This window comes from Protopterus annectens, chromosome 1.part0 (assembly GCF_019279795.1).
Source record: "Protopterus annectens isolate FY-2018-M chromosome 1.part0, PAN1.0, whole genome shotgun sequence".
NCBI classification, from domain to species: domain Eukaryota; kingdom Metazoa; phylum Chordata; order Ceratodontiformes; family Protopteridae; genus Protopterus; species Protopterus annectens.
This window is the reverse complement of record NC_056725.1, coordinates 526,050,229-526,194,407: the sequence shown is the minus strand read 5'-3', so window position 1 is coordinate 526,194,407 and position 144,179 is coordinate 526,050,229.

Here is a 144,179-nt window from a genome sequence, read left to right as displayed (position 1 = left end):
CATAGGCAGTTGCCACTGTTCCTTCACAGCCCAGGACGGGCTGTGCTGGGGCTGTGTAGGCGGGCAACGGGGCCGTTAGCTGTGCCACACGAGCCTCGAGCTGGCGAGGGGCCCAAGAACAGTGTCTTGGATCTCCTTCACACCACAGACCGGACACCGCTGGAGGGTGAGTGGACGAACCCCTCCGGCCACACTTGCAGAGGGGGGACGGGCCCCATCCCCTGCAGCGCTTCCACCCGAAGGTGGCACAGGGCCACCGGAGGGGGGGTCCGGCCTGGGCACTAGTGCCAGGTGCAGTCACCAGCTGAGGTGGGAGAGGTGGGTCCGCTGGGACCTGCCTTCCCAAGCGTTCTAGGTTTGTGAGTAGTTATGCTAATTTGGGTTAGTGGCATTGTATTCCATTCAGATTAGTTGTAACAGCATGCATTGGTATTCCCATCAAACAAACACCCAGATATTAACACCATTGAACAAGGGGCATATCAATATCACATGCATTATTTGAACAGAAATACACAGTCAAACAACATGCAGGGTTGATTAATGGCAACAGGCCATCAGATTTGCAGGTATGAACAGGGCACATGCACGAACAGACATGCATATATTTTTGAAACGGACAAATGTCCATGATTAATGAAATGTTCACATACCATTATTTAGTGGGTGTTGTTATATGGAATTATAGGGTTGGGCGGAGATAGAAAGTGATGACACATTCATATGTTACACATTGATTTACATTTATAATAGGTACACAATTAAGTTGAGGCTGATGTTTCAAAATAAATTTTATTTGACTGTCAAGCTACACCTGTTACAAATACATCACTATCCTACTTATTTTGAATTTGATCAGATACATCATCCTGCTACACTTTGATGACAGGACAGGGGACAACTATGGCTGTTTAGTCTGTCAGATAATCATTCATTCTATCTGCAAATTGTTTACTGTGATCACCATATACAGCATTTGGCTAGACATTCCAGATTCTGACACACTGAAATCAGTTTGGTATATTAAGTTGTACTTCCCACATGCATTTAGTTCTGTAGAAACACACTGGGGCTAATATATTCCGGGGTTATTACTACTTTATTTATTCATACATGACCCTTTCTGTCAGTCTCACACTTTCTGCAAATTCACAGTTCAGGTTGCTACTTCTAGGCTTTGTTCACATGTTAGACTAGTGGTGATTCAAACACTTTCCAACAGCCTCACTTCTGTCATGATTCAGCATTTCAACAGGGGATATATCTCTCATGTGACTACCTCATATTCTGAAGCTGTACTCTTGAGACTACTGCAGGTTACTATATTTAATTAATGGTGGGACATCTGTATTACAGCACTGTTTAATTCTATGAATTATATTTCCAGTTACACTTGCATACTGATGAACTTGTTGCAGCCATACCTGCAGACTTTCAAATCTTGCTTGCACATTATATTACTTTTAATCAATACACTGCAGTGTTCTGATACATGCTACAGTATAATATTTATTTACAAGTACTGGGTGGGGTTACTAACCTGCACGGTGGTGCATCCGCACCAGCCTACGGGCATGCATCTCATGATTCATAGAGCGGACACCTGCAGCTGTAATACAAAAGAAGTAATATTGGACTACACATCTCCATGGTATCAGCTAGTTGAAATCCTTACATACATAAGTAAAATGTAACTTACTCAGTAGTGGGGCGTTGGGCATATCCCGGCCTCCTGGATCCATTCGACAACTGGTCTTGCTTGCGTCGCTTCAAGTCCGCATGGTGGTGACGGACCTGCTCACCAGTGCGTGGAATGCCAGTAGCACTGGTCAGATCACGAGCCAACTGGTCCCATGCCTCTGCCCTATATGCTCCCCATGAGACCTGGCCCTGCATGAGTTGGGCCTCGTGGATGATGGACAAGGAGCCAGACCATGTATCTGGACTCCTCAATGCCCCAACGCTGTGCTCGAAAGCAACGCCCTCACCTACTCCACTCATTCTGACTGCAGCTCTGATCTACAATCGTTTCTGCTGTGTATTCCCGCCTATGGGGCTTATATATGCCAATTTTCCCGCACATTTCTCTGATTGGCCGTTTTGGAATTGTATCTACTTCACTGAAAATGCTTTATCATGCTCCATTCTGGATTTTATCCCATATATATGCTATTTCTGCATTTCTAGGTATTGCTGTCATGGCTTAGTGATTTAGTACCTTGACTCTAGTGCATGGTATCCTGGGTTTGAATCTGGCAACTGATTTTTGATTTTCCTTACAGAAATGAGTTGAGACCTGTCAATCAAACATGCCAAAAGCACTTTTAAGCACTTAAAACCAGGTCTGCGCTCGTTTGCGCGGAGCTAACGCATGCGCACTGGCAGTTAGCTTGTGGGAGCGCCGCGCAAACGGTGTGCGCTGGGATAAACCTTAATTGGCTAGTGACACACATGTTCAGCTAAGCACAGCTAGTTGCAAACAGTTTCACTCTGTTAAACCGATGCCTAGCAACAGGCACGCAGTTTGCATCTTTTTAAACACTACTCAGCTACGGGCACTCCGTCTCACAGCAGCTTAGCTATCAGTACATTTCTGACTATTTTTGTTATTGTGTTACTTCAGAATATATGCTGTTTCATTCCATTTTACAAAAGGGAATACATTTACATGTGTACAATACTGTCAAGGGGCTTTTAGTGCTTATTTACAAAAAAAAAAAGGTTGTTGTGGGGCTCGAACCCTGCCTGCCTACTCTTAGGCGGCAACTCTACCGCTAAGCTATTACTTCTTGGCTTACTTTGCATATTTAGTTCTTATATCCTTTTCCACTGATTGCTAACTGTGATTGCGCTTAGTAGCACACCCAGCACACGGGCGCACACAGTAGCAAACATTTACGGGGTTTAAAAAAAAAAAAAAAGGTTTTAATTTAATTTTATTACATCTCTTCACTTTATACAGTGATGGTCTATCGGGGCATGTATTGTGTAGTGTGTTTATGCACATTTCCATGGCCTCTCTCGTGGCTGTTTACTTTCAGCCATTCTAGTCTTCCGGGGGCGTGTCCGCTTGCAGGGCGTAGCCTACTGACACACCCCCTACTCTCTTACACGGACCATGTAAGAGTTACTAGTGTGATTCAGCATGCCTCATGCACCTCATGCATATGCATGACATGCTGACATCACACAGTTTCACTGCAGCCTCCGTGTAAGAGTTATAACTCTTACACGGAGGCTTCCTGAATCTGGCCCTTTGTGTGATCTCTCAGCTCATCAAGTCTAGTGGTTGAGAAATTACCCACTGCCATCATGTCAAAGTCAAAATTCTCTGTGTCAAGCTATTCCATTGTATTTCTGGGTGATCTGGATAAAGTATCAGCCAGATAAAGTAGTTTGCCTTTTGAATAGACCATTCTGAAGTTGCACTTTGCAATTTGAGCATGATTCTTTGTAATCTTGCTGGAGCAGAATGCATAGGCTTCTTTAGAATAGTAACTAGAGGTTGGTGATCAGTTTTAATCTGAATAGCTCGACCATAGATAAAATCATGAAGCTTAGAACATACTTAATTTGAGCATATTGCATTTCTGTTTTGGTAAGTGTTCTAGGTGCACATGCTACTGGTCTGCATTCTTGAAGAATGACTGCACCAAGACCAAATGTTGAAGCATCACAGGAAAGAGTAACTGGCTTATTTACATAATAGTATCTTAATGTAGATGGGGTGGCAATTTTCTGCTTAAGGTCTTCAAATGCTTTCTGGTGCTGTTCTAATCATGACCATGTAACATTTTTGCATGTCAGCTCTCTTAAAGGTGCTGTCAACTCACTAAAGTCTGGTATAAACTTGTCTCAATAGAGGGCCATGCCTAGGAAATGCTGTATAGCTTGGATATTATCTGATGCTGACATCTCAAGAATAGCTGCTTGTTTGGCCAGGTCTGGTCTCAAGCCAATACTGGTAAATAAATGACCTGCATATGTAACTTCTGGAAGTCTGAATTTTAATTTTAGAGGATTGAGCTTTAAGTTTACTTCATGTGCTCTGTCTAGAACTCTCTTTAGGTTTCTGTCATGCTCTGCCTCACCATTGCTTCCAACCAATAAATCATCTACTATTATGGAACAAGGATAACCTGAAAAAATTTGTTCCATTGCATGCTGGAAAACTTCACTTGCAGAATTTATTCCAAATGGCAACCTTAAGAACCTGTATCTGCCAAACGGGGTACCAAAAGTGGTTAGTAATGAGGATGTGTGATCAAGCATCACTTGCCAAAATGATTTTTTTGTATCCAAGACAGAAAAAACAGTGGCATTCAGTATGAGGGCTGTGACCTCTTTGACTGTGTGCATTGGATGATGTGGTCTCTTCAATGCTTTATTCAGATCTGTTGGGTCAATACATATTCTGATTTTGTCTGAACCTTTTTGTAAGCTGCTACCATAGATTCTTAATCAGTCGGTTCTGTAACTGAACAAATTACTCCTTGTTGCACCATTTTATCCAACTGAGCCTTAACTTTATCTTGCATGGCTATCCAAACTATTCTTGCTCATCTAACTACTGCAGTAACCTCTGGGTCTAACTTCATAAAGTACATAATAGGAAGTTTGCTCAACTTGTCATTGAAAACATCAGCATACTCTGAGAAAATTGCTTCAAAAAAATTGGAGCTAGAATATGCACTTATATGATGAACTTCATTGGTAAAAGAAATCAGTTTAATTCTCAAACTGAGACCCAATAATGTCTGTACTGGTCTTTAGACTGCATAGAATAACAAGCTGTAACAGCTCTTAGCCAAATAACATGAAAGCATCACTGAGCCTTCAGTTTGAATTTCTTTACCTCCATAAGCAACAAGTTTCATACTACTGGCCACAGTGAGTTGCTCATTAATTCTCACTTTAGCAAATGCGTCTGCTGATATAACATTACACTTAGAACCAGTGTCTATTTAAGTTCTGTGGCTTTACCATTGATCCAGACTGTACAAAACACTTCATTTTTTGCCAATAAATTCACTACATCAACACTTTTCTCAATTACTGATACATCATCTACATAAAAACTTGACTGCTTCAGCTCTACTTGATCAAGTTGCTTTTTTGTGTGAGCCTTCTATACAACTGTGTGGGGGTTTACCTGATTTACAAAACTTTTGAAAATGGTTCAATTTTTTACACTTGTGACATTGCTTACTGAATGATAAGCATTTCTCTCTTTTAGACTCATGATTGGCGCCACAATTGTGACAGTTAGCAATAAAGCTGGACTTGAGTTTTGCTAATTCAAGTTTATACTGCACTGAGCATGCTCCTTTAACTGAACTGGTCTTAGAACGTGCTGGAAAATTATGTGGTTTCCCTGGAGAGCCAGCAGTGGCCATGGCTGCCATGTGCTTTGGCCTACTTCTGTTTGATACATGCCCATTTGCTCTGGAGCCTGGTGAAGCCATGCTCTTGTCACTTGCAAGCATACTTGTGTTTTTCTATAACTTCATGGAGTTGACAAATCTCAATGGCTTTACTCAATGTTAAATCACTGTCATGAAGCAAAATATGTCTCACAGCAGCACTATTAATTCTACACATAAGCCTGTCCTTTATTAACTTGTCTTTTAAGTCACCAAATCCACACATTTTAGCTTTGTTTCTCAGGTCAGTTATATAAGCTGCAAAAGTTTCCCCTGGTTTCTGATCTCTCATGTCAAACAAATGCCTCTCTAATGTAATATTTGTTTGGGGGTTACACATTTCTCTAAATTTGCACTTCAAGCACTCAGGGTCTTCCCTTTGTTCAGCCGGTACAACAATATGATGAGTTTTACCTTCTCCCTCACATACTACTGGTGCATACACAAATGAATGCTCTCTTTCAATGGTCTCTAACCCAGCTAGGTTTAGCAAAATGAATGCCCTGGTGCGTGCATCTTTCTCTGAATAAGCTGCTTGCATAAACATATCATACTCTTGCTCAAATATTCTCCAATTCTCTGCAATATTCTGATCAAATCAAGTGGTAAGGGCTTTCAAAATCTGTCTGCCATATTAACACATACCAGTGAAGGGTTTTGTAAATAAGCACGAACACATGGACATACACATATGCCAGAAATTTATGCCAGTATCTGTGAGTTTGCCCAGTAGCACAACAAGCCTCTGTATAAGTGAACTTTGCAAAATAAGTCTCTTGGGCACCGTAATACTCTTGAAATTACTGTACTATAAGAACTCACCATTTATTAGTTTAAGAACCATTTCAAATAACTGCACAATGCAAATAGACCGGGCAGAAGAAGCTCAGAGTCAGTAATATTTCAAAGTAATTGCACTTTGCAAATAAACAGTACACAGCACACTATAATTTCTCAAAATGCTGTACCTTGCTAGGCAATTCTTTACAGTGTAACTTGGTAATGGTGGCACTTTGTGAATAGACACACCCAGCACAAGAAACTTTTTGAAATGGCTAAACTTTGACTGTGCTTCATGAAATAGTTGTATTTTGCACACAAATAACTCTTCAGAATACATGCACAGTAATAAGCACACACTGTAAGCACATTTACACACTTTGACATAACTCTTATAACTCTAGTTATGCCCTTGATACAATACAAAGTCATACCCCCGGATTCACTAATCCTCCATGTAAGACTTAATAAGTCTTACTCGGAGGTTGCAGTTGAATGGTTTGACGTCAGCGTGCCATGAATATTCATGAGGGCATGCTGACTCAACTGTAACTCTTACACAGACTGAGTAGGAAAGCAGGGGGCGTGTCTGACTGCCGAGTAGTCTAAATGTGCACGCCCCTGCAAGGTTTTAAAAAGCATAATGTCAACACACAAGAGTGAGTTCGCTCAAATGTACTTGCACCCAACACCACATTCCCTGACACTGTAAACCCCTATCACACTTATATAAAGTAAATAATTATATATATATTTTTTAAATCCACGATATAGCTGCCTGTATTTGCGTGTGTGTGTGCGGGTGAGCCCATTGCTTAGCTAGAGTTAGCAATTCTGACATGGAAGAGCATAAGAAAGAATGTTTATGCAAATCACTCCGAATTGCAATAGCGTAATGGTAGAGCGTATGCACAAAGAGAAGGCATTCACAGTTCGAGTCCTACCACTCCCCTTCTTATTTATGTTTTAAATCAGTATTTGAAATAATACCAGACATATATAATTAAAATTTTATTAAAAGCAGTGACATAGCCAATGTATCAGTGAACAAAATATATATTTTAAAAGGACCCAGATATATAATAGCCTGCTGTTAAGCAATGCTTTACACAGCTAAACACAGGTGCCCATAGTTTAATAGCGCTTTACCCAGCTAAACAGAGGTGTCCATAGTTTAATAGCGCTTTAGCCAGCTAAACAGAGTTGCCCATAGTTTAATAGCTCTTCACCCAGCTAAACAGAGTTACCCATAGTTTAATAGCACTTTATCCAGTGCAATAGAGTTGCCCAAAGTTTAAAAGCGCTTTACCCAGCACAATGTGTTTGCGCAGACGTGCGCGCCGTGCCAACCAGGGCACCATAGGGCACCGTGGAGCAACGTAGAACTAATTTGCTTAAATGCAGCCACACCCCCTAGCCTGTCTAGACCGTATTAAAATAAATTAATGACAAGGTTCGAACCCAGGACCCTTTGCATCATAATCAAAGTACAGAACCATTAAGCCATGACAACATAGGGGAAGCAGCCACTATTAACATTCATAAACTTACGAATGGTAGTTTAACCATTACTAAGCAGGTCTGCCATCAGCCGAGAATTTTACAAAATGGCCAATCACAAAAAAGTGTGGGAAATGCGGCATATTTAAGCCCCATAGGCGGGAATACTCACCATAACTGATTGTAGCTCACATTTGCAGTCAGAATGGCAGGTGCAGGAGAAGGTTCATGCTTCCGAGCGCAACGGTGGGACATTGAGGAGTCCAAATACATGGTTTGGCTCCTTGTCCACCGTCACGTGTCAAGACTCCTGCAGGGCTAGTTCCAAGGGATGGAGTACAAGGCAGAGGCTTGGAACAGGTTAGCTCGTGACCTCACCAGTGCCACAGGCATTCCTCGAACTGGTGAGCAGGTCTGTCACCACTATGCAGACCTGAAGAGACGAAAGCAGGACCGCCTGAACCAGTGGATACAGGAGGCCGTGGGATGCAGAATGCCCCACAACTGAGTATGTAGCCATGGAATGCAGTATGTACGAATTGATAATGGAGTATGTATAATGGATAGGTATGTCTCAATATCCCTTCATTTACTTTACAGCTGCAGGTGACCGTGCTACGAATCAGCAAGCCTATGCTGATAGGCTGCTAAGGCTGCACCTCCAGGCAGGTTAGTGATTATTCTGCATGTATTGTTATATAAAATATGGGAGAGAGCATGAAAGAAAGTGTTGTAGTCCAATAAAACAGCCATAGAATTGCCTGAATAAGTCCTCTGCATGTACTGTCAGATAAAAACGTCAGAGAGGCAGAAAAAGAGTGTAGTAACCCATTAAGAAAGGTAACATATGTCTGGAATAATATCTCTGCAGGCACTGTCATATAACATAAGTGAGTGAGCCTGAAAAAAGATTGTTCTAACCTATTAATAAAGGTATAATATGTCTTGAACATGTCTGCCATAAACACCGTTAAAACAAATAAAGGAGTGAGCCTGTGGAAAAGTGTGCAATGTCATTGATAAAGATCTAAAACCCAGAGTGTGTCTGTGTCACCGAGTCTGAAATGTTGTTGTACCCTTGCATTATACAAACCGTACTGTTTGAAAATGTGCTGGCAAGCCAGAGTTATGCAGTCCCATATAAAGTGGGTGATGGAAGTGCTAGTAGCTGTGAAACATATATACAGTCCACAATAGTCAGTTACTGGCTGGCATGAATAAGTAAACCTGGCATCACGTTTAACATGTAATTATTCACCAGAAATGTGAGTGTGTGTCAAGAAATGCAGGGTTCTGTACAAATCAAAGTGAAAATGTCATGTGAAAACATCCCAGATATGTAGATAAAGAAATATAAATGCAAACAAGAAATATGTAGCAGTAACATCTGCATCCTGGACAGTTAGTATGTCAGATATAGGTCAGGCATATATTGAACTAGCCAAACCCATGACACAACCTAATGTATGGTGGCAAGTGTAATAATACAGGTAGGGGATATACACTTGCAGTCACTGGGAATGTAGTGTAGACCAAAAGGTCATTATAAGATGTTAACCGAGATTTTTTCTACACCCTACCGTATGTGCATAAACCATGCAATTCCACACCTCAATGGGTATGTGTAATCTGAAATATTTGTTGGGAACATATGTCCTATTGTTTTATAAATATTTGCATTGATGTTGATGCATGTGCCCTGTTCAAACACCACGTTCATGGTGGCCTGTTGCTACCAAACATCCCTGCATGCTGTTGGAATATCCACTGTTGTTCAATATATGCATGTGTTATGCTTGCTGTTCAACTGTTGGAAGTTTGGTGTGTTGGGTTAATGGGAATATTACTGCATGCTGTTACAACTAATCTGGAATGCTGTTTATGTTGTAATTAAACACAATTAATCACAGAACATATGGGAAGGCCAGTCCCAGTGGATCCACCTGTCCCTCCTCAGTTGGTGAGTGCACCTGGCACCAGCGGCTCTGGTGCCCAGCTCAGGCTCCCCTCCTCCATTGGTCCTGTACTACCTTCTGGTGGAAGTGCTACAGGGGATGAGGCTCATCCCCCCCATGCAAGCGTGGGCGGAGGAGGGCCACCTGTCACCCTTGCTAGGGTCCGGGCTGTGGTGCGTAGGGAGATCCAGTGTTCAGTCGCTGATCCCCTATGCCAGCTCGAGGCGAGAGTGGCGCATCTCTTGGGTAAGCCTGCCCGTCCTACACAGCCCTCAGCACAGCCACCCTCGAGGCTGTGAAGGTGCAGTGGTGACTGCCCATGGGTGGTGATCTCAGTTCCACTGTTACCATCTGTGGGCTCATGGGCTTGCAATTTCCAAACATCCTTCTCCATCAATTGTGTTCACCCACCCCATGTGTCAAACTCCGCCCCTGTATGCATCTTGTTTGTCTTGTCTGTTTACCTCCCCAACCTACCTCCCCAAATATACCTACTTCCTCTACCTCACATTCCACTCTCACCTGAAAAAAATAAAAAAGGGCAATCTGTTCCCACAAAAATTACGCCCCATACATAGCTGCCCATGCACACATGTCCGCTGGACATGTAAACTGATAATTCTAATTGGCAGTACAACATATTTTGTTGTCCTCACCCCTGTCTCAGGGGTGGAAGGTTTCAAATTTCACACCAAATTTAAAGCATATGTACAGCTGTTGCTGGTAAAGAAATGGGCAGCTATGGACCTTCCCTACACCCATACTGCACATCCCGAGCTGGTTTCCCTACTGTCTTTTCCTCTTTGTGCCCCCTTTTTCACCATTTTACTATCTCCCCATTTTCTTTTCTTTAAAAGAAATTAGCACGGGGGTTAGCGGGAGTAAGCACTTTTAAGCAGTAGTTAGTAGGGGTGCGCAAGTGTGAGCTTGTGTGCGCTTAGCTAAGCATTGCTAAGCATCACGCAAACCCATGCAAACCCGCTTATAACTGCTTAAAAGTGCCTTAGTCACTCTGTATGACAAGGCCCTTGTACTGCTCAGCAGCAAAATAAAAAACCTTGTCAGTCTCGAACCCGGGACTTTGGACTCACCCGTCTGCATGAAGTACCACTACAACACAGCAGATATACAATAGCATAGTGCTGAAAGCAATATATCATGCATTACGATGAGTGAATGTAAAGGGAAAATAGGAATGGCATAACACAAATCTTGTTCTGTGGGCCTTAACCAGCAGGTGTTGTGGAATTACATGACATGACTGTGAAAAGAGAATCAGCCATGCTAGTAGGGAATAATGTTGCAGTAGCACCTTACAAACCCCACACAGTATCAGAGCAGGATAAACACTGGCATATTTGCATAGGTCGCAGGCCAGACCTCCCAAAGGTGACTGATCTACAGTGATGACCCTGATTTGTAAACAAATGTTAGCTGTGCCCCTCTGACTCCCTGTGAAATGTACTAACAGTAGGCAGAAAGGTGGGGAATCTCACTTAATGACAAATGTCAATAAGGGAGAGTAGACACTGCTTGCACATCAGAATCATATGCTCTGAATCCCCCAAAGTCTGAACTGCAAAATGTCTGAAATATATCGCAGGTGTATCCCAGTTATATGTACCTTTCCCTGAGGCTGTTCACATATATACCTGAGAGTATCTGAGGCCTGGAAGAGTCAGAAACACACAGGCATATCAGCTTGTCTACTGTTACACACTCTGCAAATAGCTGTAGAATGAACCCCACAAGCATGCCCTTATGTAGAAGTACAACACAGAAATATCAAAGGATGTAGCCATGTACTGCTAGCAACCACCTGTGACAATGCCATTGTTCAGGTGCTGAAAAGACTGCTGTGGTGCACAGTCAAAGAATACTAGGCTGACCTCTGTCTACCATCTGGATATGTCCACAGGTGGGAGCTACTCAGACAGACTACTAGCCTTTATAGACTTACAGGTACACATCAACTCTGCATGTTCAGTAAGATAAACATCACACGATAATAAATAATGCACTCTGCACTTCTGCACCCCTACCCAAAGGTACTATATACCTGTGTAGTCAGGCACAACCAAGGGTGTAGGTAGGCATACTCAGTAGTGAAACATGTCCAGTTGTCCTGAGCAGACTGTGCTAATGTCAACACAAACAAGCCACAAACTGTTCAGAAGTGAGTAACATACTAATGACAGTGTAGCAGTTTACAAACAGTGCATGTGCCTGATATTCATAATTGGTAGTACAACATACTTAGTTGTCCTCACCCCTCTTTCAAGGGTGGAAGGTTTAAAATATCCCTCCTAATGTATTGCATATGCACAGCTGTTGTTGGTAAAGAAATGGGCAGCTATGCCTCTCCACACCCATCCTGTACATCCCGAGCTGGTTTCCCTACTGTCTTCCCCTCTTTGTGCACCCTTTATCACCACATTCCTATCTCCCCATTTACTTTTCTGTCAAAGAAATGAGCGCAGGGGTTAGCGGGAGTGAGCACTTGTAAACAGTAGTAAGCGGGTTTGCACCAGTGTGCATGTGTGCGCTTAGCTTAGCATTGCTAAGATATGATAAGCTAAGCCAAGCTTGGCGTAGTATTGCTAAAATAAAATAAGCTGAGCTAAGCTTAGCTTAGCATTGCTAAGCATCGCGCAAACCCACGCAAACCCGCTTATAACTGCTTAAAAGTGCCTTAGTCACTCTGTATGGCAAGGCCCTTGTACTGCTCATCAGCAAAATAAAAAACCTTGTCAGTCTCGAACCCGGGATCTTGGACTCACCAGTCTGCATGAAGTACAACTACACCACAGCAGATATACAATAACTTGGTGCTGAAAGAAATATAACATGCATTACAATGAGTGAATGTAAAGGGAAAATAGGAAAGCCATAGGAATACATTGCAATAACTACTGCTGTATGCCAGTTAATTCTCTAATTCGAAAAAAAAGTACATACTCCAATGTATCCAGTGTTAGCATTAGGAGGTGTGAGTAAACCTACACACTGAGAAGAGTGTACTGGAAGAGGCAACAGTCAGGTTTCAGTACAACATGCATTTCCCTGGCTACAACCCAGCTTCAGATATGAGACATATGCCAGCCTTCTGACTGAGACAACAGTGTCCACAGCAAACAAGCATGGTCCCCACCTTGCAAAACTGAAAGGACTACGCCTACCTAACCTATCATTTTATAGCAGTGTCCTGAAATCACAGTGAGAACTGTAATTACCACACAGCAGGCTGCATGCAATTACTAAATGGTGGGCACCAACTGGTGCAGAGGCCATCTGATGTACATGTGTAGATAACTAGAAAAGCCATATCTGCTGTCCACACATGCAATAATATCATTGCAACAACTGGGAGAGAGAGAGAGCACGAGCGAGAGAGACAGACAGAGACAGACAGACACAAACAGGCAGAAGGAGACAGATGCTGAAAACAAACAGCAACACACAGAGGAAACAAAACCAAAAAAAAAAATAATAAAAAATAAAAAAACAACAACTACAACAGACGGAGGTGAGGAATACAGAGGTAAGGTATGTAACAGATATGTATTTGCTGACATCCGAAAGATGTGTCTGAAGGGTACTCTACATACTGTGAATCATCCATATGTGGCAGCAGTCCGTATCTATATGTACATGCACATTTGCATAGGGCAAGGGACATACTGCAACTGTTAGTGAAGGCTGGACATAAGTATGATGTTGAAGGCTGCTATGTGCACATATGTATGTAGGTTGTAGTGTGTGGCATTGCAGAAAGCAAGCAGTGCCAGTATATGTCATGTGGTGTTAAACGCTGTGGGACTGAGCTACAGGCAGTGAGGCCTGCAACAGCTATACAGCCTGAGGACAGCAGAATGCATTCTGCACAACATTGTGCAATAGTATTACATAACCGTATGTCTCACAACTGTTGCATAATTGACATCCCCACCATGAAAGGTGGGCAGTATATGTGCCTATATGTGCAACTATATGTACAACAATGGATGTTTACATGTATGTGTATATATACATGTATATATATATATATATATATATATATATGTGTGTGTGTGTGTGTGTGTATAGATATATAGATATATATATATATGGATATATTTAGATATATATGGATAAATATAGATATATATTGATATATATATATATATATATATATATATATATATATATATATATATATATATATATATATATATATATGGATATATGTAGATATATATAGATATATATAGATATATATAGATATGTATAGATATGTATAGATATGGATAGATATGGATAGATACAGATAGATATGTATATATGTATGTATGTGTATAGATATATATATATATATATATATATATATATATATATATATATATATATATAAGAGAGAGAGAGTGAAGGAGACACGGGGTCATATGTACTGCAACAGGTGCCTGTTGTCCAAGGCATAGACTGAACACCAGTGTTGATACTGCAGTGCCATACTCCATTCCAAAACACCTTACGCAGTAACTGCCACATAGGTGGTAGCCTGTCTAACACTGATGGTGTCAGAAGGGTCACAAGTGGACAGTAGGCTCCCCTTTGGTAATCACAGTGCCATAGTAGTTATATAATCTATGTGGTACGTGTCATCACAAAAGCTGTGTCATCTAGGGAAATATAGGTCGGTGTTCCCCTCTACTCATCACAATGCCCCATTTGGTATGTACCTCACATGACAACTACAGCAAGTGGAAAGGCCACAGACATTCCTAACAAAGAGTAATACTGCCCTCAAACACATGACCTATGCAGACTGACTCACAAGCCACAGCTAGAGTGCATTGCATACCGCCCACCCAGAGGTTACCACTGCCGGACATACAGAGGTATGTCACACCCATAGCAGTCGGCCAACCACCATGACAACACCTCACAATCCCTCCGGGCTACATGACCTAGGGCCCTAATCCTTGTCACCTCACTAAACAGCACATGCTGGAGGTACAGGTTCTTATACACAAATATGCCATACTCTGGACTAAACCACCCAGCATGAACAAACAAGGCTCCTCATTAGCAGATGTCATACATACCTCTGATGATTGTTTTGAAGATAGGTAATATGCCCTGGGAGTCACCTCTGTGTATCCAGTTGACAGAAGCAAGTGAAATCACATTACATGTGTGTCAAAGGCCAGGGTAGCATATGGCTAGGCTGCTCTAGGCCCTAGGGCCAATAGCGTATTACCTACCTATGACACAATGCACACACACATGTACTCATTGCAATACCTGCTATGTGAGGTGGAATGAGTGTGACAGTGACTGTGTGCAAGGTTTGTAAAGGTGTGATAGCTTAGTGTGAGTTTGTGTCTGTCATGGTAGTTTGTGTCCTAGGTGTGAGGCCAGAGAAAGATGTGTCAGTTATTGGGATGCAGACATAGTAGGATGGCATACGTTGTAATGTAGTTCCTTGTGTATGACTGTGGTGTCCCAATGTAGGCTGAAGCAATACATGTATGCTCAGTAAGTGGTACTGCTGCTGACTCCAGCTCACATATGAACTGTTGTACTACCTGAAGCTGTAGGCCTAAACAGCACAGTATGGTGTATGTTCACAGTCCCTGGTAACACTGTCTTGTGTGTTTCCTGTAGTCTGCACAGATTACATACCACAGGCATAGGTATCTGTAAGTAGGGGCGCACAGTACTATAAGGTACACAGGTAATGCTCATCTGTGTCGGCATACATCTGTGTGTTGTATGTATGCCTGATGTGTGTTTAATGATGCCTGTACCATGCCTGCAATGACATGTGTGTTACAGGGTATGTGTGTGCACCTAGCAACATGTATACTCTGTTACAGCAGTATGCCAGCTATATTAACAACCGTGCACATATGTTAGGTAGGGGTATGGCATCAAAGACTAGGGTGGTTTACCGGTAATACTGTAAATGTACATGACATTCATTGCATTGGATGACATATTTCTTCATGCATTAGCTTGATATATACCCCCGGGGCGAGGTTGTGCATTGTATCCCAAACAGTGTGCCGACTACTGGTGTATACTGATGTGTTATATGGAGTGTTGCAGACACTGTCAGCCAGTTGTGGGCTGAGCACTGATATGTGGTATTGAATGTGTGTATCCCCTGATAGACAGATAGATGCTATATATGGCAGTTAAGTGATATCTGTACTTCATAATGTTAAGTGTGCCACATGACATGCTCACACATATCGTTTAATTGTCTTCCAGGGTTATGGCTCATCAACGTAATCCATCATATTCAGTTGCAGAGGAGCAGGAAATTCTGAACAGCCTGGTGCAGCACTATAACCTGCTTTTTTCCAGGGCCAGCCAGCACCAGCATGACCGTACTGCACTGTGGCAAGACCTTGTTCGCTGGGTAAATGACATAGGCATGCATAACCAGACATATGAGCAGGTACGCCATCACTGCAGTGATTTATTTAGACATGTCCCGTGGCATGCGTCTGATATCCATAGGCAACAGCTTGCCACAGGTGGTGGGGTGGCCATACATCCCCCCCCTCACCAGAGTGGAGGAGCTGCTACTAAGCATGGTGGCTCCCGGCCTACAGCAGCAACAGCATCACACATGTGTCATCATGGAGGCCGGAGCCACCCAGCAGAATGACATGGAGCATGCAGGTAATATGCCCTAGCTGTAGACTACCATTACCTGTATGTTAGAATATGCATATGTGCGATGTGTACTGTGTGTTTAGCAGTTGTGCTGCTTAACGTGTGCAATACTGATATTTGGAATAGTATCCGTACACATGAGACTGTTGGCTGTTGTTCCACTGTTGTTTAGCACACTCACAGTAGCAATGCCACAGTTGTGGCCACTGACAAACTGTGTCATATTCTTCTAGGTCTCTCTGGTGTGACAGCAGGGCAGACAATACATGCTGGTGAGTGTGTTAACACTTTAATATTGGTAATGAAATGTGCATGTCATAGGTGAGGTGTAGGCCATGTACACGTAACACACCTATGCATAATGCATGCTGTGCATGTTTGCTGTAAGACATCAATCATCTCAGTAAAGTCAGTAGCTGCCTCAATCACATGCAATGCACAGTGCAGCAGACACAATTGTGGCAACACTGTACTGCACATTGGATATGCATAGTTGCTACAGCTGTACACAACAGAACATGGTTATCATATGCAGTACATGAAAACATGCTACATTTGGCATTACCACACACCCGCTGTAAGGTCACACTTCAGTATCCCACATGTCATGCACACACACATGATGTACCTCAGGGGTAGAGGCCTATCATGGGGCTGTGCAACACTCTGCAACACATGTTAGGCAATGTCCCTATTGGGCACCTCCCACACCCATGTACAAGGTGGCTGTGTAATTGTGAACATAGCCATGGCACTGCAGTTCAGGTACAGCATGCTAGGTGGTGGTCTTGCACACATTAGTAGCTGTGAGTGACCACAAGATGCATGTTGATGATGGCACAGTGTACTACACCCCATCCAGTTACAGTGACCACAGTACTACTCATAGCAGTCATTGCTTTGCACCTCAGTGTTGTGTGTGCGCAAACATATGCACCTATACACAATATGCATAGCATGTTGTCTGTGTGCTTACATATGCCAGTATACACAATATGCACAGCAGTCACCATCCACATAGTGTCACATATATGTCCTGGAATGCTAGTGGGTGTATAGGTCACTTGACACACATTGGGTATGTGTGGTGTTCAATGTTGCAGTCATGTAGCATGCCATGCCATGTCTGGCACCCACATATCTGCAATATGTCCCACACTCACCATAACCACTGTACACTGGCCATGTCGAGCATTGGGATTCCTTCACGTCAACATGCACTGCACATCCCGTGTGTGTACATAGCATGCATGTGCTACACCCGTGCCCACTATTATCTGCTATGGACACAGACACTGCACTCAGACATGGATATCTATGTGTCACACAGATAACACATGCAGCCATGGCATATATACTTGTGAGTGATGGTGCACAGGGCATTGCAGAGCTGATAATACCTGCACAGCAATGTTGTGTCCATGTACACATCATGTTCCAGAGTGTAGCCAATCACTGAACAACTACACAGTTGCATCAAAGCCATGTATACTGCCATCTAAAAGGGGCATCTACACTTGCACTGCATGGTCTTGGCCAACACATATTCTGCATGCTGACACATGTGTGGTGACTATCTACCTTGTGATACTGACACCCACCTTCACCCACTATAGAGTATGTGTTGTATTGCTGTAGTGAGGTGTGTAGTAGTGTTCATGTGTGCATGTGTGCATGTGTTCATGTGTGCATGTGTCCATGTGTGCATGTGTCCATGTGTGCAGGTGTTCATGTGTTCATGTGTACATGTGTGCATGTGTGCATGTGTTCATGTGTTCATGTGTGTATGTGTGCATGTGCAGACCGTAAAGTGTGTTTCCTGTCTTCCTCTCACAGATGCTGAGTTAGGGGTTGGTGAAAGCAGCATGCAACCTGAAGCCACTGCCATGAATAGTGGTGATGATGACACATGTATATTGGCACAGGAAGATTTGACAGGGTCTGTCATTGGTCTGCCAATCGACAGTACACAGCGTTCAACCCCATCTATGCACACACTCATACAGTCAATGTAGTTGGCATTGACCAGGAGAGTGTGGTACCCATGGCACTTGCATCCCCTCACAGCAGCCATAGCCGTAGACCTGGAATGGTACCACATAGGCGGAGGTTCAGGGGTTCTCGGGGGAGCACCACTGGTCATATTGCCCCTGGCAGGCATGCCCTCACAGGTCTTATGACGACCAGTATGTTCCAGGATGTAATGCAGGCTCAGGCACGTATGGAACGGTACACCAGGCAGGGACTTAGGGCGCAGAGGGCACATTACACCGCTATCAATGACAGCATCCATGACCTTGCCGGTGCCATCCGGACTTACACCAAGGTCATTGATAGATGTTGGGGGGAGACATTAGATGCCCTCCACAACATGTCTTCCATGAGCCAGGACCGTGCGGGACAGTTGCGACGTCAACGTGGATGCATGCCAGCAACAGCAACAGCTGGCAGTGGTCGCAGATGGCCCACAGTTCACAGCTGCTCCCGTAGTGGCAGTACCAGCCCCAGCAATGCTGGGGCTGGCCTGTCCATTTGCTGTCACAGTACACCATGTGCACGTGGCTCTGGCCAGTCCTAGCAGGGACATGGGTCCAGTCGTCATACCTCTGCCTCTGATGACAGTACCCAGTCAGGGTTGATACCCGATACTGTCCGTAGCACACCTGCCAGGCACAGGTACTGTGTCTCTGGCCAGAGACAGTGATCTGTACAGCCTAGCAGGTACAGTCTGTGGCTGTCCCACAAACTACCGTATATGGCAGCCACATGGTGGAGCTGTGTGCATGCAGACACACACACATTAACCAAACAACTAGGGCTCACACATACACACACACATTACATCAACATTGGCACATGCTGTACTGTTGTCCCTCACACACACACACACACACACACACACACACACACACAGACATGTCGATTGGATGGGTCAATGTCAGGCTCTGGCAAACAACATAATGCCCTGTGCATATGATGATACCTGTGTCGCCTCCTATCATCTGCATCATTGACGGAGGGACAGGCTAACATGGTGCTGATGCACAGGGTGACACTATAGCAGTGTAGCAATAATAGCAAGTTGTCAACAAGGAAGTGTAACGACTTCCTTGTAGGTATATCTGAGCAGACATTATGCATCAAAGCTCTGATTGTCAGTGTAGCATTGTTTACACCACTGTTAGGTCTGAGTATGTATTGTCCACCCATGTGCCACTTGGCTGAAGTGTAATGTGTTGCCAGCATGTGTTAGTGAGTGGACAGTATGTGTGTGATGTGTGCAGTACAGATTAGCAAGTGTTCATATGTGAACATGGTGGGTGCGCACTGTCTGCATGTACATGCATAGTGGACACATGGGATGTGTGGCATACCCTGTCGTACACATTGTTAACATCTCATAGTATCTTTCAATGGCCAGTATGCATTTTACTACAGTTATGTACTAACATGGGTAGACGTGTGTATGACATGGGTTGACAATATGCTGTGGGTGATACCGTTAATATCTGTTAGTGATTTGCGGTCTGGTAGTATACACAACCTCAACAGCATGAGCAATCATTGGATGATGTCCTAACAAATGACACACAGTAATAGGGAACCAGTAACAATTGGATCCTTCCCGTGCTACACTATAACACTAACCAGTGGTAATGACCACCACCCATTCCTGTGACCACACCTGTTTGGCATATAGCCCCCTTAGGTACATGCAGGCACACTAGGGATGTGTCTATCCAAATCTGGAAATGCTTGGATTGGCCTACAATGCATTCCCTGGATGGGACGCATATCCTACACAAGGGTATCATACAGACAGATACCTGTTGTCTGATACATGCTGTATAGCAGTAAGCCGACTATGGCATAGTCATCCTCATGTACTATACATATTATCCCATCAGTACCACACAGGTGGTAGCCCTCAACATGTATGTTGGGTACCAATGTGTACATATAGCCTCATGTTATGTCATGTGTCCCTTGGTATCCACATATCCATAGGTATTGTGGAGTCCCGAGGTGTATCACATAAGACATTAGAGGCCTGAATGCATATCCACAAGGCAGTCATACACCTATAAAGCCTGTCCATTCTTGGCAGTCTTTGTTATGTATGACCATGTCTGACATATACCCCAGGCATATACCCTCACTCACACTACTCTTAAGTAACTGTCATGGGTGTGTGTGCCACAGATCACCTTGGCCACAGAACATGACAGTGGATGGCCTTGTCACAGACATACATATGTGACCTATGATCTGAGAAGCAGCGGCACAACCTGTCAATGGAAACAAATGTATTCATGTAGTATGCAGGCTTCACACTTATGTACTGATTGAGGGGACATGTACACATATATATTTGCCACGCAGATACCTGATGTGTGCAATGCACTTACTGTTGTAATCATACTATGTCATACCATAGTAAAAGCAAAACCCACACCGCATTGACAAACAGTGACACACACACAGTCAGCATTTGCAGGATTCAAACCCCTACCTAGCTATGTTATGATATTAGAGAGCGATGCATTTACACGGTGCACTATTTGCTTTACTGGCTGGCATCTCTTCTCCTGCTGTATTTGTAGGATGGTGACATCATCAGACTTTCCAAAGAGGAATGTACCTCTTTTAGTGAGTTTTCCCAGTCTCCAAAAAGGGAACACCTCTCAAAGGAAACTGCACAACTTCATACACCCCCCCCCCCCACACACACACACACACACACACACACTCACTGCTTGCAGGATTCAAACCCCTACCTAACTATGTTATGATACTACAGAGAGGCGCATTAACATGGCACGCTATTTGTTTTACTGGCTGGTATTCTTTCTCCTGATGTATTTGTAGGATGGTGACATCATCAGACTTTCCAAAGAGGAATGTACCTCTTTTAGTGAGCTTTCCCAGTCTCCAAAAGGGGGGCACCTCTCAAAGGAAACCACACACATACACACACTGTTTGCAGGATTCAAACCCCTGGCTGGTTTCCCTTGTCCTGCTGTATTTATAGGATGGTGACATCATCAGACTGGACATGGTGATGTGTGTACACTTTGTTTTATGCCATTCTAGGAATGGTCCATGTGGGTCAGCAGGTGTTAACAGCTTGAACAAGACCTCAGAATCCTTACCTTGTGTGATCTATCTTTGGACACATTGACATTCCGTCATATGTCAACACATATTTATGCACAGCTTGTTGGTTTTGTGGATACTACATGTGTCTGAGATGTTGATTAAGGGCTATTCAAAGTCTATGTGACACATGTGTAGATGTGTTCATTGATGTATGTGCTGGGTGGCGGCCTTGCAAACAGTCTAGCATGTTTGGGAACCATGATCTGCACATGAACATACCACAGTTGGTAGGGTTGTGTGTATGTCAGCTTCCAATAGCTCTGTTTATGACTGCAACCATGATGGACTCCATGACCTTGCAGATCAGACTTCATAGGCGTACTGGACTTGACTTCCCATGGTGTGTTGTGTACCAACACTTGTGGGGAGTGCCATATGTAGCTGTGACACATTCAACGGTTCCACATCCTGTGTAGGGGGTGAGGCTCAGCTGACTGTTCAGGTGCATGATCTGTTTGTTCTGTAGTTTGTACATGACACATATTGGGAATCAATGTATTCCACTTGCTGCCATGCTTTTGGCAGTGGGGGTAGCTGCTCATCCATTCTACATGTGATATCTCCTGGTATGATGATATGGACTATTGTCAGTGGGAGGTGGATATGTACATATGGGCCTGTCTGTCATGATGTTGGCATTGTCACTCAGGTACAGTTGGCCCTAACTCAGGACATATATGGGTTTACATTGCTATTTATGACATAGCTGAAGGAGGTGTCATGATTTAGTCTGGACTCCTTCTCAGGTACTCTTTACAAAACACCAACAAACATGAGCACTAATCCCTGTTATACTCTTTTACATGCTTAACACCCTACTGATCCTTTGTGATCAGGCTACAGAGTATGTCATGATAATATCCTGGCATGTCCAGGGGTCGGTTTCGTGTGTACTCTCCAGTCCAGCTGGTGGATATTGTGATATTGACACAATGTCACATCTGCCTCATGTACACAGACAACCCTCTCCTCCTCCCAACAAACTCAGATATATGTGTGAGATGCACCTATACAGAGATACAGGGTGCTGAACTCTCTTGACCCATGACTGGCACAGTCTATCAGGTGGTGAAGGTAACCACACACACCACATATCAGTCTCACATATCCTCTAGCAACAGCACTCAATCCACATTATCACACATAGACATACTCAGATGCTGTAAATGTACTCTACCTAAGCAGCAGCGACCTCCAAAGCAGAAACACACACGCCTGCTAACCCACTACAATACCCACATATCACATAGTTCACAATGTCTGTGTGCCACACAGTTACTGCCCTTCAGGCTAAACAACACACCTAATACACTTCTAATAGGCAACACATTGTCAGACACACTGACATACCACTCACTTGCCCTAACAAGGGAATAGTCACTTTGGGTTGTCTGTTGGGTGCCAGAATCTGCCGCATAACACATGCAGTCAGGTCACTCCAAAGCAAGTACAGGACTGGCACCATCATTGTCCATGCTGTTATGTATAACCTCAGACGTTACTCCCTGGACCACATGACATGATACATGGAGGAGCACTCTGATCATGTAGCCCAGGCCAGTATGACCCTGACCTTGTCTAGCATCTTTCACCCACCAATTATGATGTCACAGTATACGGATACACATATCACATTTAACAGTTGCCTAACAAATTTGTTTAATTCATAGGGGATACAGTGTCTGTCAGCCTATGGTGACATGCTCAACATGCCATGTAGCTTCACTATGGACAGCTTCCACCTGTCACCCTTGGACTTTGGAATGCTGGCTAAGGCTCCTGCTACCACCATAGTGCCTTTTTTAAGCAGGGCTCAGAAGACAAACACACCTCCATAGACATTACAGTTTAAATGAAACTAAGGGTAATGCTGCTCAACAACAGTTGTGTTAACCTCATATTGCGGTCACTCAGGACTCTCCTCAGTATGGAGGATAGCGATATCTGTGCACTGACATATGCCTGGTTCAGGCTCACTTATGCACACCAGCACTACCAGGTTATGTTTCATACCATGCTGTCTGACAACAAGACTTGGAACAGACAACACAACTAGGGGGAGTATCCATATACATCACAGATACACACACCTCCAGGTTAGTAGCACTGCACAAAGTATCACAGACCATACATATACAACTACCATTGTGCAATACTGCCTTTCAGTTTGTTGCCTGCTACAGAACACACTCCCAAACTCAGGAACCACACTCAGCTTTCGTGGGAACTATGAAGAATATGAAGGTCTCCACAAACACCATTATATTGTGTGACTTCATATACACAAATATTGACTGGGGATACTACTCAAGCCTTGACACCCTCACCCAACTGTCGCTACAATTTGTAGACTCATATGCTATGGCACAAACAGTCAGCACAGTCACAAGGGGGAATACATATTGGACCTGATCATCACCAACATGGGGACTCTATGTTCCACACCAGCGATATACCCCTCATTGGTAAGGTCAGAACATACATGTATCTCACTGGACATAGATATACCCTCCACACACCCATCCTGGGTAATCTTGGTGAACTTCTCATGAGCCAACGTCTCACTTCACCGCAGCAAGGTGGTATCCTTCGGAGACCCTGAGACAGTGCCAAATATGGCTCACACTGTTGCATCCTTTACATACACATTCTATGGACACCTAGTGGACTGCATGGATTGTGCTATCCCAAATAACAACAGGACTCACTACTCCAATGGCAGGGGACCTGTCTGGTAGACCCCAGCCATTAATAAGCTGTACAACATCAGGAGGAAGCTACTACATGATAGAGAACAATCCCAAACTGGGAAGGCATCTGTGATCTGTACTAGCAGACAGCTACGATCACTCATGAACTTTTCTAAGGGGTGCTTCTACCGAACAATTGCAACAGACATGTAGGACTATCAAATGGCCTTCTTCAGTTATGTCAGGAACCTGGATGAACACTCACTGATATGCTGTGAGTTACTGCATACTGACTAAACCTACCCTGAACCCACTGGCACTGCCAACATCTTGGCAAACAGGTTCAGTGCAGATGTCTCCCACCCATCCCCCCTAAGGAGCAACTATCCATCCCAACAGAGTATAACCTCCCTGACATCACACAGTAACAGGTGAGTGCTGCCCTCCCCAAAGTGTACATCACAGTATCAATGTGACCAGATGGTGTCCCAGCCTGCATCTTACACGAGCATCATGACAGATGTAACCCTCACATTACATCACTGTTCAATATCGGAGTTACCACAGGATATGTACCCAAGGAATGGCGTACAGCAACAGTGGTCCCTCTCCACAGAGTTGGTGCCACAACGGACCACAGACAATATTGCCCTATAAGCCTAAGTAGCCTGTTCTGCAAAGCTATGGAGTGTATTGTCATGGGACTCATACACATAGACATCAGGAACCTACAGACACTGTGTCCTACACATTTCAGCATTGTTGTGGGCAGATCTTGCCTCTTGAACCTGTTTGTATTCTTTAAACGGCTAACAGGTCCATCGACATATGGACGGCTGTCCACACAGCCTACCTGAACCTTGCAAAACCCTTCAACACAATAACTCACTGGGCCATTATGCATAGGCTCACCAGCGTCAATATGGACACATATCTCACACATTGGATTGATACCTGGATCAGGGATAGCACCCACATGGTCAGAATTGCAGGTGCCATGTCTGACTATACACCAGTTACACGTGGCATCCCACACGGCTCGGTCCTGAGACCTCTCTTGTTTAGTATATATTTGTCTGACGTACAGGCTACCACAGGGGGAATATGGCTGAACATGTTTGCACTTGACTGCAAACTGGGTGCCATGATCAGCTCTCCAGCTGCCACATGCATACTCAAACAGGGACTCACAGAGATGGATGACTGGTGCCTGAGCCATGGCCTACAGCTAAATGCCATTAGTTGCATAGTCATCCCCTTTGGGAATAACAGCATGCCCACACATTACCACATAGGTAGTACTCCATTACATATGGTAGGAGTTGTTAGGGGTTTGTGGACATGACTTGTTCGTACTGTCGCCTTTGACATTCACGTTGCCAAAGTGGTTGGACACACCTTCTATGTGGGCCACCTTATCCCATATGGTTTCACATCTAGATCGAGTGAGGTCATTGTGCCCCTATACTCATCACATCCATGCTTGGTTACAATGCCACATTTAGGGTGTACCTTACCCGACACCTGCAGCAACTGTACTGGCCATGGAAGTTCCTCACCAAGCAGATCTAGGGACTCACACAGATGCCTTGCACAGTTCAGATGCAGTAACTCCAGCTCTACTCAGTCACTTACCACCTACTCAGATATGATGTGTGCCTGTTGTTTACAGATATACCCAACCCAAAATTACTGGACATGCTCCACCTCAGGATATCTGACTCCCTTGGAGCTACACACTCCAGGGACGTATACCTCAGCACAGATGTTAATAGGACATTATGGAGGGACAGATTCTTATCCCAGAGGCTCCAATCACTCCAGAATGTAATCCCAGTTTCACATAGGCAGAGCCACCCACTGACCACCTACTGGAGACATCTTGACGACTGTATGGGTGATCGTATGTTTACCCCTGGGATATCTTCTGTGTCTCTGCTAGACAGAGGCACACTAGCCTAAACGTACATGGGCTATCTTGTGTGACCTACTATTCACACACACAGTGTAGTAATCTGACAGGGTTGCGAATGGCAAACACACTCTGGCTAGGCTTGTACATGCCCTAGGGAAGATAGCCAAGTATCAACCTCTGAACCTATGCTAATGTTCAAGATGCACAATGTTTATTGCTGATACTGTTTGCAGGTCTTTATCATCTTTGCTTTACCAGTTTCTATGAACAACTTCGGTATCTGCAGAACATATTTGATTATGACAGGGTTCCACTATATTATAGATGTGTCTGTTGTCATATAACTGTGTGCACAGGATGGATTGCTGTATAGTGACAGGTTCCTGGGTTAACACATGCAACTGCCAGATATGCGTGGCCCACTGCTGTACTCAGACATGGCCTAAGTGTGTGAGCATGCCTAGTTCTGCCATTCCGTGTTTTGTTGCCTGACATTTGTCTCATTTATTCAAGTGTGTGAGCATGCCCAGTGTGACCCTTCACTATGTTGCTATCTGAGGTCCACTACATTTGTTGATGTGTGCAAACATGACCAATATTAACATTTATACTGTGTGTGTTGGAAGTCAGGTTCTGTTCTCACTGCAGGACTCACCTTTGTGTCATAACTCGACAAGGATTATGCTGTGCCTGCAGGGTTTCCATGAAATACTTTGCATAGACTTATCAATATTCATTCATACAGGCTGACCACTGCAATACTGTCATGGTTTAGTGGTTCAGTACTTTGGCTACAGTGCACAGTATCCTGGGTTCGAGGCCTGTCACTGCTTTATATTTTCATACTGAGCAGACCAGACTGCTTAAGAGCCAGTTAAGCAAATATGAACATGTTGGCTTTTGTTCAGCTATGCCCTACTTAGACCAGGCTTGTCCGACATCGCTCAATATTCACCAGCATTGCTGGACGTTGCCCAATATTACTGAACATTGACCACAGTTGTGCTAGTTGGTGTGTGCGATTTTGTTTGCATATACTACATGGTGGTAAATGCTGTTTAGCACTGCTTGATATTGCTTAACACATGGCAATCACGCCTTAGGTGGTGCTGCAGGGCTGCCTATGTCGGATGCACATACTACACTCCCTGTACATGTTTGGAAGCAGGTGGTGTCAACTTAGGCATCCCTTTTACTATATGTGTGAGTCAGAGAGAGGTATCATTTCCAGAGTTCCTACTGAGCCAGTGTATGTGCTATGCGTTGCCTCTTTGCCAAGGCCAAAGCATACTGGGCACGCCTCCTTCTGCCTACTGGGGCAGGCTCAGGTTGTTCCTCCTCCGAGTCACACTCTGCCTATGATGGCCTTGGCAATTGTGAGGGGCTGTTTGGCCCAGGCCTATGCTGGTCCTGCTGCAGCTGTTTTCGTAGGATCATATTATGTAGCATAGCACATACCATGACAATTTGGGTACATGTAGTTGGTGAGTACTGCAAGGCTCCACCAGATGTGTCCAGGCACCGGAACCGTGACTTGAGCAGCTCAAACACACACTCTATTACATTACGTGTTTGTGCGTGTGCCTCATTATGGCATTCCTGTTCAGGTGTGTGTGCTTTTCTGATGGGTGTCATCAGCCACGGCTCCAGTGCATAGCCAGCATCCCCCACTAGGTGACCATGTGGGATGTCCCCATTGGCAAATGTCTGGTACAGCTGCATCAGATGCTAGATATGGGAATCATGGTAGCTTCCAGGGCAGCCTGCACACACATTCAGTATTATGCCCTGGGCATCACACATGACCTGGCAGTTGATGAAGGGGAAGCCCTTGCGGTTGAAGTAGACCATACCCCGCTCACTGGCTGGTGCTTTGATGCATATGTGCGTGCAGTCTATTGCACCCACTACCTCAGGGTATTCCGCTATTTGCTGGAAGAGATGCATATTGCTGGCCAATACCTCACGGGAATTGGGGAAATATACATGATCACCGACATGTGCTGACATGGCATCCAGGAACTGGTGCAGTACCCTGGATGCGGATGCCTGTGATATCCCCATCATATCACCAGTTGGTCTCTGGAAGGTACCTGTTGCTAATATTCTTAGGCCAACACATACCTTGGTTTCTACTGGGATGGGTTCCCCTCTGTTGCTTCTGTCTGTGAGGCGTGGCCTGCACAGCTCAACAATTTGCTGCAGGAGGTCTCTGTCCACTCTATAGCGCTCCACTATCTCCAGCTCATGTAGCCCCTGGTAGGTTACCCTGGGCCTGTACACTCCTCTCCGTCTCCTCACTGTGGGTTGTCCAGCTGCATTTCCATTGTCACCACCCTCAGCATGTTGCTTATGTCACCTTATAACAGCAATGGCAGCCCCTAACATTTCTTTGTCTCAGTAAAGCTTTTTCAGTTTTCACTTCTATTAGCTTACTGCAGTGTTTGTTGTGAGAAACATACTGGACTGTTGTTTGCAGAGTTTAAAGTGCTAGGCTGGGCTGGGCTAGTATACTGCCTGTGTAATTGCCTGATTCTGATTGTTTTCACCTGCTAGCTCTGCTAGTACTCCCTGGTAGCTTCCTACTATTTGTTGTGCTTCCTTTTTCCTTTCTGTTTCCTCAAGGGGGGGGATGCCATGCACACAAGCGCAAACACGCGCACAGCAGCTAACACGCACACACATGTTTACATGGACTAAAACTTGCTTATTCATGTTAGAACGCGTGCACACCAGTGCAAACGTGCTTACAACTCTTTAAACAGCCTTATACATGCTTACTCCAGCTTAAACGCGTGCACTCATGCTTACATGCGCACACTCTGTTTTACTTGGGTTTACACGTGCGCACACACGCACATACCCGCTCAGCAAGAAACTTTGGTGTTATCCACGACATACACCTTCCATTCCTTGCCTTTCCCTAGCCTACCTGTTGACACACCTCTTTCCATGATGTGTAAATGACAGCTGATACATGCCACTCTGCTCCAATGAGCTTCACTTCTTTCATACATACCCCCCTCATGATGTCACCTATCTTCTACTCTGTTACTCCCCATATCCTACTCCTACTCTCCACTGACTGTGCTTATTTGCTATGTAAACTTGCAATTCACTATCCTAATGCTCATTTACATAGGATTGCCTACTAATGCTTGGTTACATATCTTAGACTGAGCTTCCCCCTTAGCAACCTCTACTCGGTAGCCATGTTGTCTTCAGCCTGCCATTCCCTTGCATTGTACATTAACAATTTCAATAAAATCCACATTTGTGGGTTTTCATTTTTAGTATTCTAGGTTTTAGAGCGCAGCCCATTTGCGCGGCGCTGTGCTACGCTTAAACATCGGAAATCGGCGGAAAAAAATAAAGTATTTTTATTTTCATATTGCATCAGGAAACATTTCACATGGCCGTATATTTTGCCATTGGCATGTTTCCTGCACTGGATGCAACCTTTATTTGGAGCTGTCACGGCTCCGTTTTGCTATTTGCAGAATGGTACTCAGTTGTCAACTGAGTACATTTCTGCAAATAACACTGCTCTTACTTGACAGATTTGGGTTTCCTGAATCGCAAATCTACCTCATTTGCATGCCTTTCACCTGCAATTGAGGTAATTTTCATATCCCAGCCCTGTCTGTGTAAGAGCCATTTTAGGAGCTGTCTTACACGCCCCTACAGGCTGTTCCTGGATCGCTCGTCGGACATGATGGCTGCATGGAGTCTTACTCTACTCTAAGACTCCATGCAAGCCTTCGTGAATCCGGCCCATAGTTATGCCAAAACACAGCGCTTTGCCAAAAAACATGCAGTCGCCTTGCTTTATTTATGTATAATGTGCCCTTTTTGCCCTTATTATATTCATTTTGCTTGTCTAATCGCTTTTCATGCCCCATTGTACTTTTTTGAGCTTGTTTTACTCTAAACATGCTCGTTTTGCCTCAAACACACTCGTTTTTCTTTAAACATATTCCTATTGCTTTTCTGATAATCATTTTATGAAATATCTTAATCTTAAACATCTTGTTTAGCTAATACACCTTTTGTGCCTCCTGCTTGTTTAATAATGTGGTTTGTGACCTTATAATACTCCATTTTATCTTGTTTTTTTTTTTTTAATAAAATAAGCAGTTTGTGCAAATTCTCAATACCTTTGATTCTTTTCTGGCTCTTTTTCATGCTCATTTCTCTTAGTTTACCTTTGCTGTTATCTCTGCACCTCATGGTTCTGAATATTATTCTCTGGAATCCTGGTTCTGACACCATGTCACTCTCCTACTTTGAGCATAATAGAAGAGTCTTTACGGGTTCTTTTCAAACAGCTTTATTATATGCAAACACATCACGATAGAAGTTTATCTACTTTAACTTAAGTAAATTATATACAAACTAACTATTGCAATCATGCATGCTCTCTCTCTGGCTTCACTCTCAAAATGGCACTGGGAATAGCATGTGCCCAGTATTTATATGTGCACGTTCAGTCCTTGATATGCTTCTTAAAGATACAGCACATACACTCTGTCTACAATACCCTTCAGAAAATGCTTACTAAAGCAAAACCTTTTATAGTAACTACTTTCTATGTACATAAGACCATTGTTTAAAATCTGCTTCTGATTTGGGGTCTTTGCTTTGGATTCTTGAGATAAGAAGATGGGATGGCATGGGACATGCAATGGTTTGCATTGTATGGTTCTCAGAGCAGCAAGCTGAAATTCACTTCTAGGACACTATTTATGTGTTCATTCATTCATGTGATCACTTCAAACAGCAGAAGTGTACACAGTAATACAAGCAGGCTGTAATCGTTAATCACTTTTGTGTGTATAAATACTTGGCTCCTGCATCCCAGAGTAGTTGTGGTGTAAAGGAAAGAATCAATTGTAGTAAAGATCAGCATCTTTGTCTGGTAGTTGGCACAGATAATTAAAAAACTGCTAAAAAACTGTTTCCTCTGGTCTAGTAGTCCAGGGTTTGATTCCCTTAGCCTCCATTGCCTAACTGTGTGACTCTGTGCACGTCATTTAACCAGGCAGAACTCCCAGGTTGGGTCTGAAAAAGGTCCATGGAGATTAGTGCTCTACCCTGGTAAACAAAAATGCAACCATCGTATGACACATTTATTAAAAATGCATCTTGCAACCTACAAGAGATGTGTTAGGATTTCTAGTCAAATAGCATATAATGAAGAAGCAATTTGTAGCTATGTGAATGGTGCAGTAATTCAAAAGATAGATGTGCAAGACATTTATCCCTTTTCAGGAGCAGCCCAGGAGGACTGTCTAAAGAATTGACTTGATCAGAGTCATACAATAGACAAATGAAGGCTGGAGGGAATTAAACCCTGTACTACAGAAAGCAGTTTAATAACAGTTTGTAGTCTCATTTATCTGCATTAAGTGTCAAATAAACAGTTACAATTCAGCATAGTGCATTTCACCCTGTGTGCCTGAAAAAAAGATTACTTAAAATTGTATTCATGGTTAAAATATTAACTCTAAACTCATAGACTTCATACTTTTCACTTTATTCATAGACAAATAATAAACACACAATAAACAAAAGAAGAACATCAAAGATTCAAAAATTGTCTTGACAATACCTTTTTGCCCCAAACAACACTAGTTTTCCCTCCTCATGGAGATGCCCAGGGAGAACCCTTATCTGTTGCATTTGTAGGTAGACTTTCTACACCAAAACAAGAAGACCTCACAGACCCAAAAACTGAAGAATCTGCAGCTTACTGTCTGGATAATTTGATCATTTTGCCAGTTAGGCACCAGTTTACTGAGAACTTGATTAACATACTTAAGAAGGCTAGGAAACTCACCACTAACAAATCCTACATATCCAAATAGAAGATGTTTTTCTCAAAGGTGCAACAAAAACAGGGCCCCATCACCACATTAATATAACTGATTTTGGACTACTTGATTGAGCTGTTTTATTCTTGACTGGCTTATAATTAACTAAAGGTACATCTCAGAGCCATTTCAGTCCACCTTCCCTTAGAACCACCCCTGGCATGCCTCAAATTTGAGACACTTGGGCAGATAACAGCTCTATCTTGGGAAATGTATTTGTTTTATTTATTTATTTATTTAACTCTGTTAACTGTGTTAATTCATCTGAGTCAATGGCCTGTTTTCAGTGGAGACTCAAGGAGAAAAGCTCCAGCAATACAAACATAAAAAGATAACACAGTAGCCAATATACAAAACCCAAGAAAAAACAGTACAGCAATACAACATAAGCAAAAATTACATATGCAGTAATCAGGTGAAATGAATAACTAATAAAAATAAAACAAAATAAAGTAAATACACCTATTACATTTAAGTATTTACAATAATGGCATACCTTTCCCAAGTAGCATAATGTAGTATTGTGTAGTGAGTAGATTAGTCATTGAATTATTAGATGCAGACAGGTAGTGAAAAGAAAAATAAAGGAAAATGCAGATTATGGAAGATTTAGGCAAGGACAGGCTTTTGAGTTCAGAAAGTAGTGCTTGACTTCAATTTTAAAGCAGCTGGAACTAGTAATGCTATGAATGTGAGGTGGTAGTCTATTCCACACAAGGGACACAGAGTGTTTATAGAGGAGTTTACCATAAGTGTTGTTGGATTTATAGATGTCTAAAATGTGCTGGTCGGAACTACGAAGAGACCGGGTTTGGGTATAAGAAGATATCAGGGTAGAGAGTGATGGGCAGGCTAGCCGTTTGTTGAGTAGGGAGTGTGTCAGCTGCAGCTGGGCAAGTAGTAAGAGCTGGGGCAATTCTAGCCATTGAAGCTGTTTGAGGGCAAGGCAATGATAGGATTTATGAAATTGGTTACTGGAAAATTTGGCTATGTTACTGTAAGCTTGTTCTAGTTTGGATAGAAGGTTTGACTGGAGGTGAGTTAGGATAGGGGAGGTGTAGAGGAGACATGGAAGGAGATAAGCTTGTGCAAGTGTGGGTTTGGAGTTGGGAGCAAGAAACTTCTTATTCCTGTAGAGAAGACCCACTTTCATGTTAGTTTTTTGATACAGTGTTGGATATGGATGTCAGATTTGAGCTGGTCATTGATTATTGTACCCAGTAACTTAGTGTGAGGCTCAGCTTTGATGGGAGTGTTATCTAGCAAATAAATAGTAAAGGTGGATTTAAGGTGGTGGAGAGTTTTGGGGAGAAATAGTAGGAGCTTAGTTTTTCGGGGTTGAGTATAAGTTGATGCTCTGTGAGCCATTTCTCCACAGATGAGAATGAGTTTGGGGTGACAGATACAGAAAATATTATTGTATTCTAAAATAGGACCCACACACACATCTTAAGTAGTGAAGTTAAATGATATATATCCCCTTTTTGTTAGATTTTGTTCTTATGTGTAAACCAATATTCCCACAGCGGGGACAACTCACAGCATGAAAAGTGCAGTTGTGTAAGAGGTTACAATAACAGATGCTTAAGGAGATCATTGTTGCACTTGTATCAACTGCTGGAATTTCAGCCACTGAAGTCCTGATCCCAAGCACAGCCTTCAGAACTCAACACCGTTTCACCAGCAGGTGCAGCAGGTGTCAACCCTCATGGAACACCTCATGGAACTCAAGAATTTCAGAATATAAAACCAGCATACACTCATTCTGTTTAAAATAATTCATGCCCAGGAAGTCATAGGTTCATAGGTTCATAGGTTCATACTAGGCTATCTGCCCAAGGGCATTTACAAGCCTAGCCCATAGTTTTGTGGCTTACGCCACCCCTTTAGTATGGGGAACTATACCCATTATTTTGCTGTGCCTCTGTTGAGCAGTGACACTGAGGTAATCCCTGGGGTATATCTGCGATCTCCCATCCATTGGTCAAGATTTCTCTTGAACAAGGCCAGCGAGGTGCTCTGCCTCACATATACTGGGATTTTATTCCACAGCATAGGGAGTCTTTGGGTGATGAATCTATCCCTCCAGCACGTCCTATTAATAGCCGTGTCGAGGTTTAAGTCTGCCGCCCTTGTGGCTCTGGCGGATCTAGATTTTTTGAGGTGAAGCATATTCATCAAATCTGGGTTTGACATGGCCTTGTATGTTAGGCAAAGGTCACCTCTGAGCAAGCGGTAGCGACTGAATAGAGCTGGAGTTCTTTCAGTCGGGCAGCATAGGACAGATGTTTGAGACCCTTTATCCTTTTGGTGAGGAACTTTTGTGGCCTCTCCAGCTGCTGCAAGTGTCGGGTCAGATACATTCCGAATGGGGCATTGTACTCAATCATTGGTCTGATGAGTGATGAGTATAGGAGACTATGACTTCCCTTGATCTAGATGAGAATCCCTTCATGATAAGGTGGGCAATGTAGAAGGTCTTCCTAACTACTTTAGCTACATGGGTGTCGAATGACAGACTACTATCAACCTGGGTCCCCAGGTCCCTGATAACTTCTTCTGTGCTCAGTGGATTGCCACCTATTTGGTAGCTAGGGGTAACCTTGTTTTTCCGAAGGGTATGACTATGCATTTTTGGCATTTAACTTTAGGCCATGGCTCTGGGACCAGTTATCCGTTTCTGTGAGACCCTTCTGAAGGATATCTGTGTCAGATGTGTTTTCTACTATGGCCCAGTTTGCAGTCATCTGCAAACTTTGTCAGCCATAACCCTCCTGTGTTTGCTTGTACTTTGGAAAAGTAGATGCCAAACAAGAGTGGGCCCAGGACTGAGCCCTGTGGTACACCACTTGTGACAGGCTTTGAGTCTGACATGGCGCCAGCAACTCTGACCCTGTGGGTTCTGTCACTCAGCCAGTTTGCAACCCATCTTGTGATGTATGGGTTAACATTTAAGCTGATGAGTTTTTCAATGATACCCGAGTGGGGTATTGTATCAAGGCCTTGCCAGATCGAGGTAGGCTGTATGGACTGCCTTTCCCTCATCAATGGCTTTGGTGACTGTTTGAAAAAGTCAACCAAGTTTAGAAGGCATGATCTGCCTTTGACAAAGCCAAACTGGGATGGATCCAAAGTCTGCAAATTCCTATGTCTTTATTTATGAGGTCCATTATGATCCTCTCCATGGCTTTGCAGATAAGGCTTGTCAAGCTAATGGGCGGTAATTTCCAGGGTCGGTGGAGGCACCGCCTTTGTGAAGTGGGACCACAGTTGCAGTCGCCACTCCTGGGTGCGTATCCAGAGGTAAGACTATGATTAAACAGCTGTCCTAGCTGTGGGTTTAATTCCTCATTGAGTTCGTGGAGCACACAGCCGGGGACACCATCAGGTCCCATGGATGCTCTGTTTTTTGCTTTGGAGAGTACAGTTCTCACTTGGGCGTTGGAGATGTTTGGGGGCTGCAATCGCTTGGTATAGATATCTCTCCTTTTGGGGAGGGGGAAGTTTGCACTGAACCTGTCAGCCAGTATGTTGGCAATGTCTGTAGGATCAGTAATCTTCACATCATTTTGAACTAGTTCTGAGCATATCTGGGAGTTTCCTCCCAGGTTTCTAAATATAGCTAAAGAAGGCCTTATGATTGTCTTTTGAGTCTTTAGCTATTTTTCTCTCAAAATTTGCTTTGGATGATTTTATGAGAGCTCTTAGTTTTTACTTATAGTGATCAAGGGTGTCTTACCTTTTAAGGATTTTCTCTATCTTGTAGTAGCTTCCTCCTTTTGTTGTAGAGTTTGTTTATGGCTGGGGTCCACCAGACTGGACGCTTGCCTTTGGTACAAAGAGTCTTTGTTTTGCTTGGGATTGCCTTATCCATGCAGTCCTGCAGGTGCTGGTAGAAGGCATTTGTAAGTGATTCAGCGGCTTGAGTACTGTTTTCCGCGCTCGGGGCCTTAAAGGAGACCACACTAGTCTTTATAAGTGTGAAGTCGGCTTCGAGAAGTTCTTTACTGTGGTCTTTTTATTTCAGGTGGGGGTGGGATGAGGACCTCCAGCGAGATTAGTTGTGATCTGATCTCACCAGTGAGGGGTATACTTCGGTGTTGAACATTGTGCTCCCATGTTCGTGATGATGAGATCAAGTATGTTTTCTCCTCTTGTGGGGATGGTGACTAGTTGTTCCATGGCATTTGAGTTTATGAATTCCAGGAACTTTTGGGCTAGGGTGTTTGGGCTTGAGTAGTGTTCCCAGTCTATATTAGGGTAATTGAAGTCACCTAGTATGATGGTGTTTGGTGATACATTTATCCCTCTAGTGTTTTCAGGAAGGCCATGTGAGGTTCCTGAGTTTGTGAGGTGGCCTGTAACATGCTACAATTTGCAGAGCAGTCTTGCCTATGGTTAATTGCACCTGGATGGTCTCCGATGCATCGTGCGTTGCCACCAGTCTTGAGGTGTGGGTGTCTTTGATGAATATGGATACCCCCCCCTCCTTTCTTGGTATTGTCCGGATTTTGGGGCGGAGCATGATAAGAGGTAAAACCTGATAGTGCTGGGGTGCTCTCAGGAGCCTTGAACCAGGTTTCTGTCACTGCACAGACATCGATGTTCTCCATGCTGAGAAGGGCCTCGAGTGCGTGCATTTTGAGATTTAGACTTCTGGCATTGAGCAGTATTACCCTTAGTTTTTTTCAAGGGGTATCTAACCTATCTGCTTGTCAGCAACATGCTTGGACTCCTAGAGAGGAGAATAAGAAATATTGCCTCTGCTAAACTTTCATTTAAAGGATCACTGCTGCTTTTCAGCTGTGAGTAACATTTCTGCAGTTTGTTCTAAGTAGTGGGGATATTTGTAGCATTTCCATATTCAGGCTTGTATTTGGGTCTAGTGTTTGTGGAGGCTGTGTGTCTGAGCACATAATTCAGGGACATCTTGTTTTAGCCAAAGCCATCAGGCATTTCAGTGAGAGAGAATTGTTTGAGGTCATTGGCTGACTGAGGTCTCCTGGACTACAGCTTAGACTAAGCACCTCATTGGTTCTTTTGAGATTTCTTTCTTAAAAGCTGTCTCAGGTTTCAACTTTCTGTTACCTAAGAAGCTCAGTTGTGAGTGTTCTGCCATTTTACAGTGAGCTAATCAAAGGAAGGACACTCAGCAAACTCGTATCTATAATATATAACATTAAGTATCCTGTTTTTTGTTTATTTTGTTCTTTATTTCTTTGTTGTTTATAGCACTTTGTGTACTGTGAATTTTTTCTAGCTAGTTTCACTGTGTGTGAGGTATTAACTGTAAATTGTCCACTCTTATTAAGCATCTATTGGGTTGTTTGTTTATGATAACTTGTTGCAGTTAAACTCTTTTTTCTAGTGACTCCTTTAGCTGTTTAAAACTTTCATTTAAAGGCTCACTGCTGCTTTTCAGCTGTGAGTAACATTTCTGCAGTTTGTTTCCCAACCTCCCTCTCTGTTGGTATAGTGTTTTTATAGTTGGTGGCTTTGCAGTTGCCCGCCCCTAGTGTAAATTTGATCTGGGACCCTCCTCCCAGTCTAGTGTCATTACGTCATTCTACCCAGTACAGGGAGAGCATGTGAGAAGGCCAATCAGCTTAGTTTCTGCTACTCCTTTCTCTCTTTCCTTTCTCTCTTTCCACAAAAAAAAAAAAATGATCTGCTTTTACTGTATTTGTATTTTTTCCTACTTTATTTTGCTTTTGCGTCATCTTAAAAGTACTCAATTGTATTTATTACTGCTTGGTGTAACTCATTCTAAGCCTTTTAGTTTAAGCACCTGGGCTTCAGACCAGTTTTACATTAAGAAGGTTTGTGGTCTGCACTGTAGTGGCAGAACAGGTAGCTTACATCCTTCTAAGTTGGGAACTGCTGATTGAGGGCTCAGTGTCTGTTATTCTAAAAGTGTATTAATTCTGGTTTAAGCACTTGGGCTTGAGGCCAGTTATTTTACATTAAAAGGGTTCGTGTTCTGCACTCTTGTGGGAGGAGAGGCTGGACTCTGTCCTTCTGAGCTGGGAATTTCTGGTTAAAGGCTTATAGTGCCTGCATATTTGAACTGCTTCTTACTGAAATTGGTACACCTTGTTTGCTGTAGCATAGACTAGATCCAGGCCTGCTGAATCTAGCTTTGTTTGTATAACTTGAACACTAATCCAGGCATTCTTTAAAGTATTCAGTTGTATTTATTACTGCTGGTAGTAACTTGATTAAAGTGTAGCTATCATTTCTAAGTCTTTTGGATTAAGCACTTGGACTTCAGACCAGTTGTTTTACATTAGGAAGGTTTGTGGCCTGCACTGTGGTGACAGGACAGGTAGCTTACATCCTTCTAAGTTGGGAACTGCTGATTGAGAGCTCAGTGTCTGTTATTCTAAAAGTGTATTAGTTCTGGTTTAAGCACTTGGGCTTCAGGCCAGTTATTTTACGTTAAGAAGGATTGCGGTCTGCACTCTTGTGGGAGGAGAGGCTGGACTCTGCCCTTCTGAGCAGGGAATTTCTGGTTAAAGGCTTATAGTGCCTGCATATTCTAACAGCTTCTTAGTGAAATTGGTACACCTTGTTTGCTGTAGCATAGACTAGATCCAGGCCTGCTGAATCTAGCTTTGTTTGTATGCTTGTTGTTTGTTTATTTCCCTGAAATGCTAATTCCACCTAAAACACGGCCTTTTAGCACTTCTGTGGATCCCTAGTGATATCTGCATTGCTTACTGTACTTATTTCCTTGTTTCACTTGAAAGAAAGTTACTGTTTGTCGTTTTAGCATTTAAGTTACCTGTAACACATTGCATTTAAGTTACCTGGCACTTGCTCACTAAAGCAATTATATAAGTCAGCTCTAAAAAATTAAAAGCACTACACCCTCACAAACTCCCCTTGAGTACCTTGTTCCCCATTGGCCCATTTTTCAATTATAAAATAATTCCCAATACTATTCTAGCATGTCCAAAGGTCAGTTGTCAATCTCCTCTACGGTCCAGCTGGTGAATCTGGGAATCTTGAGGCAATGTTACAACTGTCTCATGTACACAAACAACCCTCTCCTCCTCCCAACAAATTCCAACACATGTGAGAGATGCAACCATATAGCCAAACTGGAGGCTAAGCTCTCTCAACTCAGTACTGGAAGGAAACCACACTCACTACAATTCCAGTCTCACATAGACCTACCACGACAACAAACCAAACACATAAACACAAAAAAACATACTCGGAGGCTCTAAATAAAAATCTGCCTAAGCAGCAGAGACCTCCAAAGCAGACACACAAGCAACCGCTACCCCAAAACAAAACATATGCAACACATAGCTCACAAAGCCAGTGTGCCGAACAGTCACAGCCCTTAAGGCTAAACAACACACCTGATACACTTGTAATAGGTGACTCTATCGTCAGGCACACTGACGTCCCGCTCACCAGGCTGAACAAGGAGAAGGTCACGGTGAGCTGCCTGTCGGGCGCTAGGATCCGCCAAATAACACAAGCACTCAGGTCACTCCAAGGCAAGTACAAATATGACTCAGTTATTGTCCATGCTGGTGTGAATGACCTGAGATGTACCTCCCTGGACTACATGAAAAGAGACATAGAGGAGCTCTCTGAGCATGTAGCCCAGGCCGGTATGACCCTGACCTTGAGTACCATCTTACCCTCACCAAGAATGATGCCACAATATGAAGACAAGATGATCAATTTCAACAATTGGCTTAAGTGTTGGTGTCATTCAAATGGGATTCAATGTCTGTCAGCCTGGGATGACATGCTCAACAAGCCACGATGCTTCGCTAGGGACGGCTTGCACCTGTCACCCCTGGGCTTTCAGATATTGGCAAAGGCTCTTGCTACCCCCATAGTGCCTTTTTTAGGCAAGGCTCAAAAGAAAAACCCACTTCCATAGGTATCACAAGGGATAAGAAACTAAGAGTAATGCTACTCAACACCAGAAGTCTAAACCTCAAGATGCATGCACTCGAAACTCTCCTTAGCATGGAGAACATCGATATCTGTGCAGTAACAGAAACCTGGTTCAAGGCTCCAGAGAGCACCCCAGCACTACCAGGTTATACCTCATACCATGCTTTTCGGCCCCAAAACTTGGACCGAACCACAAAAGGAGGGGGAGTATCAATATTTGTCAAAGATACCCACACCTCCAGGTTGGTGGCACAGCATGAAGCATCAGAGACTATCCATGTGCAACTAACTGTGGGTAAAACTGCCTTCCAGTTTATAGCCTGCTAAAGACCACCCTCCCAAACACAGGAACCCCACTCGGCCTTCCTAAGAATACTGGAAAATATGAAGGTCACTCCAAACACCATTATATTGGGCGACTTCAACTACCCAAACATAGACTGGGAGCATTACTCTAGCTCCAACACCCTAGCCAAAAGGTTCCTAGAATTTATAAACTCAAATGCTATGGAACAACTTGTTACCACTCCCACAAGAGGGGAAAACATACTGGACCTGATCATCACCAACATGGGGACACTATGCTCCAGACCAGAAGTGTATCCCTCACTGGTAAGATCAGACCATAAACTAATCTCACTGGATATTCACATCCCGACCCCACCCCCTGCCCAGAAAACCACAGTGAAAAACTTCTCTAAAGCAAATTTCACACGCCTCAAAACCGAGGCAAAATCCTTCAAAGCCCCCGGGCCTGTGGAAAATACGGCCCAGAACCCAGAATCCTTTCTAAATGCATTCTATGAACACCTTCAGGAATGCATGGATCATGTGATCCCAAATAAAACCAAGACCCAATCCTCCAAAGGCAGAAGTCCTGTCTGGTGGACCCCAGCCATAAACAAACTATACAATAGAAGGAGGAAGCTACTACATGATAGAGCAAAATCCCAAAAAGGGAAGGCATCTCTGATCAGTATTAGCAAAAAAACTACGGGCACTCATAAAATCGTCTAAGGCCAGCTTCGAGAGAAAAATTGCACAGGACACTAAGGATAATCACAAGGCTTTCTTTAGTTATGTTAGGAACCTGGGTGGGAATTCCCAGATATGCTCAGAATTAGTCCAAAATGACAAAAAATACACTGAGCCCACAGACATTGCCAACATCCTAGCTGACAGGTTCAGTGCAAACTTCTCCCCCCCTCCCCACCAAAAGGGCAAATATCTATCCCAACAGAGTGCTGCCCCCCTGACATCTCAGATGCTCAGGTAAGAGCCGCCCTCTCCAAAGCAAAAAAACACAGCATCAATGGGACCAGATGGTGCCCTGGGCTGCATCCTACATGAACTCTAAGAAGAGCTAAACCCAAACATAAAACTACTGTTCAATCTTAGCCTTACTACAGGATATGTACCCAAAGAGTGGCATACAGCAACAGTGGTCCCTCTCCACAAAGGTGGTGCCTCAACGGATCCTGGAAACTATCGCCCCATAAGCCTGACTAGCTTGGTCTGCAAAGCTATGGAAAGGATCATCATGGACCTCATAAATAAAGATATTGGGGACCTACAGACACTGGATCCTACCCAGTTTGGCTTTGTTAAGGGCAGATCCTGCCTCTTAAACCTGGTCAATTTCTTTGAAACAGTCACCAAGGCCATTGACGAGGGGAAGGTGGCCCACACAGCCTACCTGGACCTCGCAAAAGCCTTCGATACAATACCCCACTCGGGCATTATAGATAAGCTCACCAGCTTAAATATAAACCCCTATGTCACTAGATGGGTTGCAAACTGGCTCAAGGACAGAACCCACATGGTTAGAATTGCTGGAGCCATGTCAGACTCCAAACCAGTTACAAGTGGTGTCCCACAAGGCTCAGTCCTGGGACCTCTCTTGTTCGGTATTTATTTCTCGGCGGTACAGGCCAACACGGAAGGACTGTGGCTGACCAAGTTCGCAGATGACTGCAAACTGGGTGCCATAATCAACTCTCCAGCCCACACAAGCATCCTCCAAAAGGGCCTCATAGAAACAGACAACTGGTGCCAGAGCCATGGCCTCAAGCTAAATGCCAAAAATGTATAGTCATCCCCTTTGGCAAAAACAAAGTGCCCACAAATTACCACATAGGTGGTAATCCATTAAGTACAGAAGAAGTCATTAGGGAGCTGGGGACCCAAGTTGATAGCAATCTCTCATTTGACAACCACGTGGCCAAAGTGGTTAGAAAAACATTTTATATAGCCCACCTAATCATGAAGGGATTCACATCTAGATCAGGGGAGGTCATCGTGCCTCTTTACTCATCCCTCATAAGGCCCATAATTGAGTACAATGCCCCTTTTGGGATGTACCTTACCAGACACCTGCAGCTACTGGAAAGACCCCAAAAGTACCTCACCAAGAGGATCAAAGGGCTCAAACAGATGCCATATGCTGCCCGGTTAAAGAAACTCCAGCTCTACTCAGTGGCATACCGCCTGCTCAGAAGCGATCTGTGCCTGACGTATAAAGCCATGTCCAACCCGGAATTAATGGACATGCTGCACCTCAGAAAATCCAAATCCCATCGAGCTACGCTCGAGACTTGAACCTCAGCACTGAAATAAATAGGACATGCTGGAGGGACAGATTCATAACCCAGAGGCTCCCTTCACTCTGGAATAAAATCCCAGTCCAGGTTAGGCTGAGTCCCACATTGACTCTCTTCAAGAGGAATCTTGATGAGTGGATGGGAGATCGTAGGTTTACCCCGGCTATCACTTCTGTGTCACTGTTAGACAGAGGCACAGTATACTAACCTCAAAAAAAGGCATAGCAAAATTAATTTAAAATGGGTGGCGAAAGCCAAACACACTCTCTGGCTAGGCTTATAAATGCCCTAGGGCAGATAGCCTAGTATGAACCTATGAACCTATAACAGTACAAAAACTGTCAGTGAGGTTAAATTGATAACAACTGGCATGGAGAACAGCTGTCTTTTAGTTACAAAGGTGCAGCCTTTTGCAGATACTTTGGTAAAGCTTGTTTTGGTATTTTTAACATCCTAAGTTCAAGTTTTCCTAAAAAGCAAAGAAGAAGAACTTTAAGCAAGAACAAGGATGTAGCTTTTTCATAATTTGTCGTAGAAGCCTATCAAAAAGAGAAGGGGTTCAAGAGGGGATAAAAGATGCAAAATGCAAAAGAGTATTACAATGTGAAGAAATAAAAAAGTATAAAGCTGAAGCATATGTATATGGCAAAAAGTCTGTAGAAACACATAACCAACTAATGATAAGTATATGTCTGTCTATCTATGTGTTAAACAGGGCAGAGCACTGATTAAGACCCATTTCAGGCTCATCTTGAGAGTATTGCCTAGTTATGTATGTTTCTTAGATCACACAGTATGAATTTGGAGGCTCCAGGATATAATTATATTAGCTATAGTCTAAAACGTCTGCATCAAACTGTCAGACAAAATATAGACTGTGATATGCATAGTATAATTTCACCATGAAAAATAGGCAGCAAGTTTCTGTGATCACGCTACATTAAGTATTTCAAGAGAGTACATATATAAAAGTCTTTATTTTTATTTATGCTAAGATAACAGTTCTTTGACATTTGTGAAGTAATACAGGGGACATAATAAATATACAATTTATTGATGACCCAAAAAAGTTTTACAGAGAATTGGGAAATAATGTAAAATTATTTGAAAGACCACCAAAAAAGAAGAAATAGATACATTTTGGAGAAGTATCTATGAAGATCCTGTGGAACATAACAACGATGCAAATTGGATACAAGAAGTAAAAGAAAGGATAAAAAGTATAAAGGTACAGGATATGATATGGGATGAAGTAACAATCAGAGAGATTCAAACAAAGTTAAGAAAAGCCTCTAATTGGAAAACACCAAGTCCAGATGCAGTACCTAACTTTTGGTTAAAAGTATTAACATCTTTGCATGACGATTTAGTCACAAGTAACATATATTATTTATATGTGCACCATGAACAGACACCAATCTGGCTAACAACAGGAAAAACAGTGCTCCTACTTAAGAGTGAACCTGCAGGTGGCCCTAAAAATAACAGACCAATAACTTGCCTTCCGAAGACATATAAACTATACACTGCAATTGATGCCAACCAAGTTTATAGTCATTTAGAAGAAAACTCAATTATGGCAATAGAACAAAAGGGCAACAAAAGAAAGTCATACGGAACAAAGGATCATTTGTTGTTAAATAAAGTCATAGTGGAGAACTGTAAAAAGGGGAAGAACTTAAGTATGACCTGAATTGACTACAAAAATGCATTTGACAGTATCCCACATTCATGGATAAAAGAGAGTTTAAAATGTATAAGATACACCCTACACTGATCTATTACATTACAGTGACCATGAAACAGTGGCAGACAGACCACTTTGCAATTAAGCCATGATAAAGGACAACTTATTGTTCCATAGATAAAAATCCAAAGGGGGGTATTCCAGGGTGACTCTTTGTCACCTCTGCTATTCTGCCTTGCCCTTAATCCATTAAGCTGTCTACTTAACAGCTTAGGTCATGGCTATAATTTGGCTCCTAGAAAACAACAAAGTGCAAAGACTTCTCATCTTCTCTTTGTTGACAATTTGAAACTGTATAGCTCATCAGATGAGTAACTGAAAGCACAACTGCAAGTTGTCAAAACTTTTTCAGATGATATAAGCATGTTATTTGGTCTTGATAGATGTGCAAAAGCAACCTTTAAAGCAGGAAAACTGCAAGACCAGGAAAACATCAGTTTGGGACAAGAATGTGATATAAAAGAACTTGAGCAGGAGGGAGTGTATAAATATTTGAGAAACGATGAAGGATCAACAATAAAACATGAATAAATGCGAATAAAACTTAGGATACTTCAAAAGGCTTAAAGTAATCCTGAAAACAGTGTTGACATCTAGGAACAAAATCCGAGCTATAAACCAATTTGCTCTTCCTGTCCTAACTTACAGTTTTGGAGGGACTGACTGGCCCCAGCACATGCTGGATAGATTAGATAGGAAAACAAGAAGGAATCGTCATGCACACCTAATGATTTATAAAAATCAGTGCATACCAAGATTATATATTTTTTGGTCTGAGGGAGGGATGGGCCTCCTTGAAATTGGTTACATGCTTAGATCTGCAATTGTGAAACTGCACACATATCTGCTGACCTCACATGACCCAAATGTAGTGAAAGTTTTGAAACGTGACGAGAACAAATCTATGATGACTTCCCTGCTTAAGCTAGCAGAAGCATATTGGTGCCAAGCAGGAATGGAAATCAAACCAGAAGTAGATAAAAATCAGACAGCAACTGAATGTGTCAAAAAACAAAATGAAGAATATAAGGTGCAGGACCAGATGAGAAGGCAAGAAATGTGGAAAAAGCATGAATACAGTTGCAAGTATAGAAAACTTCTGGAAGAACCTCATGTTGATTAGGAACGAATGCAGGAATAGTTAAGGAGAGGTAAATTTAAACCAAGAGATGAAAGGTTTATATTGGCAGCCCAAGATGGTGGGCTACGTACATGTTGATTTACAAAGTCCATTGAACATCTGGGAGAAACAGACAAATGTAGGTTTTGTAAAACAGAATTAGAAACAGTTGCACACCTCGTTGCTGGTTGTGACATACTAATGGCAGAAGGACTATATACTGAAAGGCATAATAATGTGGCAAGACTGTTGCACTGGGGATTGTGCAAACATTATGGTACTGAACTGGTTGAAAAACACTGGAAATATGAGCCACAAAGCATCATAGAAAATGATGAAGTCTACGTCACATGGGATCACCCATTATCAACAGTTCAAAAGACAGATGCTAGAAAACCAGCTATAGTGGTCCAGGAAAAGAAGCAAAAGTAGCATTAATCATTGGAATCACCACATGCAGTGATTACAGTGTCCTGCATACAGAGAGACACAAAGTCATAAAATATCAGGATTTGCAAGCAGAAACGAGAGCAATGTGGAAGAAAGATACCCAGATAGTTCTAATACTTGTAGGAGCAATGGGTCTTATAAAAAAGAGTCTACAATCCTATTTGAATATGCTACCAGTATATGTAACTCCATACGAAATGGAGAAGGAGTCAAAACTGGGCACATTGAGGATGCTGCGAAGAGCACTTTTGGCTGACATCAAAGAGTGGAACAATACTAATTTCATGAACTTTAATCGTACTTTGAGTTAGGAATAGGGTCCATTGTTGTCATGGTAGTAGAAACCCAAAAGATTTGGAGAAATTAAAAAAGTTACAGATGATATGTTTCAATGTATGAGATTTTAATTACATTACTATGTATAAGCTAATAAAAACTGTTGAACATGTGCAAATTACATGGAAGATAAGTAGCTATTAATTAAGTTAGTATGTCTGAGTCAATAAAAACTGTTGAACGTGTGCAAATTACATGGGAGATGAGGAGATATTAATTAAATTAGTATGTCTGAGTCAATAAAAACTTGAACATGTGTACAAATTACATGGAAGATAAGGCTAAACAGTGGTATTATCAAGGTTAAAGTCATTAGCAATGTGAATGCAAATATATTAAAAATCAAATAATACAGTCTTATACAAGAAGAAGAAAGGTAAGAAGGTACGCCCTAACTGAGCCAAACATAATGACAGAGAACTAAACTTTTGTACCCAAAATGACACAGAAACTTCCAAAGAAATGCAGGTGTGATCAGTAAATCCTACCCCCCCCCCAAAAAAAAAACAGCACCACCACACAGAATTCATCTAAAATTATTTATTATGGTAAATACAGAAATAAAGAAAAAGAATCTCAAAAAGGCAAAAGTTAAAAGATTGGTTTCAGCTGGTAACCCAGCCTTCTTCAGGTAATCTAGTGGAACAAATGAAACAAGAGCACCACCCTTTTATTTAAAGGGGAAAGCTTGAAATTAAAAATGGATTTCAAAAGGTACATTAATTAATCAATTAAATATTCATTAAGTCCTGGATAAAAAGAGCACCCAGATGTACAATCCACATATGTTCTCTATCAGGTAAAATTTTTATCTAAAAATCTATTATCAGCCTGATTTTCAAATTAAGCAATACCTATGAATGTAAATATAGCAACCTTAGGCTTTAATGTATTTTTTTTTTATAAACATTTTTATTGAATTATCATTTGAGAAATAGGCATATTTACATTTATATAAAATAATCTAACTATATTAACAAGTTAAAATTAACAAACATTATGCTTCACGTATATTGCTATATATCATATAACCTAATCAACATTACATAAATTCTTCAATTCCTGCCCCATTTTTTAAACAAGAAATATCTTTATTAAACCATCACTTATGACATAAGCAATCATACATTTATATAAATGAAAACAGACCACACCAACACAATCCTAGTTGCAAGCATTTTACATCACAAACCAAAGTATTGTTCTATAGAGAATTAGGCATACATTTACATTTAATGTCACTTAAATGATCTCCCATACACTTTTAAAAGGTCTTGATGTTTTATCTACATAAACGACATGCACAAGCAAAATGCCAGATAATGAATGGGGACTCCAGGTTTCTTTTCTTGCTGGAGCAAACTAGAGGCATAGTAGCTAGCTGGTGGGACACTTAGAATATGTGCGGGGAAAATACCAAAACACTATACCAATCAAGTATAGCATATATGATAGATGGTAAGAACTCACCTATAATTGAAAGACCATTTCCCTATGAAAATCAATACAGGCAATATCCACAGCACAAAAAAGGTCAAAATTATTTTGTTCTATGATGCATTGGGTGATGCCCATGTACTGGCCCAGCAATCAAGGAGTCGCAATCCTTACCACTAACACCAGAAAGGGGCATCCACATAGGGGATGATAACAAATACATACACACAGTAAAGCACAATTTCCCTTAAGAGTACACAGAGATTGCAGTCAGTCTGGGGCTGGTTTCTCCCTTTCTATCCAGATCCTCAATAAGACGCCCCACTGGCACAGCTATAGGGTCCAGATCTCAGCCTAATGGGCAAGGTAAACCCTCCAGCACCCTCTCTGCCCAACCAGTACTTTGTGTCCCTGCCAAAGTAGCTGACACATAAACACTTTGAGATATGAATTATATACAGACACACAGACACTCCTGGGGAAGGCTGGCACAGAATCTCCAGCTGTGCCCCCTTTCTGCCCAGTCAAAATGGTAGTAGCAGCTGCCATCACCCACTAATATCAGCTACTAAAAATGCACTTAACAAAGGGTGTCCAATTATTACTGTGCGATATTATTATCCAATTAGTATGTGTGACCATAACTTTTTAAAGCTTATTGGAGTGGCTTGGCCAGTATCACTATATGCATGCAATATACTCTAGAGCTTAAAATATCTCTACACAAAACAACCACAGTTGAAAGGTTTAAAAATATTTAATAATAAATAATAAAAACACAAGTTAATACTTCTTACTACACAGTGCTAGTCCAGAGTTCAGAGATCACAGAGAAATACTTAAAATAATACAGTAGAAAAGTTCTGACATCAATTCAGAAAAAAACTAATCTAATCTTCCTTTTTCCTAGCTATATCTAAGAGAAAACACAGTTCTAAAATAAACTTATATATAGAACACAGGCAGATATCGGTGAGTTGGATGTTTGCAAGACAAATTCTAAATGCCTTCTGATTTTCTCTCTTTAAATTGAAAACAAAGTGCTGCTTCACATTATATCATTCTTAACACTTTTCTGGTTTTCCCAGGCTAACAGAAACTCAGAGGTTAATAGCCCTTTTGACCTTGCAGCTGGTCAGGAAGCCAGAGCAATAAAATAAATTATGCATGTAAATTCTAGCCATTAACTCTGGCCTCAAATCAATAGGCAGAATCCCTTTATCTAGACATATCGGCTCCGAGTTTTGACATCAAACAATTACACAATGCTTGACTTATCAGCTTTCCTGCAGCAGAGTGTACTGTTGTTACATTTTTGAAGTTCAACATTTAACAGCATTTTCTTCTATTTAAGAGAACAAGCCTGTTGTTTATATTAATATTTACAATTGGCATGATTATCTACAAATTCTACCTAGCTAGACTGGCAGCCTTCACCTATCTTCACACCCCCTCTGAAAACTCAAGCTAGTTTTTCAAGTGACCCTTAAGAAATTTTGCTTGAGAGGGTTAGGTCTATCTAAGTATACCTTACCCCATTCCCTGTCTTGAGAGCCCATTTACATTGGCATTGCTAATCCCACTGTTGTGCTGCACTGACATATGCTTGCAACCCTAGGATCCATCTTAGCAACTTGGCATTTTGCTGGCTTGCTCTGTTAGAGGATTGTGATCTTTCAATACAGTGAATTTTCTTCCACACAGATAAGGCTGAAGTTTCTGCAGTGTCCACACTATGGCTAGACATTCCTTTTATACAGCTGCATAGCATTCCTCCCTGGGTTGGAGTCTATGACTAAGATAAACCACTGGGTGCTCTTCTCCAGCTGAAGAAATCTGGTTAAGTACAGCCCCCACCCCATGGTTCAAAGCATCCACCTGCAAAACAAATTATTTGCTGTAATCTGGACTGGCTAACACAGGGGGTTTTCCCAAAGCTTCCTTAAGCTCCTGGAATGCCTGCTCTCACGCTGGGGTCCACACTACCTTTTCTGGCCTGCTCTTCCTTGTCAGGTCTGTGAGGGGAGAAGCTATGGTACTATAACTGGGGACAAACTTTCTGTAGTACCCTGCTCTCCCTAAGAATGCCCTCACCTGCTTTTTGCTAACAGGTGTAGGCCATGCCTGAATGGCTTCTACTTTGGCAGGTTCTGGCCTGATTTTACCACTTCCCATTCTATGTCCCAGGTAGGAGACCTCTGCCATACCTACCTGAAATTTGCTCGGTTTAATGGTCAACCCTCCCCTCTGTAGTCTGTCCAGCACCTCTCTGACATGTTGAAGGTGTTCTTGCCAGGAATGGCTGTAGATGGCAATATCATCTACATAAGCAAGGGCAAACCCTCCTGCTCCTACTAGGATATGATCTACCAGCCTCTGGAATGTTGCTGGGGCATTTTTTCATCCCTAAGGGCATCTTTGTGAACTCATACAAGCCAAAAGGAATCACAAAGGCTGACCTCTCTCTAGCACTGGGAGTCAAGAGCACCTGCCAGTAACCCGTAGTAAGATCACTGGTGGTAAGATACATAGCCCCACCCAGCTGCTCTAGGGCTTCATCTGTTCTTAGGCATGGGGTAAGCATCTGACTCTGTGCGACTATTTGATTTCCTGTAGTCCACACAGAACCTAGTGCTGCCATCCTTCTTTGGCACCAGCACCACTGGGGAGGCCCAGGGACTGTTGGACTCTTGAATTATCCCTAGTTCCAACATCTCCTGTATCTCCTCTCTTGGAGTCTGTTTGACTCTCTCAGGCACCCTATAAGTGCCTGCCTAATAGGCCTTTGGGGACCTATATCCATCTGGTGTTGCACCAGGTGGGTGCACCCTGGTTTTCCAGTGAACCTGTCTCCAAACTCCTGTAACACTGCACAGATTTCTCAAACCTGGGTAGGAGATAGCTGCTGGGATATTGCTACCGCTCCCACTGAGGTGTCAGTCTGAACCTCACTGAGGAGATCAGTCACCAGATCTCCCTCAGACTCCTCCTGCAATCCACTGCAAATATTCAGCACAAGGGCTTCCTTATCATGGTAAGGTTACATCATGTTAACATGGTACAGTTTGTGCCCCTGTCTCCTGCTTAGCAGTTCTACCATGTAGTTAACATCACTTACCTTTCTTACCACCTTGTAGGGTCCCTTCCAAGCAGCTTGCAGCTTGTTGTGTCTGACAGGAATGAGAACCATTACCTATTGCCCTACACCATAATCTCTAGCTCAAGCATTCCTGTCATACCAAATCCTTTTCTGTTGTTGGGCTTCTGCCAGGTTCTCCTGGGCCAAGCCCATGAGTTCCCTAAGCCTTGTCCTGAGGTTTAGGAAATATGCCACAACAGACTCCTTGTGAGATTCACACTCACCTTCCCACTCATCTCGAATTAAATCTAGAGGTCCCCTCACCCTATTCCCATACAGCAACTCAAAGGTTGAAAAACCTGTGGATTCCAGGGAAACCTCTCTGTAAGCAAACAACAGATGGGGCAAATATTTGTCCCACTCCCTCTTAAAGTGGTCTGCAAATGCCCGTAGCATGGACTTGATTGTAGAGTTTAACCTTTCAACCAGACCATTAGTCTGGGGATGGTAAGGGGTGGTCTTCAGGTATGTCACCCCACAGTACTTCCACAGGCAAGCCGGTGGGTCTGACATGAAATTGACACCTCTGTCAGTCGGTATTTCTTTTAGGAAACCTACCTTGCTGAAAATCTCTAACAAAGCATCTTGTAGCATAATCTACTACCAATAGGATATACTTTTCCCTGTGGAACTTGGGGTACTCAGAGGCCCCGCAATATCCACAGCTACCCTCTGAAATGGCTCCTCAATCACAGGCAAAGGCATTAAAGGAGCTCTCACCTTGTCTGCTGCCTTGCCTACCTTTTGGCACTGCTCACAGGTCCTGCAGTACCCTGTTACATCTCTGGAAATTCCAGGCCAATAGAAGTTCTGCCTAATACATCTTTTTGTACGTTTTATGCCCATATGACCTGCAAAGGGAATATCACAGACTATGGCTAGAAATGCCAGACGGTAGATTCTAGGCACTACCAACTTCTGTATTCTCTCATCTTCTAGCCCTCCCTCAGGGGTCCACTCTCTGTAGAGTAACCTTTTGTCCCAGTATACAGATTCCCCCTTCCCTTGAGAATCAGGTGCCTCCTTAGCTACCTGCCTCAGGCCTTGTAATGTAGGGTCTGAAAACTGAGTCTGTCTCAACACTCTCTTTTTAACTCTTCTCAGCTCCCCTTCCACAGGAAGTCTGGCATCCTCTGACAGTGGTGCCTCACTGTCAGCCTGGGTACTACTACTCACCTCTACCTTTGCAGTCACTCTGTCCAAGGGAACATCAGTATCCACAAGGAGCTGTGGCTCACCTTCAGTCTCAATGCTACAGGGTAGCTACCTCCCTGAAGTAAGCACCTCACCAGTCCTGGCTGTAAGTATGAGGTCTGTCTGGGACTCCCACAGTCCACCAGACCCACATGCTTGTCTTGAAGCCTGACTGTGTGCAGCTGCATTAATACATGGTACTGCCCCATCCAAATCCTTCCCTATCAGGACATCTGTATGATGGCAGTTTGGTACCCTGGTGGTCTTGAGACAACCTACTATTGGCATTTTGTCTTCCCCACTTACTGGCTCCCTCAACTTTTGCTCCCCACCTTGCCTGCATGGACATCTGTATGCCACATGGCCCCACTGGTTGCATTAAAAACATTTAACCTAAGGGCAGTCTGGCCTGCCCACCATGAGATCGTTTAGACCCATGAGCAGTACTGGAGGTCCATTTCCTGTGCAGGGATGCCCTGCTTGCTAGGTATAGATCTCCCTTCTTCCCAACTCATCTGAAGTATCACATTGTCTATCAGCTAACCAGATCCTCATGTCATCAGGCAAAATGCTAAGGGCTTGTTCCCTCACCAAAAGGTCTGCCAGCCCTTCAAAAGTGGTGGCCTGACATCCACTCACCCACCCATGAAAATAAGTGCTCAGTTCAGCAACATATTCACACACACTTTCATCAGCATTGCATCTATGCTCACAAAACGTTTCCCGATATGTTTCAGGTGTTAGCATAACAAATTCTAACAAGCAATTCTTAACAACAGTATAATTAAAAATTCATAATCAGCAAGTTTAGACAACACAGTTACAGCTTTGCCATGGACTAAGAGGGTCAAAAACCATACCCAGAGCCTTTGAACAACATGATACTGTTTGCATACCCTCTCAAACATATGAATGAAACTATCAAAATTATCCCCCTCTGTAAACTGCGGAAATAATTTACTGAACTTTTGTGCTTCTGAGGTCCAGTTACTCCCTTCCCCATTACCTCCATGTCTCTAGTGAAAAGTCAGCATCTCCTTTTCATGCTGCCTCTGCCACTTCTTTTCCACAGCTTCCATTTCCAATCGCCTGGCCTCCAACTCAAGTGTCTTTAGCTCCAGATGGATTTTTAAGCCCTCTGCACAAAGCTTGAGCTGTCCATTTCCTGAGTGTTGGACAACTCCACGGCCAGTCTGATCACCCTCCTGATTGCTGTTTTCTGATGCAACTGTGACCAAAGCTGCAATCATGTCTGCCTTAGTCAGGTTTCCCTGCACCAGTCCTTTAGCCTGGCACATCTCAGCCAGCTAGCTCCTTGTCATCTTTCTGTACTCCTCTGCTGACATGCTTGTCTGCTCTCCCTGACTAATTAAGCTAACAAAAAAAATAAAACAACTGTGATCTGAACTCTGAGTATTCACTGAAAGGCTGATTTAGAGTACAAAAACACTTTCAATGATCACTGTACACAAACTACAGGAATTCACACTATCTCCACCACTACAGGCCAATTAGTATTTGCCAACCAATTAATATGTGATGTGGATATCCCACCAATTAATATGTGATGCCCAGCAATCAAGGAACCTCAGTCCTCACCACTAACAGCAGTGAGGGGCAATCACATAGGGGAGAATAACAAATACACACATGGTAAAGTACAATTTCCCTTAAGAGCACACAGAGATCACAGTCAGTCTGGGGCTAGTTTCTCCCTTTCTCTCCAGATCCCCAATAAGACTCCCCAGTGGTACAGCTATAGGGTCCAGATCTTAGCCTACTGAGCAAGCTAAACCCTCCAGCACCCTCTCTGTATAACCAGTGCTTTGTGTTCCTGCCCAAGTGTCTGACACACACACACTTTGACATAAGAGTTATATACAACCACACAGACACTCCTGGGGAAGGCTGGCACAGGTTCTGTAGCTGTGACCCGTTTACCCAGACTATACAGTATAAATCACTGCCACCACCCACTAATATTTATCAGCTACTAAAATGCCCTTATGAAAGGGTGTCCAATTATACTGTGCAATAGCATTATCCAAATGGCAAGTGCAACTGAACAGTCAAGGCTTATTTGGAGTGGCTTTGTACAGTATCACTATATATATATGCAATGTACTCTAGAGCTGAAATTATCTCTACACAAAACAGCCACAGTTGAAAGGTTTAAAAATATGTAATAATAAATAATAAAAACACAAGACAATACTTCTTACTACACAGTGATAGTCAAGAGTTCAGTGATCACAGAGAAATATGTAAAATAATACAGTAGAAAAGTTCTGGCATCAATACAGAAAAAAGACTAATTTAATCTTACTGTTTCCTAGTTATATCTAAAATAAACTTACATATAGAACACAGGCAGATATTGGTGAGTTGGATATTCTCAAGACAAATGCTAAATGCCCTCTGATTCTCTCTCTTTAAATTTATAACACAGTGCTACTTCACATTAATTACATCATTCTTAACAATTTTCTTGTTTTCCCAGGCTAACAAAACCTCAGAGGTTAATAGCCCTTTTGATCTTGCAGCTGGTCAGAAAGCCAGAGCAATAAAAGAAATTATATATGTAAATTCTAGCCATTAACTCTGGCCTCAAAACAGTAGGCAGAATGTCTTTATCTAGACATCTCGGCTTTGCGTTTAGACATCAAACAATTACACAATGCTTGACTTATCAGCTTTCCTATAGCAGAGTGCACTGTTGTTACATTTCTGAAGTTCAACATTTAACAGCATTTTCTTCTATTTAAGAGAACAAGCCTGTGACTAATATTAATATTTACAAATGACAGAATTATCTACAAATTCTAACTAGGCTGGCAACCTTCACCTATCTTCACACATTGTAAGGATTTTTTTTTAAATAAATATAGCACATATGTTGAATTCCACTGCAGCAAACCAGTTCCAAGAACGGCCAAGTACACAAAGAGAAAATACCACAAGTTTATTTTAAAACAACAAGCAGGATTGAGTACTTTCATTGAAAAACTTCTTCAGAATTAATGAAATAAATGCAACACCATCCTTATATACCTCTCCCTTTGAGTCACATGATTGTTAATGAAGCATTCATTAAATTGGAAAATCAAAATACACATCACCCCACTTACTAAAATAAAATAAACGTGTGGTATTTTCTCTTCATGTGCTTGGCCGTTCTTAGAACTGATTTGCTGCAGTGGAATTCAACTGGTTTGCTGTCTTTTTGTGGTTAACAAATATATCACATATTGCCAACATTCAAAATAAAAGTCACATCTTCTCACTGCAAACTCTGGTGGAAAGTAATTTAGTTTAAATGTCTGTTAAATGTTATTTGAAGCAGAAGCAAGAACAGTCAGTTAACAGCTCCTGGATTACAAAGATAGTTTTGACACCTCAGGAAGAATTTGAAGAGGATCTTTTAGCAATTGGACTAAAAACTGGAAGCCTTAAAATGCAGTTCAGCCAGGTTTTTTTGTTGGACACTTGCAGCTACTATTAAAGAGGCAAGAACTGCTCTGGGAACACAAATCAGAGTAATTCAAGCAAAAATGTGAACATGAAAATAGGTTCCAGAAGCAGTACAAGATGTCTATGACTCACACTACTGCCATTCTGTTTACATGGAAGTTAAAATATATGTATATTTTTCTTATGTGTAGCAGGAGTAATATCAAGGGGTCTTGAAGGAGATTCTGGGAAGAAAACTCCAAGATCCCTTTACAGCAGCAGATTCATTGAGATATAATAACCATACCCACTTAATGCTTCTGATGCATTAAAATAGTCAGAGTTCAAAGGTATGATGAAATAACTGTGATATAGTGTAAATCATTATTTATTTTTTTATTCTTTCTGTTGACTAGGTTAGTCTCACTAGGTCAATGCCCTTTTTTTCATGGGACACCTGAGCTAGAATTCATGCTGACTAGGGGAAACTTAGCCAAAACACAGTGGGAACTTCTCCTACTATTTTAGATAACTTGAACGGTATGTTTTACAACCACCTGAGTTGCCACTAACCCAGGAAGATGAGTCCACAGTTTAACATATAATTTGAAGGATAACACACCCAGGCGTGAATAACAACCCCCATGCTGCACTGCAGTGTGAGTAGAGGACAATTTTTCCAGATACCTTGCATGGCAATAGATCTCACATCCTTCTGCACCAAGGACAACTGAGATGGCAAGAAAGTACATACTGGTTTTCTAGACCCCTCCAAGAAAACAGCACCGATAAAGATAAAAACTGTAGCAAGCAAATTCAGCAACATGAACCACCTGGTAGTCTGTTCATGGTTTGCTGAAGTAATGCCAATAAAAATAATTTAGATCCAAATGTTTTGGGGTAGCACCATACCTCTCAAATTGTTTGGTCAAAATGTCTGGGCAAAGCCAAAATAATGGGGAGAGGATAAAATCAGGAACAATTTTAAATGTTACTTTAATTCCTTTAAAAACTTAATAGAACAGCATGTTTTGCATCAATATGCATTTTTTCAACAATATGAAGTATATAACTCTAATAGCAGGCATTGCTAACTGACTGTAACCATGATTGCTTTACCAGGAAATCAAAAATGTTATGAGAGACAGATACATGTCTGAAGCAAAGTCAGGGACATTCTGCAAACAAAAAAGTGAGAGTTGAAAAGTATGGGTAGCATTCAAAAGAGAATGTCTGGTCACAACAATACATTTCAGGATCTTAATACTTTTTTGGATGTGCAGTTATGATGATGTAGTTATAATATTCTGATTATTATTGTAACTGTCTATGAACAAGTCTCAGCAGAAGACTTTGAGAATTTGTAGTTTTAATGACTGATAAAATTAAAACTATATTTTCCTTAATTCTTAAACTTAAGACTTAATTTTATGACAGTTTAATATGGTTTGACATTACCATAACATCCATGATACCAACAAGCAAAAGAATTAAGGAAAATCCAGCCATAGTCAATTTTGCATCTTCAAAATATGTAACACTACATTACCTCTCATAAGATAGAACAAGTAGCAAAATACGGAACATATGGAACATTTACTAACAACTAGGGAGGGTGTGCAAAACATGGGTAAAACGTCATATTATAGTTGTATTATCACATACACAGTTCTTTAATCATTAGGCCAAAGCCCAAGATGACAAGCCAAGCAAACACCCCCCCAACAAAAAAACATAATCTACTCTAGTTAGCATCAAGGAATCAAGTAATACAAGTAAGAGTAGCCTTGCAACATCCTGAATACCATACATCCCATAATGCCAATAAGCAATAAAATGAAAGAACTACAGCCATAACCAACCTTCCATGTTCAAAATGCAGAATACTACACTATCTTGTACAATGTGGAACAGATAGGTAAAAGTAACACACTTACTAACAACTATGAAAGAAGTTCATACCATAGTAAAACTGTGGGTATTGTACTTATAAAACGTTATTTGATACTCCCAGTATCTCTTTGCTTGCCATCACAGTCATTTGGTTATGACATAACATTTTCATTTTACACTATCTATAAGACAAAACGTTCTACAGCAGTTGTAATATATTGTGTTTTACCACACAAACAGCTTTTCAAATATTACAGACTTGAGAACAAGTTGAAAAAGTCCAGGACCAACTTGCATACAAAAAATAAGCAAATTATTCTCATATTTGTTCTTAACATTTCTAGTTACAAAATCTCTGTGACAAACAACTTCCTTTATTCCCATCTCAGTTAATATTATTTCATTCTACCCATTGCATTGCTAATACTTTGATCTTTGAGTCACATACATACTCAACAGATCCACATCAGTTACAGTTACCTGTATGGCTGTGAACCTCGCACATTTGCTTGAGATCAAGCAAAATAATGAATTTATAAATAATGGCCCAGAAATGTATTGCAGTTCACTGATGTTAGAACTATAGAGTGCAACTCCTCTTTGCCCTGTCAACTTCTTAGCTCGAGAATCAGAAACAAGAAACAAAATCAAGAACAGCTTTTAAATGATTCTCTTATATACTTAAAAAGTTGATAGGGTAAGAAGCTTTGTATTACTAAGCAATTTCTGAAGGATAAAAAATCGGAAACTCACATACTAGGTAAGAAACTTTCTTACACTGTGAAGGACACCAACGAGGAAAAGAAAAGACAAACACTACTAAAAACTCCTGTTGTCCACCACGGCAGTAAAACCTAATAATAAAATCAAAACTTTAATAAAAAAGCAAAAGAATATAACATAAAACAAGCAGTCCTCAGTCTTCCAATAAGCGCTTTCGGCAAATATGCCTGCCTCAGATCGTATAAAAAGGACTGTTCAGCTTTTGTATTTATAAGGCATCACAGCCATTCATCATTTAATTCTGTGACATGCCCTTGTTGCAAACCAAAAGGAGGCCAGCTAGCAAAGAGGTATAATTTCCTTCATTATAATTAAAGGCGAAGTACTTCTTTTTACTATGAGATTGTATATGAGAAAACTAGCAGCTATGGATGTGAATACATTATATGGATGAAGCAACATTCAAGTACTGATAACTCTATCAGGGTGCAGATGGATCTTTACATCCAAAAATTCTATGGTCTCCGAAGAATGTTTGACCACAAACTCTAGAAAATCTGTGCTCTCGTTGATGAAGTTAACAAAAAGGTCCAATTGTGTAGAGCTGCCTCTCAAAAGGATAAAGACATTGTGTAGAGCTGCCTCTCTAAAGGATAAAGATATCATCCACAAAATGACCATAGAACACTAGATATTGTTTCCAGGTACTAGGTAACAGTTCATTGTGTTCCCACTCAGCCAGAACCAAATTGGAGTAACTATTTGTGCACTGGGTGCCCATAGCCACACCCCATGTCTGCAAATAGAAAGAGTCCCCATACATAAAGATGTTATTTTCCAATACGAGTTCCAACAAGGAACATATTGGTTCTGCTTTCATACTGTTCCTTGCTAAGAAAGATCTTATTGCCTGTAGACCATAGTCATTCGGAATCACTGTAAAAAAACTCTTGATGTCCATTGTCACTAGTAACAAATTTTCATATTTTTTAAGACCCTTGGTAACTAAAAAGAGTTTTTCCAGAAAGTCTCCTGAGTCCTTCAATACAGTTCCTGCTAGTGGCAGGGCCTTCTTTAATTCATTCTCCACGTACATGGAAACAGGTTCAGTTACCCACCCCCTTCCAGAAACTATGGGACGTAGGGGTGGGTTAACTGGATCCTTGTGAATTTTGGGGAGTCCGCTGATGTATGGAAACATAGGTTTGGGGCAATCAAAGAACTCATATAGTTCTTGTGAGATGTTTGTCTCTATCAATAGGTCATATAAGTGGCTACGAAAATGATCTACCTTAGTCGTAGCTTCACTGTAACTTAGTCTCTTATACATTCTTTCATCATCCAACATAGAGAGCATTTTGTGCCTGTACCATATGGCTTCCATCATCACTATACCTCCTCCCTTATCAGCAGGCTTGATGACCAAACTATCTGTTTCCTTTAGCTGCTTCAGCATCTCATTCTCATTAGTGGTTAAGTTGAAGAAACATCCTTGTCCTTTGGTTGTGTTACTCCTTAGTTTGAAGATTTCATCTTCACATAATCTTAAGAACATCTCCACTGGTGGAGGAATAGGGGGAACAAAGCTACTCAATTTTGTATAAGGTAGCCGTCTACTGTCATTAGCTTGTCCAAAAGTACACTTTAATGCAAGGTTCCTGCAAAACATTCTGATATCCAGCACAAATTCACTAATATCAGATGGTAAGGCTGGAATAAAACTCAGGCCCTTGTCTAACAAGGAAATTATATCAGGGTTTAAAGTCATATTAGAAGGATTCACTACTAAGCTTGATTAAGATCCAATTAAAGTGTAAGCTTCTTTCTTTTCCATTCTTGACTCTGTGTTCTTTGAGTCCTGCAGTGGTTGAATTTGGAAAAAACTGGCAAGGGCCAATTTATTGGTGCATGCATTGCCCCCTTCTTTTGGCCTAGTTGCTAAATTTGGGGCTAGGGGAGCAGTCTTGTTGCCGGTTTCTGCACCCATAGTGGCTGTACTGCTAGACGTGTCTCTTGAATCTGTTTCTGATATTATAAAATTAGGGGTCGGTACTGATGGGTTAAGAATAGCAGAGTTGTGAATGGAGGATTCCAGATCAGTTAAACTGACATGAGTAATCACATTTTCTCCATTAGGTCTAGAAAAAGGTACCTTCTCCTTATATGATGGTAAAGCTCCCCGCCCCTTACTATTGGATTCCTCTCTCAGCCATTCAAAGATTTGGCTTATTACAAAATTCTGATGGTCACGGGCTAGCTTTTTAACATTTTGCTGTCTTAGCTTCACTTCATAAGCAGTTAAGTTGAGGAAAGGGATATCCCTACTTCTCTGAACCTACATCGAGTCGTCATGAGAGTCTGGATTTTAAAACTCAGTCACAACAACTTAAATGTTTGTTAACATACACTGCTGACAATAAGCAAGTATGTGAAGTTATTAGGCAGCTTTGGTCAGTATTGACAACTGATGACAAAATAAAAGACATTGTAGGTGAACAGCCCAGATTCCTATATAAGAATAAGAAGAATTTGAAACGTCTCATTTGGAACAAAGATGGATTTGAAAGAAATAAGCCCAATTCTAACAGAAAGGGCATTTTCAAATGCCTGAGATGCAAAGCTTGCAACTCCATTGACAGCTCCAATACTTTTGTACATCCATACTCCAGGCAACAGTACAATTTTAATGTTTATGCTGATTGTACTAGTTCCCACATTATATACTTAGCGACTTGCTGCCAATGTAGTGCTTTCTATGTTGGCAAAACAGATGAACGTCTTAAGGAACGTATCCTTAGACATTTAAGGGACATCAAACAGAAAGATCCCAATAATGCCTTAGCAGCCCAGATAGTACAGTATCCTTCTCATCACTTTGTATTTAAGGCCATAGAGGCAGTCTGTCAGACCACAATAGGAGGTGATGTTCATAATTGCACAGAGTTAAGGGAAACATGCTGGATAATTAATTTAAGAGCGAACAGATTACCAGGCTTGAATACCATTGTGCCATTAAAACTTGTGCTTAGGAGTAGAAGGAATATGATCAGCAAGCTTACTTGAATGTTGCTTCATTCATATAATGTATTCACATCCATAGCTGCTAGTTTTCTCATATACAATCTCATAGTAAAAAGAAGTACTGCACCTTTAATTATAATGAAGGAAATTATACCTCTTTGCTAGCTGGCCTCCTTTTGGTTTGCAACAAGGGCATGTCACAGAATTAAATGATGAATGGCTGTGATGCCTTATAAATACAAAAGCTGAACAGTCCTTTTTATACGATCTGAGGAAGGCATATTTGCCAAAAGCGCTTATAGGAAGACTGAGGAATGCTTGTTTTATGTTATATTATTTTTCTTTTTTACTAAAGTTTTGATTTTATTATTAAGTTTTACTGCTCAGGTGGACAACAGGAGGTTTTAGTAGTGTGAAACTCACATAGTTGTCATTACTTAGTGACTGCAATCTACAATTTAAGAAAGGCAAGAATTGTACAAGGAACAGGCCAAAATATTTCTCAATTTCTTTGCTCGAGAAGTCTGGACAAAGCCAAAAATTAATTGTGACAAAAGGGGCACATTTTAAGTACTATTTCGTGTATCTGTTAATTAGGTAAACCCAGTATACAAAGTGCCCATTATCAGGGGTGACCTGGGAGCTCTGTCTGGTTAAGTGACTTACTTAAAGTCCCAAAGTAGGCAAAAGAATTCAAACCCTGTACCTTTGCTTACAGGAATTATTTGTTAACAGACATGCCAGACACAAAACACTTAAAATGTTAAGAGAGTAGTATGTGTTATGTGGGTGTGCATTCTCTGAACAGTACAAACTATGAAAGTTAATGTCTGACATTATTGACTGACAGTAATCTTCAGTGATTTGCCAGAAAAAAGTTAATGACAGACAGAGCATAAATATGATAAAAAATCACTGATATTCTGCAAAATCACAGACAGATAGAAGGCAAAGTACTCTAATTCACTTACAATGTTAGAAGAATAGTTTTTGCATCACCATGCAATTTCTGAACATTTAAACAAGGAAAACTTTGAAACTCTAATAAATGGCATTACCAGCTGACTATAAACCTTAGTGATTTTTAGCTCTCAATAATGTATCTGAAAATGAAGTAATGAGTGAAGGTCTGGTAGTTAGCACAGAGGAGTAATGCTTTAAACTCTTAGTAACTGCTTACCATAGTCAAGAGTAGATGGTTTGATTCTTTTTACCTCATTTTGCCTATGGTGTGACCTTGAGTAAGTCACTTAACCAGATTGTGTTCCTGCCTTACTTTTCTACCTGGTTTGAAAGATAGAAAAGAAAAACAAAAGATGGGACACACATATGACGCTAAACACTCATGCAGTTTTTGAACAGTAAGAACAGAGCTGGATCATAGTCAAATGTGGGTCTAGACAGGACCAAACTTCCCCAAGCCATACCAGTATCCCAAGATTTGGCTGTTTCTCCCTAGTTACCGTAAAACACTGTTGAAATCTGTGAGTGCACATAGTATTTTCTTCTTTACTTGTACAATGACCACAGAGATTTGGATTTTAATTTAAAACGTTCATTAAAAAAAATTCCAGGAAAACAATTGCAGCTACTGAGTAACAAAACAAAACACTCTTACATTAAAAACAGACAGCATGAGCAATACTAAACTTGATATCCATTGAAACTCACACTTATTGAAAATGCATTTATCAATCCATTACTCTACAACATATTTGCAGGTATTCATAGTGAGTATACAGTGGAGCAGTAATTATATGATATCTGAAAGGTGTAGGAATTCTAAAAGAAAAATATATATATAATTAATTTGCTTATAGCTTGGACCAGTCTACTGGACAGAAGTGTCTGTTTACAGGGACACCCAGAGCTCTGCCTGGTGAAATGACTTAATCAGACTCACACTAGAGAAATGAAGACTGAGGGAATCAAAAGTTGCACTGCAGAAAAGAGCTCATTAACAACTCATAGCCTTAACTCATCTGCACTAAGTACCAAACTACTGTAGCCCAACACAGTGCATTTCACAGCTTTGTGCCCTCAAAAAAGCTAAATTAAAAAAAATGCATTCATAGTTAATGTTTTAATATTTAATTCATGAATTTCATGCTGTTCAGTTTATTCACAGACAAATTACTGCACAATTAATAATCAACTAAATGAGGAAACCATGGCTCATACCCAAAGAAAACAGTTCACATGATGCAGCTCCCCCTTTACTACAGGAAACACACTCACACACACACACACACACACACACACACACACACACACACACACACACACACACACACACACACACACACACACACACTCTGATGTGATCATCAGTTACATACCCTTATATGACTTTGCACATTAAGATGTTTACTTGTGGTAAAATAAACAAATACGCAATGACTGAGAAGTGTATTTTGGCTCATTACTGTAAGAACAATACAGTGCATTCCATTGCACACACTATGTGTACCCCCAACCTGGTAGCTCAAGAATCAGAGCCAGAGACCCAACAAAAAGGAGCAGTTGTTAAAACCTTCTCTTATATACTTAGACAGTTGCATTAGCAAGCATTTTCTGAAGATCACAAAGTCTGAAACTAACATACCTGACATAATTTAGTGACTATAGTACCCAACAATTTGCCAGAAAGTCACATATTTTACAAGGAACAGATCAAAATAATTCTGAATTTCTTTACTCAAGAATTCTCAAAAAAAATAAATAAATGGGGGGGGGAGTTAAATGGCATTTTTTTATCTATTTGTTAATCAGGTAAACCCACTGGAGGAAGTGTCCCTTTTCAAGTGTGACACAGTAGTACTGTCTGGGTGACTTGCTCAAAGTTAGACTGTGGGCAAATGGAGGTGGAAGCATTCAAACACTGTACTTTTGGCTACAGAAAATAATTTGTTAACAGCTCAAAGTCTTGAGTGCCAAACAACTCTAATTCACTTAAAAAATTAACAGAACTACAACAGTTATTAACTGGACATGGATTTTCTGAACAACTAGAAAAATGAAAGTGTAATGACTGATTTACTGAACATAGAATTTAAGGGCGGTTTTATGTGGAATATTAAGACTCCAAGCTCTTTGTTAGCTGACTCAAGAATACAGGGTTTCATTCTTTCTAAGTCCATCTTTGTGACCATAAGCAAGTCATTTAACAAACCCCCTATGTAACTGGGGCAACACACACACACACACACACACACACACACACACACACACACACACACACACACACACATATATGGGAAACTATCAGATGATAGAGTTTTCACAAACTCGAAATCCACATAGTCGAGACCATATGATCAAGTTTTTGAAACACCAAAGCTTTTGAATGGAGATCACGGTACAGTGGGGGTCAAGAAATTTCCCTTTTTCCCACTGTAGTGCAATCTCAGCATTGGTATAAAAGGGTGTGGGGGGCACAACCCTCCACAATGGGGGGGGCTGTATGGGGCCTGCCCACCCCCTGCAAAAATGTAAAATGAGGTAGATTTTTGTGCTTTTTGTGGGGTTTTTTTGAAGTTCAAGTTTTAGGCAACTCGATCATATGGTCTGGAGCACATGAATTTCAAGTTTCTGAAAACTCAATCTTCTAACATAGACCCACAGATATAGATATATGTGTGTGTGTGTGTGTGTGTGTGTGTGTGTGTGTGTGTGTGTGTATATATATATATATATATATATATATATATATATATATATATATATATATATATTTTATATATATATATATATATATATAGAGAGAGAGAGAAAGAGATAGATATAGATATAGATAGATATTAGATCTTTCAAGCCCCAACCATTGAGGTTCACTGGCATATGATGCCTTAACATCCAGGGTGCAAAGTAAATAATTATCATTTAATTGTATTTCATGCACTGTTATAGAAATAGTGCAGGAAACCAAACTTCTAGGTGTTATCCTTGACAATAAATTTTCATTTGAGCCGCATATACAGCAGAATATAAAGAAAAACTCATCAAAATATTGGACTCATATAGAAACAAACATTTCTTTACTGTAGCAGCCAAAACTACCCTTGCAAAAACATTTTTACTTCCCTCCCTTCTTTGTGGCGCCCCTATCTTAAACTAACTTACAGACTTCTACCCCAAGTAAGATGGGACAGTGGGGTCTATATTATATTGTCGAAAGCCGAAAATATCGAATCTGATATTGTTGACATGACAATAGTGAACATTTAGAATATCGAACGTGTAAACGGAAATCTCTGTAAGGGGAGATTTCCATTTACTTCACTGTAGTGCGGTCTCGGAGTTGGTATATTTGAGTAGCGGGGGTGTGGGGGGTGCACGGGGCATGCACCCCCTGCCTGCACCCTTTAGTTTTTATTTATTTATTTATTTTTAATTATTTTTTAGGAACATTTGATGTTTTAATAGTTCGATCATTAAAGGCTGACCTTTAGTGATTCGAACTATTAAACATTCAATGTTCTAATAGACAGTGCTACAACAAGGTTGCAAAGTTTGCCACAAACTCTAAATATCACACACAGCACTGTAAACCACTCCTAGAATTAAACTGGCTTGAACCCCCCCAACCAACTTGCCTTTATACAGCTATCCACCTTGCACAGCCTTATTTTCAAACCTACTGCCTGCCCTGCACTAGCCAATCTAGTCACACCTTACAAATCAAATCGATCAGTAATTCCACAAAGACACACTGCAAAAGCTGGAAACATCGAACAGTTCCTTTATTTGAATAGCAAATTCTCTTCACAAAAACAACTGATTGAGCGCTTTCATCCCAGAAGGGATTTCATCAGAATCTACCTCCCATACTACTATCCCCCTTAAGTAGTCAAAACTAATGAGTTAATTAGTTAATTACTTACTAATTATTACAACCTTAAAACTGAACTTCAAAAACCAGTAGCCATTAAAACAATATGCTCCAGCCCAGAGTTTCTATTGCGTGCTGAAAAACGATCCCTAATTATGGATTCTAATGGGGTCGGGGTTACTGAAAGAGGTGCACGACCGAAAGTTTACGATAAAGGCAGTCAAAAGCCTAGGACAACTACCGCCCAAGAGAACAACATAGATGGTGAAGTGGACAAGGAAACTTTATATGAACGACATAATAAAAGGGGTCCAGCTAAGAGGTATGTTAACAATTCATTAACAGAGGGCAATGTTAATGTATTTAAAAATGACTTTGACTACCTGTTGACCAAAAAATATAATTTTGGCACGACAGAAAGACCTAACGGAACTATTAAAGCTGATGCCTTGCACAAAGATATAGTTGAAGGGACAATGATGGACATGCTAAAGACTTTTGAAACTAAGATGTTTCTGATTAAAAAATTGCAAATTGAAAATGGTTACTTGTCAGAATGTATTTTAAATAAAGTTGTACCAAAGGATTGAGACTATTTAAGTTTCCCTTTGGTTTAGACTATGACGAAAATGTGATATCTGAATTTAAGGAAATGTTTGACAGATTTGGTACTGAATTAATACAGAAAATCATTAAACATAATGACAAGAAATTGAGTTCTTTGATAGAACATGTGGAAAAATTAGACAGGACAATTAAATCAGATTTATTGTTTAATGAATATGTAAATGTTTATTATAAGAAAATTGAGACTATTGATTTTAAATGTGACAAGTTGTTTGAAACTAAATGTAAAAAAATGCAATGTGATTTAAATGAATACAAGACAGACAAAGCATATATACTAAAAACTGAAAGAAAGCAAAATAAGTTTGACTACAGACCGGGTCCTAATAAGAAAATGTGGGACGCTAATGATAAGAAATCTTATCATACAGACTACCAAAATTTTCCATACAGACAGGAATGGGATGTGGGGTGGTCAGAGGAAAGGAAGTGGAAAACAGATCGGTGGAACAGCAGGGACAGATACAAGAAATAAACAATAATGAAAGTATTGAGGTAATGGAATAATACATACTTACAAAGGATACCATATATACAATTTTGCAGGTTTAGAGCTAACTACAGAGCATTTCCAGTTATGTATGAAAGGCCTAAAATTTGTTCCTATTAGGAGCATGGATTACATAGAAACCATTATTGAAGTTAAAATGTTTTTAAGAAAAATAAATTTAACTTATATATGTGAAAATCAAGGAAAGGAAGTGAGTTTGGGTAACCATAAGGTGTTAAAAAGGAAAAGTACATATAATCCACAATTTGAACCTACCCTCTCTTGTTTGGAAAAAGCAATCATTCAAGAGATATACGATCTCAAATCTAAAGAGAAGAAGTTATATAGTATTAATCTTACAAAGAAAGAAAATGAAGTTTTGAATATCTTGAAGAATGACAGGAATACAAGAATTATGAAACCAGACAAGGGAGGGGGTATGGTATTTATGGATACGCTAGAATACTCCCAAAAAATGTATGATATACTTAATGATGTGGAGACATACCAATTGTCTTCCCTAAATGAAGTGAATATTAGTTATAAAAAGATAGACTACTTTCTGGAAGATTGTCTCATAGATGAAAGAATTACAGAAGAAACATATACGTACTTGAAAGTACATAATCCAAAGGTAGCAACTATTTTTGGTATACCGAAGACGCATAAGGGAATTGATAATTTAATATTTAGGCCCATTGTGGATGGGCGTGGCTCTAAGACATATCCGTTTGGTGTGGTAGTTGACCATTGGTTAAAAAATACTGTTTCTAAGTTTGAGCATATTATAAAAGATTCATGGGACTTTCTTGGACGTCTAGATAAAGGAATATGTAATAAGGATACAGTTTTTCTGACAATAGATGTTATCAATTTATATACATGTATCCCAAAAAAAGAAGGGCTAGAATTTTTTGAGGAAAGTCTTAAAATGAATACAAATTTTAGTCATGACAAAATAAATCTCATTGTAGAATTTATGGAAACAGTATTAGATTACAATTATATTATATTTGAAGGCGAATACTACAAACAACACAGGGGTGTAGCGATGGGAGCATCCTGTGCACCTATATTCGCCAACTTGGTCCTATTGTATTGGGAACAAAAGATGGTTTTAAAAAGTAATTTTTCTGGATTCATAAAATACTATATGAGATTTTTGGATGATATTTTCATTTTATGGGAAGGCCCAAAAGAAAAAATTGAAGAATTTGTGCAATATTTGAATGAGACTACGAGTTTTTTAAGATTCACACATGTATATCATACAGAGAGAATTAACTACTTAGACATTTCCTTAGAGATTAAACCTACAGGATTGAAATCTAAAATCTACAGAAAATCTACTTTTAGTAATTCATACCTTCACTATAATAGCAACCACCCACTGAAACAAAAAAATAGTATAGTGAAAGGCCAACTTATAAGAGTAGCAAGAATGACCTCTAAGAAAGAAGATGTAGAGATGGAGTTAAAAGTGGTGGAAGAAATGTTTAAGGAGAGAGGTTACCCAAAAAAACTAGTTATGGACTATGCTGAATATGTTAGAAATGAATGGGGAATTAAGTATGTTCCATTATTAGGTAATAAAGAAGGCATAAAAGAAAAGAGTACTGCCAACCAGACTCAAGGTAACCAAAATGGTAATGATAAAAATTATGAAAGAGCTATGATTTTACCTTTTGGAAAACAAGTTAACGAGGTGAAGAAAATCATTACAAAAAACTGGTCAATTTTAAAGAATAACCCGAAATTGTGGAAAATAGGAGGGGATGCTCCGAATTTTGTCTATAAGGTAGGGTCAAACTTGAAAAAGAATTTTGAAATGACTAAAGTGAAGGCTAGTGGTGGTGGTACGAGAAGATGTGGGAACTGCTCTCAGTGTAAATTTATACGTCAGGACAAGACACTAGTATTGAACAATACTTTACATACACTACTGAAACCTGAAAAAGGTAATTGTCAAACTATGGGCATTGTGTATTTGGTGTTGTGTAAATCCTGTCCCAGCTTCTATGTGGGAAAAACTGAGAGAAGGTTGAGGGACAGGATTTATGAACATGGTTATGACATTAGATGTCAAAATATTAACAATGCATTGTTCAAACATATTAGTGAATCCCAATCCTGTAAGGAATTTAAATTCTGTATATTAGAAAAAGTATTGAAAGATCCAAGAGGTGGAAACTATAAAAACTATATTGAAGAAAGGGAAACCAGGTGGCAGATAAAATTTCAGGCATGCCTACCACCTGGATTGAATCAAATTATTTCCATTAAACCTCTACTACATAAAAAATCAGAATATTTTAAATAGGTTAATATGAAGTCTGTCTTATATGATGTTGGTGGTTGAATTTTTTAAAAACATTTTTAAAAACATTTTTAAAATTGTTTTAACTAAATTGTACTGTTTTTTCATACTATGTCATAGGGAATATACATTAGGAACAAGTAACTTGTAATAGTATATGTATTCACATTTTTTAGTTTATTTCTGTTTTAATGGCTACTGGTTTTTGAAGTTCAGTTTTAAGGTTGTAATAATTAGTAAGTAATTAACTAATTAACTCATTAGTTTTGACTACTTAAGGGGGATAGTAGTATGGGAGGTAGATTCTGATGAAATCCCTTCTGGGATGAAAGTGCTCAATCAGTTGTTTTTGTGAAGAGAATTTGCTATTCAAATAAAGGAACTGTTCGATGTTTCCAGCTTTTGCAGTGTGTCTTTGTGGAATTACTGGTTGTATTAAACTACACTGTTGAGCTCTTTTTGTGGAATAAATCAAATCGATCCCTATAATCAGAAGACAAAAATCTCTTAGCTATCTCAAAACCTATAGAAAACCGGGTCACTCTCTATATTCATACTCGGTGCCTATACTTTGGAATTCACTACCTCCAGCTATCAGGTCTATGCCTGACCTAACCTATTTCAAAGTGTGTCTTTAAAATGTGCCTATACTTTGAATTTCTACCTTCCCAGCTATCAGGTCTATGCCTGACCTAACCTATTTCAAAGTGTCTTTAAAAATAATCTCAAAAATACATGGCTCTGCTCCTGCATAAAGCCTGCCTAATGCTCAGGTCTTCCTCTTCTTCCATAGTAGCCTCATCGTCCTCTTCTGTCACAATTCAGTCCCTCACAGACTGCAAGATCCTAAGGCTATTCTAACTCCTTCTCTGTTTCTATGCAATATCCTTAAGCTACTCCTCAGGCTTTTTTGCCTTTATTCTCCTTAACGCTCTCTCTCACTATCTATCTGCATCACTAACTTTCTGACTCCTATTTTCTTAACTGAAACTAACATTCTATTTTTCATGTACAATAACAGTCAATGCCACACATTGTACTACCTACGTACAATTTTTTTGGACACTATCTACATCGTATGTGGTGAGAGTGACTATTATTGTCGGTAATGTTTTAACTCTATAGAATTGTCTAGATGTGTAGCAATATATTGCAACATCTTGTAACATAGTTTGTTCTTTTAACTTATTTTTGTAAAGTATTTCTAATGTAATTTGTATTGGATTGGATTATACTGTTTTTGTATTATACTGTATGTGGAGCTTTTCTCCCCGAGCCTCTGGTGAAAACGGGTTCTGTAGACCTAGTCAGACCACTCCGGTGAACAAATGTCAAATAAAATAAAATAAATAAATAAATGCATTACTTTTAAAAATTCTGTAAAATCTTTCAGCTGTTCTCTAATACAGAATACTAGACTTTGCAAAGTCTTTAGACATACAAGAAAACAGGAGAACTTTAAAATGCCAGTCAGGAAAACAGAAACTAAAAATACAGCTGCATAAAAAAGAAAGGAAAATAAATCAGAAGAAGAAACAGCAACAAAAGAAATGTATGGAAATAACAGACAGCAAAAATAATTACAAAATATAATGCAGCATAGAATGTATACAAAGTGCAAGATATAAAGAACCATCTTGCAGCGTTACCCATAAGTAAAACACACATATGACAAGCCACAATGTAAGAAATACAGATCTAAAAACAAAAAAGGAATTAATAAGACAGAGCAGGACAGTATATATAAAGGATAGCAGCTATAGTAACAGTATTAAAGGAGACTAATCACAATGGACATGACATAGATAGTCGCACATCAAAAGACAGAGACAATGTGAAAAACACATAGGAAGGCTGAGAATGCAAGAATGGGAGATAAAATCTTTATAAACATAGGACCTCAACAAATACACCTAAAGAGGACATCAATAAGTTGAGGCCATAGCCATAACTGAAGGAGTTAGATACCAGAAATTGCACATGCACCTCAATAAAGCAATGAAAATAAAGGACTACCTGATATAAGTGTATATGTATGAAATGACTACAGCTCTTCTCAATGTTTTATAATTTGGGAAAGGATCAAATTTATAAAATTATATAGCAACTAAACTTATGTGATGACTCTGAATGGTATAGATGAAAATTAAAATGAATAAATTACTTAGCCAAGAGAACTTCCTGGCTCTCTAGCTTTAATCAAACCATAGTGCTTTTACCTGCTTATCATCACTCTAAGAGTGCTAAAAATCCATATTGATGACTCTGCAATAAAGATAAGCAAAGCATCTGTTGAAAACAATGTTAAGTATATATAGCTACACTGTATACCTTTCAGGAGAATTTTGCTGGCAGCTTGCTGGCATATTGATTTGGAAAACTGTCATCAAAGCATGGGTTCGTTCCTTCCCATAGGAGTTCAACTCTAAGTGTGGTACCTTCCACTTCAATGTTATGATAGCACATTAGTTATTTATTATTAAATACTTATTATTTTTAGCTATTTTGTATTTGATTATTAGTATTTATTTATTTATTTATTTATTTATGCACACATAAATGTAAGGCTCCATATGCAAGACCAGTCAAACATGACCGGTCAAGCATTTATGTACAACCTTATACATACACTAAGTTTCTTTGATGTTCTCCTTTTCATTATTGCGGAGATTCACTGATACAGATGTTCCATACTCTCTGAGAGATAATTAGCAGATCAAAGTGATATGCTTCAAGAGTTATGAAGCCAAAACTGCCCAATGAAAATAAACATCTGTTTGAAGGTGTTGGAAAACTCAAGAACTACTAGGTTAGATAACATTCAGATCCAAAAGTGAGCTACTAACATGTTGGTGATGAGCTCTACTAATAGTATAATATTATATGAAACAGTTCATCAAACATGAATATTTGTATGAGAATCTGCAGCAATTTTTTTCAGCCATAAAATGTCAAACCTCATGTTAAAGTCAGAAATATGATCAGATGTGTTGTAAAGCAAGCATGTAGTAATGCAGTCTAGCCAAAACTCACAGAAACCTATAGTCCACAAAAAAGGTTCCAAAATGAGTTTTCAGATAATAAACCAATGCCCGGTAACTTGACAAATCATTATATCAACTCCCTAACCAGGGAGTTGGTAGTATCTTAGCCTACGCTAACCAGAGAAAGCACATCTGCTAACAAAACAAGAGTTTAAAATAGTAAAGTAACAGCTTCGACAAAGCAAACACTGTCCCACCAATGATGTGGCTGCAAATAGCCAAAAGAGTCAAGCCAAATCTATTCACCAGCTAACATTTGTTTCATTTTGCCTGTTTGTTAAAAGGGTAAGGACACTGTACAAAGTGTCACTTTTCAGTGGATGATCTACAATGAGTGTTAAGTGATTAGCTCAGAGTCACACAGTATGCAAATGGAGGTGGGGCACAAACAAGTGCCACATGATAGCACATGGACAGATTATAGATTGATACTTATAGGTGAAGGATCTCCTTTGCTTTCCATCAACTCACTTTGAATGTGCCCCAATTTTTCAGCATCAAGAAGTAGAATTTGAAAAAGTACAAGAAGAAAACCTTTTTTTCTAGGTGGTACTCCACCAGCTCCCCTAGCCGTTATTTTATTGTATCAACTCCCTAGTGACATTACAGTGATTAAAAGTGAAAAACTCACTAGAGTGTATTACCACTGGCTTGTAAAATACAAGTATATACAGTTTCAACAAACCATGATAAAAATTAATCACAGAAAAGCTGCTCACACTAGAATGGCTCAATGAAGTGACAGCATGGCTACACGGGGTCTATATTATAACATCAAAGTCTTAAAACTTCAAATGTTATAATATCAAACCATTTTGATTGAAAGACTATAACATCAAACACTCAGAATAGCAAATTTTTTCCCAGGGAAAAAATGTGCTGTTCCGACAAACATACACACAACACAAGCACACCAAAATAAATAATCCACACACATACACTTCACAAAACCCTATACTAAACCATACATACACTACTAGCTATCCACTTACCTTAACCCAACCCAAACCCTAAGGTCCATAACTACCACATACTCACCTTACCCGCTCCCTAACCCTAAGGTCCCTAACTATCGCACACTCACCTTACCCGCTCCCTAACCCTAAAGTCCCTATCGCACACTCACCGTACCCACTCCCTAACTCTAAAGTCCCTATCTCACACTCACCTTACCTGCTCCCTAACCCTAAGGTCCCTATCACACATTCACCTTACCCGCTCCCTAACCCTAAGGTCCCTAACTATCACACACTCACCTTATCCCGATCTGTTCGCACACTTACCTTAACCAAGTCCATAACCATTACTCCACAGTCGAGGAAATAGCGAAGCTGCTGGAAACGGCCCACCGAATATTTTCCCTAGGAAGGTATTCGATATTCTGCAGCTTTGCTATTTTCAGCGTTCGATGCATAGGGTTCGATATTATAACATTCAAAGTTTTAAGACTTCAATGTTATAATATAGACCCAGCTACATGAAGGTCCCTTTGACTGGGTTCTATTTAATGATTCCTATCACAAGCCAAAGACCCTCAAATTAAATCAATCAATAGTCAAATGGTGTCAGTGAAACAAACATAACACATTTAAAATATTATTTCATATCCCCGGAAGAAGAGTTTACTAGCTCTGTGAGATCACATTCTATGATATCCTTGAAACTTTTTGTTGGTTATAATCATAATTTAGTATCATAAAATATCTGCATTAAATGTGCATGTTTAAAATACTGAAGACTGCCAATTAAGAGAGTTATATTTTCAGTAACTAGTATAACCTTCATTATTTTGCCAATGTTCTTAATTTTCATCAAAATACAAAATTAAGTTCTCAAAATGATCACATAAAATGTAGCAACTGTCAGTCCTCCATTACAGCTTAAAACAGCTTTTTTCAGACTGAAAAGAGATTTTATGGTCAGTTTGTAATTTTTTTTCCTTGTCATGTATGATTTTTTCACTATGTGTTCTTATGGTACAGTATCAGAGGAAGGCTGTATCAATTTCCCAGATATACAATACATTAAAAAATATTACAGCATTTTGCTTCTTGAATGGAGTTTTATGCCTTTGAAATTCGTAATGTTTTGATGAAAATATTCAGTATATATATTTTTTCATCCCACATAAGGAGTATGATAAACATATTTGTGCAAATTCAGATCAAAATCTATTTGCGTACTCTTATGAGAAATTTTATACTCTTAACTGTAAAAAAAAATACATTCATGTCAACCTTTAGCATGTTTTCCAACTATAGTCTTAGAGCTACAGTATCAAAACACTCTGGAAAATTATGTAAATGTCATTCTTTGAATGATCTTAAAGTTATTGGCTAGAGTTTCTACAGGTATATGTATAAAGATTGTTCACATTACAAATCTATCATATGTCCATAATCCATAGTTGAAAGTAACGGCATTTGGGCCAAAGCTAGTTAGAATTCAGATTCAAGTGTAAGCACATAAACAATTCCTTCCCAACAAGTTATCAAGGGAATTTTAAATTAAAAATAGTGTAAGTTGCTGTTTGTTGTATAAATGGATGGATCTTATTCCACAAACAAATTATTGATAGGATTAAGAATCGTGAACACAGCAAGTTCTTGTACTTAACTAATTTTATATGTGAAATACCCTCCTCTAAATGTAAGTTTAGAACTTAACAGGTCAATATACAGTAACAGATTTAGTTTCTCTTCTTAAAATTCCCTAAAAGCAATGCATAACTTGTCGGGCTATACCTTTAGCTAATTGAATAAAGCCTATCTATTCTAATCTCACATTATAATGAAAATGTTTAATATGTTGAAATTTTTAGTGGCACTTTCACTGAATACCTTTTAAAATAAATAAATCTCCCTGGTTATAAGCATACAATAGTGAATTGATACAGCTTTTCTTTCACAGCTTTATAAGTCTAAGAAAGATATTAATTTTCTGACATAACACAATTTTTTTTACCAAAAAGGCAGATTTTCATCTGTGTGTCTAGCAGTAAATATCACGCTACAGAGCTATGTTCCCACTCAGTCATTATGTTCCAATGACCAAAATTTTTTCTCTGTCCAAAAACCTATAAAATATGCTAGGCATGGTCTATACTCATACTATATGACTAAGACATAGAACTCCTTACCTATATCCATCAGGTCAACACCCTCCCTAAAGTCCATTAAAACCATTCTGATAAAAAGTTTAGCTATGTTCTTGTGCTAGCCCAAGTTAAACTATATCCCTAAATATGACCAAGTACTTACTTATACCTCATACCTCATTACTCCCTCTTCGTTATTCACGTATTAACTTCAAATAGTTTCTATCCCCTGACTCTCTACCCTGTTTTTTCCTCTCAAGTCACATTGCAAATCCTCTTTGTATTATACTAACGTAACTTTAATTTCTCTAAGCTGGCTAACATTTCTCTAAATATTAAATTATTGTAATAGAACTTGTATCTATTTTTAACCAATGTCATTATTTACAAAGTAGATGCTTTTGTATTATTTTTTTTTCAAAACAATTTTCATTGATTTTAATTGTAACATAATACAATCACATAAAATCATGAGAGATAAAAAAAGTGAATCTAAAATTTTAACATATATATGTCACACATTTTATATATGTATATATATATATATATATATATATATATATATATATATATATATATATATATATATATATATACAGAAATTAACACATTTATAAAAACTGAAGTATATACAAAGACATCCAGTGAAATCATTAGAAATAAACTATTATTTTCTGTTTATATCATACATCACAGATAATAAAGGAATGAATAAAATGCACTTATTATAAAAGTTAATACTTTTTCAGCAAGTTTTGCAGATTGACCCAAAAATGATGATCATGTTTTCCTAGTTGTTCTAGAAATTATGTTTTTTAATTGTAAATTACATGCATCATTTAATAGATTTTTGAACTCAGAAAATGTAGGAGGAGATCCAGATATCCAATTCTTTGTTATGGATTTCCTAGCCACCACTAGTATTGCCCAAAGTAAGGAGTACTTTATTTTTCTAATACATAGTGGAACAGGTGTATTAAATATAACCAAGAATTTGCTTAAAATAAAGTTGTCAGTGAAAAGTGCCTGTAGTAAATCATTTACATTTCCCCAAAAGATGTTTAAAGTTGGACAATCGTAAAACATATGAGCCCAATTTATGTCTATATTTGATTTACATTTATTACATATATTTTGTTTTTTGTTAATTTTGTCCATTAATTAAGGAATGTAAAACTACCTGTTCATGAATCTCCAGGTATATAGCTTCCATCTCAAAGAAAAAGTTGTTTTTCCTGCTGATTGCCTTGTCTTGATCAGCAGGGAGAATTATTATTAATTAAACAATAATAGTTCCAGTAGTTTTGTGGGCAACTAAATGTTTCTTCTCTTAAGATTCTATAAATAAAAGAAAGTTTGCCTGAGTAAGTTTGATTATGTAATAGGGTTGATTGAAGAAATTGTAATAAAATCCTAGGATCATGTTTGGTGAATGAAGAGATCATTTGTAGTTTATTATCTAGAGATAATATGAGTGTTTGAATGTCTAGCTACATGGATTTGTCCAGTTGATATTCCTGTATTATGTGATCAACAGATTTAGCTTTATGCTCAGAAGTCAATTGGAACCAGAACTTGAGCTCATTATGTTTAAAAATGGTGATTTTGTTTGAATCTGAGGTTAAAAGAATTTCTTGTGTGAATGCTATGGGGAATAATAAAAAAAACATTCTTTATATTTAAGATGTCTATATAGAAAATTGATAAAGTTAATTATGGTATAATGAATGTAACTAGCAGTATGACTAGGAGTTATATAGGTAGCAAAATAATCTTTTAAAATCCATAGTGTAGGATTGCTTATTATTTCTAACTTGTCAGTTGAGGGCCTCGTTATTAACTGCATAGCTGATAATTCCCAAAGTAACTTCCATTTGGCTGAATATGTAGTGTCTAAAAGTTGTGTAATTGTTCTGATTATGGAGGAAGTCGAGTAAAGATTTAAATCTATAAATGCTATCCTGCCATTATTCCAGCTATTAAGATGGTGATTAAATGCTATTCTTGTTTTTTTTTTTTTTGAGATCAGAAAAAAATTAGTAATAAAGTATTTAACTTATTAATAAACTTTTTTGAAGGAAGAAGTTGAATAGATTGTATAATATACAAAATTGTTGGTAGAATTACCATTTTTATAAGGGTTAATCTTTCCTCTGTGGTGAATAATATCATATTCCATTTAGAAAGTAAATTTTGGATATTTTCAAAACACTTGTTATAGTTTAGTTGTACTGTTGATTTAACATCTTTAGCAATAATAATTCCAAGATATGCAATTTGGTTTATATTTGGAGTTTGTTGAAAATAATATTTAGATTTGTTGCTTCTTCTTGAGTATATGGGTAGAATTTTAGTTTTACTATCATTGAAAGATAACCCTGAAATCTTTTGAAAAGTTTTGATTGAATCAAATAAGGATAATATAGAAGAGTAATTGCCTTTTGTGGTGATAAGTACATCATCAGCAAATAATTGGATTTTAGCTGTTATATCTTTATCTACTTCCAAACCTTCTATATTGCTGTTATTTCTTATATTATTTGCCCATGGTTCCATTATTAGCGTGAACAATAATGGGGACGGGGGCAATCTTGTTTGGTACCTTTTATGACAGGAATTTTATTGGAGATGTATGAGCTGATTTTAATATAAGCAAAAGTTCCCTCATATAAATGTTTTAAGAGATTAATAAAGTTGTATGAGACATTTAAACACTCTAGAAGTGTGAGCAGGTAATCCCAATTAATTGAATCAAAAGCTGCATTTATGTCAAGACTAAGTTCTTTTTTTTCCTTTGAGAAAAATCAATAAGGGCTAGTGTTTGCTTTATATTATCAAAGGTGCTTCTATTGGTCACAAAGCCTGTTTGATCATCATCTATTAATTGTTTTTGTATTATTTTTGAAGGTTGTAAACTTACAGCTTTTAAAATATTTTTGAAATACTTTTGGAGCTTTTCTGCCAGGGCCTCCACTGAAAATAGGCACCTTCCCAGTAATTGAAAGTCAGTAAATAAATAATAAATGAAACACTTACTTTATAAACATCTTTATTAAATCAGAACTAAAACAGTAACACTGCCAAACAAGCACTGATATAAAAATAAAACACTCTATAGCAACATTTAATGTAGTATATGTTTCCTTGTTAACAATTAGCATTCTGTCGAAAATTACATAAATTGTTCTCCTTCAGAAAATCATCCTGCATGTATGTAGTGTTTCCACAGATGCCTTTCACTTAATTTGTAATTTGCTCTTTCCTTTTTTTTCTAAGGACCTTACCTAGAATTCTTTTATTTTCCTTACAATATTCATGACTTCAATTAGAGCTCGTTTAGATCTTGATTTCCATTTTCTAGTAATTACTTTTTGACAGCAAGTAGCATGAAACTTAACAATGCCCTACTATGCCCTACGATGCCTATGTACCAGCTCAAAAGAATCATTTGTCCTGATCCACTTCAATAAAAACACAAGACCGAATGACATTTGAAGACCATTATTAAACTTCCATAAACATGATTGTTAACCAATATTTATTACTTTCAACCAAAAGCATGACCCAGACAATAATAACATCTATGGAAGAAAACACGAAATAAAATAGCCATAAGGGCAGCATAACCACTCACCCTTGAATAAGCAGCATCCACCACTTGCTCAGTCATCCTTGCACTAACAAGGCAGCGTTACCGCTCACCTTCAATTTATTGAATTACACCACCAACCAAATAAGCAGCTCTGCTTGCTTATTAACTTATCCACAGAGCAACCGCTCACTTTCCTTCCCAACTTATTGAATTGCACATCCAACACCAGAGGGGGAACAGAAGAGGGCAAGCCTGCCCCCTCTTCTCTGCCTTACCCAAAATGAAGTAATCACAATCCTCACTCATAAAAAGGTGGAGGGAGGGTTGCAAGTTCACACCGAAAATGTGACTCCTACCTCTGTTACACTTAACAAAATCCTTTAAGCCCCTCCCTACCGTTACCTAATTTCTTCCCAAACATCCTTCCATCCCATTTAACCCTATCCTCCCCTTATCCTCTTATTTCCGGCTACTCTACCTATCCCCACTTGAAGAGTCCCAGGACAAAATGGTCTGTTCCAAATCTCATTTGTCCTGGTCCACTTCAATAAAAATGCAACACCAAATGACATTTGATGACCTTTATTAAACTTCCATAAACATAATTGTTAACCAATATTTATTACTTTCAACCAAAATCATGAGCAAAGTGATAATAACATCCATGGAAGAAAACATAAAATAAAATAACCATAAGGGCAGGGTAACCACTCAGCCTTGAATAAGCAGTGTCCCCCACTTTCTCACTTATCCTTGTACTAACAAGGCAGCGTACATCGTTCACCTTCAATTTATTGAATTACAACACCAACCAAATAAGCAGTTTTGTTTGCTTATTAACTTATCCAGAATGTAGTAAAATAATCCAACCCTACATCCTGTGAAACTGCAGCAACTCGAAGCTAAATACTCCGACACAAAATGCACCACCTAGCTCACCAGCCTGAGCCATCTTATTCAATGCAACCCACTAATCCCGACCAAGATAACACCTCCTTACCAAACACTCATATAAAAGAGCCCCATGATCCTGCCGCAATCATGTAATCCTAACCACCATCCGACATGCCTTGACTCACCTAATAACTTGATATGCTCTCATGGTAATCTGCCCACCTGACCCATTCAAAGGAAAAACCCCAACTACCAATAAGACAGTGTGAAATTCAACCCTGATGCTTCCTGCACAAGATAAGATAACAAAAACCACCCCCAAGACAGACATTACCTTAAGGGTGCAGGAAAGAAAAAAACACAACAATGAATAAAGAAAAAACATATACAGCTGCACTGTTGGAGAACCATGACCTCCTTTCCTACTGCTCCATCCTCATCATCCTCTCTCACCTGTCAAGTGCACCTTCCTTCAGACCACCAAATAATGCCCGCTCTGTATGTCCCCATCTGTGATGTCAGTGTGATCTGTAAAGAAAAAATTGTAAATATTCCATACACGCACAATCTATATTTAATGATATTATGCCGCACCAAAGGAATAACTCTTCCATCAACTGTATGATTTGCAGGCATTACTGAATGTGAAACCCCCATGCCACTTAACAATGTCTTAGCAAAATTCCCCATAAAGTTTCTTCCTACCACCCATATTCATGATATGACTGATACCCATGTGAACTAAAACAATTTCAAAGCCTCAGAAGGCCTCTTGTATAAATAAATTATCACAGTTAACCATTCCACAAGGTTTCTCAAAAAAGTTGTTACCCAATACTTAGGGCAGGGAAAGTTAGCTGCAAAGTGTGCCAACAAAATGCCAATTCCCATGACCAACCCTAACCATCTACCCCAAAGGACATCCCAGTGAATAACCCAAAAATAACACCCTGGTAAAATACCAATTTATTGACCCCTATCAAAGTAACCCATGTAAACTGACTGACATGCAATTTCCATAACGCATAACTACCTGAAAAAGTGTTTGACACAACACTGCTCTGTATATACCATAATAACAGCAAACACCTCCTTATCCCACTACCAAACACCCTGGATGAGTGACTAACTCACCCTAGAATTCAACCCACATCCCTTCCAGGACAATAGAAGCAGTATGTGGAAATAACTATTAATCTTGGCTAGTCTATAAAACCCTAAACTATTAACCTCATAGCTTCTTATGCTCCTATGATTATGCTAATTCTACCTTACCTGTAAATTCCCAAAATTTTTATAAACAACCCTCCACATCATCTTGCCCCAACATACTTCCCCCTAAACTCCATGATGCACCACTCCAACAGTCAAAACCATGCAATAAAATCCATTATCTTTCAAAGCCATTTTATCAGGGCACTGACCACTGCTCGCCCATCTCTGACTTCCTTGCATGCCACCCAAGCAACCATGACAGCCATTAAAAACAGGCTGCATCACACCGAATCCTCTTCCTTCAGGTCACCAACTGCAGCCCACACAATTCTTCACCTCTGCCATTTGTAAAAGAAAACAGATTGATCACCTTGCCCCTCCCAACAAACCCTCTCAGGCAATGGCAAACCCAAACCACCATCTGTACCATGGGAAAATCTGGCCCAGTGCCACACATCTCAACCTCGGAGATTAATAAATCTATACCCAAGAAGTAACAATGCCATAAATACTCAGTGGACAAAAGTTATAGTATGTATGAACCATGCCATAGTAAATGTACAATGAAGCAAAACTGCCTACACAGAAGCTCAGACTGAAAGAGCAAACAGTATTTACAAATCACAGAACACATCAGCATGCTGCTAACTGAAACTCATCTTATTAAATGAATAACCCTCCAGCTTCAAGGTCCTTAATTATTTCTATGACTAGATAACAGCTGTTTCCAACTGATTTGTTATATGACCCTAATAATACCCACCAAAGACAGGAAAATAGATCTCAACCAACCAGGGACAAATTGCAACGGCATCAGGGACAAATCCAGAGAGATATGGATAAAAATCAGGGACGCTTTTAAAATATTAGTGCTATTAACTTGAGAAAGTGACAGAATCAGAGCATATGCATTAATATACATATTCTGACATAACAGAAGTCTATAACTCTTAATTGTTATCATTCATGGTGTAACTAACCACCTTTCCTCCAAAAGACACTAATTTTAGTAGGATCATGCAGGGCCCAGAGACATCCCCCAGTACTGTTCCCTAACCCACAAAACTGCTGCTCCACACACAGCACACCACTCAAAGACCCAATCCCTGCTCCACACCTTAGCTACCCAAAGTGAAAAAAGCATCAAATATATAACAAAATGTAATGGGTTTGGCAATAATGCAGAACCAAATGTACAGTTAGACTATTGCCATAGCTTGTATTGCAAAAATTGAAATACTACTATTAACATGTAAGGATACAAAGTCCATTACTCAATTCCCATTCCTTATGTTGAAGACACTCTCAGAAACCCAGACGCAAACCCTGAAAATGCACATGTGCTGTGAGTCACCATAAGCTGGAAGCCTGGGAAACCCATAAACAGTCCCTGCAAGTCTAGCAGGTGCAGTCCAGCTGACGAGCCTACAAGACAGTAGCCAGTTACCAACAATGTCCTTCTAAGCCCTAGGATCACTTCCCATACTCCACCTAGAGCCATATAACCTAACGCTCAGTCAAAATCCCCTACCCAGCCTTGATGCCTTCGGGGGGGGGGGAAGAATTAGCATTAATTTAAGGTTGCTGGTGACCATGCGCAGCCCACTCATCACCTCAGGAGCCCAAAGCCCAAGAAGAAATATTTGCAGATCTCCCCCATCAATCAGCCTGCAGAAACCTGCACACAGAAACGTGTCTATATTATATGTTCGAAGTCTGAAAACTTCATATTTCATATGATCAACTCCATATGAGCGAAGTTTTCAAACATCAAACATAAAATATAAACAAACTAAAAATAAAAAAATACCTACCTGAATGCTCTATACAGGAGGGCAAGCCCCCCTGCACCCCCCCACCCCCCACTACTTAAATATACCAACTCCGAGGTCGCACTACATTGAAGTGAAGGGAAATATTCCCTACGTAGATCTCCACTGAAACGTTCAATGTTTGAAAACTTCACTCATATGATTTCAATCATATGAAATTCCAAGTTTTCAAACTTTGAACTTATAATATAGACCCACAGAAGCACCACCACAAAAAGAGCATTTTCCCAAATGCAAGCCCCCACATACAGAGGTGATTCCTCAGTTCACCAAATGCAACACACAGACATGGCATCCAATTAAAAGCCTGGAAGCTGCCAGCTCCATGCTCCCCCTAACACACCCAACACACCAAACATTTATCAACAAATACCCTCCACAAAGTCTAACAAGGACTAACCACTGGTGTACCCAAAATGACATTTTCATTAGCCAACGATTTGCTATAAAACCACCAGTTTAAGAAACAAACCAAAATATGAAACCACATCTGGCTTTTCTGTGAAACCCTATACCCTTGAGAGATTAATGTTCCCACAGTTACATATTGGCCTGGACACTGAGATCACCACTAATAATAGTTCACCAACCTCCCAAACCATGGTACTACCAGTACTGTTCCCAGACATTAAAGGAATGTGAATATGAAATAAAATGCCTATCACTAACTCCCAATAAATGCCCACTTGGTCCCCATTCCACCTCTACAGACCCAGTTACTGCTATTGCAGAAAACTGGAACAACCAGCTTTGCTGTCAAAATGACCCCTATGGTATGCATCTAAACAGTATGGTGAATCTCTGATTATAAACTGAAAATGCTGCTCCATGCCCCCAGATTGCCTAGTTTGCATATAAATAGCCCTAAAAGTAGCAGCCTACAACACAACCAAATTGTCTACGCCAGTGTTAAGGTTACCATGACCAGAATTGTGAAAATATCTCAGGTATCAGCTTATAACACCTAGAACAATGAGATACCCCCAATGTCTGACAAAGCCACACGAGCCTTGTCTAACCATCTTAATCCTGCGAGAGGATTCCAACTGATTCAGGTTTCAGATGGTTCTGAAAAGATTAGAACTGTCAGTGCATCCAGATTTGTCTTTGGATGCTGAGAAAAGTAAAAGTTGCATGATAATACAAAACGAAGGGAGGCGAATATCCCACTGGCACCAAAAACAAAACAGACCACTTGGCCCAGTTGCTAAACTAATTCTGCAGTTATGAGTACTAAGTGAACAAAAAAACGGATGCCCTATGTAATTCCCAAATGGCCTGGACCCATACCTCTCAACTCAATGGAGCTAGAAATCCAGACAAAGCATAAAATAATGGAGGAACAATCCCCCCCCCCACCAAAAAAAAAAACAAAATGGATTTTTAAAACCTTGCTCACAGCATTTCAGAGTTACTAGAATAACCAGCTGGTATGTATTTACTGTAGGATGACAAGCCCGAACTTTATAGGTAATGCAGACAGAAAGCCTGTACTATCAGTCTGTTGTACACTGACCTGACTATGCCTCTCAACTGACCAAGTTTGCAGAATGGAAAAATTTTAGCTCATACTTATGGTCTTACTACATATTTGTTTACTTAAAACACTACTAGTTAGCTCATAGTAGCTTCACTGTAAATTCCTTTTTTTTTTTTTTTTTTTTTATTATTTTTTGTTTTTATTTTTAACCTTCTGGCTGCAATGCCGAGTTATTGTAGCAAGGTATTAAATTCTACTGCTTCTTTCTATGGTTAGCTGAGGGCATTCCTTGGCCTCAATAATCTAAAATACTGATGTTAAGCATTTAGCCTCAGTTATCTCCAAGGATGAAAGAGACATACCTTATCCGTCTCTTGCACTGGGAACAAGATATATGTGTTTTGCCTCTGGAGGTTACATAAATAAAGGCTATAACCTACAAAACTGTGTTCTCAACATGAGACAATAGTTTATCTTTTCTAAAACTGATCCAACCATCCCACCAAAGTAAATTTAAAAAGAACGGTAGTTGTCAACGCTAACTGCAAATGAACCATAGCACCTCTGTCCCCCGCGCGGAACTCACAGGTCGCGAAATGGCCATCTTAGCTTCCTCTAACCCCCAAACTACCACTGAATTACTCAGAGAAAAGGAAAGCCACCCAAGACCCACATGAGCTGCTGAGAACAGGGAACAACATATGTAAAGGGGCTGAAGAAACTGGCCACTTCCATGCTAAGCGCAACCCCGGCCCTTTTTTTTTTTTTTTTTGAAAATCCCTCAGACCATCTGCAACTACCAAGATACCATTAAGACAGCAGCCAAATGGAAAAGGCAAGAAGACTCCCAAACTGTAGGTAATTCACTCCTCTTAAAGGAAAGAGAACCAGTATAGAAAGATGAGTAAAGCTCTGTCCCACATGAGCACTACAAACAGCTTAACCACACTTGCACTTAAACAGCACAAAGATAGCAATGAATCATAAAGCTGTACGAGTCCCAGAGCAAACAGGCACACTACCGTATCAATGTTCCTTCTGTCACAAGCCAAACCACAGTAATTCCACTAAATTAATATAATTATTACCCTATAAAAGCAGTAGTGCAAATTCCTTCCTCTTAACATATCTGCCACACAGCTTAACTACACAAAAAAAAAACTTTTATTCAGACCAGCTGCCTCCTACCTATGCCCACAACTCACCAGAATACCTGCAGGTCGTCTCAGATGTAATACTTGCCTTAACAAGTTCATGCCAAAAATGTGACTACTATCTCAATTACACTTAACAGGACCTTTTAAATCCCTCCCTACCCTTACCTCATTTCTTCCCAAACATCCTGTCATCCCATTTAACCCTATCCTCCCCTTATCCTCTTAATTCCAGCTACTCTATCTATCCCCACTTGTAGAGTCCCAGGGCAAAATGGTCTGTTCCAAACCTCATTTCCCTGGTTACAATTTATTCCCCCAACATTTCTGATAAAACATTATGTAGGGAGTTTTTAAAATCTGCCCTGCTCATTACATTACCACAAAACATGCTCTCAAGTACCTCTTTCTTTCCAAGTAAACCTCTAGTGTTTGCATCTACCTGACAAAAATTCTAAGTGTGCTTGGGGTATGATAATGCATATACAAATACTTCCCAGCAAAAATCTTAAACCTTCTGGACTTTGTTGCATACTTGCGAAGTATATAAATGTCCTTCCATTGTTACTTGGTAAACTGCCTTTCCAGTTTCTCTTTCCAATATTTTCTAAACTCCTCTGATTCATTCTTATGCTTATTATACAAAATAGTATATATTTTTAACATCTGCTTCTGTTCTAGACGCAAGTAAAAATTCTCCCCATGACTGGTCTTTTACTTATCACTCCCCTATCACTTACTCTTTGCCTATGTTCTGTTATCAGTCCCTGGTATGGAAGGGAGTTACTAACTTCAGTCAAACATTTTCTTCATCAAGACTAAACATTTCACTAATTAGAATTATGAAACAGTGTCATAAAAAAAACAGCAACATTTAGGAATCAAATAATGTAAGCCATCAAAGAGCTGATAGTTTTTAAATTATGAAGGGGATTTATTAGCTGAAATGATTTTTAACATTTCACACTAAAATAAAACCTAACAATTTATTCATGGAATCTTTTCTAATTAAATTCATATCTGTGTAATAAGATTTCCACTCACAAGCTGATTTGGCTTTAGCTAAACAAAATCACATTGCTTATACATACATTACAAATTTCTTTTCATTCTATTATGAGGTATGATCATAAAAACAAACTGAAATTTGATGAAAACCACTAGAGCATTAACATTTGAACATGCATTTAATGTTGGCAGTGCAGCCTACTAAAAGTTAATTTCCACTCCCAAATTCAGCATCATGATCTAAGTGTTCATCAGAGCAGCCTATTTCTGTAATAAGTCTTAATCTGTGACATATACATGTGGACATACATCAGTTCATGCAACCTGACAACAGATTTTCTCAATCCACTTGGACAGTACCTGACAAAATGCTCAGAATGCAGTATCACAGCCTTGACTGCCCCTTATCTGTTTCATTTTTCCTCATTATCTTTGCATGTGTATTTAATGACTATTGCTCCAAGGCAAGTTGGCACCTGACAATGACAAATGCTTGTCATATGATCATATGCTCTGATAAATCTGCATCAGCTCTTTGGGATATTGGAGCGTACACATGTTACCTGCTGATTAAACAAGCAGGGGGACTTGGTTGCCTGAATCCAGTGCTGGTAAATTTTACTGCCTGATATATTAGGTTGTAAATAAGACAATGACAAATAATGACAGCAGCGGAACATACTGAGACCAGCAGGCTGGAAATTAGGTGAGCAAGATAGTGAGAAATGTGCAGTCAACTGTTGCTAATGTTTCAGGTTAGCAAACATAAGCCAATCTTATGTGAAATGCAGTCAGGGCAACTCCTGCCAAGAACTAGGAAAAGGAAATACTTCTAGGAATTGAAAGCTAACATCTGTCTAGAGTCACATAGTCTAGAATAACTTTCTCTAAATATTCTTTTTGTTATTTTATGCAATAAGTTTATAATTGATTTTATTTGCAATATAAAGATATTAATGAATAGTGAATGTAAATGAGAAGCAGATAATACTGACCAGCATAAACAGTGGTCTGTAAAATAATATTATTTAAAGTGTGCAGTGAAGACAAAATGTGAAAATGTAATGAACATTTTTAAATTTGTATGTTTCTGTTCATAATTCAAATGCAACACTTGAAATGTATTATTTGAGCTAGACCGCAGAAGTATATCTGAACTGCTTATATGATCCTGGAGAAGAACCTCTACCTTTCTCAGATTTAAAAACTGTGGCAGGAAATCTAAGGACGATTGTATTCAAACACTTTGATGTATTGTAAGCTGTGTTTAGAATGACATTAACGTGCAACTAGTGCATGCTGAACAAGGCTATTAAATGGTTGTTTTTATTAATGTTATCCAGCTTCATTATTTAGTTTGTTCATTAGGAATAAATATATTTTTTTAATTAACTAGACTGTTCATGACAGAGTGATGTGCTTAGACTCAAATGGTATGGATATAATAAATGAAAGGTCTATATTAGATAATCAAACTTTCAAAAGTTCGAGTGCCATATGCTCGACACCATATGATCGAATTTTTGAAAGGTCGAATGTTTTAATGGAGATCTCTGTACAGCGGAGAAAGGGAAGATTTCCATTTTCTGCACTGTAGTTCGATCTCAGAGTTGGTATATTTAAAGACTGGGGGGTGTGGAGGGTGCACGGAGGCTTGCGCTCCTGCTTAAAACGTTCAGGTAGGTTATTTGTGTAGTTTATATTCTTTATTAGATGTTCGAACTTTTACAAGTTCATTCATATAGTATCAACCATATGACAGTCGAACTTTTGAAAGTTCAATTATCTAATATAGACCCTGAATGAGGGAGTCAAACCCTAGGTCATGGGAACAGCTTATATCCTTACCCTTAAGTTATAGTACTCTGACATGATCTGCACTGTAATGCTAGAGCAGACACACATATAATAGTCAAAAGGGAAAGCAGACGGCACATTTCACATAGGGGAATCAAGTAGGGAAGACTACATTTGTTCTAAGCAGTTTGGATATGCCATATGAGGAGAAGCACTACACCTAATCAGGTTAAATTGATCTTAAATGGATCTGTGCCTGGAAATAAGGTGGAAACAGGGGATCAGTGACTGGAAATGTAGTGGAAACGAGTACAGGGTGCACTGTTGCAGGGAAATACTGCTTCAGTCATTAAAATACATTCAGCAAGTAAAGGTCATTGAGTACTTCAGGCAAGAGTATAACATTACAGGGGAAACCCAGATGTATTTTCAAATAAAAGAAAGGAAAAACAATGTTTTTTGCAGAGAAGTGGGAAGGTAATACATGACTGGAGGCTGATGAAAACTCAGTGCTGGATAACAATTACATTGAACATCAAATACAGTTGCTTGACAATGTGAAACATGTTAAGTGAGCAACTTCCTGAGAGCACAGAGAGCAAGCTTGCAGAAGTATTCAGGTCAACACATTTAGGTTTCTGGAGTACTTGTCTCAGCAGTGCTCGCTAAGAAGCAGCACAGCTCTCTTCACATTAGCAAATAACATGTTATTTTAGCACTTATAGGAATCTTTTGCCAGCCTGCTCTTTACTGGCACATTATGATGCTACCATTCTCAGAATCACACATATATACTGGCATCAGCTGTTATGCTTTATATCCAATACTTGGTGTCTGTGCCTCCAAACTTCCTATATGCCTTCATATAATAGCAGTCATGTTTTACTTTATCCCACTTTTGTTTAGCAACACAAAGAGCTAATCTACATTCACCTTTGACTGTTTTAGCTATCCCATTTGTTAATGCCAAAATTATTCCACATTTAAGGCTAAGGCTTCTGTAAGGCTGCTCGTGTTGCTTAGCGGTAGGTTATGAACTGCACTATTCTCTGGCATACATTAAGATTTATTGTCTTGAATATTGATATATGCCTCTTGTAATTGCTGCTTTTACATCAAGCATTGTACACTATGGTGGTATCTGACTCTGCTTGTCTGTGATCTTGCTGTGGGTTTACAATTTACAAATAATGAACATATCGTTCATTATGTCGCATATCGTCTACTCAGAGGCGATCTCTGCTTAACATACAAGGCCATGTCAAACCCAGAGCTGTTGGACATGCTACACTTAAAGAAATCCCAATTCCTCAGAGCTACACGCTCCAGGGATCTAAACCTTGTCATCACAATAAACAAAACATGCTGGAGGGATAGGTTCCTGACCCAGAGACTCCCCAGACTCTGGAATAGATTGCCCATACATGTCAAGCAGAGTGCCTCTTTGGACCTCTTCAAGAGGAACCTTGACGATTGGATGGGAGAAAGGAAATTCACCCCAGGGATCACGTCAGTCGCCCTGCTAGACAGGGGTCCAGGAAAGTAAATAATGTGGGAAGAAATAGCCAGGGAATTGTTATGGCTAGGCTTGTATAGGCCCTAGTGCTGATAGCCTAGTACCAACCTATAACCTATGAACAATCTAAGATACAAATGTGCTATTTTCCATATATTGCACTCGGCTGTGTCCGTTCTGCCTAAAAGACTGCTGTAGGTTGTATTGGTTATACAAGCACTAGTTGCCAGTCACTTGCAACTAGAACAGACAGTACGAACACTCTGCACCACTCTACAGCTCAAGCAAACATCATATGCACACTCATAGACCTTCCGTACACACATACCAAGCATTATCTACCTATTGCATTCACTCCAGTCATTCAAGCTACCTACCCACTACAGTATAGTCACTCACAAAGCAACTCATCTCCATAACAAATTGACTTTTGGAACTTCTACCAAATATTATAGCCTAGAGAGTGCAGCATGCAAACGCATGCTGTTTCTCTCCAGTTTCATGCCATTATGACAAAGTGCTACTGTGATATTAGTTGATTAATACCTAACAATAAGAACATGTGTTAATGCATACTGTTCACATTCCAGTTCTTCCAGTAGTTTAACACTGAGCACGTATGGTTCTTAGCTGTTATATACCTAACATTGAAAGAGAATGTACTGTGTTTTAATTGCCTACAATATTGTTGGATATTCTGTTAAGTACATCAGTGTACCTGTCTGCTCCTTGTTTCCCCCTTTTGCCTTGTTCTATTTCACCCTCTACCTAAAGTACACTCTTGTACACTCTAACCACCCCTGACTTATCTGCTTGCTCCTTCTACTCAATGCTCTCCTTGTTTACTTTCTTATCCCTCAAACACTGAACAACATTTCTCTTTTTTTTTTCTTCTCTCCCTACAGCTTGCTGTTTGCCCACATCCTCCAACTCAGGTGCTCCCCTCTCTATACTATTTTTTACTGGGAATCTCCACCCTCATAAGGAAGACGTCCTGGAACTGCCTTCACTCAAGAAACCTGCAGTGCAGTTTACAGTCCCCCGGATTTACTAATCTTCCGTGTAAGACTAGATTAGTCTTACACGGAAGTGCCAGTGTAAGATTATGATGGCAGCGCATCATGCATATTAATGAGGGCACACTGCCTCAACTCTAAAGCTTACATGTAGCATGGACGAGTGTAAGGGGCGTGTCGGACTGCCGAGCAGTCCAAAAATCCACACTCCTGCAATGAAGAAATGCCGCAACTTCCAGTTACATGAACGAGTCCACTCACATGTGTACATATGTTAAACAACTTACAAAATTAAAAATAAAAATAATTTTTTTCTTCCGATATAGCTGCCCGTAGTTGCACGGGTTTGCGCGGGTTTGCACAGGTTTGCCTATTGCTTAGCTACAGTTAGCAGCTTAGACACCAAAAGAGGATAATAAGAAAAATATATGCAAATTAAGCAACATAGCGAAAGCGTAGTGGTTAGAGCCTTCGCACAAAGAGGAGGCATTCCCATTTCGAGTCCCACTACTGCACGTTCCATTTTCTGTGGGAAATCTGTATACAAAAATATTTCCTGACATTTTTTATGTATAAGTTTTGTAAAAAGCATTGAAATGTTAAATGTAGTAGTGAACAAATTATATATATATATATATATATATATATATATATATATATATATATATATATATATAAAGGTGAAATGGTTGTGCATTCTGTGGCATGAGTACCCTATTTTAAGCAATATAAAGCACTGCTAAGCACATTTTACCAGTATTGAGCATATTTAAATACAATTGCATACCTGCGCACCTCGCTAACCAGCGCAACCTCAACAACTTTGTGCGTAGCTGTGCACCGTGCTAACTAGTGCAACAGCAACATCTTGCATGTAGCTGAGCACCGCACTAACTAGCGCAACATCGGGCAATATTGGGTAAAGTCAGGCAAAGTCAGGTAAACATGCTCACACCTGCTTTACTGTTCCTTAACCAGTTAGGTCTGCCCAGCAGGAAAATAAAAAGCAGTGACAGGGCTGAACTCAGGATACTGCACACTGTAGTCACAGTACTTAACCACTAAGCCATGACAGCATTTCACAAACATGCACTTTCAACAGACACATATCTATCAAAGGAATTTTAAACATTGCCAACATCAGCTAAACAGGCGTGCCTACAGCTGAGTTTTTCCAAAACTGGCCAATCACAAATAAGTGTGGGAAATAAGGCATATTTAAGCTCCACAGGTGGGAATACTTGCTATAACTGGTTGTAGCCTCCTTCTGCAGTCAGCATGGCTGGTGTTGGTAAGGCACTAAATTTAGAGCGCAAAGCTGGGGCATCCAAGAGACCAAAATTATGGTTTGGCTCCTCATCCACAAACATGAGGAAAGACTCCTGTGGGGCCAGTACCAGGGCACCCAATATAAAGTGGAGGCCTGGAACAGTCTTGCCCATGATCTCACCAGTGCCAATGGTGTTCCTCAGACTGGTGAGCAGGTCAGGCACCATTATTCTGACCTGAAGCGACATAGGGGGATGAAATGAACCAGTGGATCCAGAAATCCTGTACGATGCCTAATGCCCCAGTACTGAGTAAGTAGCCATTGTATTAAGTAGTTAAGAATTGCTATGCTTGTCTATTCTATGGATAGGTATGTCTCAATATCACTGCATTTACTTCACAGCTGAAGGTGACCAGGCTATGAACCTGCAAGCCCATGAAGATAGGCTGTAAAGGCTGCATCATGAGGCAGGTTAGTAATTATTCTGCATGTACTGTTATATAAAATAAATGAGAGAGCCTTCAAAAAGTCTTTTAACCCAATAAATAAAGGTGTAATAATCCTTTAATAAATGTATGATTCATGGAGTGCGTCTGTGTCATTTTCTTTGATATGTTGTTGTACTGTTGCATTCTACAAATAGTAGTGTTGTATTAAGCAGTGTCAACCCACACTTGGGTAGGCCCATATAAAGTGGATGAAGGGAGTGCCAGTATCCTGTATGTATATGTACAGCCCTCAACTGTTGGTTCATGGCCAGCATGTACAGGTTAATCTGGCACATGAGTAGCTTGGTATTGTGTTCCCCAGAAATGTCAGTGTGCTGCCAGAAATGTAGGGATCTCTTAACATATAACTGATACTTTCACCTGAACATATCTAGATAATTATATGAAAGTAGAGCTGTCAGTGTACCATCTTAGCAGTAGTGTGTGTGTGAGCAGCTCTCAAAATATGTTGCAATAACATCTGCATCTTGGACAGTTTGTAAGATACAGCTCATGTATATAATGATCTAGCAAAATCCAACTACACAATATATGGATATTGGGTAGTGTAATAATACATGTAAGGGACATATAACTGCAGTCAATTGGAATGTAGTGAAAACAAGAAGGATATATAAGTTGTTAATTGAGCTATCGTTTTCCACCCTACTGTATGTGCATAAAAAATGCAATTCCACACCTCAATCAGTATGTCTAATCTCAAAACATTTGTTGGGACATATGTCCTATTGGTTTATAAATATGTGCATTTATTTCTATGCATGTGCCCTGTTAAAATACCACAATATTGGTGGCCTGTTGCCATCAATTCAACCTGCATGCTGTTATAATGTCCACTATTGTTCTATATATGCATGTGTCATGCTTGCTTTTCAACTGTTGGAAATCTGGTGTGTTGGGTTAATGGGAATACTTCTGCATGCTGTTATAACTAATTGGCAATGCTGTTGACTGTTACTAACCCATATCTTTATTAAACACTCCAAAACATAGTTCGTATGGGAAGGCCGGTCCCAGCGAACCCACCTGTCCCATCTCAGCTGACCATAGCACCTGGTACCAACAGATCCTGTGCCCAGCCTGAGACCTCCTCCTCCATTGACCCTGTGCCACCTTATGGTGGAAGCACTGCATGGGATGGGGCTCAGCCCACCCATGCAAGCATGGGCGGAGAGGCACTTATCACCCTTCGTAGGATCCAGGCTGTAGTGCATAGAGACATTGAACGTTCTGTTGCAGAACCTCTATGCCAGCTTGAGGCCTGAGTGGTGCAACTCACGGGTCAGCCTGCCCCCTCCTACATAGCCCCCAGCACAGTCACCTTCTGGGCCATGAAGGTGCAGTGGTGACTGCCCATGGGTGGGGACCTCAGTCCCACTGTTTCCATCTGGGGGCTCATGGGCTTGCGATTTCCAAACATCCCTCCCCGTCAAAGGTGTTCACCCACCACATGTGTCATATACCACCCCTGTATGTGCCTTGTTTGTTTAGTCTGTTTACCTCCACAACCTACCTACCCAAATATACCTACTTCCCCTACCCCACATTCCACTCTCACCTGAAAAAAAGGGCAATCTGCTCCCAAAAAACAAATTACGCCCCATACATAGCTGCCCATTTTGCACACATGTCCACTGGACACATGAAATGTTATTTAACTGACATTACAACATACTTTGTTGTCCTCACCCCTCTCTCAGGGGTTGAAGGGTTCATATCTACCTCCAAATTTATTGCATATACACAGCTGTTGCTGTTGAAGAAATGGGCAGCTATGGATCTTCCCTACACCCATCCTGCACATCCAGAGCTATTTTCCATACTGTCTTTCCCTCTTTGTGCCCCTTTTTCACCACTTTCTTATCTCCCCATTTTTCTTTTCTTTCAAAGAAATTAGCATGGAGGAGAGCGGGAGTAAGCACTATTAAGCAGTAGTTAGCGGGTTTGCGCAGGTTTTCGCTTGTTTGCACTTGCTACGAAATGCGCAGCAATGTGCAAACTTGCGAAAACCAGCTTACAACTCTTTAAAAGTGACTTAGTCACTCTGTATGTGAGGGCCCTTGTTCTGCTCAGGAACAAAATAAAACACATGATTTACCACTACTAAGCCATGGTAGATATACATCAAGTTGGTGCTTAAATAATTATATCATGCATCAGAATGAGTGAATGTAAAGGAAAATTAGGAATACCATACCACACAACTTGTCTGTGGATGTTGGCCAACAGTTGTTGTGGGATTACATTACGTGACTGTGATAAGAGAAGCAATTATTCTAGCAGTAAATAATGTTACACCATCATTTTACAACCCCACACAGTATCACAGCAGGACAAACACTGGCATATCTGTTTAGGGCAGAGGCCATACCTCTCAACTGTCCCTAATTTTCAGGGATGTCTCTGATTTTGAACCAAATTTTAGCTCTGTCCCTCTGAATCCCTCCTAAAACTATTGACTTTGGGCAGAAAGGTGGTGAATTATATTTAATGAATCATAACAATAATTAAGAGTTAGACACTTCTTTTACTTCAGAAAAGGTGTATTAATTCATATGCTCTGATTCTCTCAATGTTTCAACTTAATGGCACTAATATTTTAAAGGTGTCCCTGATTGTCCCTGACTTTTTCTTGACTTTTCCCTGATTCTGTTCAAATATGTACCTGATTGGTTGAGAGGTCTGGCAGAGGCAGAAACACAGAGGCATATTAGCCTTTCTGCTGTTACACACTGTGCAAATAGCTTTGGAAGGAGTTTTGGAAGAATACCCTTATGTAGGAACACAACACTGAAATACAAATGGATGTAGCCATGTATTGGTAGCAACCAACTGTAAGAATTCCATTGCTCTATTGCTGAAAAGACCTGTGTGGTGCACAGACAAAATATAACAGGCTATTCTCTGGCTATCATGTAGAGAGGTCCACAGTTGGGAGTTACGCAGACAGACTACATGCCTTGATAAACTAATATGTACACAGCAACCCTGTAAGTCCAGCAAGATAAGATCCACACAATACTACTTACGCTCTCTGTACTTCTGCAACCCTACCCAAATGTATAATATACCTCTGTGTGCAGGGTCTACCAAGGATGTAGGTAAGTATATTCACTGTACTGAAATATGTCCAGTTATTCTGAGCAGCTCGTGCTAATGTCAACACTAAAAAAAGCACAAACTGTTTAGAAGTGAGTAAATGAATATTCACAGTATAGCAGTTCACAAACAATTCTTGTGCCAAAGGAATACATTTCTATAACTAGCTTTGTATGGCAGTTAATTGTAACAGTTGAAAAGAAAGTACATCTTTCCATGTATCTTGGGGTAGCATTTTGAGGGGTGAGTAAATTTCTACACTGACAAGTGGGTACTGGAAGCAGCAACATTAGGTCTGAGTACAGAATGTAAATCTCTGGCTACACCTCTGGCTTCTGATATAAGAACTTTACCAACCTTCTGTCATAAACAATGATGTCCACACCAAACAAGGATGATCTCCATCTTGGAAAGCTGACAGGGCCACACCTACATGAGTCAGCAATTTATAGTACTGGGTTGCTATGACAGTGATTACTGCAATTACTACACAGCAGGCTGCATGCAATTAGCAAATGGTGGGCACTAATTGGTGCAGAGGCCATCACATGCTCATGTGCAAATTCCTACAAAAGCAGGCTGCAATCTCTGCCAACAAACTCAATCACTCTATTGCAGTGACTGACAGAGAGAGAAAGACAGAGAGAGAGAGAGAGAGAGAGAGAGAGAAAAGGAAAAAGAAATATTACCAAATTATACAAAGGAAAGGTATGTGACACATATGTATTTACTGGCATGTAGTAGATGTTATTGAAGAATAGTCTACATAATGTGAAACATTCATATGTGGCAGCAGTACTTCTTTATGCACAGATGTTCTGCTTAACTACTGCTATGGACAATACTGTGTGTACCTGTGGGCAGTGGGACATACCTGTGAAATGTGTAGCTCAGCTTTAAATGTCAAAGATCTGATCCATGTTATCTGTGTTCTGTACAGTAGTGTGGCCAATGGCTGTTGGGGGGATTAGCACTGACATTATATAAACATGGGTGTGACAGAACAACACATGCATGATACTCATATTAAAGTGTAGCTTAGCATTGGCAACTGTTGTAGCAGTCTAGTATGCTTACCTAACATATGTTGCCATATATGCCCCCCCTAATGTTAGTCTGTGTTCATATGTGAAACCTGTTTGTGTTGCAGCAAAGCCCAACTGTGAGGTCCAGGGACTTACAACAGTGTGGACCATGTGTGTGTATGCCACACACATACGGAGAAATATATATGTGTCATATATATCCACATCTGTATATGTGCATAGAGCAGGGGACATAAAGCAACTGTTTGCGAAGGGAGGAGATATATATGTTGGTGAAGGTTAGTATGTGCTTATTTGTATGTAGGTTTTAGTGTATGATAAACAAGACAGCATACAGTGCTGGTATATGACATGTGGTGGTTAAACACTGTGGGTGGTTTGTTCAGTTTGCAATGTTGAAGCCAGTAAGGCCTGCTAATGCTACCTGGGCTGTGAACACCTTCAATGCATATATCCCGAGACTGTGCGATTTTATTACATTACTGTACACCTTACATCCTTTGTATAATTGATATTCTCACTATGAAAGGTGAAATGTATATGTGCCTATATACATATGTATATGTAAACAAATGGATGTGTATATGTACATAGATATATATATATATATATATATATATATATATATATATATATATATATATATATATATATATATACATATATATATATATATATATATATATATATATATATATATATATATACATATATATATATATATATATATATATATATATATATGTATATATATATATATATAGATATATATATAGAGAGATATATAGATATGTACTCATACACACCTACATCTACTTGTTGCAATAGATTCTCTGTACTGTTGCCTGACTGTGATGATCAATATGTTTATGAATATGTCAAAGATATGTATATGTGGGATAGCTTAGTGGGAAACTGTTTATGTTATGGTATTATGGGTCCTTGCTTTGATCCTAGCAAAAGCTGTGTATTCTGTTGCAAGGCAGAGCAAGTGCTATTGCATACAGTGTGATTAAGTCCCTTGGGTTTAACTAGGGTGTGTCATTGAAGGCTAAAGCACTACATCTATTATTTTTGATTTGTACCGATGTTGAATGCAAATCCTGTGTCTACTGTAGTGGTAATTGAAGCTCTCAGCCTGTACAGCAAAGTATGATGTACGTCCACATTGCTTGCATCCACTATTTTGTGCGGTCCCTGTATTCATCACAGATTACATTTCTCAAAATTAAGGTTGTGTAAGTAATGAAACACAGTACTGTATAGTATATATATAGCTTATCTGGGTTGTTATACCTTTGTGTCCTGTAATTATGTCTGATGTGTGTGTGGGTATGTCTGTAACATATGTGTGGTAATACATATAACTGCGTATCTAGCAACATTCATAGTGTACTACAGAGGTATGTGACCTATATCCCCAATTGTGCACATATTTTGGCCACGGGTTTGGCATTAACAAGTTGTGTGGTATAATAGTAATACATTTATTGGGCCTTACACTGATTGTGATGGATGATATATTTCTTTACACATCAGCTTGATGTATATCTGCTGTGTCTAGGTGGTGCATCGTGTTGCATACAGTGTGCCAGGTACTCTTGTATAGTCTTATATAGTGATTTTATTTTGTTGCTGTGCAGAACATGGTTCATTAAATAGAGAGTGAGCAAGGCACTTTCAAGCAGTTGTGGGGTGAGCAGTGATAAGTAGCAGTTACAGTGTTTCACTCTCGGTTAGCTTATAAGTTGCTATATATGGCAGTTCGGTGATATCCATACTGTATAATGTTAAATGTGCCATATGGCTTGCTTAGACATATTTTTGTATTTATGTCTTCCAGGGATCATGGCACACCACAGGAACCCAAGTTACAGTAGTGCTGAAGATGATATCATCACTAGCTGTATGATTCAGCACTATCGTCTAATGTTTTCACGAACCAGCCAGGAACAGCAGGAGCGTACTGCAATGTGGCAAGATCTTGTCCACAGGGTCAATGAGGTAGGCCTGCATAACTGCATATACGAGCAGGTACGCCACCACTGCAGTGATCTTCTCAGACATGTCCGTCAATGTGCCGCTGATGTGCATAGAGATCAGCTTGCAACAGGGGGTGGTGTTAATATCCACCCCCCCTCACCAGAGTGGAGGAACTGCTAATGAGCCTGGTGGCACCTGCCCAACAACAACAGCAGCAGACATACACCATGATGGAGGTTGGAGCCACCCAGCAAGCACACATGGAGCATGCAGGTAACATGGCATATCTGCAGACTACTGTTATCTGTATTGGTAGATCATGCATATGTGAGATGTGGAGTGTGTCGTTCAAAGATGTGGAGCCTGTTGTTGTGCAATTCTGATCATTTGGAACCTAATATGTAGCCCTGTGAATGTAAACTGTTGTTGTACTGTAAGATTGCAAACACACAGTAACAATGCCACAGTTGTGGCTACTGACAAACTGTCTCATCTCTATGTAGGTTCCTCTGGGGTGACATCAAGGCAGCGGACAGATGCTGGTGAGTGTGTTCTACATTTATTATTGTAAATAAAAAGTGCATGTCATAGTTAAGGTGTAGGCCATGTACACATGTAACACACCTACCCATAATGCATGCTGTGCATGTTTGGTGTAAGAGCACGCATATCTCACTAATGTGATTAGCTGCCTCAAACACATGCAATACCCAGACCATCTCAAACAAATGTGGCTAGACTGTAGTGACCTTTGGATAGGCACAGTTGATACTCAACATGCACGTAACATACACATCTATGTCATACACAGAGCATTTTAACATGCTGCACATAAAGGATTCCCAAACCCACTGTAAAGACACACTCCAGTATCCAAAATCTAATCCACACATTACACATAATATACCTGAGGGGTAGAGGCCTATTCTGGGGCATTTAAATACTCTGCAACACACTACACATTAATGTCAGGGAATGCTCCTTATTGGCCTCCTTACAAACTCACGTAATAACTGGTTGTGAAATGGTGAATTTAGCCAAGGTAGTACAGTTCCATCACAGCATGATTTGTGCTGGTTTGTGAAACATTTGTAGCCTTGAGTGACCACCTGATGCTTCATGATGATGGCCTATGGTACTATACCCCATCCAGTTATTGTAACCACAGTACTACACATAGCTATCATTGCTACACACCATAATGATGTGTGTGTGCACACATATGCACTTCTAAACAGTATGCATACCAATCACCATTTGCACAACTGACACATATATGTCTTGTGATGCTATTGAGTGGCTAGGTCATATGGCGCATATTGGGTATATGTAGTGTTTAAATATGCAGTTGTGTTTTAGCATGCCATGTCATGGATGAGACTGGCATGCCCACAATATGATCTACACTCACCATAAGTACTGTACATTGGGTATGTGGCTGAATGGCATTCCGTCAACTATCCATGCACCACTGATGATGTTGTGTGAATACTCATCATGCATATGCTAAAAATGTGTCCACAATTATTTGCTAAAGACACAGAGGCTGTAATCAGCATTGGATACCTATCTGACACACAGATACACATCCAGTAATGGTATATACACCTGTGAGTTATGGTGCACAGTACATCACAGGGTTATGAATACCTGCACAGCAATGTTGTGTCCATGTATGCATTGTGTTCCAGTTGGTGGACCATCACCTAATAACAAAACACATGTATCAAAGCTATGTATACTGTTAGTAACAAGGACTGACTACACTTGCACTGCATGCTGTTTTGCAACACATGTCCTGCATGCTGACATGTGTGATATGACTGTTTTGCTTGTGAAATTGTACCCCACCATCACCTGTTATTGTGTATGTTCTGTGATTGCTGGTGTTGTGTGTGTGCCTGCTTTTGGAAGGAGTGTAGTTTTGTGTGTGTGCATGTGTGCATGTGTGCATGTGCACATGTGTGCATGTGTGCATGTGTGCCTATTCGCATGTGTGCATGTGTGCATGTGCGCATGTGTGCATGAGGTCTGAAGTCATGTTCAGGTCTTAAAGTGTGTTTCCTGTTTTCCTCTCACAGGTGGCGAGCTGGGGCTGGTTCAGTACAGCAGGGAACTTGATGTCACTGAGACAGACAGTGATCATGAGGATAGGTGTGTTGAGACACAGGCAGGTTTGTCAGGGTCTGTTGTTGGGCCACCAATTGACAGTACACAAGTCTCCACCCCATCCATGCACACAGTCATACTGCCTGTACATCCATCATCACCATTGCCCTTAGGTGAGGGACAGTGTACGGTTGGCACTGGCCAGGACAGTGTGGTATCTATGGCACATGTATCAGGACACAGCAGCCATAGCCAGATGTCTGGAATGATACCACATAGGCAGATGCCCAGGGGTTCTCATCAGAGCACTGCTGGTCATCATGCCCCTGGCAGACATGCCACACCTCTTTCTACCACATGCATGTTCCAGGCTGTCATGGAGGCACAGACACGAATGGAGCGGTACACCAGACAGGGGCTAAGGGCACAGAGGGCTCATTACACCTTTGTAAATGACAGTATCTGTGATCTAGCAGGTGCCATACGTAACTACACTGAGGTCATTGATAGACTTTGGGGTGAGACATTGGATGTCCTCAACAATGTCATGTCCATGTGTCAGGACAGTGCAGGATGGTTGTCGACGTGGACATATGCCAGCAACATCACCAGCTGGAGGTCACCGTGGATCTCCAGCAAGCCACAGCCACTCCCGTAGTGCCAGTACCAGCCCCAGCAATGTTGGGGGGGCTTTCCATAGACTGTCCTAGCAGACCATGTGCACGTGGCTCTGGCCAGTCCCAGGAGGGACCTGGATTCAGTGGACATTTGTCAACCTCTTCGGATAGTACCCAATCTGGATTAGTACCTGATACTGTCTGTAGCATCCCTGCCAGACACAGGTTCCATAGCCATGGCCAGAGATGGTGATCTGTAAAGCCTGCCAGGTACAGTCTGTAGCTGTCTGACAAATCCCCCGTTTATGGCAGCCACATGGTGGAACTGTGTGCATGCAGACACACACACATAAACCAGAAACCTAGGGCAAACACATACTCACACACATGACATCAACATTGGCCCATAACAGTACTCAAGGCCCTCACACACACACTCACACACACATGTCAATTGTATGGCTCAGTGTAGGCCTCTGGCAAACCAACAACACACCCTGTGCATATGATGAAACCTGTGCCACCTCCTGTCATCTGTAACATTGATGCAGGAACAGGCCTACGTAGTGCTGATGCACACGGTGACTTTAACAAAGTATAGCAATGGTTGGATGTGTAGCATGTTGTCAGCAGTAAAGTGTAATGATATCCTTGAAGGTGTAGCTGAGCAGGCATGATGCATTAAAGTTGTAATTAGCAATGTTGTATTGTTTTCACCAGTGTTTATTCCAATTGTGTTTTGTTTGCCCATGTGCTACTTGGCTGATGTGTGTAGTTGTGTCAGCATGCATTATACAGTGGACAGTAAATGTGGGGTGTGTGCAACACAGGTTTGCAGGTGTCCATTTGTGAACATGGTGGAGGAGCACTGTCTGCATGTACATGCATATTGGACACGTAGCCAGGGTGACATGCCCTGTATTGGCCAGTGTTAACACTCCATAGTTTCTATCGGTGGCCAGTATGCATTGTACTACACACATTTTGGAACTTGAGTACGCATGTGTGTGTATGACATGTGTTGACACTGTGCTGTGGGTGATGCTGTTGTTGCTATCTGTCATTGGTTTGGATTACTAAGGTTAACACTGTCCCAGCTGTATAATCCTTTAGTAATGCACACTGTTCACCTACAGGGTTGCATGGACCATGCTATCACAAACACAATAAATTCTCACTTATACAGTAAAAGTGCATTAGTCTCATTGACCCCTGCCATAAACTAAATATATAACAGAAGGTGTGAAGTTGTACCAAAAAAGAGTTACATACCAAGATGGGATAACCTCTCTGGTCAGTATCATTGGGAAAATACAAGCCCTCATTAAACATATAAGGCAAGCTTCAAAATACAAAATGGCAAGGATTCCAAAGACAACACTAAAGCTTTCTTTAGTGTTGTTTATAATCTAGAGGGGAAATCACAGATTGGGTCACAGTTAATGTAAATGGTCACAAAGTACACTTATCTGACTGACATTACCAATTTCTTGTCAGACAGTTAGAATGCGGATTTTACCATCCTGTCATTACACAAGGGACACATTTCCAGACCTGAAGAATGTAAAACCTGATGATTCACAGACACTCTAGTTAAAACATTTCTTTACCAAAGTCCAAACCACAGTGGCAATTGTACTGAACATTGTCCCTGGCTATGTCATACACAAGCTGACATATGAAGTCACCACTCACCTAAACACTCTGTCCAGATGCAGCCTCTATACAGGTTACATACTTGTGGAATGACGCACAGTAATGGTGTTCACAGTCCACAAGGGTTGCCCTCTACATCTTGCGCTGTCACACCATCCACCAGCATGTCCTCTCTCACCACAGCCATAAACCTCATCTTAGGCATTCCTCTTTTCCTGTTACCTGGCAGCTTCATCCTTAGCATCTATTTCACAATATATTCTGCATCCCTCCTCAGCACATGTACAGACCAATGTAATCCTGCCTATCTGGCTTGGTCTACTAACCTTCAAACCTGGGCTGGCCTTCTAATATACTTATTCCTAATCCTGTCCACCCTCATCACACCCAGTGCTAATGTTAACATAAATTGATTAAGGGTAGAACTACAACAGATCCTGGAAACTCGCACCCTATAAGCCAGACAAATGTTATCTGGAAGGCTATGGAGCACAGCATTATGGAACTCATTAACAGAGATATTATGAACCTGCAATCACTGCCCCATACCCACTTAGGTTCTCTAAAGGCCAGATCATGGCTCCTGCACCTAGAAGACTTCAAGCCAGTTAACAAGGATATAGGTGAGGGAGGGATGATCCACACAGCCAAGCTATAGCACACCAGCAATTCATACCCATCCCACATTCTGGTATTATACATAACCTCAACCGACTGACCATAAAAGATTGTTAGATGATGGATTGACAACTGATGTAGGACACACAGTAACATTTGCAGCCTCCATGTACAATTCTATGCCAGTAACAAGTGGTATTCACCTGCACTTAGTCCTGGGACAACTCCTGTTTGGCATATAGTGTTCTTAGGTACAAGCAAACACAGTAGGGATATGTCTGCCCATGTTTGATGAAAATGCATACTGTGGGCTATACTTTATTCTCCAGATGACACACGCATCCTCCAAAAGGGTATCATAGAGACAATTACCTGGTGTCAAAATCATGCTGTAAAGCTATAAGCCAAAGAAAGCATAGTTATCCACTTTTAGAAAACAAAGTATCCCCAGAGTACCACATAGATAGTAGCCCCCAGAATGAGGAACAGGTACTAATGTATACATAGAGCCATGTGTTTAGTCATCTCTCCTTTGATAATCACATTACAAAAGGGTTTTGGAAATCCCTCTGTGGAGCACATAAGCAATAAAGGGTTTGCATACAGATCCGCAGAGGCTGTTGCACACCTATAATGATCAGTCATCTTTGCCAGACTTTGCTTGCTTTGGAACAGGATTCAAATATACCTCAAGCATAAACCCTCACTCACACTCTTTAATAGAAACTGTGATGAGTGGATGTGAAACAGAAGAAGTAGCCCAGGGATCACTGCAGTGGCTAAGCTTGTCACAAGCATACAGAAGTGACCTAAGGTCTGGAAAGCGCCAGCACACTCTGGCAAAGATAACAGATGCTTTCATGGAGAAAGCAGAGTGCTCACCTATGAAATAATTGAGGTCACATGTATGCATATGACTTTGCCCCACACCTACCTTATATGTGTTATGCACATGCAGTTGTCATTGTGATATGTCATACACTAGAAAAATCAAAACCCACTCCACATTGACTAACAGTGTCACACACTTGCACACACAGTTAGCAAGTACTGGATTTAAACTCCTATCTAACTACATTATGATACTACAACAGTACGCATTTACACAATGTGCTATACACATTACTGAGATCTTACCTTCCCACAGGTATATTTGTAGGATGGTGACATCATCAGGCTTGACAAAGATGATTATATCACTTTTAAGAGGTGTGAGTAGTCTCCAAAAAGGTTGCGTCCTCCCCAAAGGGGCACACACGCACACAGATGGCAAGTGCAGGATTCAAACCCCTACCTAACTACCTTATGATACTACAGCAGTACGCATTTACAGGACACGCTACACACATTACTAGAATTTCATCTTCCCACAGGTATATTTGTAGGATGGTGACATCATCAGACTTGACAAATATGAGTATATCACTTTTAAGGGGTGTGAGTAGTCTCCAAAAAGGTTGCTCTCTCCTCGGGGAGAGACAGACACACACAAACACAGTTGGCAAGTGCAGGGTTCTTAATCCAAACTAAGTACTTGTTTACACTTCAGCAAGCAATATGGAGTTACAGGGTGCAATATAGACATTACTCGCTGGCACACACAGGGTCAAACTGGTGGCTAAGCTCTCTCAACCCAATAGTGGACAATACAGTCAAGAGGAGTAGGGTCATACAAGCACTACACCAACAGTCTCACATAGACCCACAATATAAGCACCAGCAAAACACACACATAAATACACATTACCATACTCGGAGAATACAAATATTAATCTGAAAAAGAGTGAGTGTCCTCCTAAGCAGACAAGCAAGCAACATGCACCTCCAAGCACACACCAAAAAACACATAATACACCAAAGCAGTGTGCCTCACAACAGGCTCTAAGGCAAAACAACATACTCAACACACTAGTAATAGGTGACTCCATAGTCAGGCACACAGATGTTCCACTCACTAGGCTGGACAAGGAGAAGGTTACTGTCAGTTGTCTGTCAGGTGCTATGATCAGCCACATAACACAAGCACTTAGATCACTCCAGAACAGGTACATATATGATGCGGTCTTTGTACATGTCAGTGTGAATGATCTGAAACATACCTCCCAGGACAACATGACAAGAGATATATAGTAGCTGTATAATCATGTAGCCCAGGCTGGTATGACCCTGACTTTGAGTAGCATCTTACCTTCACCTACATGATACTGCAATATAACAGAAAGATGATAAACTTCAACAACTGGCTGAGCTTCTGATGTCATTCAAAGGGTATCCAGTCTCTGTCTGCCTGGGATGACATGATAGACATGCCTCGTTGCTTTACTAGATATGGTTTGCACCTGTCACCCCTATGCTTCTGAATACTGGCCAAGGCTCTTGCTGTCCCCATATTACCTTTTTTAGGCAAGGCTCAAAGGTTCATAGGTTCATAGGTAGGTACTAGGCTATCGGCCCTGGGAACTATGCAAGCCCAACCTAAAAAGGTACACTGACTTTTGCCACCCAAGAAAATAATTTTCCTGTGCCACTGTCGAGCAGAGTCACAGAGGTGATCCCTGGGGTGAATTTCCTATTTCCCATCCAATCATCAAGAGTTTTCTTGAAGAGTGCTAATGAGGAGCTTTGTTTGATATATATAGGTAGTTTATTCTGGAGTATGGGAAGTCTCTGGGACAGGAATCTATCCCACCAGCATGTTCTTTTTTTTGTGGTGACAAGGTTTAGGTCCCTAGAGCATGTAGTTCGGAGGGATTGGGATTTCTTTAAGTGGAGCATGTCCAACAACTCTGGGTTTGGCATAGCTTTGTATGTTAGGCAGAGATCACCTCTGAGTAGGTGATATGCGACGGAGTAAAGCTGGATTTTTTTGAGACGGTCTGTGTAGGGCATCTGTTTGAGGCCGGTAATCCTCTTTGTGAGGTATTTCTGCAGCCTTTCCAGTTGTTGTAGATGTCTTGTGAGGTACATACCAAAAGGGGCGTTGTACACTATAATGGATCTAATGAGTGATGAGTAGAGGGGAACAATGACTTCTTTTTTTCTGGATGAGAAACCTTTTGTGATGAGGGGAGCCATGTAGAAGGATTTCCTGACTACTGTGGTGATGTGATTATCAAAGGAGAGACTACTGTCCACCTGTGTCCCAAGGTCTTTTATCACACTTTCAGTGTTAAGTATACTACCGCCTATGTTGTAGTTCATGAGTACATAGTTTTTACCAAAGGGGATGACAATGCACTTTTTGGCATTGAGCTTGAGGCCATGGCTTTGACACCAGGCATCTGTCTCAGTTATGCCCTTTTGTATGATGTCCACATTGTTGGGAGTTTTGATTATGGCTCCTAGTTTGCAGTCATCTGCGAACTTCATTAGCCAAAGACCTTCTGTGTTAGCCTGTACTTCAGAGAAGTAGATACCAAACAGGAGAGGACCCAGGACTGAACCCTGTGTTACTCCACTTGTCACTGGTCTGAAGTCAGATTTGGAGTCTGCTACTTTCACAGTGTAGGTTCTATCAGTGAGCCAGTTGGCAACCCATCTTGTGACATAAGGATTTATACCTAGTTTAGTGAGTTTATCTATCTAATTCCAGAGTGGGGGATGGTGTTGAAAGCCTTGGCAAGATCTAGATAGGCAGTGTGAACCACCTTACCCTTGTCTACGGCTTTGTTGACTGCTTCAAAGAAGTCTATCAGGTTTAGGAGACATGATCTGGTTGGGGTCCAGAGTTTGGAGATTACCAATGTCTTTGTTTATAAGTTCCATGATGATATGTTTCATGGCCTTCCAGACCAGGCTCATCAGGCTACTGAGGCGGTAGTTCCCGGGATCTGTGGTGGCTCCCCCCTTGTGGAGTGTGATAACCATCACTGTGCACCATTCAGCAAGCACAAAGCCTGAGTTGAGGCTATGATTGGCCATGGTACTTAGGTGGGGTGCCAGTTTGTTTGGAGTTTGTGTAGAATGCAGCCTGGGATGTTGTCTGTTCCCATGGATGCTGTGTTTCTGGTTTTGGAGAGTGTGTTTTTTACCTGTGCAGCCGTGATTACAGGAACTTTGCATTCTTCCGTTATAGAGATGGCCTCTTTAATGGGTGAGAGGGGGGTAAAGTTAGCACTGAACTTGTCTGCCAGGATGTTGGCAATATCAGTTGGGTCTGTATATTTAGTGTCATTGTGCTGTAACTCAGGGCAGATCTGAGTGTTGCCATTGAGATTATTGACATAGCTATAGAATGCTTTGTGGTTGTCTTTATAATCAGTGGCAATTTTGTTTTCGTAACTAGCTTTGGAGGATTTTATCAGGGATCACAGCTTCTTACTGAGGCTGACCAGGGAGCTCCTACACTTATGGGATTTTACTCTCTTTTGCAGCAGTTTCTTCCTTCTGTTGTACAGTTTGTTTATGGCAGGGGACCACCAGATTGGCTTCCTTTTTTTGCAGGATAGCGTCTTGGTTCTGTTTGGGATAGCACAATCCATGCACTCATGTAAGTGCTTATAAAGTGCAATTGTGTAGGATTCAGTAGTCGTAACTGTATTGTCCATCTGGATGGGTGTCATGAAGTTCACCACTTCTGTCTTAAGAAGCATGAAGTTGGCTTTGGAGAAATTTTTTATCATGATTTCCTTAATGGGGGGGTGGGTGCAACATGTGGATATCTAGGGTAATTAGCTTATGCTCGGATCGGACAAATGAGGCATTGACATCAGGTGTGGAACACCGGTCACTCGGGACAAACCAAACCCCGTAACCAACACAAATAACCACAAAGTGAGCTAAATGCTACTCATTGCCAGAAGTCTCAGCCTCCAAATGCACACACTCCAGACACTTCTCAGTATGGAGAATATTGATATCTCTGCAGTAACAGAAACCTAGTTCAAGGCTCCAGAGAGCACATCAGCACTACCAGGATACTACTCATTCCATACCTTCCAGCATCAGAACCTGGATCATAGCACATAGGGTGGGGATGTATCCATATTCATCAAGGATACCTACACCTCTCTCTACATCCTCTCTACAGGATATGTACCCATAGAATGCTGCACAGCAATGTTCTTCCCACTCCACAGGGGTGGGGCCACAACCAACCCTTGGCATTCCCACTCTATGAGCCTGACGAGTCTGATCTGCAAGGCAATGGAGCCAGTCATAATGGAAGTCAACAATAAAGACATTGGGAACCTTCACACAGTTGAGCACATCCAGTTTAGCTTCATCAAATGCAGATCATGCCTCCTGAACTGGGTGGATTTCTTTGAGACAGTTACCCAGGCTACAGATGATTGAAAGGAGCTCCACACAGCCTACCTATACCTCGCTAAGGCCTTTGACACCATTCCCTAGTCAGGTATCATAGATGAACTCACCAACCTGGGCATAAATCCATACATCACAAGATGGATTGCAACCTGGCTCACAGATAGATCCCACAAATTAAGAGTTGCTGGCTACATGTCAGACTCTAAACCAGTAACAACTGGTGTCCCCCATGGTTCAGTCCTGGGGCCCCTCCTGTTTGGTATATAATTCTCAGAAGTACATGCCAACACAGGAGGGTTGTGGTTGACTAAGTTTGCTGGGAACTGTAAAGTCTTTGCCATAATAGATTCCCCGGATGACACAAATATTCTCCAGAAGGGACTCCATGACACAGATGTGTGGTGTCAGAATCATGGCCTCAAGCTCAATGTGAAAGAATGCATAGTAATCCCCTTTGGGGAAAACAAAGTACCCACAAACTACCACATAGGTGTTACCCCCTGAAAACTGACAAGGTAATAAGGGATCTGGGGACACAAGTAGATAGTCATCTTTCCTTTGACAACCATGTTGCCAAAGTGATTAAGAAATCCTATGTGGCCCACCTAATCAACAAAGGGTTTGCATCAGGATCAAAAGAGGTAGTGGTGGCCCTCTACTCTTAAGGCATCAGACCCATCATTGAGTATAATGCACCATTTTGGATGTACTCAACTAGGCATATCCAGCAGCTGGAGAGACCACAGAGGTACCTCACCAAGAGGATTACTGGCCTCAAACAGTTGTGTTATGCAACACAACTGGAAAAACTAAATATGTTCTCTGTTGTGTACCGCCTACACAGAGGCAAACTCTGCCTAACATACAGAGCCATTTCCAACACATAACTGTTGAACATGCTCCATCTAAGGAAAATAAACTTGAGTCGCACTACACACTCCAGTGATATGAACCTCATCACAACAATGAATACAACATGCTGGTGGGACAGAGTACCATCCCAGAGACTTGCCTTACTATGGAACAGAGTCCCAATGTACATCAGACAGAGCCCCTCGCTGACACTCTTCAATAGGAACCTTGATGAGTGGATGGGAAGCAGACAATTCATGCCAGGGATCACATCAGCAGCCCCACTAGAAAGGGGCTTAGGGTACTAACTATTAGAACTAGGGCTTAGGAGACTAACCAATGGGGTGGTGAAAGCTGCACAACTTGCCTAGGCTAATATATGCCTTCATGAAGATAGTCTACTACATACCTATGAACCTATGTGACAGGTACATGTCTACAGATAGTAGATGTGTACTTCATTGTACAGTCATGTTGTATAGCAGGCACATGCACCACATACACTGTAATGCTTACAGATACTGGTGGCTATTATGTACAGTGGGTGAGATGTGCACCTCATGTCTTTTGTGCCATTGGGATGTGTGCTGGGTGGGACAGTCCTGGATGGCTCCCGGTCATGGTCACCCTCTTACACACTTCTCTGCCCATCCATCTTTGGCTTATTATACTGTGTTTCCCCTACATATATAGATACATAGGTATGTAATAGGCTGTCTGCCTGAAGGCATATATTAGTATGGCCAGAGTGTGCAGCTATCACCACACCTGGGGTTAGTTCCCTATGCCTCTGTGTAGTAGAGCTGATGAAGTGATCCATGGTGTGACAGTTCAGTTTCACATACACTCATCAAGGCTCCTCTGGAAGAGTGTCAGTGAGGGACTTAATGTAGGTTGGGAGCCTGTTCCAAAGCAAGGGAAGTCTGTGAGTTAGTAATGTATCCCTCCAACATGTTCAATTTATTGTTGTGATGACTATATCCCTAGAGCATGTGGCACAGTGAGCTTGGGTTTACTTCAGATAGAGCATGTACATCAGTTCTGCATTGGACATGGACCTGTCTGTTGGGCAGAGATCGCTTGAGTAGACGTTATGCAACAGAGTACAGATTGAGTTATTTCAGTCTTGTTGCATGGGGCAAATGTTTGAGGCCAGTAATCCTCTTGTTGAGGTACTTCAGTGGTCTTTCCAGCTGCTGAAGGTGCCTCATCAGATTCATCGCAGGTGTGTTGGGGTACTCTCTGATGGGTCTGATGACTGATGTGTCAAGAGAACCTCCTTTGACCTACATGCAAAGACTTTGGCAATTTGTGGGAACACATAGCATGATTTTCTATCCACTTTGTGAATGTGTTTCTAAAAGTAGAGATGACTATCCACATGTGTCCATAGATCCCTTATTATTACCTCCGTATTTAGGGTGTTGGCACCTATGTGGTATTTGTATGACTGTAGCTCGAGGCCATGACACCACATCTGTCTGACTGAGACCCTTTTTAAGGATGTCTCTGTTGTCCCAAACATTGATTATGACAACCTTTTTGCAGTCATCCACAAACTTTGATAACCATACCCCTCGTGTGTTTGACTGTACTTCTGAATAGTATACACCAGACAGGAGGGGTCCCAGGACTGAGCAATGGGGGACAGTAGTGATTACCAGCCTACAGTCCAACAGGGAGACCACAATTCCTACCTTGTGTGATCTATCTGTGCCCCAGTTGGCAATCCATCAGATGACATACGTGTTTATGCACAGGTTGTTAATTTTGTGGCTACGACATGTGTGTGGGATATTGGAAAAGGTCTTTTCAAGGTCTATGTAGGCTGTGAGGAGCTCATTTCATTGATGCATGTCCTGGGTAACTGCCTTGCAAACTGTCTAGCAGGTTTAGGGACCATGATCTGCCCCTGACCAAACCAAAATGGGTAGGGTTGAGTGTTTGTAGGCTCCCAATAGCTCTGTTTATGAGTTCCATAATGATGGACTCCATGGCCTTGTAGATCAGGCTTATTAGGCTTATAAGACAATAGTTCCCATGGTCTGTTGTGCACCAACACTCGTGGAGTATGCGAAATGTTGCTGTAACCCATTAAACAGTTTCATATCCTGTACAGAGGGTTAGTCTCAGCAGACTGTTCAGGTGCAGGGTCTGTTTGTTTTGGGGTTCACATATCACACAGCCAGGGGCACCAAGTCATTCCATAGATGCCGTGTTTTTAGGTTTGGATAGAGCTGTTTAACCATTGTATATGTGATTTCTGGGTTTTCACAATCTCCGGGTATGGTAATGGGCCTTTTTGTCAGTGAGAGGGGGGGTAAATATGTATGAACCTGTCTGACAAGATGTTGGCAATGTCAGTCGTGTACATGTATTCATTTACACTTTGCACTCACTCAGAAAATATATGAGTTTACATTGATATTTATGACATAGCTAAAGAAAGCTTCATGGTTCTCTATGGAATCTTTGGCAATATTTTTGTAAGAGCTTGGCTTGGATAATGTTAGGAATGCTCATTGTTTCATGATGATACTGATTGGAGATTTATTGATCATCTTTGTATTTTAACTTTCTTTGAACAACCTAAATACTTGTATTACATAGTTTGATTATGACAGGGGTCCAATATATTATATGGGTATGTTTTCATATCACTGTGTGCGCAAGGCAGGATTGGTGAATAGTGACAGGTGTCTGGAGTAAGAACTGCAACTGACAGATATGTGTGGCCCACTGCTGTACTCAGACATGGCCTAAGTGTGTGCGCATGCCCAGTATGACCTTTCAGTATGTTGTTGACTGAAATTTGCAAAATTTGTTTAAGTGTGTGAGCATGCCCACTATGGGCATATATACTGTATGTGTGTGAAAAATCAAGTTGGTTTTTACTTCAGGGCTCACCTTTGTGTTGTATATCAACAGTAAGCATGTTGTGCCTGCAGGGCTTCCATGAGTCAATTTGCATAGACTTATCAACATTTCTACATACAGGGGGGACAGCTATTATTTGTACATTTCTATCCAGGGGGGCACACCTGATTGTTACTGTGGGTGTACATAAGATGAGGGGTACACCTGACACTTATACACGTTTGCTAGCCCTGCACTGCTATGTCAGGTACTCCATTTCAGTCTGTACTGTTGCCTATCGTACTGGCTTGAGGCATACCACTGTACTACAGACCTTATCTTCCAATTACACGCATATTAGTTTGTGACTTCATAGCCTACCCAACCCACATCACACTGCCTGGCCTGCTATCTGTCTGCATAGGCCTGGGGGGAGGTTACCCATATGCCTCTTCAGAGGGCATGATACAGCATTTGTTTGGGTTTGCGTTTGTCTACAATTGTCCTGCTGGCTGTGACTATTAGGTATGTGACCCCCCCCAACTGGTATGTGTGAGTGACTTAAGTTGTGTCTGTGCCAGTGAAATGCTATCATGGCTTAGTGGTTCAGTACTGTGACTATAGTGCACAGTATCCTGAGTTCGAGCCCTGTCACTGCTTTTTATTTTCCTGCTGGGCAGACCTGACTGGTTAAGGAACAGTAAAGCAGGTGTGAGCGTGTTTACCCGACTTTTTTCAACTTTGCCCGACTTTGCCCAATGTTGCTCAACATTGCCCAACATTGCCTGACGTTGCCCGACATTGCGCTGGTTAACGCGGTGCGCAGCTACACGCAATTGTATTTAAATATGCTAAATACTGGTAAAATGTGCTTAGCAGTGCTTTATATTGCTTAAAATAGGGCAATCATGCCTCAGGTGTTGCTGCAGGGCTGCCTATGTCAGATGCACATAGTACACTCCCTATACATGTTTGAAAACAGGTAGTGTCAAGTTAAGCATTCCTTTTACTGTATGTGCGAGTCAGAGAGAGGTGTCATTTCCAGGGTTCCTACTGAGTCAGTGTATGTGCTATGCATTGCCTCTTTGCCAAGGCCAGGGCATACTGGGCATGCCTCCTTCTGCCTACTGGGGCAGGCTCAGGTTGTTCCTCCTCCGAATCCCGCTGTGCCTGTGCATGCCTTGGCAATGGTGGGGGGCTGTTTGGCCCTGCCCCATGCTGTTCCTGCTGCAGCTGTTTTCACAGGATCATATTGCGTAGCATGGCACATACCATAAAAATTTGGGTACATGTAGTTGTTGAGTACTGCAAGGCTCCACCAGATGTGTCCAGGCACCGGAACCATGACTTGAGCATCCCAAACACATGCTCAATTATGTTTCGTGTTTGTGCATGTGCCTCATTATGGAGTTCTTGTTCAGGTGTGTGTGCATTTCTGATGGGTGTCATCAGCCACGGCTCCAGTGCGTATCCAGCATCCCCCACTAGGTGACCATCAGGGATGTTCCCACTGGCAAATCTCTGGTACAGCTACATCAGATGCCAGATACGGGAATCGTGATAGCTTCCATGGCAGCCAGCACACACATTCATTATTATGCCCTGGGCATCACACACAACCTGGCAGTTGATAGAGGGGAAGCCTTTGCAGTTGATGTAGACCCTACCCTGCTCACCGGGTGGTGCTTTGATGTGTATGTGCATGCAGTCTTACTACCTCAGGGTATTCTGCTATTTGGTGGAAAAGACGCATACTGCTGGCCAATGCCTCACGGGAATTGGGGAAATATACATAGTCACTGACATGTGCTGACATGGCATCCAGAAACTGGCGGAGTACCCTGGATGCTGATGCCTGTGAAATCCCCATCATATCACCAGTTGGTCTTTGGAAGGTACCTGTAGCTAGTATTCTTAGGCCAACACATACCTTGGTATCCACTGGGATGGGTTCACCTCTGTTGGTTCTGAGTATGAGGCGTGGCCAGCACAGCACAACAATTTGCTGTAGGAGGTCTCTGTCCACCCTATAGCGCTCCACTATCTCCAGCTCATGTAGCCCCTGGTAGGTTACCCTGGGTCTGTACACTCTTTTCCGTCTCCTCACTGTGGGTTTCTCAGCAGCATTCACAACATCACCACCCTCAGCACCTTGCACATGTTGGTTTATGATAGCAAGAGCAGCCCCTAACATTTTGTCTGACTTAAGCTTTTTAAGCTTTCCTTCTTTGTATACTGCAGTGTTGCAGAGTTCTTGAGAAAAAACAGGGGGGAATGGTGTTTGCAGAGTTTAAAGTGCTGGGCTGGGCTAGTCTGCTGCCTGTGTAATTGGCTGATTCTGATATATTTCACCTGGCAGCTCTGCTAGTTCTCCTTGGTTAACTTCCTACTACTTCTTTTCCTTCCTTTTGCCTTTCTGTTTCCGCCCAGGGGAAGCGCTGCGCAAACAAGCGCACACGCGTGCACACATGCACACACGCTGTGTGCATGTTTGCAAGGAGTTTCCTATCTTTTAACAGTGTGCACCTTGGGTTTGAGGTTTTCAAATAGGACAACTGTAGGCACGCCTCTTGCAATCCTGTGCAACTCAGGGCAAACACAAGCCACAGTGCTCCAATTAGCTTACAGCCTGTCTGACACACCCCCTCTTGATGTCACCTATATTCTACTCTTCTACTCACCTACCCCTACTCTTACTCTCTTGGCACATGCCTCACATGCTGGGGAAAATTGGGATTCACTATCTTTATCCTCATTTGCATAGGATTGCCTAGTAATGCATGTTTACATCTCTCACACTGAGCTCCCCCCCCCCCCTTAGCAACCACTACTCAGTGGCCATGCTGTGTTTAGCCTGCCATTCACCTGCATGGCAGAATAAGCTTTTTAGTGAAACTGCCTATTTATGGCTTTTTTTAAATTATTTTCTTGTTTTTATAAGTGCCGCACATTTGCGTGGTGCTGCGCTATGCTTAAACATCGAAGATCGGGGGGGGAGTTAAATTGTTATATTTTTAAACATTTTATAATGCCAATGACCTTATATTTGGCCATTGGCATGCTTCCTCAACTGTATGCATCCTTTATTTGGAGCTGTCATAGCTCCGCTTAGCGATTTGCAGAAATGTACTCCGTTACCAATGGACTACATTTCTGCAGCTGACACTAATCTTCCACGGAGAGGTTAGTGTTTCCTGGATCGCAAATGTACCTCATTTGCATGGCTTTCACCAGCAAATGAGGCAATTTGCATACCATGATGCTGTCAGTGCAAGAGTAGCTTTAGCAACTCTCGTGCATGCCCCTGCCGGCTGTACCTGGAGCACACAGCAGACACATTGATGGTGTGAGCTCCTACACTCTTCTTGCACTCCGTGCAAGCTTTCGTAAATCTGGGTAAGTGTCTTTTCCCCACAAAAAAGAAAGCAATGTGCATGTAGTTATATCTAGAATTTATACCTATTGCTTAGCGTTCATAGTGATACATACCCATGGTGTGCACGATAGCAACCTTCTGCAGTCCATAGCCTTCCTCTCCCTCCCCAATGTTATACCTTTCTCCTCTGTCCACTTCTTGCTGAATAATTAAACCACTATTACACTCCACCACTAGGTGGCAGCATTGATCCCAGAAAAGATAGACACACCCTGTACTTTAGCCTTATGCAATAGCATCCCTCACTCTTGCATTCTTATTTGTTTATAGTTCTCTTTCTTTTTCTTTATTCTCTCTCCAAGATAGATTTATACATTTCCTCCCAGAGTACTCCCCTACCTAGCTGGTCAGCAGCTGCACTGTCCCATTTCCAGTGCTCCAAATCACTGATAGTTTTTTTTTGAGACTTTCACTCCATCCTGGCTTGGCTCAACTGGCTCTGTTTGCCCTTTGGGCTCACTCTGCTCCTCTACCCTGCTGCCATTTTCCATTCGCCCCCACTACCTACACATTTATAGCTAACCAAACCCCTCCCTCCACATGCTCCCTTCCAATCACATCTAACTTCAAGCAAACCACATCCAATAGCAATCTCAATAATACACCACCCACTCCAGCACAATGCCCTCCCTCTCCTGTCTCACTATAATACAAACTACCCTACTATTCTTCTTTACCTGTCTAACCTATCTTACACATCTCCCTAGCACACACCTTACTTCTCACTCACATACCACTATCTCATACCCCCAAGCTCCCACCCCAGCTTACACATTCATTTCTCCCGAACTCTTTTCTTCCAATCCAACCGATCTATTCAAACCCAAACAACTGCCCACCCCAACTTCCCTATACCTACACCTAAAATGTCTTACCAGAAAATTTCTCCTCCTACATAACCATAACTCCCTGTCCCCCATATAATATCTCAGACAACTCCTCCTCCATATATCTCTCTCACTAGGGTGACATCCACCCTCACACCAGACCCAACTCCAGCACTAAGCTCACAAACCACACCACACAACCCCAAAAATCCAAATCCATTCACCTCACCACACTTAATGCACAAAGCCTTTGAAACAAAATCTCTAACCTACATGCCTGGCTCTCCCATAACCACCCTGACATAACCCTCATCTCAGAGACCTGGCTTAAACCTTCCATCAAAGATAATGAAATTCTCCCACCAGGTTATCAAATCCTTTACAATGACAGAACTCACAGAAGAGGAGGTGGAGTAGCTATCATCTACCCCTCCTCCCTTACTTTAACTCCTTACACCAACCCCATCCCAACTTTTGCTAATGCTGAAATTACAATAGGCTTATTAAAACTGAACAATTATAAGGACATATGCATCAGTGGCAGGCAATAATATCAAGACACTTGAAGACATCCTCTCCTGGTTTACCTCCAGCATCAAAAATGAAACCTATACCTCGGAGATATGAACATTAACTGGGCCTCTCTTAACTCTGAAACCCCATCTCACTCAATCAATCTATACAACTTCTCCCAACTCATAAACTTTCCAACCAGACTAAAAACCCAACTAGCCTTCTCCAAAACAGAATCCTGGATGCAATCCAACCACCTGGCTTTAAATGCTAACAAAACAAAACTAATGATTTTTATTCCTACCAAAAACTCCAATATCCACAGAAACTCATTCTCCATAATTAGCCAAAATAACACCCCCTGGAAATTGTTCCCTGTACCAAGCTTCTAGGCATCATCACTGATGAAAACCTAAAATTTGACACCCACATACATTCCTCTAGCAAGAAAACTCATCAAAAAAATCGGTCTGCTCTACAGGCACAACCACTAACTCAGCCCCTCTACCTGATAAACTCTTGCATCCACCTACCTTCTCCCCTCTCACATGTATGGCGCTCCCCTGTTCACCAATCTCCAACCTATGATCCAAACTCGAATCCTGCTACCACAAAATATACAAATTTGTAACCAATGCAAAAAACTATTCCCATCACCGCCACACCCTCAAATGGCTTGAACTTCCCAACTACCTGAAATACCTACAACTTACCACTACCCACAAGCTCATCTTCAAACCAGCAGACTGTCCCTCTCTCGCTACAGCCCTAAAACCCTACATACCAAACCGCTCCCTCATATCTGAAAACCAAAATCTCCTACAAAACTACAAACCCTCACATCCACCTGGCCAACTACTACTATCCGGCTCCATAGCTAAACAGTGGAACTCTCTTCCCTCTCTGCTACGCAATCTAACCATAACAATTTCAAATCTCACCTGTTCTCTCATCTATCTTCCAAGTGGGAATGCTCTTGCCACACTCCAACCTAAGCACCCTCCTAACCCTCTCTCTTTCTTCTTCCTATTGTATTCATCTCTTATATCCCATACCCTCATTAAAGGGATCCTCCCCCTACCATTGATGTCCTACTGTGCTTATTTTCAATACTCACTGTATAAATAATGAACCACTCCCTATGATGAAGGCATTAAGTACTAGTATGCTTTTTCTTCAACACTCAATGTATACCTAACTACTAACTAACAAAGAGCATATGTTTTATATTTAACTTACTGTACATTTCTTGATAATCATGTCTATCTTGTATTATGTAATAACTGCAAATGTTTTTTGCTTGGAGCTTTTCTTCCCGGACCTCCACTGAAAATGGGCTATTTTTGGCCCAATGGACTTCCCCGGTCATCAAACTGAAATAAAATAAAATAAATAAATAAATTAACTTCTCAGCATGTCTTGCCTTTTGTAAAACAGACTCAATTTATCCTGTTTTCTGCAGCTAAAAATATTAACAAAAGATAATATTTAAACAGGAAAATATATTCTCATATTTCTAAATGTTATAGTAACTGGAATAATTATTCTGATACATCCTAACAGCTGATACTATAATTCAACAATGTTAAATATTGTCTGATAAATAAAACAAAATGTGTCTTCACTGGTAAAAATGCATTATATGGTTGTGAATATCAGGTTTCATTGGAAATTGCTGGACTATGAAATTCAGAATGGAAAGCAACATTCCCCATGCCATTACAGATACTAGAAAGATTAACAAGACTGTAATCCATGCCTAATGAATAGCTGCAATATGGTGCATATACCAAGTGCTGCATAAACAGGAGCCTTGTTTTAGGTGCACTCATTCAGATGATACAATGTTGTAAGCAGCTGAACTGGATACTTATCAGCTGATGCATACTAAATTTGGTGGATTATAAAAAAAGAAAGGGTGTTAACAAAGACAAATGTTTCTGACAAACTGAATATGCCAGTATGGTATTGTCATCACAGGATCCTTGATTGTTGATGTTGACATCAATATTTTAACAGGCTTCAAATGCAGTCTAGAGAGTCAACAGCTAGAGAAAATGATAAACGAGAAGGAGGGATTTTCAACCCAGGGAATGTTATTGTTGTATTTGATGTTCATATATGAAATCTAAGATAAAATTCATTAACTGAAACATAAATGGAAAGACCTGGTTATAAATAAATCACACAATGCAAGGGATGTGATAAAGTCCCCTGCATGGGTTCCCTCTTTGCTGAGGTTGTCTGTCTTCCAATGCCAGTGTCGGTTTTCTTGGGTTCAGCAATTTTCCACATTCCAGTGGTGTGGGCTGGTGAAATGGTAATGATCCTCAGTGCTTCTTGGTGTGTGTGGTCATGAAATGCACTGATACTTTGTCCAAGACATTTTCCTACCTTATACCTTCTGCTTGACAAGATAGACTCTGAAGTCAAGGAGATACATAGGAGTCTAAAATTGTGAAGGAAGAATGAATGGACCAGAACATCAGTTGTAGAGAAGAGATTTTTTTCCAAAGACTGTATACCAGTAAAATACTTGGTGATTTAATGTCTGCAAATGGACTAGGCCCAAAGACGTTTTGGTCACTTTACATTTATTCAGCACCTGAGTTATTTAAAGTTCAAACTTTTACTTGTTTAGAACAAAAGTACTGCTTGTTTTGGTGAAGCCAACCTTTTTACTTTAAGTTTTAACAAAATATAATTGTTTTATTTCAGATACATAGATTGATAGATCACAACGAAAAGCTTGAAAGACTTGAAGCCAAGGATGTGGAGGGTGCGTTCTATCAAATTCCAAAGTTCCCCACCTGTGTGGACAGAGGAACAAGATCGAACATCGGTCCAGAACCGTGTGAAAGTCTGGGTGTTTGATTATGTGGTCCTAAGGGGGTGCAAGGCTGGGTGTTCAATTATGTGGTCCTAAGGGGGTGCAAGGCTGGGTGTTCGATTATGTGGTCCTAAGGGGGTGCCAGTCTGGGTGTTTGATTATGTGATCCTAAGGGGGTGCAAGTCTGGGTGTTTGATTATGTGGTCCTTGCCATTTGCAGCTTTTGACCTTCTCATTGAGATATGCCTGTGTTTGACAGTGTCACATTAGAAACTTCAATAATCGATACACACACACACACACACACACACACACACACACACACACACACACACACACACACACACGCACACACACATGTGCGCACAAATGTGCACAAGCGCACATGCACACGCACACACACACCAGGGCAAGGCATGTCTTAACAAAGTAAGGATCGGTTATCATTAAGAAGTATGGTATGGATCAATGATTTTTTTGCAGTCCTACAGAGCACCTCTCAAGAATGACTAATCAAAATGTCAACAATGAGCTAAGTATGTGAAGGAATTAGATTCTGGTTATGCTGTTGGTCTGAAAAGCAAATTGTCTTGGATAAAGAAAAAATGTATTTTTTCTGGAAAAATTATGGTAAACATTTGGGATTCAAGAGCAGCGCTAACATGGTGTTGCACGGTGCTCTAGTGTGAAGACCAGCAGCACTGTGTACAACTGGATCTGTGGCCATGCTGTATGCTAATGAGGCAATCCAGGGGAGTGGCATATGATAATTAACCTTGTACTGTCTCCCTGAGACCTGCTGCCAGGAAGACATTTGCATGCTGAGTGACTTAAGAAATAACTTTTTGAGGCAAAAATACAGGACAGGATGATTGATTAAAAAGAGAAAAATAGCTGCTTGATGGTTTAGCTATGAGCTGTCAATAATCAATTTTTCATCTCATCTTTTATCAAAAATTATCAAAAAGATGAACCAAGAAACCTATAAAACTTAAAAAAAATCATTTTTGCAGGGAGGCTTGGTCTCTCACACCCTGCAATGTGGGGAACAACCCCCATAACCTCCAAATGTATATATACCAACTCCACTGGCATACCACAGTGGAAACGCGGGGGGATGAAAAGTGCACTACCAGCATGCACAGTGCAATACACAGAGGTGAAACACACTGCAACATTAATTCTTACACTAAAACCGCTCGACCACCAGTAAAGTGATTACCTGCAACTATGCCCTGATGGGTCACATAATGAGAACTGATCATTGCTCACATATAGGACAACAGACTTAGACAGTGCACCCTACACAATGAGCAGTATAATTCAACTTTGACAGCAGCCCAAAATTCTCTCTAAGCAAATGAAATATCCTACATTTGGGGAAGTATACTGCAAACATTAATTATGCAAGTGATGGCTGTGTACATAAACAGGCATTGTCATATGGTATTTAGGCATAATTATAAATAACTATTTTAGCCTTGATTAAATATTAGCTTTGGATGAAATATCTCTGTAGTGGTTAAGAACATGTTGGAATACTCATCCAATCCATGGAAATAACTAAGGACTCTATATGGCTTTCATTTGGCTAGCTGTAGAGTACAGTGTACCTTTTTCTACTTAAAACATCTTATACAACTAGAGAAAGTTGAACGATGTCTGAAAAACAAAAAAGTGAGGATAAGAGAACTATAATCTTTGTTGCATAAGCTTCAAAGATGTAATCCATGTCTGATCTTCAAGTCTTTTTCTGGACTAGTGCTTTCCAAAACACTCTCTCTAGAACAGATCCAGAATAAGTCTGTAAAATCTAGCCATAACACTAACAGATGAGTTAAAATCGTCAAATAATTCACCTGTTGAAACTGTAGCTATGACCTGTTTAAAATTATTTAAGGCAGTCCAAGCCCTGTGCACACTATGAGGGGGTAACATCAACATTCCTAGACCCATCCTTATGTGTACTAACTCCACAGTCATACAACCATTGGGAACAGAGAAAATAAAAAAAATGATGCTATAAAATGGCTCATACAACTACAATTTCACTGTAGAACCAACAAATGCAAAAACATTATGAGATGTAAAATTGATTATTTTAACTTGTTCATCTTGCTTTACTGGAGTTATAATTTGCCAAGTGGTAGTTATACCATCTAGAGTATGAATACATGAGAATAATGCCATTGTTTCATAACCTGGTAGTAAAACTAAATACAAATACAAATAAGAGATCAGTTTGTGACAAACTATCAACCTGAATTATAAAATTAGGTACAACTCCCAGTGAAACATTTCCACCTCCTTCTTTTTTTAAGATATCACTGTATAACATAATGAGCAAAAAAACATACAAACATGAGGTTGCATCCATTAGATTTTTTGAAGATAAAAATATCAAAATCCGGGTAGTTAAACTTATGAACCAACCTGCATTCTATAATGTGTACTGTATCATCAGTAAAGCACTCCACTGTGTGTAATATATGTAAGAAGGCACTTAAGGGCATGTATTGTAAGTTCATAGGTTCATAGGTAGGTACTAGGCTATCGGCCCAAGGGCCTAAGTAAGCCTAGCCAACAAGGTTCCCTAGCTTACTCCACCCAAGAAAGTTATTGTCTTGTGCCCCTGTCGAGCAGAGCCACAGAAGTGATCCCTGGGGTGTATTTCCTATTTCCCATCCACTCATCAAGATTTTTCTTAAAGAGTACTAATGAGGAACTTTGCTTGACATAGATGGGTAGCTTGTTCCAGAGTAGGGGAAGTCCTGGGACAGGAATCTATCCCTCCAGCATGTCCTGTTTATTGTGGTGACAAGGTTTAGGTCCCTAGAGAGTGTAGCTTGGAGGGATTGGGATTTCTTTAGGTGTAGCATGTCCAACAGCTCTGGGCTTGACATAGCTTAATATGTTAGGCAGAGATCACCTCTGGATAGGCAATATGCTAAGGAGTAAAGCTGGAATTTTTTAAGATGGTCAATGTAGGGCATCTGTTTGAGGCCAGTAATTCTGTTTGTGAGGCACTTCTGTGGCCTTTCCAGCTGTTGCAGATATCTTGTGAGGTACATTCCAAAAGGGGCATTGTACTCTATAATGGGTCTAATGAGTGTCGAGTAGAGGGGAACAATGACCTCCTTTTTCCTAGATGAGAACCCTTTTGTGATGAGGTGTGCCACATAAAAGGATTTCCTGACTACTGTGGCAATGTGATTATCAAAGGAGAGACTACTATCCACCTGGGTCCCAAGGTCTGTTATCACACATCCGGCTGCTGCCTATGTGGTAGTTCATGGGTACAGAGTTTTTACCAAAGGAGATGACAATGCACTTTTTGGCATTGAGCTTGAGCCCATGGCTCTGATACCGGGCATCTGTCTCAGTGAGGTGCTCCTGTAGGATGTCCACATCATTTGGGGGACTCAACTATGGCTCCTAGTTTGCAGTCATCTGCAAATTTCATTAGCCAAAAGCCTTCTGTGTTAGCCTGTACTTCAGAGAAGCAGATACCAAGCAGGAAAGGTCCCATGACTGAACCCTGTGGTACTCCACTTGTCACTGGTTTGAAGTCAGATTTGGAGTCTGCAACCTTTACAGTGTGGGTTATGTGAGTGAGCCAGTTGGCAAACCATCTTGTGATGTAGGGATTTATACCTAGTTTTGTGAGTTTAGCTATAATTCCAGAATGGGAGATGGTGTTGAAAGCCTTGGCGAGGACAAGATAGGCTGTGTGAGCCACCTTACCCTTGTCTACGGCTTTGGTGACTGCCTCAAAGAAGTCAATCAGGTTCAGGAGGCATGATCTGCCTTTCACAAACCCAAACTGAGTAGGGTCCAGAATTTGGAGGTTACCAATGTCCTTGTTTATGAGTTCCATGATGATACATCATGGCCTTACAGAACAGGCTTGTCAGCCTAATAGGGCAATAGTTCCCAGGATCAGTGGTGGCTCCCCTTTTGTGAAGTGGGATAACTGTTGCTGTAGATGAACAAAGTTCATCACATGAGCGAATATTGCGGAACTCGAAACTGCAATTGCTAGATCATGGTACAGTGAAGATGGGAATATTTGCCCTTTCCTCACTGTAGTGCGATCTCGGAGTTGGAATATATATATATTTAGGGGGGGTGTGGGGGCGCAGCCCCCCACAATTGCAGTTTCGAGTACCTAGATATTCGCTCATGTGAGCGTTCGCTAAGATGAACTTTTGTTCATCTAATATAGACCCGTTGCTGTGCACTATTCAGTGGGCACAAAGCCTGACATGAGGCTATGATTGAACATGGTGCTTAGGTGGGGAGCCAGTTCGTTCTGAAGTTCATGTAAAACACAGCCTGGGATGTTGTCCAGTCCCATGGGATGTTGTCCAGTCCCATGGATGCTGTGTTTTTGGCTTTAGAGAGTGCAGCTTTTACCAGGGTAGTTGTGATTACAGGGACTCTGCATTCTTCCTGTATAGATATGGGCCCTTTAGGGGGTGAGAAGGGGATAAAGTTAGCACTGAACCTATCTGCCAGGATGTTGCCAATATCAGTTGGTTCTGTAATTTTCGTGCCATTGTGCTGTAACTCAGAACAGATCTGAGTGTTGCCATTCAGATTCTTGACATAGCTATAGAATGCTTTGTGGTTGTCCCTAGAATCAGTGGCGATTTTGTTTTCATAGCTAGCTTTGGAGGATCTTATAAGGGATCTCAGCTTCTTACTGAGGCTGGCCAGGGAGCTCCTCCACTCATGGGATTTTACTCTCTTTTGCAACAGTTTCTTCCTTCTGTTGTAGAGTTTGTTTATGGTAGGGGACCACCAGATTGGCTTCATTTTTTGGAGGACAGCATCTTGGTTCTGTTTGGGATAACATGATTGTAGAGCTCTTAGTACACTCTTAAGGCTCCTGTCACAGAAGAAGTGGGGCTTGAACCTTGACAGAAGAGACAGTCCCTCACAAATTCCCCAAACAGCAGTAATAACCAGGCAAAGCATTCCACTTTGTGCCTTACTATGCATAACAATGGGAATCTGCATTTTATGTATACATTAATGTTTAAAATAAGTAGTTTAGATTAACATAATTATTTATTTGGTAGTGCATTTTAGCATAAAATAGTCCTTCCACTAAATGTTACATATAATTTTGAGGTAGTAAAAAGCACATTTCTGCTTAGATTTTAAATATGACTGCTAGTGCATTTGTGATATTATTGTCTACATAAATAATATAGTTTGCAGATTTTGTATCAAAATACCAGAAATTGATAAAGTTATGTGATATTTGTTCAGACATTATCTATGTAAATTTGAATCTTGTAATATATTTTTAACAACGTTCAGCACAAGCATTTTATTTTACTACCAGATAAATTGCAATACTGTCATTGTACCACTATATCAGAAAAAAGTTTTTTTTTCAAGTTCTGCATGGAAATGTTTGGTATTGGCATGTTAAATCACTTTTCATGATGAAATGGAGCAATGTCTTACACGTGTTGTAAGGTTCAGGTCCATAGATTACATTACATTGCATGAATACATCAATTAAATTGCCCCCACAAATGCATCAGTACAATATAAGAATGTTCAATAACTAGGCCTACAGAATTCCATGACATAAGTTACATGTGCTATCTGTGCACTTGGAGAAATATATTACAGTACAACAAGGTACATCTTTTGCTTTCAGCTTCTACAAGAAACCTGTGTTTGGAATTCTTACTATGTGATAATCAGGATCTGTGGCTGTTGTGTTTGCAGGCGTTTTGTTCATGACCTTTTGGACTGCAACCTTACCACAGCATTCAATATAAAAAAAATGCAGATTCACAGTTTTGGATACTAGCTATAATTTTGTATTAAACTTTCAGAAAACTCAGCTTAAGGATGTAAAGTCATATTACATACAAAGTAATGAATATGATTCAAAAGTTCATAGACTGTTATTAGACTAATGGCTCAAGAGCCTTTACAAGCCTAGCCATACTTATCAGGACTTGCCCCAATTATCAGTACTTAGGTGAGCAAAGTTTTGTGAGGCATGAGGCAAATACTGACTATCTCTGCCCATGAGGGACAAGGGCACCACCCCAGGAGTGAATTTACAATTATCCATCCATTGATCAATGTTACACTTGAAGAGGGTCAGGGAGGGGCTCTGCTTCATGTAAATAGGGGGCATGCTCCAGAGGAGAGGTAGTCTCTGGGAGACATATCCATCTTTTCAGCATGATTTGTTCATATACAGGGCTTGGTTATGATCCCTGGAATGAGTGACTCTCGTGCAGTTTGATTTATGAATGTGTAAAGTTTTCTTCAGGCCTGGGTCAAAGACTGTCTTGTAAACCAGACACAGATCACCCCTTAGTATGCCACTGATGACTGGCCTTCAACTCATAAAGCCCTGAGAGACAGAGAGACATGGTAAATGCATGTGACAGATGCATGTAAGGCTCTGGTCCTGTGTGGAATCCTTCTTTTACCGATAATAGTACTTTGTTATAAAGAGAAGGTAATTTGCTTCAGTAATTGGCTGATAGGCTAATGTCATTCTAGGGGATCCAATATGTGTCATCTCGGAATGAGGTGCTTGACATTCCAACTTGCTTTGTAAAGAATGCCCTGCACTGCTCATTCAATGGCTTTTGCATTCTGGGAAAAGCCTTTGCTGCTTCCCATAGAGCATTTTGGGTAAAGTCCACATAACAAGCATTCCAACATAAGAACTTTATCATATCTAAATGTGGACCACATTAAAGTGTCCCTTCTTAACTCATTAACACCTGTCTGGTGTGGAAAACCACAACTCTAGCAGCCTACACACATCTTGCTTCCCAGAGCATTTTTTGAAAAAGAAAACTTACAAAGCATAAGATAAACAAATGTAAATATTTTGTGAACAATAAAAAGTTATTAAAACTGTACAAATAGCAGGGTTATCAGTAAAAAGTATTCTTTACAATGATAATAGTGAGTGCATTCAAGGTATTTCTGATAAACATTTTGTAATATAAGCTGGGTGTTGGTGGGACGGGATTTACCCACGGTTGGCGTGGTTTGGTCCCGAGGGCTTCACCGGGACCAAACAAAGACAACCGTGGTAAATCCATTACCCAGAAATGGTTATTGCTATTATATTATGACATTATTTAAGAAAAGAAATAATTACTTTTCTTAAATAATGGCATTGTATAATGCCTCTTTGCTGCCCTTCCGCAGCTGTCTGGTATCCGGCAGTTCTGATGTACCGCATGCCTCGCAGTACATCAGAGCTGCAAGATCTCCGTTGCTTTTCAATAAGCTATGTTAAATGGGTTTAACATGAGCGACTTTTAAAATAAGCAACAGAGACGTCCGTTGCTTATTTTAAAGCTGTCTCACTATGTTAAACCCATTTAACATAGTGAAACAGTAAAAAGCAACGGAGATCTTGCTTTCTCCGGTGCTTTTTTTTTTTAAACCTGTCTCGCTATGTTAAATGGGTTTAACATAGCGAGACAGCTTTAAAATAAGCAACGGAGATCTCCGTTGCTTTTTTTAAACCTGTGTCACTATGTTAAACTCTTTTAACATAGCGAGACAGTGTTTTAAAAGAGACTTATACTAATGGAAAAAGTCCAGGCGACCGGACCTTTTTCCATTAGTATAAGTCGATTTACAATGTGCACGCTGGCCAATCAGCATGCACATTTTGGAATGTTAATGGGGGGTCATGGTATAATATATTATAATGCACACAGCTCCAAAATTATATGTTTTCTAAACTTTCACAAACAGCTTTTTATATCTTGAAAACTGTGCAACTGAGACATATATTTTTGGAACATTTTTTTAACTAGACATAAGCTTTTACATGACAACAAGAATTGAAAACTGTGCAACTGAGACATATATTTTTGGAACATTTTTTTAACTAGACATAAGCTTTTACATGACAACAAGACATTCCTCTACAATATTTATAGAAATATGAAAACAAATGTTTAATTATATAATTAACAATACAAAGAATGAGTATTTATCAAGATGTGCAACCCAAAGTGCAAATATTAAAGGCAGTTTTCTTCAAAAACATCTAAGGTTTCAATTAATGTCATGCAACAGTCACTATCATTCTTCATAGAACAGAACGTGCAGCCACTACATCTGACATTATTAACTGAAGGAGCTCTGCCACAAGGCCCTACTTATACAAGTTTACTGAGAAGTTTGTCATTGTATTATATAAGCACTTTTATCATGAAGACTCATTCTGTGTTATTAACTTTAATCAGTCAAATACATACCACCTCTGTGAATGAAATTCTCTGTAAAATGGCCTGTGCGCTGTAAGGACCTCTTACTAAGTTGGACACTGCCCCCTTTTTTCTTGTCCAGTAAACTATACAGCATATGCTGCCAGTTATTTAGCCTCAGGAAATGACAGAAACCTGTTTTACTTTGCATCTCTTTATTAATTGCTTTGTACTAGCTATAAACTGATTTCTCTCAGTTATAATTTCACCTAAAGATGGAAAGCCCTCTACCCTACCCCCAATTCCCACCTACCCCCTCTTACTCTAACTTTATACTTCCTACAAACACATTTCACTTGTGACTCTTATTTCAAATCCTTCCCTAAATGACCTTACTACTTCTACACATACACTTCTGTTTCTTGTTTCCTACTTCCCTGTCTCCATTAATTTTTTAGCCCTATTCCCAACTATCTTTCTCCCTGCCATATTGCTTTGCACTGTATCCATTCATAATCACAGCTCTCCCAAGTAGCACCTATCTATTCCACATTGTATCTTTTACTTTTTTCAAATAAACCCTAATTTCTTCTTATTTTGACTACATCAGTACACTCTAGCCTTTCATACTCTTCTATTCCTTACATTCCAGCGAAGGTACCAGGACAACCTAACTCTCTTCTTTTATAGAAAATACTTCTCTCCATACCTATCCTCTACCAGTTTTCAGACTCCACCATCACCTAATCTACTACTGCCCTGCAACTTTTCTTCTTCATTGCTGCTTCCCCATTACCTGACATCTACAAGATACGGATTCCTGTACTTAATTATGTTATGCTGCTCATTGGGTTATGCTCTGTTCTTCTTCTCCTACACTGCCATTTTTAATCCTACCATGACCCAATAACATGGCTCAACATATCTCCAACTCTGTCCCAACCACCTGTCCATACTTTCTCTTTGCACTCTCCACACATTGCATCAAACCTATTTAATATTGCCTCTCACCTTTATTCCAAGTACAGACTGAATAATTACACTTTAACTCAAATAAAAAAAAATGTGCAAGAATCCTGTCCAAAATAAGTGTGCATCATTCCATACTAAAATCCTTCTAGGAGGAGATATACACCCTAATCCTGGCCCCACCTATTACAATGAACACAAATATAATTTTCTCCTGCATACTTCTGTAACCCAACAACAGCCAATCCCCAACCCTGGTGATCTTATTTTTTGCTGCAATAAATGTTAGAAGCATAAGAAATTAAACATTTGAACTACATGCCTGGATTACCCAACATAAGCCTGATGTTCTCCTTGTAACTGAAACTTGGCTAAAACCCAGCATAAACAAATCTGAAGTTATACCTACTGGCTATTATATCATCCATAATGACCGTTTAAAGATGAAATGTGGTAGTATTGCTTTAATATTTCCCATCATCTACCACATTTCCACTTACAGCAAACCAATACTAAAATTTAGGTCAGCAGAGCTTCTTATTGCTTTCCTCATAAAAACAATTATAAACAAATATGTATCACTGTCTTTTACATCCCTCCTGGTGACAATACAGCTATACTGGAGGATATCCTATACTGGATATCCATAACATTTTCCCAAGAAAAAACACTGCACGATGTGAATGTCAACTGGTTGGACATAAACTCAAACTTCCCTACATCTAGTAATCAAAAAAAAGCAGCAAGTGGCAAAATGCAAACTTGTAAAAACAAAACACCACAGCCACTGAGCCCAAATAAATCCAAATCCAAGGGAAGAGCTGACAAAAGCTTAGTGTAGAAGGTTTATTCAATAACGCAAACAGCACCACGTTTTCGTCTTCAACTTTATCAAAACAACATGTATTGTGAAAAACACCTGTGCTTTATACTCTCCCTGTCAATTACAAATTCAAACTAACCAATCAGTATTCACAGTCATGCTAATTGCTTAAAAACTTGTTTAAATACATTGTTAAAAGGCTTGAACATAACCTTGGATGTTTGCTGTTAAATTAAATCTATGAAAACTTGCAGCCAATAAAATGTTTAAAACATGTACATACAATTTAAATTGTTATTAAAAAATGTTAAAACATAATAAAACCAGTTAAAATAGTGTTTCATGTTTATGCATTGAATTTAATTCATTTTGTGATTTAATCGCCATCTAGTGGCTTTCCTTAATAACTACACGTGCTGAAATTTTGTAACACAGGACTCAGAACACTGTGTCAAAACAAGTATAAGTCCCATTGCTTGATTGTTTTTAAATGATCAAAATGTTATCTTAATACATTAGAATAGTGTTGTTTAAAGTTTGGCAGCTCTAAGTTTTACCTTTATTCCCAAGCAGAAAACTGACCTTTTTAGGTTGTTAGTTGACATTAAGTTGTTCATAAGGAAAAAGAATTTGGAGCTATTTTTTAAGGGAAATACAGAGAATCCTGATTCACTTAATTTAAGAAGCAGAAGTACTTTCAACCTGCCCACACACCCTCAACTAAGAAATTTTGAACTCAAGGTAGAAAAAGAAATTAGAACCTTGGTTGCAGGCAAATACATACACTCCAATTTAACTTCAGCAGAAATGGCTACACTACGGGACATCACCAATAACCACAGTCTGAGAGTGATGAAACCAGACAAAGGTGGCGGAGTAGTAGTTATGGACTCCATTACATATGAAGAAATGATGAACCTTCTTAATGACACAGAAAAATACTCCAGGGTTTCAATTAACGAAATCAACATAGCCTATAGGAAAATTCATTCAACCCTATATGGTATGTTAATGGATGGATCTATCGACAGTGACACATACAAGTACCTCAATGTGGAGAAACCTAAAATACCCTGTATCTTTGGTATTCCTAAGGTACACAAAGACAGTGTAGACCCACCCTTAAGACGTATTGTTTCTGCTGAAGGTTCTATGACTGCACCCCTGGCCAAATTTGTTGACCAAAAAGTCAAAGTTGTTTTGGAAGGAAAGAATCACATTCTCAAGGATTCCTGGGATTTTTTGAGGAAATTGCAACCCTCAATCTACTCCAACAGTTTGGCTTTTGGTACCATGGACGTGGTGGACTTGTTTGGATGCATTCCACACGAAGATGGTTTAAACTGGTTTGAAGAAATGTTAGTAGACAGTCACAAGTTCGAACAGAATGACTTCAGGAATATACTCACCCTGATGGAAATTGTACTCAAGAACAACTTCCTATACTTTCAGGGTGAGTATTTCAAACAAGAAAAAGGTGTGGCCATGGGGGCACATTGCGCCCCAAGCTATGCAAATATCATCATGGCCTACTGGGAACAAAAATTTCTTCTCAAGTCTTCTTTTAGACAACAGTGGGCTATATATACCAGATTCTTGGACGATCTATGTTTTTTCTGGTTAGGTGATTACAATAGTTTTTGTCAGTTTTTCAACTATGTCAATACTATGACCAGTTTTTTGAAGTTCACAAAGTATTTTGATCAGGATAATTTAAAATACCTAGATGTTTGTATTGGCAGGGATGAAGGTGCTTTTACATCGAGGATTTACAGAAAGGATACATTTTGTAATTCTTACCTGCACTACTCCAGTTGTCATCCTCTTCATCAAAAGAAAAGCATAGTGAAGGGACAGCTAGTGCGTGTTAGCAGAATGACTTCTGATGACAGAGTTTTCTTGGAGGAGGTCCACTACCTCAGAGGTTTGTCCAAAAACAGAGGTTACCCACTGGAGCTATTCAACCACATTTTTGACGAAGTCAACCTCAAAAGGCAAAGTACTTTTGCACCAATAATAGGTAAAACTGCAACGCAGCCATCAGAAACATAAGATTATGAGACTGGTAAAAATTATGGGTCCGGTCTTATTACTACTTTTGACAGACACTCAACAAGTATTAGAAAGCTTTTCATCCAAGAATGGAAAAATTTTTCAGAAGTGTCTGACCTTGACTATATTTTTGATAAAGAACTCACTTTTACCTATAGGAAAGGTAAAACTATCAAGAATATGTTAGAACATGGTTCTAAAGACAGGAACACCAAACCAAAGAAAGGGGTATTCAAATGTGGTAGATGCAGTTACTGTATGTACTTAAACTGCGGGGACAGTTTTTACTTGAAGGCAAGGGATATAAAGCTCCATTTAAACACCTTTGTGAATTGTGAGACCAAAGGAATAATTTACATTGCCACCTGCAAAAAATGTGAGGCATTCTATATAGGGAAAAGCGAACGTAAACTTAAGCAGAGAATTTATGAGCATGTTTACGACATCAGAGTACACAACTAAAAAAATGCATTGTGTAAGCATGCATTGAAATGTGGAACCACTGGATATCTATTTTTTGTTTTAGAAGTGGTTCTGACAAACCCTAGGGGTGGTATGTGGGAGACCCTTATTGAGTACCGTGAACTGTTTTGGCAGGTTGTTTTAGATGCAGGTAGAAACAAAGGGCTCAATGATATGGTTTCCTTAGCCCCTGTTTTAAAACTTAGAGCTGCCAAACTTTAAACAACACTATTCTAATGTATTAAGATGACATTTTGATCATCTAAAAACTATCAAGCAATGGGACTTATACTTGTTTTGACACAGTGTTCTGAGTCCTGTGTTACAAAATTTCAGCACGTGTAGTTATTAAGGAAAGCCACTAGATGGCGATTAAATCACAAAATGAATTAAATTCAATGCATAAACATGAAACACTATTTTAACTGGTTTTATTATGTTTTAACATTTTTTAATAACAATTTAAATTGTATGTACATGTTTTAAACATTTTATTGGCTGCAAGTTTTCATAGATTTAATTTAACAGCAAACATCCAAGGTTATGTTCAAGCCTTTTAACAATGTATTTAAACAAGTTTTTAAGCAATTAGCATGACTGTGAATACTGATTGGTTAGTTTGAATTTGTAATTGACAGGGAGAGTATAAAGCACAAGTGTTTTTCACAATACATGTTGTTTTGATAAAGTTGAAGACGAAAACGTGGTGCTGTTTGCGTTATTGAATAAACCTTCTACACTAAGCTTTTGTCAGCTCTTCCCTTGGATTTGGATTTATTTGGGCTCAGTGGCTGTGGTGTTTTGTTCCCTACATCTAGCATAAACTTATATGGTATCACACAACTAATCAACAGCCCCACACATTATAACAAGACACAAAATTCCCTATTAGACTGGATCCTAGTTTCAGACCCTAGCAAATACACCACCACAGGTACAATGTCAGACCATCTCAGTGATTATCTCCCAGTCTATATGACCAGGCATCACACACACCCAGCTAAACAGCATCTTTATAAAACAACATGCCACCTTTCCAAGTTTAACCCAGAAATGTTCATCACTACACTATCATCTATTAAGTGGAATTTTAGATGATGCTATTTTGATGCTAAAATTCAACCAAAACTCCTCTCCCAAAAACTCAGCACTTGAACAGGACAATGTAACTCTCTTCTTTTATAGATAGTATATCATCTCTAACCAAGTATTCCTCAACATCTAACCCCAACCCTGCCCAACAGCCACATACCACTACATCCAATTTCACCTTCATATCTTCAAACCTGTGCCCACATCCTATATGAAACTTTTCTAAATCAAACTAAAACCATGCTCTTCTTCAACTGATGACCTTCCAAGTGAGCACCTATAAATTGCTTATCCTGTCTCAGTCCTTATAAATAGGCCAATCTAAGAATCTCACATTTCCTCTCTCTAGAAAAAGTCACACATTATCTTTCTGCCCAAAGGAAGAAATTAAACAGACATTAATAACTTTAGATTTATAGCAATCTTATCTCCCTTTACTAAATTATTGAAAAATGTATTCAAAAACAATTGCTAGACTATCTCCTGCAGGAAGAACTCCTATCCTCTACACAACATGGCTTCCATCCTTCCCATAGTACTAGCACTGCCCTTCTAACCTATATAGATACTGTCAATAAAGCTAGAGATAAAGGCAAAATAGTATCTTCCTTATTTCTAGACATGTTGAAAGTCTTTGACACAGTTTGTTACAGCAAACTTCTACTTCAAATGCCCCCACTAGGTCACTCTCAGCCCACCCTTCTGTGGTTCAAAAGCTACCTGTACAATAGGTATCAGTCAGTAAAATGGCAATCCATGTTCTCTCATTACCTACCAGTCACCACCGGTGTACCACAAGGGTCTATCCTTGGTTATCTCCACTTTAACATTTTCATCAACACCCTCTATACATCCACACAACAGGCCACCATAATACAATACATAGATGATTCCACTCTCAACATGGTACACCTCCAAAAAATTACTCAAGAAACTTTAACAGCCACTGAAACATGGTTTCATAACTTACAACTCATGCTCAACCCAAAAAAGACCAAGCTACTACTTTTTCCCCAAATTCCTCTCTCATGAAAAAACAAAATGTAATGTCCTCTCTCTTGATAACACAACCATTGACGTCACTTCTCATAACAAATTACTAGGGGTGACAGTGGATGATAAGCTTACATTCAAACTGCATATACAAAATTGCATAAGAAAAGCACATCAAAAACTAGGGATGCTTTACAGTGTCAAAAACTGTCTCACCAATGCAATTAAAACTACACTTGCCACTGCTTATCTCCTCCCCATACTTCTTTATGGTGCTCCCATCCTTACTAAACTCCAGGCTTCACAAAAATTAAAACTTGAACAATGCTATAACAAAGTCGCTAAATTTGCAGCAAATAAGCCCTTTCAGAACCTACCACTGTATAGCACAAAAAGCCTAAATTGTTTAGAATTGCTTCATCAACTAACACATACTCAGCTTCTTACCACCTATAAAATAATCCAGCATCCATCTGCCTGTCCAGTACTAAAACACATTCTACACAACTATATTCCCAGTTGGTCACTGTGATCCACTGACCAAAAACTACTGTCTACAAACCTATCAGATCTGCTGTGCATTGTCTGTACTCATACAAGATAGCTAAGGTCTAGAACTCCTCACTTGCATCCATCAGATAAATATCCTCCCTCCAAACTTTCAAAACCACTCTGAAAGACTTCCTAGCTAAAATCTGTCTCTGTTCTTGCTCAAAACCAGGATAAACTGTATCCCTAAATCTGAACAAGTACCTTTTCATTCCTTATACCTCCTTATTCTCCCTTCTTCACTTACTTCTTTACTTCTGTGAAATTATCTTCCCTGATTTTCTGTCTAAATATACCATAAGCCTGTTTTCATCGCTTCATATTGGAATTCTTGTTTGTATTAGACTAACTTGGCTTTGATGTCTCTGCAAACTCTCTGAAATTTCTATAACTATTAAATGATTGTCATATAACTTGTATCAGTTCTTAACCAACATTTTCATATTATCTGAATTTGTAATATTTAAACTGAAGATGTTTCTGTTATATTTTTGAAGATTCTAACATTATTGTTCTTAAAATGTTTTGTACGAATTTAGAGCTTTTCTCCCTGGGCATCCACTGAAAAGGGGCTTTTATCCTGTCAGACTTTCCCAATAATCAAATGTCAACAAATACATAAATAAGCAGTTTGTAAGACACTTGTCTTTTTTTTTTTTTTTTTTAAGTATTAAGTACATATAGAAGTATAGGAAGTATATCTTATTTTTCATAGTTGCTAACAAACAACTAGCAATATTTCCAGTATAGTGTGATATAAACTAATATTGACTGTATACACCTCAATAAAATGTAGGTCTCTCAGTTATAAAAATATGAGTATAAATATGAAAATATGAATACATTATTTATTTGTCTTTGTTGATCAGGAAAGTCCAGCTGGAATAGATTCCCTTTTTCAGTAGTGGCCCAGGGAGAAAAGCTCCTATAAGTGGAAAGATCAATTTCTCCCCTGCAGGATATCATACACTAACATTCTTAGTATCATCTTGTTAATAATTATTTGTCCTTTCTAATACTGCCTATTATTATCTGATAAATCAGTGGGCAGCCAAAATGGTGCAGCGGTTAGCATTGCCACCTCACAGCAAGAGGTTCTCCAGTTCAATCCTCGGCTTGGGTGCCTTCTGTGTGGGGTCTGCATGTACTCCCTGTGGTCGTGTGGGTTTCCTCCGGGTACTCCGGTTTGCTCTCACATCCTAAAGACATGCTGAAGGTGGATTTGACACTCTAAACTGGCCCTAGGTGTGAGTGTGTGCATGTGTGTGCGTTCTGTGGAAGGTTGGGTGCTGGGCTGGCAACTCAACACCGTTAAACTCCACTGTCAATCATGAGCAGACAGGTGATCTGCTGTTGTGACCCCTAACCGGGAAAAGCCAAAATAAGAAGAAGAAGATTATCTGATAAATCACTTAGTTAAAGAAACCAGACCCAAAAAGTTATGGACGCTGTAAGGAGGTATGGGTGTGAAATGGAAGTATACAAAAAATTAGTTTTAGGCTTGAGTGAGCTAATGCAAAAAGTCTTAATAACAAATTGCCTGATCTTGAGACACTCTTGCTTTGGAAACATGTCCATATATGTGTAGTTACAGAGACTTGGTTTAAATATAAAAAAAAATCATTCCCTCCATACCTGGCTTTTGAATGTATCATGCCTTCAGGCCTGATAGTAGTAGTGGTAGTGTCTCCGTATTTGTTTGGGCCCATATTACATATAGCGTAATTCCCAGAGACCCATAAACTCTACAAATAAGACAAATAGCCAGCTTATAGCATGGTACACAATCCCCTTCATGTCCCCAAATGATCCTGCTAGATTTCTGACAGCTTTATAAAAAATTCCAATAAAAAATAACTCCATAATTTCAGGGACTTCCACTGTTTTTTATAAACAGGAGCATCTATACCTCCTAGGTTTTGTACATCTAGAAGTTGTTTGAGTTAATGAATGAAAATGAATGTTTAGCAAACCTAGTAGAGAATAAAATGCTCTTCACCTGGTTCTGACAAATGTAGTCTCTTCATGTTCTATTCCCTTAGTCTTTCCTTCCCTGGTCAAGTTAGACCCAAAACTTGTGCCCCCCCCCCCAAAAAAAAAACATCAAAGCCGCCATATCCAATGTCTTGAAATATAAGGATTTCAAAAGGGTAAATGTTATATGTTTATCTGATGTAATCTTTAAATTCACCTATGACATCACTGACTTAGATCACAACAAAGCAGCCAGCTTCACAAAGGAGTTCTATGCCCTTTTAAACAAATGCATAAAACCAGCAGTCCCAACTAGAGTTAAATACAATGGTAACTTCAGAAACAACCATCTCCAAATACTCCCCCAAAATAAACTATACAACAAGCGAAAAATACTCAAACTGTACAGAAAGTCAAAAACTTCTCAGAACACAGGCAGTATAAAACAATATTACCAAGCAACTGATAAATACTATTATGACTAGTAAAGCAACCCACTATTGTAGGCTTCCTTCTGAAGCTAAAGATAAGTACAAGTTCTTCTTTCTTTACATTAATAAACTAAGCAACAATACAAAACAATGCTCAAAACATATCCTATGCTCTGAAAATATCCTATCTGATCCAATAAACATTGCAAATATACTAGCAAGCATGTTTACTGTGAGTATTACCCCCAAGACCAATATTCAGACATCATTTATTCAGGAATTCCTCACACCACTCATCACTAAAGAACATATTTTAAAGGTGTGATCAATTACCAAAAACACATCTGTGAGACCTAACAACAGACCTGGATGTTTAATATATAGCCTCAAACATAGCCTCGCCGAACCTCTCCTTAGATAGTTTAACCTACTCTTAGCCACAGGCTGTGGTGCAATGCTGTAGTGATGTGCTTCCACAAGGGTGGTCCCACTACACATTCTAGAAATGATAAGCCTATCAGCATTACAAGAGTAATTTGCAAAATTATGGCGTGTATCATAACTAGTATCATAAACTATGATATCAAAAATCTCACTAGGCTTGACTCCCAGTAATTTGGCTCTGTTAAAGGGAGATCCTACCAATTAAATATAATAAACTTCTTTGAGAGGGCCACACAGGCTGTTGACAGTAGCCATGCTGCTCACACAGCTTATGTTGATTTGACCAAAGTGTTCAACACCATAAATTCCAGTGAGCATTGCAAGCAAGTTAAATGCCTGATAATATAGATCATTATGTGATAAGACAGATAGTGAACTGGACAAAAGACAGAACCCTCATAGTTTGTGTCGCAAATGTCTCTTTTGATAATGCTAAGGACTCTGCATTGCATCCTTTTTTTTTTTAGCATTAATTTTTCTAATGTCCAGTGTGAAAACCAGGACCTCTGATTAACCACATTTGCAGACATCTGCAAACTGGGTACATCTGTTGGTGCAGAAGATTAAGGAACTGTTAATGAGCTCTTTCTTGGGGTCCAGTGGTCCAGGGTTTGATTCCTTCAGCTTTCATTTCTTAAATGTGTGACTCTGAGCAATTCACTTAAACCGAAACACTCTGAGGCTGAAAAGCTCCATGAAGATCAGTGCTCTACGCCAGTTAACATATAACAGAAAAATAAACAAATCCTCCCTCTGATATCTACAACCTTCAAAAAAAAAAACTTGCCCTGGATAACATCTGGTGTACTGGTAGTGGGTTCAAATTATACACCAAAAAGTGTAGTATTGTTTTATTTGGCAAGCAGCCTATTGTATAAACAATACTTCACTACAAACAAAAGATAGTCAGGGACCTGGTTATCTGGTTTGACAATTTCCTTTCCTTTGATCATTATTTGCCAACTGCAATCCAGAAATCCTTCTACTTAATCACAGTTAATAGTCAAGGGTACATATCCATGTCCAAAGAAGTTGTTGTCCCCTTATATAAAAAACTCATTAAACTTATTACAGAGTTAATACACCATTTGGGATGTACCTCACTCAGCATATCATACAACTTGAAAAGCTCTAGAGGTTCCTAAATTAAAATATCTCAGGCCTAAAGACCCTAGACCACCAAGATAGGCTAGGAGCCATATCCCTTTACTCAGTGTCCTACAGACTTCTTAGGGGAGATCTGTACTTTACCTACAGCACCATTAGAGATCCGGTAGCATACCTCTCGACCTCTTAGCACAATAAAGCTGGACAAAGCCATAAATAATGGAGGGACAAAGGCCCAAAAACAGTGACTTTTTTAAATATTGCTCTTACAAACTAAGAAAGTTTATATAACAACAGGTTTTGTATTAACATGAATTTTCTTAAGGCTATAAAGTCTGAAACTCAAATGTCTGTCGCTACTTACTGACTTCAGTGTTCAATTATTTGCAAATGATTTGATAGAAAAAAATGCAATTTTTATGAAAAACAGACCAAAAATATGAGGCAAACATTTGGACATTCTGCTAAAATCTGTACAGTTAAAAGGGTCCAGTGGTCCAGGGTTTGATTATGTATGTCAGTAGTCATAGATCTCCTGTATATCAGTAAGTCTGATGATTTGGCAAACAACAGATCCAGTGGCCTAAACCTCTACCAGGAGATAAACTTAATGTGATGGAGAGAGAGATTCATTTGGAATAAGCTGCCTTTGCGGGTTAAGCAGAGTGTTGTAGTATCATTCCTTCAAATTAAACTTCAGATTTATCCTGAGAGACTGACAGGCAATGACCTCCTTGAAAAAGAGGATACAGCTTGAGGAAAGATGTTGACATGGCATCAAAAGTTGTAAGATTAAACAGCCTTGAAATTCTTATGAATCCTGTATATGTTTTACTGTAGCCATTTATGTTTTCTCTTTATACTATATGAGGCTAATACTGAAACTAGTCAAACAAATCAGTGTTCTACCATGGTAAACAAATGAAAATAAAAAGTGTCTGTGTGCAAGTTAAGAGTCTTGCTATGCTAATGGGTATGTTACTCTTATTTGTACTTTGTCAGTAACATCTCATTTTATAGCACAATATTTATATTGCAGTAATTACTTCCCTCATTAGGTAAAATACTAGAAAAAATCATCTACAACCAAATTACTGCATATTTCCAACAATATAATCTTCTGTCCAGAAAGCAACAAAGATTCTGATCTAGATGCAGCGCCATCATAATGCTGTACTCCCTCTGTGATAACATCCTAACCAATATTAATAAAGGAATCCTGGCAGGATCATTTTTCATAGACCACACAAAAGCCATTGACCTAATTGCCCGTAACTTACTATTTGACAAAATAACTGAAATAGGTTCTAGTGATGCGGCAAAACCTTGGTTGGTAGATTTCCTCAACAAGAAATCCTCCAAAGCAAAACATGGGAATGACTACCACTGTGTCTGCCCCACTGCTCTTTTCCATGTTTATTAACAAACACCTTTCTAATTTCCCCAGATATCTCTAATTCTCTTTTCAGGTGGCATGATCATCTTCAAGTCAAATAAATCCCACTCTGTTATACAAACTCAGCTCTAAGATGAACTACAAATTCTCAGCCATTAGCTAATGTGCTAAAAGCTTCTACTCAATCCTGAAAAACAAAATACTGTTATTTAATAGCCAAAGCATCCACCATCCCCTTAATATTAAACTTTCCACACCTAGCTTGAGTGGACTTTCACACCTACTGACACCTGAAGAATTCCTGCTTGGACATCCTTTGCCCGAATTAGAATTCTGAGAATGAACTTTTTCAACGTACCTGTAAACAAATTGATATATCATGAATCAGTACAAGTTACAGAAAAAGTTAAAATATGAAATGTATTCACCACACACTCCTCTTCTCAATGGTGATAATAATGTAAGCCAGAAATAACAGTAATTTTATATTGAACAGGTAATTAGATAGTGTATACAGTTATTTCTTATAAATATGTAAACAAATATTAATATCTCTGTAACCATAGTATACAGACCCAGACTATCAATTTGACTTTTGTTTAGACAGATGTGATCTTTATTTGGCTGCAAACTAGATTTGTAGGTGCTACTTCATTTTGAGATATCTGCATAATTATGAATAGTATGTATATCTGCATATTCAATGGACAAATAAATGTAAATATCAGCCACAAAGTGCTGGTTAGACACCAACTATCAGTGTAAAGTTTTTAAGCATTGAATATACGTTCATTTGATACCATGGAATACCATATAAGCCCCCTCTGGTTGAAGTTATTAATGTAATTATAAACCTTATGCCATACATTCATAATATTTCCAGGAAAAAAAACATAACTGTCTGTGTTACAAAGTACCCCACTGGTGTAAGAAGACATTCCTGAAGGGCATGTAAAATATTGAATAACAAGCCATCCAAGATCACAATGTCAGAGATACATGCAAAAATACAATGATCATGGTTATATGCAATTTATTATTGAATAGGTATAAATACTGTTGAAAGGTAGTGCACAGCTTATATCAGGGACAACTTATACAGCATTACTTAAGCTTTCGTTTGATACCATGAAGTATAATATAATCACCTTATGGTTCAAATTATTAATATAATTATTGGCAAATGCTATATACTCCTAATATTTCCAGAGGAAAAACTCATAATTTTAGTGTTACCAAGTACCTCATTCATTTGAAGAGCCAATCATGACCTCTGTGGTAACTGGGCATGTGAAATACTGAGTCACAATCCATCCAAGTGCACAATGTCAGTAATATGTAGAGAAATATGATAATTATGAGAATATGCATATTTTATTACTGAACAGCTATTAATATCTGCCGAATGGCAGTGAGTGCACAGACAGCTAGTATCAGTAATGACTTTGTGGCATTATGTGAATTGTGATTTCATACTGTCTATACATTATCTTGATCAAGTTATTAACAGAACTATTAATATGGCAAATATACTTTGGCATAAAAAAGACATCGGGCAGGATTCACAAAGCCTCCGTGTAAGAGATACAAGGCTTACACGGAGGCTGCAGTTAAACAATGTGACGTCAGCATGTCATGCATATGCATGAGGGCATGCTGAATCACACCTAAGGCTAACACGGTCCGTGGAAGACAGTAGGGGGCGTGTCTGTAGGCCGAGCCCTGCAAGCGGACACGCCCCCAGAAGAGTAAAAGTGCCCAAAGTAAACCCCACGACAGAGTACATGGAAATGTGAATAAACACAACACAACACATGCCCCCACAGACTATGAACATAAAATTATATAAATGAACATGTTATATTTTTTTTTAACTGTAAAGATGTTTGCCCGTGAGTGCGCTCATTTGCGCGGGCGTACCCGTAGCTCAGCCACAGTTAGCAGTAAGTGGAAAAGCATATAAGAACTAACTATGCACAGGAAGCCAAAAAGCAATAGCATAGCGGTAGAGATGTCAGCTGAAGAGCAGGCAGTCATGGTTCGAGCCCCCACAACATCAATTTTTATTTTTAGTGAAATAAGCACGAAACAAGTCCCTGACATATATGTACACATATAAAATTATATTTTATGTACAATGTAATGAAATAGGCCATTTATTTTGAAGAAATGTGAGATAACAAAATAATAAAGAATGCCAGATGTGCCCATAGCTGAGCTATAGTTTAACAAGGTGAGTGCATCTGCCCATAGGTGAGCAGTGGTTTAACAGGTGCAAAATGAGTGCCCGTAGGTGAGCAATGGTTCAACAGGTGCAAAATGAGTGCCCGTAGGTGAGCTGTGGTTTAACACCCTGAAACTGTGTGCCCCTAGCTGAGCTGAGCGTAATATACGTGCTGACAGCCAAATGAAGCGTAAACCAGTGTAACCCGTTTGCGCGGAGCTGCGCACCGCTCCAACAAGCTGATGGGCAACATTGAGCAAGCTGCAACAAAACTTCCTTTACATAGACACACCCCCTAGCCTGTCTAGACAGTCATAAAATATAAAAAGCAGTGGCCAGGTTCAAACCCAGGACACCATGCACCATAGTCACGATACTGAACCACTAAGCCATGACAGCCGTACTTAGAAATGCAGTAATAGCAAATATATAGGAATGAATACAAAGAGGAGCATGACAAAGCAGGTTATGTGAAGCTGATACAATTCCAAAATGGCCAATCACAGATAAGTGTGGGAAAAACGGCATATATAAGCCCCATAGGTGGGAATACACAGCATAACCGATTGTAGAACTAACCTACAGCCAGAATGTCAGGAGTAGGTGAGGGTAGTTTCTTCTGAGCACAGAGGTGGGGCATTGAGGAGTCCAGATATATGGTCTGGCTCCTAGTCCACAATCATGAGGCCCAACTCATGCAGGGCCAGGTCCTGTGGGGAGCATATAGAGCTGAGGCGTGGGACCGGTTGGCTCATGATCTCACCAGTGCCACAGGGATTCCAAGGACTGGTGAGCAGGTCCATCACCACAATGCGGACCTGAAGAGACGTAAGCAGGACCAACTGAACCTTTGGATCCAGGAGGCCCGGCAAATGCCCAACGCCCCACTACTGAATAAGTTACATTTAATTATGTATGTAAGAAATTAACCTAGCTGATATTATGGAGATGTGTATTCCAATATTACTTTATTTATATTACAGCTGCAGGTGTCCATTCTGCGAACCGCAGAGTCTATGGTGATAGGCTGGTGCGGTTGTGCCACCA